This window comes from Hypanus sabinus, chromosome 3, assembly GCF_030144855.1.
Source record: "Hypanus sabinus isolate sHypSab1 chromosome 3, sHypSab1.hap1, whole genome shotgun sequence".
Taxonomy (NCBI): Eukaryota; Metazoa; Chordata; class Chondrichthyes; order Myliobatiformes; family Dasyatidae; genus Hypanus; species Hypanus sabinus.
In genome coordinates, this window is record NC_082708.1 from 29,444,672 (window position 1) to 29,575,694 (window position 131,023).

Consider the following 131,023-nt stretch of genomic DNA (forward strand, 5'->3'; position numbering starts at 1 on the left):
CATCTTTCATCCGAACAACATGACCACTCCATCTCAGCTGGTTTGTTGTTTTTGCTTCATTTGGCACACTGACATTGGTTCTTCTATCTTCCCAGCTGATATTTAAGATGTTTCGAAGACAGCGTTGACTGAACTTTTCAAGTGCCTTCAGATGTCGTCGGTATGTTGTCCAGGTTTCTGATGCATACAGGAGCGTTGGGATTACCATTGCTTTGTACACTAACATTTTGGTGTCTGCTCGGATGTCATGATCATGAAAGACTCTTGTTTGGGGACATCCAAAAGCTGTTCCAGCGCATTTAAGACGATGCTGGATCTCATCATTAAGGTTGACATTGGAGGGGAGGTGACTTCCAAGATACGGAAAGTGGTCCACGTTTTCCAGGGTTGTTTCGCCAAGTTGAATTGATGGTTCAATCCGATTTGTCTCAGTTGGTGACGTTGGTAGATGATCTGAGTCTTCTTGGAATTGATGGTAAGTCCAAGTTTCGTGTATGCACAGTTGAAGACAGTCAGAATCTGGTGTTGGTGGTTTTCTGAAAGAGCTGCAATACTGTTCTCATCTGCGTATTGGAGCTCAATGAGGGAACTTGTGGATGTCTTGATTTGGACTTGAGATGGACAAGATTGAAAAGTCTGCCATCTGTTCTGTAGACAATTTTGATTCCTGGGGGTAGGTCGTCCTTGATAATGTGGATGATTTTTGCAATGAAGATGGTGAACAAAGTTGGGGCAATCACGCATCCCTGTTTTACTCCTGATCTGACTTGAAAAGGCTCACAGTTACTATTGCTGACCATGACCGTGGCAAGCATGCCATCATGGAGGAGTGTCAGGATTCAAATGTACTTTTCAGGGCATCCATAGGTGGATAGGACATCCCATAGGAGTTCCCTTGATACCGAGTCAAAGGCTTTGGTGAGGTCGATGAATGCCATGTACAAAGGTTGAATTTGTTCACGACATTTTTCTTGTAAATATTGGAAGTTTAAATGAATGAGAATCTGGGTATTAATTGGGATATTTCCTGGAAATTTATCTTGTGACATTATTTCAAGTACTCTTAATATGTCTATGTCAAACTCCTCTGCTTCCTTTTTAAGCACAAGAGAATTGTTTACTTTAGCCACGGATCAAGCTTTAACACCAGCAGTAATTTACAAGTCTAATGTCTCCTCAACATCGTAACGTATTGAGATGAAAGTTAGAAGCAACTGGGCCCTTAGGAGCAATCAACTGTTCATTATTGTACCTAAGTGTGTGCATGTGCATGCATTTATGCAGTCTATCAGATCGATTTTAATGATAATAATAAACCACACAGGTTTAGTAATAAACATGCCTTTCCTCTGTCATTCTACAGAATTCAGGATTAAATTGATAATATAAAAATAGCTAAAATCAGTCAAAAAACTGTATATTTTTCTCATGTATTGGTTACACTATAACTAAGTATTTCAAATTAAAGAATAAAAAGATTGTATAAATTAACCAGCAAGAAAATTACTATTTGGCCTTAGTTAATGAGTGTCGTTGGATTGCCCGCTGATGTTAATTACATGGTAGTACTGCAAAGTCCCTGCCTGTGGAACCAGAAAACTGCATTTTCTTCTGCCTCACAGCTGGAGACAGGGCAGCAAACATCCTTGTCTTGCTACCATCAGTGAAAGTGCTTGCAAGCCACTGATTTTTTCATTAGACCCATTGACATGTCTAGGTTTTCAGTCAATTAGATAATTTGCACCCAATTCTAGACCATGATACAGAAATCGTAACACCCTACAATTTTCTGTGCTCTCTTCTGTCAAGTCCTGGAATTCCAACCACCACCCCCCCCCCCCCAAACCTCTCCACCTCACTACATAGAGTCATAGATTCTTAGAGCATTACAGCTCAGAAACAGGCCCTTCAGCCCATCTAGTACTACCAAACTGTTATTCTACCTAGTCCCATTGACCTGGACCATACAATTCCCATCCATGTACTTATCCAAGCTTCTCTTAAATGTTGCAGTTGAACCCACGACCTCCACTTCCAATGGCAGCTTAATCCACATTCGCACCACTCTTAAAGTGAACAAATTCTCTCTCAGGTTCCTCTTAAATATTTTCCCTTTCACTCTTAACACATGACTTCTATTCTAGTCTCACTGAACTTCAGTAGAAAAAGCCTGTTTGCATTTACCCCTCACAACTTTGTATACCTCTATCAAATCTCCTCTCATTCTCCTATGCTGTAGGGAATAAAATACTAACCCGTTCGAACTTTCCCTGCACTCTGGTCCTCAAGTCTTGGCACCAACTTTGTAAAAGTCCTCTAATTTCTCTAGGTCCTTTCTTTGACATGTCTCTGCCATATTAATTAAAATCAATCTCTTTAACTATGTCTTTTCACCAGCACTCCTAATTATTACTTTTGTAGCTTCGGGTCAGATTCCGGTTGAAATCTGTGAAATACTATACTGCATTAATAGTTCTGCATAGATGCAAGAAGTTGCCAATGTTGGTTTTGCAAGTGATGGTAAGGAATTTGAATTGTATTCAATGGAGTTTATTACTTACATCCTTCATATACATGAGGAGTAAAAATCTTTACATTACGTCACTGTCTAAATGTACAATGTGCAGTTTACAGTAATTTATAGTAAATAGTATGTAAAGGAATATAACATAGAAATACAATTGTGTCAGCATGAATTAATCAGTCTGATGGCCTGGTGGAAGAAGCTGTCCCAGAGCCTGTTGGTCCTGGCTTTTATGCTGCGGTACCGTTTCCTGGATGGTAGCAGCTGGAACAGTTTGTGTTTGGGGTGACTCAGGTGCCCAATGATCCTTCAGCCCCTGCTCACACACCTGCCTTTGTAAGTGTCCTGAATAGTGGGAAGTTCACAACTACAGATGCACTGGGCTGTCCGCACCACTCTCTGCAGAGTCCTGCGAATGAGGGAAGTACAGTTCCCATACCAGGCAGTGATGCAGCCAGTCAGGATGCTCTCAATTGTGCGCCGAAAGAAAGTTCTTGTGATTTGCTGGCCCATACCAAACTTCTTCAATCGTCTGAGGTGAAAGAGATGTTGTTGTGCCTTTTTCACCACACACTGATGATAAAGACAGGGTTGTCAAACAAGCTTGTCGGTAACTGACTTAAGAAGATTTAACCATGTACGGAACAGTAACTCGTGAATATGAATGTAAGGAGTATAAGTTTTAGTTTTATGGAATTTTGGTGACACTATATCTGAAGTACAGAGTATAGGGTTGTCCATCTTATTTTAGAAAAATATTAATGTATTGGAACCAGCTCTGGTAAGCTTTAGGTGGTATTCCAAGTATTTTGCCTGATGAGTCAAGATCAAACAAATTGGCTTTATAAGAATGAAAGTGGACTTGATTGAAAAGTATTGGATCCTGGGGGGTTTTGACAGAGCATCTTTCCCCCTGTGAGAGAATCTAAAACTAGGCATCACTATTTATAAAGAAAGGGTTACTCATTTTAGGCAGAATGGGCAAAAATATTTCTTCCAGAATGCCAAGGGTTCTCAGACCCCTCTTCCTTAAAGGGTGGTAGAAGCAAAGCCTCTGAATATTTGGAGACTGAAATGGATGGATTCCTGATAAGAAAAGGAGTGCAAATGGGAATGGAGAGTTGAGTGTTCAGTCAACAGACTTATTGAATTTTGGAGCTGACTCCTGCTCTGAATTCATATGTCTGTACATTAGTGTTGTAGGACAGTAGCTATTGCTTGCACTAGCAAGGACAGCCAAGTAGCTGTTGGAAATGCAGGTAGAAAAATAGAATAAGGAAGGAGGGGAAAAGAAGATAGATTCTTCCCTTGCAGTTTCCTCTTCCCATTTTCACCATCCCATGTTCCAGCCTCTCCCAGCTTCTGTGTGCCATGTTATTATCAGTTAGATATACATTTTTGAAGGATCAAGGTATTGATCACTTGCAACAATGGCAACTTGTTGCATCTACGCAGGACTATTAATGCAGTATACTATTTCACAGATTTCGACCACAATCTGACCTGAAGCTACAAAAGAAATAATTAGGAGAGTTGACCTAAATCCTGGTGACTGAGATTGATTTTAATGAATATCAGAGAGATGTCAGAGAGTAATTAGCAAGGATGCTGCTGCAACTTGAGTTATAGGGGAAGTTTGTACAGGTTAGAATTTTATTCCCTGGAGTGTAGAAGATTTGATAGAGGGATAGAAAATTGAGGGGTAAATGCAAACAGACTTTTTCTACTGAAGTTAGGTGAGACTAGAATTAAAGGTCATAGGTTAAGAGTGAAAGGTGAAATACTTAAGGGGGACCTGAGGGGGAACTCAGGGTTTATCCATGCAGAATTGGCACGGAGGAGGAAATGAGGCCTTGGACAGATGCAGATGATATTGAATGGCAGAGCAGGCTTGAGTGGTTGAGTAGCCAAATGGCCTACTCCGACCCTCTTTGTTTCTTACGTTATCTTGAATTCTGATGAAAATTTATTGATATGAAAGGCTAACTCTGTTGTCACAGGCACTGGCAGATCTGTTGACTACCTCAATTCATTTCTGTGTTTACTTCAGATTGCCAACATCTGCTGTGTTTTGTTTTTGACTCCTTATCAATACCTCTCCCTGACCTTGCGTGAATGCTCACAATGTTGCACGGAGCTCTCCTTGTGAAAACACGCCAGCAGATGGATGGTCCCAGTGACAAGCTTGCATCCCATAAGCCTGGGTTGCAGTCTGTTGGCACCCCATTACAATTTAAACGCTTTTCTACACTCCATGTCCTTCAAACAAATGGTTAAATCAAATTGACATTAAACCTGCCTTATTGGATGTTTACAAAGAAATATTTTACCACATTGTAACAATAACCATTTTGAATGTATTTTCTGGTTTCATGGCAATTGCTCACAAAACCAATGCAGAAAGCACACCAAAATTCCTTTACCACAAGCACATCACTCAGGCCTCTATTATATTCTCCTGGGGATATAAACTCTGGACGAGACATTTAAGCTGCCACATCTGTATCTAACTAGAATTGCTGTGACTACAGTGCAACCTCCAGCAGCCTCTTTGTTGGAACTGGAGACAGAGAGCTGATTAAAGCACCAGCGAATCAATAGCTGAGAGTACTTTTAATCAACTTGAGTCCTCCGTTCCAGAATAGAACCTGCTGAGTCTGCACGGCTTGTTAGAAACCTGTTTGCAGGTGGTGCGCTTTTTAAATGCAGACACTCCTCCAGATGTCTTAGTACATAGTTCAAGCCAAAAAGAGATTTGGCACAACATACTGAAGTTTACAGAATAAGGGGATACAATGGTGAGATGGCCAACAAGTTAAACTCTGAATGTAACCTTACAGTAATGACTAATCCACGCAACGCTAAGTGGAGGTAAACCAGCTCTGCACTGAAATATTCCTTGTGCTTTACCTTCATATTTTAGGTAATTATGATGGAATTTTACAGAAAGTTAGTAGTTTTATATCTAGTCAGATTCTTTCGGGTTTTGAAAGAATATGACTCCAATAGGCAAGTGAATAAGATGGTAAAAAATAAAAAAAATACATGGCATTCCTGCCTTCATTGGTCAGGGTACAGAGCAAAAGAACTGGGAGAGCCATGTTGCAACTGTATGAAACTTGGATTTGTCCGCACTTGGAGCAGGGGACAACCCTGTTACGATGAAATGACTCGCAGAAATCTGATTTTATACAGAGTCTCCCATACAATTTTACAGCAGTTTTAAGGCTAGTAAGAATTCTGATTAGTGCAGGGGAAGAAGCTGTTCCTAAAACATTGAGTGCTTGTCTTCAGGCTCCTGTTGGTAGTAATAAAGAGAGAGCATATCTTGGGTGATGATAGTCCTCAATGATAGATGCCGCCTTTTTGAGGCATCACCTTTTGAAGATGTTCTCGATGCTGGGGAGGCTAGAGTCCATGGTGTTGCTGGCTGAGTTTGCAACCCTCTGCAGCTTTTTCTGAACTTGTGCAGTGGCCCCTCCATACCAGATGGTGATGCAACCAGTTAGAATGCTTTCCATGGTCCACCTGTAGAAATTTGCTTAGGAGATATACCAAACAGGGCAATACTGAGGTTACAGTCAGATGAATTTATTAAATGATGAACAGGCTCGAGGTGTAGATTGATATCTCTTGGTCTTAATTCATATATTCATACATACAATATTTCTGTCGAAGAGTATGAGCATTTCACTGGTGTCCTAAGGCAATATTTATCCCACCAGTGTCCTGGGCCAATATTTATCCCACCAGTATCCTGGGCCAATATTTATCGTGCCAGTGTCCCAGGTCAATATTTACCCACTGGTGTCCTGGGTCAATATTTATCCTACCAGTGTTTTGGGCCAAAATTTACCCTCCAGTGGCCTGGTTCAATATTTACCCTCCAGTGGCCTGGTTCAATATTTGCCCACCAGTGTCCCTCACTCTATTATTAAATCATACTCACTACATTGATGGTTGCTTTGTGGAAACTAACTATTTCACATCCATTATTTATTTATTGAGATACTGCGTGGAATAGGCCCTTCTGACACTTTCAGCTGCGCACCCAGCAACCCCCAATTTAACCATAGCCTAATCACAGGGCAATTTACAATGACCAATTATTCAACTAACCGCTATGTCTTTGGATTGTGGGAGGAAACCAGAGCATTCAGAAGAAACCCACGTGGTCACGGGGATAACATACAAACTCATTAGAGACAGTGGCAGGAATTAAAACAGCAATGAAAGCTCAAAACTGTAACATCGGTTATAATTATAAGATTTTGAATGACTTAAAAATGAAGTGTTGCTTCAATGTAAAAACATTTTGCTTTCACTTTAATGGTGATTAGACTGGGGGCTGGATTGAGCCAGCGGCTTGATGATCTGATCTTTGATTGGTTCTTTGCAAAGGTGAATTAAAATAAATTGGACGTGTGTAGCATGAGATATGTTTTGCAATACAATAGATCAGTGGGGGTTTGGCTTTTTGGATGCTTGTTTGCATTGCAAGAACTTCAGCGCAGGTACTTTTGGAAAAAATAATTAATTACTTTTTACAGGAAATAGCTAAGTAGAGTTTAATTTGTCTGAGAGAGGATGAATCAGAATAAGATTTATTATCACTGACGTGAGATTTGTTGTTTTGTGGCAGCAATTCAGTGTTTGTCATTAAAAGATGACTGTTAGAATAACAATAAATAAACAAACAGTGCAAATGAGGAGTAGTGAGGTAGTACATATGTTCATGGATAATTCAATAATCTGATGGTAGATGAGAAGAAACTGTGGAAGTTGTTTCTAACATTGCCTGCTTAAAACTGAATCAAAAAGAAATAGCAATGCATGACTCATATGCATAATGTGTGGGCTAATAATTACCTTCAGAATACACAGGAGATTCTGCTGATGCTGGAAATCCAGAGTAACACATACAAACTATGGGAAGGAATGAAAAGCCAATGTTTCAGGCAGAGACCCCTCATCAGGACTTAAGGTATACTTTGGGGAAACAACTGTACTAAATAATTGGAAATGATTGCTACCACAAATCTCTCTTGCTCTGCCAGAGGTAGGCCTCACTTCACAGCAGCTGAGGGAATTTGATGAAGGCTATGATCATGTATTTTCTGCTGGAAAAGCTTTGGTGGAAACAACACTTGTGCTCTGAAATGTCATTGGTTTTGTTCCTTTTTTCACAGATGTTGCCTTCATGCGTCTAACATTTTCTTTACTTTGGATTGCTTGGCATGTGTTTTGCTTTGGCGAGACACTGAAAATCGTGAATGGATGCAGAATATCTAAAAGTTGAAGTTCAAGTTAGAGGTAAAGACCACTTTGCGGCTTTGGTATTAGGACAGCAGTTCCACTTGAGTTCGGCAACTTTTTGATACTACATTCAATTACTTTGTGGGTCAGGATGAAAGAATGATCAGACTACTACGGCCATGAGGCTATGAGACCGTTGTGAGAACGGACTGGTTTGTTATACTTACGGAAGAAATCTGCCTGGCTCCCTGATGTACTGTAACAATGACAATAGTACCTTGCCAATAGGAAAACGTTGGACACACAGTTATAGTTTTATTGCAAGCCTTATTGTATTGCAAAATTGCAATACCTCTATTGTACTCAATACAATGTGAGAATTATTTTTGCAGGGAATTGGCCAGACTTCATTTGGAGTGTTGTGTGGTTTTGGATCACTGACACATAAATGGAGAGTGGGAGTTCAAATTTGCAGGAAGACAGAGTGAGGATTTATAACAAGAAAAAGCAATGGGATTATTTCAACTGGAAAGAAAAGAATTGAATTCGATCAGTTTGTAATTCTATTGATACCATTCTCATCTTTGGGCTCAAGGTTGTGGACTGTCAAAGATTGGGTCATAAAACCTGGGCTGAATTTTTAATTGAGTACAGAAGATAATCTGCACTGTAGCAGCTGTATGTGCCAGAAGAGGTGCTTAGCTAAGACTGGATGCAAGGCCTTGACCCAAAATCTTGACATACAGCTTTTGTCTCCACAGATGCTGCTTGACTTACTGAGTTCTTCCAGTGTTCGGTTATTTCTCGTTCTGGATTTTTTCAAAAAGTGTCTCTTTTGTCCTCTTTAACTAAGAACTTATCTTCATTATTGTTTGATTGCATAGAAATCCCAAGAGAGCTATTTGTAAGTAAGAGGATCATCTCTGGTGCTAAAGCCAAAAATTAAACACACAAATTAACTGATTATTATTATATTGTTGTTTGAAGGAGCTGATTGTTTGCAAATTGCAATGGTAAATACACTTCAAATATTGGTACAAGAGAAAATCTGCAGATGCTGGAAATCCGAGCACCACACACAAAATGTTGGAGGAACTCAGCAGGCCAGGCAGCATCTATGGAAGAGTACTGTCAATGTTTTGGGGCAAAACCCTTCAGCAAAACTTCAAATGTTATACGTTGAATCTAAAGCAAGTGGAATGCCGTGAGACTGTGATAAGTCCCATATCTATGCAGGTGCTCAGGATAGAAGAAACTTTATGGTGAGAACTAGGACTAACTTCACTGGAAAAGATTTTCTTAAGTCGCATGATTATGCTTTGGCACTTAGATGGCCTCAGATATGTTGTGAATATGCTTCTGTTATCTACAGTTTACTGCATAGGGAATAAGACTATTTTCTCAGGGTGTTGAGAAATGTACACACTTGTCTGCACAATTGAGATAAAAGTTATTTTGAGTATTGGAATTAATTAACAATGAATATAAACAGGCAAATAGCAAAAATAGTATCTTCAGGCCTTCCCATGTGGAACAAAAATGGCATATAGTGAAGGTTCTGATGTTATTGGACTTGTAACCCTGTAAACATAGAACAAACAAACATGAGTTTTCTTGCTTGCTCGGTATGGTTATGCCTGGATAACTATGTACTGTCTGGCTTTGCATTGCGTGTGATAGGATTTGAGTGTCTTATGGCTTTCATTTTAAAAGCATTGTTTGTGATACCATGGGGATTGAAAACATCTTGCTGTGCAATGGAAGGACGCTGATTAACTGGAAGGGGTGTACAAGACCCAGAGCAGTTCATGAGGTGAAAGTGTAAAGCAACAAGTGACTCTGCCAGAAAGCCATAACTGAGGTGGTTAACTACGACCATGGACTTGCATTAGACAAAACAAAGCATATTAAAGGTCTTTTCACCTAATTAGCACAGACTTCTTTTAAAAGAATTGGAGACTCCAGCTGCTGCAAAGGTTTTGTTTTGTGGTAATAACATACATGTTGAATCAGTTATGGATATATTAAACTCCAGCTCCTCACATCTGTCAAGTAGAGTTATGGGTGTTATATAAACAGGTCCAAACGTCTGTGGGTGGCTTTCACACTTTGATTTAGAGAATTAGTCACAGTTTATTACTTTTCTATTCAGTTGTAACTCAGGGCCAAAAGGATATTTTAATGGACATGCCACTGTAACATCAATTCGATTACATTATAATGATGAGCCAATGGCTTTGAAGAGCTAAACCCTTAATCCCTTGTGCTGTTATTAATTTGGCTGGCTGCTTCTGAGGGATAAGTGAATCTCTCACCTCCACAGGCATGCACGTTTAGGCTATCGGCTTTTCGTGGAAGAATAATGTTTATTTTCCAATATAAACACATCCTTTTGAAAGATAAAAGACCATTTTGATTAACTCAAAGTCTTCATAGATAACAGCATGCAATGTACATTCATGGTTAATAAAGGATATTGCCAGAATAGTAAGTATGGTACACTTTATTCCTTGTGTCAACTTCTGGTGAGTTTTGCAAGTACTCTGGAGAATTATCATTGAAAATGCAAAGGCGATAATGGAACTGCATGATCAGAATTGAACCAAAAGACAACAGTGGAGTATTATTCTTTTATTTTTTGGAATCTAAATATTGTGAGCTCAGTGGAATTCCAGCCATTAAAGAAATTCCATCCATATCCTCAGCCCTTCCCTGATTTCAACAGCTAACATCTTGCATATTGCCTGTTCGTCTGTTTGCACTTCTCACTCAGACCCCATGGAAAGAAAGTAACAGCAAAGACAAGAGTGGCTTGCTTGTTTCTGAGCTAATGAGTCTGTAAATAAGAAAACAATAAATAATTTGGGCATAACACCTTAAAACCCTTATACCACCTTAACCTCAGATGCTGATTCACATTCTGTGTATTTGTATCGTTCCCTGCTCCAAATCCTAATATTGAAGTTGAAATCACTGTGGAAGAGCAACAGACTAAACGAGTCAATGTCTGTTTTTAAGAAAACTGCACATACAGAATTCATACATATGAGTGATACAAATCACTTGGTTCATTTTAGTTGCATCTTCTCCTGTTGGTTAGTGCAATTTTTTTCCAATATCGTTGTTATGTGAATGAAGTCACTGGAGTAAAGTACTGGTAGACATGAAGTGGCCTCTTTATCTAACAAAACAAGATACAGTAGCATCACATTGAAACCCTCATATTGGAAAAGTCTGCTTGGCCCAGCCTTACACATTATTTTATGTATTAAAGAGCAGAGAAAAATTCAGGACAATTCAAACATATCCATATTTTGAAGAAGTTTGGTATGGTTCTCTTCTCTCCCCCCCCCCCCCCCCAAATGCTAAGAACTTTTTAAAGGGGCATGATTGAGAGCATCCTGACTGGCTGTATCACTGCCTGGTATGGCAGTTGTACTTCCCTCAGTCGCAGGACTCTGCAGAGAGTGGTGCCAACAGTCCAGAGCATCTGTAGATGTGAACTTCTCACTATTCAGGACATTTACAAAGACAGGTGTGTAAAAAGGGCCGGAAGGATCATTGGAGGCCCAAGACACCCCAACTGCAAACTTTTCCAGCTGCTACCATCTGGGAAATGATACCATAGCATAAAAGCCAGGACCAACAGGCTCTGCGACAGATTCTTCCACTGGGCCATCAGACTGATTGATTCATGCTGATGTTACTGTATTTATGTTATATTGACTATCCTGTTATACATAATATTTATTATAAATTGCTATAATTACACATTGCACATTTGAACGAAGACATGTAACGATTTTTACTCATGTATTTGAAGGATGTAAGTAATAAAGTCAATTTAATTCAACTTAATTTACAAATGCTTCCTTTGAAATATACATCCCTTTTACACCTCCCCCCTTGGCACCCATACACCCAAATACACACAAATAACAGATTTAAATCGGCATTGTCTACCCATTGTTCAAAGTTGTATTTTATATTTAATCTCCAATGTATATTCAGATCTGAAGGTTGGTCACCGAAGTCAATATTCGCTTTGTGTCCTAACCCCAGAAAGATCCTAACAAGTACGATTGGGTACAGTCCTAGCTTGAAGGATATTTCCAATAGTGCAAGAGTCTAGGACCAAAGGGCATGGCCTCAGAATAGACGGATGCCCCTTCAGAACAGATGAGGAAGAATTTCTTTAGCTAGAGTGAGTTGAATCTGAGGAATTCATTGCCAGGGACCACTGCAGAGGCCAAGTCATTGGTACGTTTAAAGTGGAGAAGAAGTCATCGGTACATTTAAAGCAGAGGTTGATGGGTTGTTGATTAGTAAGGGCTTAATGGTTATGGGGAAAAGACGAGGGTTTGGGTTGAGATGGAAAAGATATCAAGATGGACCTACTCCATGCTGTATCTCAATAAGTAAATAAATAAATAAAACACTTGAAGGAAGAAGGGTGTTAAGCCAAATCCTATTGACTGTACAGCAGTTGAAGTATTGCAGCTGTACCTTGCCGTTCTTTGAAAATCCAGTGCTTCTGCAGGAGTGTGACTCACTGAACTTTCTAACTACTCTAACCTTGCTAAAATCTTAGCTTATTAGTGCCCGGAAATCTGCCCCATACATGGAGAATTTCAAACACAGATTTAACCATCACCTGCTGATCTGGTCTTGCTGGTGGATGTGTTAGGTCATGGGAAGGGTATAGTCCTTAACCTTCCAAAATCTTTTACAAATAATCAAGGCATGTTATTACACTGTTCGTGGCTATCAGTGTCACTCCTGTTGGACATCTGTCCTTACTGCAGCTGCCTTCAGCTGTCTTGTTTTCATCAACTTTATGCTTTTGGAGGTAAACAAATATTATAATTTTTCAAGTATTTCTAAGTAGTCTAACAGCAACCATTGAAGTACATATCTGCTTATTGTTCCCTTAAATATGAGCATCTTGAACTTTTGTACTAATGAAGAGCAGAAGTAGTCCACACAGCCCCTTGAGCCTGCCTTATGATCTCAGTTCATGGCTGATCTGACTGTAACCTTAATTTTCTATTCCTGTTTGCCTATAGTATTTTTTCGACTTTGCTTATTCAGAATCTTCTTAAAAATATTCAAAAACTCTACTTCTATCGGCCTTTTGAAGAAGGGGCTTCCAAAACCCCTGATCCTCTGAGAAAAGTATTCTTGATCTTAAATGGATTACATATTATTTTTAAGGATTGATCGTTAACTCTAGATTGCTCAGTTTCCATCCTGTCAACACTCCTCAGGATCTTACTGAAAATCAAAAATAAGAGCATGAATGCTGGAAATCTGAAATAAAAACAGAAAATGCCAGAAACGCTCAGCAGGTCAGCTCACCTCAGGATCTTGCATTTCAATCCAATCCCAACTTCAGTGGACCTGAGCCTAGACCTGAGACAATCTGGAGACAGGTATCAGTCTTAAAACTCTAGCTGCAAGAAATCTGAAATAGAAACACTCAGCATTTCAGGCAGCTTCTGCGAGAAACAGAATTATATTTCAGTTCCAAAACCCTAACTGTGTTTTCTTTCCACAGTTGCTTTATAGGGGGTCTGAGCAGGAATAGCATCACACAGCATGTATTTGGAATCTAGAATGTCCTTTCTGAGCAGGTGGCTTGTCAATTTCACCGATGTTTCCTTAAATTTCTACCTTGCCTTTAAATTCACAAGAGTTTCTCTTTTCCTTAACTACCACTCCATGAGCCTTTGCATCCAATACATCATTCCCCACAACTTCTTCCATTTCCAAAGGGATCCTACCTGCAAACAAATTTTTACTTCACCCCTCCCTCTACTTTCTGCAGCGATCGCTCCTACTGTGATTCCCTTGTCCATTTGCCCCTCCCCACATTTCCTGCGAGCAGCCTAAGCAATGCTGCTGCCTGTAAGGAGTTTGCACGTTCTTCCCTGACCACGCGGGTTTGCTCCAGGTGCTCTGGTTTACTCCCACAGTGCAAAGACATACCAGTTGGTAGGTTATTTGTATGTAGGCATCAGTTAGTCTCGAGAGACCATGGATTTGCGCTTTGGGAAGTTTCCAGGGTGCAGGTCTGGGCAGAGTTGTATGGGAGACTGGCAGTTTCCCAAGCTGCAAGTCTCCCCTCTCCACACCACTGATACAGCTTGGCCCTAGTCTCATCGCAGAGTAATGTGTGGTTAAGTGCCTTGCTCAAGGACACAACACGCTGCCTTAGCGGAGGCTCGAACTAGCAAATCTTCAGATCACTAGACCAACACCCTAACCACTTGGCCATATGCCAACACAGGTGAATTGTAAATTGTACTGTAATTAGGCTAGTATCAAGTTGGGGATGTGGCTCAAAGGGCCAAAAGGGCCTAGTCCATGTTGTATGTCAATAAATAAATAAAATAAACAAACAAGGTGTTTTTAACCATAGAACTGTTGCTCACTGGATGTGTTTTTTTGTTGTTCACACCATTCTCTGTAAACTCTAGCGACTGTTGTGTGTGAAAATCCTAGGAGGTCAGTCTGAGATACTTAATCCACTCCGCCTGCCACTAACAAACGTCCCACAGTCAAAGTCGCTAGGATCACTTCCCACTTGGACATTTGGTCTGAACAACAACTGTCTCTCTGGAGCACGTCTGCATGCCTTTATGGAATGAGTTGCAGCCGTATGATTGGCTGATTTGAATGACCAAGCAGGCGTATAGGTGTATATAACAAAGTGACCACTGAGTGTATATGAATATGATGTCAGCACTCAAGGGAGTGAATTAACAAGAGAGGTTGAGTAGGTTGGGACTCCTTTGATTGGAGTATAGGACAATGAGGGGTCATCTTATAGAGACGTATACAATTATGAAGAGTACAATAATGTGAATGCACTTTGTGGAATCAATAGCTAGTGGGCATGTATTAAAGGTGAGATTGAAGAGACTCAATAGATATGCAAGAAAAACAAGGTAACATGACTTAATGACTACTCCCCTGTGGCTCTGACATCCACTTTCATGAAGTGCTTTGAGAGCTGCTAATGGCACACTTCATCTCCAGCCTTCCTCAACCCATTGCAATTCATCTATGACAAATGCCGTTTCCCTAGCCCTATATTCAACTCTGGAGCATTTAGACAGTAGAAATACTTATATTAGACTATTGCTTATTGACTACAATCCTAACTTCAGTACTATAATACTGGAGATCTCCCCTCTATGGACTCTGATCACACTTCCCACAGCCTCAGTAAAGCTTCCAGCACAATCAAAGACTCCTCACACCCCAGGCATTTTCTCTTCTCCTTCCTATCAAGCAGAAGATACCAAAACCCGAAAGCACGTGCCATCAGGGTCATGGGAGGCTTCTATCTCACTGTAATAAGACAATTGACTGGTTCCCTAGTATTTTAAGATATACTCTTGATCTTGCAATCTATTTCATTATTATCTTGCACCCTATTGTCCACATAGAGTGCATTTTTTCTGCAACTATTACTTTATTTTGCTCTTTTTATTGTTTTATCTTGTACTCTCTTAATGCACTGTTGTAATGAGCTGATCCTCATGAATGGATATACAAGCTTTTCATTGCTCCTCAGTACACGTGGCAATAATAAATCAACGTAACAAGAACCCGAGGGGCAACTCTTTCATTCAGTGAGTGGAATGAACTGCCAGAGGAAGTGTTTGAGGGAGGCATATTAACAACATTTAAACATTGCATAGATAAATGCTTGATAGGTAGATGGATAGGGAAGGTTTAAAGGGGTTCCCAACCTGGGGTCCATGGACCCCCACCACCCCCACCCTGACACCAGGGATCCATAGCATAATTGTGAGCCCCTGGTTGGAGGGTATATTTAACGCAGAGGTGGTTGATAGGTTCTTGATTAGTAAGGTTACAGGGAAAAGGCAGGAGAATCGGGTTGAGAGGGAAAATAAATCAGCTGAATGTCCTAATGCTGCTCCTATCTATACCTTACGGTCATTTGGCATGGGCCAAATGCGGGAAATGGGACTGTCTTAGATTGGAACCTTGGTTGGCATGGACAAGTTGGGCCAAAGTGCCTGTTTTCACCCTGTATGACTCTATGCAAAAAGGCTAAGGATTGAAATTATGACAAATGGAATGAATATCAATGGATACTTGACAGTTGACATAGACAAGGAGGGCCAAAAGGCCTAATTTCTTGTTGTATGACTGAGAAGCTGCCTCATCTGTTTCTGTTATTTTCTGTTTAATAACTCTCCTCTGGACTGCTTTCAGTATGTTTGCATTTCCCCACAATACAGTATATTCTATTTGCCAGACCTTTGCCCATTCACTTAGCCCATGCATAACCTTTTGAAATGCATGGACCTTTTGCATCTTGTAATTTATGGCAATTACCACTGACAAATTCAGCACCCATATTTTGCTTCCTTCATTCATGTTAATTACCATATACGTGCTAGAAATTCTAGGTCCTCGGGAAAACAGTCTGTATGGACTATTTCATCTGTCCCTTCTGTGGATGACTGCAGTCTGGCCACAATTATAGCACTGCTTTTAGCTCTTGATTGGAATCTTCCCCCTGCTGCTGTCTCACAGCCATCACGTGGAACTCCTCATGCTTTTAAGCTGCTCCTATCAGCTTGACATACATCAGGCAAAATCTGTGATTTTTAACACTACGATTTTAGTGTTATCATTACCTTTGTGATCAAAATCCTGACAACTAACTTACAGGTATGTAGCAACTGTGATATCGGGTTCTGTAGTCAATGATTTAAAGGAGCCCCTTGTACTACTATACGATACCTCAGCATTGATTACTTTGGCAAGCTCACTATGTCAACTGAGAAGATGGGCAAGGAAATGGCTAATGGAATATAACCCAGACAAGTGTGAATTGATGCATTTTGGATCACTAAAAGATATAGTTTCATGTTGGTGTATTAAATATTAAACCATGTCTCCAAAAAACATAGGATTAAGTTTTGCATTTAGGTCTCCATTACTGGGGAATTGGAGTGAGTCATGGTTATAAGTAGATAATTAACCTTGCACAAAATTGGAAATGGAAAATTCAATTAGGTGCTAACATCTTCTTGTTATAAAATAATGCTAGGAAAGGGAAATTAAATGAAAAGCAAGCAAATCATATAGATGAGGATCCATTAAGGATAAAAGGACTAATGTCATTAACTAGATTTTTCCCATATCACTTTAAACTCTGCTCTGCACTGGCAAAGCTGGGGCGAAAGTGAATTGGCCAAGTGTCATTGTTTGTGTACGAGCATAGGCTGTGCATTAAAGTGAGCCGCCTGTGGATTGCTGTGACTGAGCCTGGTATTGTTGTATTCATAGCCTACTCACATTGCAGTCACTTACTCAGATGGATGGTCTGGAGCTTTACTTAAGTGACAAATAGATTGCAGTGTGGATTGTAAAGTCCTCTACTTCCCCTTTGGAGTTCTCCGACATTTGTTAGGTACTCGGAGGATGCTGGATACACTCGGTGGAGTTTAATTGCTTACGAAATATTTAGCTCACCTTGAAATTTGTTGTTTTGCTGCAATCTATTGTAATAAAAACTATAAATTGCAATAAGAAGTATGTATTAAAAAAAAGTCATGCAAAAAGAGAGGGGAAACATACTGAAGAAATGTGCGTGGATTGATTTTCCATTCAGAAATCTGATCCTGAAACATTGAGTGTGTGTCTTCAAGCTCCTGTACCCCTTTCTTGATGGTAATGATGAGAAGAAGGCATGTCCTATGAGATGGGGTCCTTAATAACAGATGCTGCCTTTTTGAGGCATTGCCTTTTGAATAAATAAAACAACTATATCTATTTTTCTTACTGTAAGCTACAGTGTAGTTTATGCATTGCACAGTACTGCTGCCACAAAACAACACATTTCACAACATATGTCAGTAATAACAAATCTGATTCTGAATCTTTTTGATTCATTACCTGTCCAAATGCCTTTTAAATGTAATTGCTGGGCTACAAGTACATAGTTCCCTGAAAGTGGTGACGAATGTAGACAGAGTAGTGAAGGCGTGTGGAATGCTTGCCTTTTTTGACTGAGACTTCAAGTACGTGAGTTGGGACATCACGTTACAGTTATACAGCTTGCTGCTTCAGTCAAACCTGGAATATTGTGTGCAATTTCGGTCACCATACAACTGGAAGGATGTGATTCAGGGAGAAAGGGTACAGAAAAGATTGATAGGAACATTGTTTGCACAAGGGGAGATTGGTTAGGCTTGGCTTGGACATTTCTTCCCTGGATTTAAGATGAGAGTGGAAAGATTTAGAGGGGATGCAAGATGTATACACAGAGAGAGTTAGATATATGGAATAAGCTGCCAGAAGAGGTGAAAGAGTGAGGAATAATTATACTTAAATTAAATTTGAACAGGAAAGGTTTAGATGGATATGGGCCAAATGCAAGCAAAAGGGATTAGCTTAGATAGGCATTTTTGTCGGTGTGTACGTGCTGGAGTATCAAGTCTCTTATGGATGTACAAATACCAAAAGTAGTTGAAGTATTCAGCAGGTCAGGCTGAGGTCTTCACCTTTCAACTGTTAATTCTTACCTCTCTCTCTGCAGATGCTGACTGAGATGCTGAGTAAATAAAACCATAAGGTCATAAGATGCAGAAGCATAATAAGGCCATTTGGCCCATTGAGTCTACTCCACTACTCCATCATGGCTGATTTTTATCCCTTGCAATCCTATTTTCCTGCCTTCTGTCTGTAATCATTGATGCCCTGACTAATCAAGAGCCTGTCTACTTCTGCTTTAAATATACGCAACGATTCGGACTCCACAGCTATTTGTGGTGATGAATTCCACAATTCACCACCCTTTGACTAAATGATAGAGGACATGAGTGAAATGGAGCTAATTGTTTGAACATCCTTAATGATAACACAAGCAAAGTTCAAATAATTTAAATGCGATATGGGAAGTAGTCTGCTTTTTATGGATTCTTGTTTTTTTTTAAAAAGGCAAATTGCAGATCCCAACAGCGGAATAATGCATCATTCCAGCTGGTTTTGAGACTTGCTTTCTCTTCTACACTGCCGAATAAATAACATTTATTTTCTGTACCTAGTTAATTGCAAAAACCACGGAGTATCCTCGGGGAGAAGATTCCCCTGCATGGAAATTACAAGGATGGATGGTCTGTAATTGAGGAAATGTGGCCAAAGGTTTCTGTTTTTTGTTTGCCTTGGCATCAAAGGACCAGAAAAAGAAGTTGTGTTTCAAAAGAATTAGGCCGAATCATTTATCCCGCCATTAGACTATTCATAGACATTAGCCTTTCTTTGAAACAAACAGGTTATTTTTAATTACATAAGTGGGCAGTTGATTATTAGTTAATCAAAAACATATCGCTGGGATACCATGTCTCTCAGATTACATAAAATAAAACAAATGTCAAAGTCTTATGGTAAGAATTTAAAACCAAGAAATTAAAATAGAAAATTCAATATTTTATGGAAAGGTTTTACTTTAATAGATGTGTCTACAGTGCAGGGGATAAGTAGTTAAAGAATTTTCATGCATTACTACAATCGATTAGTCAAAGAGCATGACATTTAAAAATGAATGCCACTTGATAGCAGCAAACATGGACAATATAGCAAATAATCTTCACATATTCCTTACCCTAAAGCAAATTGAAGCAATGTTTGCTATTGGTATGTTTTGGTCTGATTTCTGTTTGTTTTAAATGACAAAGCTAGTTGATGTATATATGCTCTGCATCAGAACTGATAGATGTCAGCTCATGATGATGAGACAGAGAATTTTTAACTCTGTAACAAGAATACCCGGTATTCCTGTTACTATCCTCAGGAAAAACTTCAGACATAAAACCAATACTTCAAGAAGGTCAGCTATTCTTACCTGTCCTAAAGGCAATAGAGAGAGCTCTCTCAGCTTATTATGTCAAGCACAGTTAATAAATGTGGACTTGCAAATCTTTATGGTCAGCTTTGCCAGTGTAAATATGTCACAGCATATTCTTTGCGGCACACAGAAAATGCTGGAGGAACTCAGCAGGTCAGGCACCACCTATGGAAAGGATTTTAAAAGTTGACGTTTCAGGCTGAGGCCCTTCATGAGTCCTGATGAAGGGTCTCAGCCCAAAATATTGACTGTTTACTTCTTCCCAAAGATCAGAATCAGGTTTAATATCATCAGCATATGTCGTGAAATTCATTAATTTTGTGGCAACATGATAGATAAACAAAAAAACCCCAGAATTACAGTAAATATATATCCATATATTAAATAGCTATATTGATGGGTAGTGAAAAAAGCAGAAATCAAAGAAAGTCATGAGGTACTGTTCATGGGTTCAATGTCCATTTAGGAATCTGATGACAGAGGGGAAGAAGCTGTTCCTGAATCACTGACTGTGTGCCTTCAGGCTCCTGTACTTCCTTCCCAATCGCAACAATGGGAAGAGGTCATGTCCTGGGTGAAGGGGGTCCTTTGACAAGGTTCCACACGGAAGGTTAGTTAGGAAGGTTCAATTGTTAGGTATTAATATTGAAGTAGTAAAATGGATTCAACAGTGGCTGAATGGGAGATGCCAGAGAGTAGTGGTGGATAACTGTTTGTCAGGTTGGAGGCCGGTGACTAGTGATGTGCCTTAGGGATCTGTACTGGGTCCAATGTTGTTTGTCATATACATTAATGATTGATCTGGATGATGGGGTGGTAAATTGGATTAGTAAGTATGCAGATGATACTAAGGTAGGTGGCGTTGTGGATAATGAAGTAGGTTTTCAAAGTTTGCAGAGAGATTTAGGCCAGTTAGAAGAGTGGACTGAGCGATGGCAGATGGAGTTTAATGCTGGTAAGTGTGAGGTGCTACATTTTGGTAGGAATAATCCAAGTAGGACATATATGGTAAATGGGAGGGCATTGAAGAATGCAGTAGAACAGAGTGATCTAGGATTAATGGTGCATGGTTCCCTGAAGGTGGAATCTCATGTGGATAGAGTGGTGAAGAAAGCTTTTGGTATGCTGGCTTTCATAAATCAGAGCATTGAGTATAGGAGTTGGAATGTAATGTTAAAATTGTACAAGGCATTGGTGAGGCCAAATTTGGAGTATTGTGTACAGTTCTGTTCACCAAATTATAGCAAAGATATCAACAAAATAGAGAGATTATGGAGGAGATTTACTAGAATGTTACCTGGGTTTCAGCACCTAAGTTCAGGGAAAGATTGAACAAGTTAGGTCTTTATTCTTTGGAACATAGAAGGTTGAGGGGGGACTTGATAGAGATATTTAAAATTATGAGGGGGATAGATAGAATGGACGTGGATAGGCTTTTTCCATTGAGAGTAGGGGAGATTCAAACAAGAGGACATGAGTTGAGACTTAGGGGGCAAAAGTTTAAGGGTAACATGAGGGGGAATTTCTTTACTCAAAGAGTGGTAGCTGTATGGAATGAGCTTCCAGTAGAAGTGGTAGAGGCAGGTTCGGTATTGTCATTTAAAGCAAAATTGGATAGGCATATGGAATGGAATGGAGGGTTATAGGCCGAGTGCGGGTCAGTGGGACTAGGTGAGAGTAAGCATTTGGCACGGACTAGAAGGGCTGAGATGGCCTTTTTCCGTGCTGTAATTGTTATATGGTTATATGATGTAAACCACTTTTCTGAGGCACCGCTCCTTGAAGATGTCTTGGGTACTAAAGAGCTAATACACATGATGGAGTTGCCTGACCTACTGAGTTCCACCAGCATTTTGTGTGTGTTGTTCTGGATTTCCGTTATCTGCAGAAACTCTTGTGTTTAGAGCATATTCTTTGCCCATTTCTCCCAAGGGTAAGACACCATGTTCATAAAGCTGCAGGTTAACTGGAAAGATGGGCTCATTCCAGTCATTCTAAAAGCTGGTACTTTGTGGAGGTATCTGGAAGCATTCCTTTAAAAGTTGAAATTCACCGCCCAATTTTTGGAGGGAATAGTGAATCTGGTTCTGAATAATGTTACTTTATTTGGTGAAATCAGTAGTATTGTTTGAAGGCCTTCAACATATTTTTAAGTTAGTGCTAGCAATAGCGGGTCATTGAATACTACAGCACAGAAGCAGGCCCTTTGGCCCTTCTAGTATATGCTGAACTATTATGCTGCTTAGTCCCATAGACCAACACCCAGACCATAGCCTTTCATACTGCTCTTATTCATGTACCTGTCCAAATTTCTCTTAAATGTTAAAATTCAACCCACATCCACGACTTACACTGGCAGATTGTGGCTTCTAATATTCTTGGGCTGATCCAACTCTGTCAGAGTAATTGGAGCTGATAGAGCGACACCCAAGTAGACTCCTCCCAGAGGTCCCTACAAACATGAGTTTAGCCTCTTGATGTCATAAGGGAAGAACGTCCTAGGAATGAGATCAGAGATTGACTTTCTCCCTTGGTGACCATTTTGCCTATCTGATATCCTGTAACTCCCATTAATCGTCATGGATTAACACCTTGTCCAGTAATTCCCTGTCTGATTTCACAGGTTACAAAGGTTTAAAAAAAGATTTACATGTCCTAAAAAAGACCAGATGAGTGATCAATAAACTGCTTATTGATTGAATTCTTGAATGGCTGGCAAATGTGAAGCATGGAGAAGTAGTTTATTTCCTATCACACAGAGGTCATCTCACAATTTATTACAAAAATAATGCTGACCCTAAAGAAAAGTAACAGGTGTGACCCTGAATACTTCACTACTTGGTAGTTCAATTTTGTATTTCCCCCCACCCTGTCTCTTGAAATCATACTGTTCGACGAAAGCTTAGTCCAAGCATCACCAAGAGATCTTTTTTTTATTATTCATTCAAGGGGTGAGGGCTTTGTAGAGTGAGACAGCATTTATTTGCTTAGAAACATAGAAAATAGGTGCAGGAGTAGGCCATTCGGCCCTTTGAGCCTGCACCGCCATTCAGTATGATCATGGCTGATCATCCAACTCAGAACCCTGTACCTGCTTTCTCTCCATACCCCCTGATCCCTTTAGCCACAAGGGCCATATCTAACTTCCTCTTAAATATAGCCAATGAACCGGCCTCAACTGTTTCCTGTGGCAGAGAGTTCCACAGATTCACCAAGTACCTAATTGCCCTTGAGAAGGTGGTGGTGAGCTACCTGCTTGAACCACGGCAGGCCTCGAGGTGCAGGTTTACCCGCAATGCTATCAGCAAGAGAGTTGCGGGACTTTGACCCAGTGATATATTACCACATCAGGGTGATGTGTGGTTTGGAGGGCAACCTCCAAGGTGTTTTTACCTTATAGCAACTCAAGCCATCTGTCCTTGATATTGAGTTTTACCATCTACACTCCCTAACTTTGGCTTTCATTGTCCCTGACAGGAGGCCCTTCCAAAATGGATTGCTAAGGCTGAATTTTTTATTGTTTAGGGAGAGCTGAGAAGACTACAGGGGCAGAAAAAATGTGCTAGGCCCTTCATGTCTAACCCACTATTGAATATGATCATGACTAAAATACAGTATGCTGATCTAAACTCCTCTTCAATTCCATTTCTCCATACCTCTCTTTTCCTCCATCTTTCACATTTTTATCTATAAACCATAAGACCATAATCGATAAGCCTCATATGATAAGCCTTCTTGGGAATCTTTCCTGAACCCTCTGCAATGTCAGCACATCTTTACTTAATTTCTTAAAACGGCTAACAATACTCCAAATGTAGCCTCATTAGTGGCTTATAAAGCCTCATCATTACATCCTTGTTTTTATATTCTAGCTCTCTTGAAATGAATGCAAACATTGCATTTGCCTTCATTATCCCTGACTCAACCTGCAAATTCACCTTTAGGGAATCCTGCATGAGGACTCCCAAGTTTTTTTGCAGCTGGAATTTTGAAATTTCTCCCCATTTAGAAGATAGTCTATGCTTTTATTCCTTCTACCAAAGTACATGACCATACACTTCCCGATACTGTTCCATTTTCCACTTTTTGCCCATTCTCCTAAGCTGACCAAGTCCTTCTGCAGTCTCTCTACTTCCTCAATGCTACCTGTGACTCCATCTATCTTTGTATCGTCTGCAAATTTGGCCACAAAACCTTCAATTCATTCATCCAAATTATTGACATCCAATGCAAAAAGAAGCAGTCCCAACACTCACCCCAGCTGAACACCACTCCTTTTATTCCCACTTTTCACCTCCTGCCAATCAGTCAATGCCGTATTCATGCTAGTGTCCTTCCCATTCTAACATGAGCTCTTATCTTGTTAAGCAGCGTCAAGTCCAGCACCTTGTCAAAGGCTTTCTGAAAATCCAAATTCATAACATCCACCAATTGTCCTTTGTCTATCCTGCTTATTATTTCCTCAAAGAATTGCAACAGATTTGTCAGGCAAGATTTTTCCTTAAGGAAAACATGTAAACTTTGGCCTATTTTATCATGTACCTCCAAGTACTCCAAAATCACGGCCTTAACTATCAACTCCAATATCTTCCCAACCAGTAAGGACAGGCTAACTGGCTTCTAATTTCCTTTCTTTTGCCTTCCTCCTTGCTTGAGAAGTGGAGTGACCCTTGCAATTTTCCAGTCCTCCAGATCCATTCCAGAATCTAATGATTCTTGAAAGATAATTACTAAAGTCTCCACAATCTCTTCGAGACCTCTTTCAGAACCTTGGAATGTAGTCCATCTGATTCAGGTGACTTATCTACCTTCAGCCCTTTCAGTTTCTCAAGCACCTTCTCCCTAATAATAGGAACTGTGCTCACTCCTGCCCCCGATACACTCGGACCTCTAGCATACTGCTGATGTCTTCCACAGTGAAGGCTGAAGCAAAATATTTCCTCGTCCTCCATTACTACCACTCCAGTGTCATTTTCCAGTGACAAAATATGCCCCTCCTTTACTCTTTATATATCTGAAAAAACTTTTGGTATCCTCTTTGATATTATTGGCTAGCTTTCTGTCATATGTCATCTCATGCCCCCCCCCCCATGGTTTTTATAGTTGCCTTTTGTTGGATTTTAAAGGTGTCCCAATTCTCTAACTCACCACTAAAATTTGCTCTATTTTACGCCCTCTCCTTTGCTTTTATGTTGGCTTTGACTTCTCTTGTCAGCCACAGTTGTGTCATCCTGTCTTTACAACACTTTTTCTTTGGGATAATTTATCCTGCCTGTCATGCCTCTGTAATTCCCTTTATTCCGCTGTAATACTGATACAGCTGACTTCAGCTTCTCCCTCTTATATTGTAGGATGAATTCCATCATATTATGATCACTGCCTCTGAAAGGATACTTTACCTTAAGTTCTCTAGTCAAATCTGGTTCATAACACAAAACCTAATCCAGAATAACGGATCCTGGAATGGGTTCAACCACAAACTGCTCTAAAAAGCCATCCTGGAGGCACTCTACAAATTTTCTCTCAGGATCCAGTACCAACTTAATTTACTCAATTTACCTGCATACTGAAATCCCTCATGACTATTGTAAAATCGCCCTTTTTGACAAACCTCTTCTATCTCCAGTTGTAATTTGAATCTACCACCCCTCTACAAACTTCTAGTTTCCACCACTAGCTGGGTCATGGAATTCTCAAGACTCATTACCCTCTGTGACCTTCAGAATAAGTTTTTTGTACTTTTGTTTTAATGGGCTCATCTATAATCTTGAAGTTATTGAACTTTATCTTGAGCCTTGTTCAAGCATCTCCCACCAGTAAAAGCATCCTGACTTCTACCCTGTCAAGGGCCTTTTGGATGTTTGAATAAGTTCAACCCTCATTCTCCTAAACTGCAAGGAATGCAGACCAAATCTATTACAACACCATGCTAGGTAGAGAGTGTCTTTTGAGAGACAGTACTGCAGAAATAGTTCACATTTATATTTTTGTCAACTAAGCTTCTAGACTACAAATGTACGTTTTAACCTCGCCACTTCTTAATGTTCCCTTTCTCTTGGTCTGGTTTGGGAATAGATTGTTATTATGGAATATGTTAGAATGGATTGAAAACTGCCTCATAGAAGCAGAAAATTTAATTAAGTGGGCCCTTTTCAGACTGGAAGGAGGTAACTAGTGAAGTTCTATGGGGATCCATAATTGGTCCACTATTTACATTTATGACCTGGAAGAAGGCATATTTTGTAATGTTTCCAAATCTGCCACTGAAACAAAAATCGGTGGAAATTTTGTGCAGTTTCTAGATATGGATGCAATAAATAATGTTCTTTAAATGGTTGGAAACTGCGTGTAAATTCTAATCTCACTGTTGAGTGGTTTGTATGCTTTTCCACAAGTGTCACAAGGTAAAGTTTACATTCCTTTTACACTCTGTAAAATGATCATGTCATAAAGTGTAAAATTAGAATGAGACGACTGTATTAAGTTTAAGCACTTAAAATACTTAATATTTAACAAAGCTTTCTGCAGTACATCTGCTCTTAGATGTCTGAGAAACTCAGATGGATTAATTTTACTATCAATGCACAGTGGGGAATTTCGTTTTATATAGACAATGTATAATGAATTGAAATATCTGTTTAAACACTAAAGATTACTTAACAAGCTTTGTATACACTTGGCCTCACTGTGTTCAAATCCACCACTAATATTTATCTAAAGAAGTTAACAAAACCATTTCTTTCTGATTTTTTTTTGATGTCCCTAGGGAGAGGACGTTTCATGGATGGAGATACTTTTCAAAAAACGTTCTTTGAGGTTCAAATGGCAACATTTTTCTTTGCACAATGGTGTAAACCACAAACAACACATTTGGTTCCAATTATGAGGCGGCCATTGATCTTGCTTATATGGAAAACTCTTAGCAACTTTTTTCACATTATTTTCTAACCTCATCAGCTGACCCAAAACTTTTTTGAAGAAAGGGGTTCATGTTCATAAAGACATATTCAGCTCTGAGTTTTAAGAATAAAGATCCAGCCCACTTGACACTTGTATGTAACAGCAAAACACTTTAGAAGCTTGCCAACTAAGACTGAATAAGCTGGTAATAAAGGCAGCTGCTCATAGTTAAAGCACAGAGGAATGATAGAGTTCTTGAAAACGCTTAGTCTTCAATTATTAGTGCTAACAGATAACTGCTTAATAATATACTCGCCATCATTTAAGATGTAGTTTTGAATTTCTTTCCAGAGACTCTTTCCTGGTTACAACCCAATTAAGCGGATGAATAATTCAAGGTTTCTGACTGTGCGTTACCATTTTATATCAAATGGTCTTCAATAGGTCTTTACATCAATTACATTATGAATTTATTTCCATTACTCGTACTGTACATTTCCTCAAACTCTCCATCTGCTGCTTGGAATAAATTCTGACATGTTCCTTTGAACAGATTTTATTTATTATTTAGAAATACAGGACAGGAACAGGCCCTCCTGGCCCCAAGTCTAGCTATACGCATGAGACCAGTTAACCTACTAACCCACATGGCTTTCGAATGTGGGAGGAAAGCAGAGCACCAGGAGGAAGCCCTCGCGGTTATGGGGAGAATGTACCAGCTCCTTACAGCCAGCACTGGAATTGAAGCTGGGTCACTGGTGCTGAAACACTGCTGTGCTGACTGCTACACTACCGCATGGCCCTCTGTGCTACCCTACCTTGTCGAATGAGTTGTGCAGAATTTGCAAGTTTGTGCCCTCTGTGTATCAGGTATCAAGTAATACAGGGGTTAGCCAGGAAGGTAAGGGAGGAGGAGTAACGCTCTTAATTTAAGCATAAGGTCAGGGCAATAATGAGAGACCATACATGATGCAAGTCGCATAATGTTGGGTTCATCTGGGCAGAGATTAGGAATGGTAAAGGGAAAAAAAATCACTGATGGAATTACCTGTAGGTCACTGAATAATAACTTTACTATGGCAAGGCAGTAATCCAAGAATGTGAGAATGGAATGGCTGTGTCATGGGGGATTTTAACTTGCACATGGATTGCTCGAATCAAGGTGATTGAGGCAGCCTCAAGGATTTGCTCATAGAATGCATCCATGATTGCTTTGTTGAACAGCATGCATTAATGAACGTACAGGGGCAAATACTATTTTAAACCTGTATATGAAGTAGAAAAGGGTGGCTAAAGTGAACATAGGTCTCTTGGAAGATAAGAAGGGGGAGTTAAATTTGGTGGATGTGGAAATGACTGAGGCCTTGACAACTCTTTTGTGTGCTTCGTAGTGGAGGACATGTCTAACATGCCAAAGAGAGATGTTATAGACGCGATGGGAGGTGAGAACCCTGATACAATCACTGTTACTAAAGATGTAGTGATTAGCAAACCAGCGGCCCGAAAGATAGACAAGTCTCTGGGCCTGTCAGCATACAACTCAGGGTACTGAAAGAAATAGCAAAAGTTATAGCAGATGCATTTGTGATCATTCATAAAATCCAATGGATTCTGGGCAGGTCCTAGCAGACTGAAAGACAGGAAAAGTCACGCCACTATTTTTTTTTAAAAGATGTGGGCAAACTAGTATAACTATAGGCCAGTTAGCTTAATGCCTGTAGTCAGATTAAGTGTTTGAAGCTTCCATTAAGGAAGAAATAGAGAGTAATTTGGATAAAAATGAAGTGATTCTCTCAGCCAGACATAGCATGGGTTCATGAAGGGCAGATTCTGTTTGACAAACTTGCTTGAGTTCTTTGATATAATGTGAGTACTGGATAGAGGGGAACAGGTGGATGTTACATGCTTGGTTTCCCAGAAGGTCTTTGATAAAGTGTTACGTGAAAGACTTTTCCCTCATCTCCATGTGTCCTTATGTAATGGTTATGTATTAGCATGGATAGAGAATTGGTTAACCAATCAGAAGCAGAGAGTTGGGATGAAAGATGTTTCTCTGGTTGGCAATCAGTGGTGAATGGAGTGCTCCACAGTCGATGTTGGGCCCACAGTGGTTCATAATGTACATTAAGAGGGATCCCAGTATAATGATGACACTAAGTTGAGTGAAAAAGCAATAGTGTAGAAGTTGCGGAGAATCTGCAGGAAGCTGGGTTAAGTGAGTGGGCAAAGGTCTGGCAGAAGGAATACAATATTAGTAAATATGAGGTCATCCACTTCAGAATACAAAATAGAAGATCAGATTATTATTTAAATGGTGAAAGATCGCAACATACTGTTGCGCAGAGGGACTTGGGAGTCCTTCTGTATGAATCAAAAATGTTTTCTGGCAGGTGCAATAGATTACCAAGAAGGCAAATGGAATGTTTGCCTTCACTACAAGAGGGACTGAATTTAAGAGTAGGGAGGTAATGCTGCAATTGTACAGGGTACTGGTGAAGCTGCACCATGCAACTCTAGTCTATTAACTTGAGGAAGGATACACTGGCTTTGGAGGTAGTGCAAAGGAGGTTCATCAGTCTGATCCTGGAGATGAGGGGGCTGGTCCATGAAGAGAGATTAAGTCACCTAAGAATAATGAAAGAAGAACCTGAGAAGAATGAGAGGGGATCTTAAAGAAATGTGTAAAATTATGAAAGGGCTAAATAAGATAGAGACAGGAAAGTTGATACCACTGGTAAGACTAGAACTAGATTCGGGGGAAAAGACTTAGGATAGAGATGAGGAGAAACTACATTTTCCAGAGAGTAGTGAACCAATGGAAATCCTCGCTCAGGAAAAAAAAAGTAGAGGCTACCTCATTAAATATATGTAAGACACAGTTGGAAAGATTTTTGCATAGCAGAGGAAGTAAGAGTTCTGGGGAAAAGGTAGGTACGTGGAGCTGAGTCCATGGCCTGATCAGCTATGATCTTATTGAAAGGCAGAACAGGCTCAGTGGGCCTGACGGCTTACTCCTGCTCCTGTTTCTTACGTGCTCCAGATTCCTCCTACATCCCAAACCTGTTTGGGTTTTCTGGATGAATTAGCCAGTATAAATCACCCTTAGTGAATAGATGAGTAACAGATTCTGAGGGATAGTTGATGGGAATGTGGGTTAGTGTAAGGTTAATGTTAAAATTGGTGCTTGATGGTCAATATGCATTCAGTGGGCTAAAGGGACTGTTTCCGTGCTGTACTCCTCTCAGGATGATTTTATATGTAAGTTATGGTTTGAATAATTAAAATGACAAATATATAAATTGGTTATTAGGATAACCTGAGAGGATTTTGCGGCCAATGTGCTAGTGGAAAGTGTGGCTCAGAAAGTGGCCTCTGACCTCTCGTTGATCCTGAGCTCTGGAAGTCAAGCTGTGTAAAATGACACTTCATCAATCTCAATGGTCTGGTTAGGATAGATTATTCCACGTGGTGTGATAAAGGGAAGATCTTTACATCCCCAAATCAATGTGAAATAAATGGGAAAATGGTGCAAGTAAGGTGTAGTGGAAGGGCCATGTTTTTGATTTTGTACTCATTCTTGGGTTATTTGCTCAATATTCAGAAGAAAACAGAGGTTCAGACATATATGGAGTGTGATTTTTCCAGAAAAGATCCTTAAAAATTAGTTTTGTTTCAGCCTCAAATTTGCATTTATTTCTCACACTTTTTGGCAAAGTCAAAATTTTTTTATCTTCATACGATTGCAGGTGGGGGTGGTCATGAAATGCTGCTTGCATAACTAATACAAAGAATCATGTCAGAGGCACACGCGCAGAGAGAGGTTTAAACAGAACACTACCACTGTTTCGTCAAATCTATCCAAGTTGACAACACATTTGGAGACACTAATGCAGAAAGCAGCAAACCAAAAGAAGACCGTCAATAATCAGACCTTGAACTTATAGGAGCAAGAGGGGCAAATATTGTAAGAGACGTGCTTGCTTCATAAGGGTGGTTAGAAATGCAACAATGTGACTTGGGGCAGTTCGGAAGTGAAATGGGTTGCAAAATGCTTGACAGTACCAGCGACCTGGATTTAGTTCCCTTTGGTGCCGGTAAGGAGTTTGTACATTCTCCCCTTGACTGTTAGCATTCCTCTGGGTGCTCTGGTTTCCTTCCTCCGTCCAAAGACATGCTGGTTGGTGGGTTAGTTGGTCATTGTAAATTGTTCCATAATGAGATCATGGGCCGCTGGGCAGCACAGCTCGAAGGGCCTGAAGGGCCAATCTTGCACTGTATCTCAATAAATAAGTAAACAGTAAATAAGTAAATTCTGGGCAGAATTAGACCAGGACTGATTGATTCAAGAAGGTATGTTGTGAGAAATTAGAAGCAGGATATACATGATTCCACTTAATACCTGTTCTCTACCTCTTTCACCTTTTCAGTCTTAATCCTCTCAATGTGACATCAGAGCCACGCAGGTGTCCTGACATCAGATTTCCTTCTCTGTCTTTAGTGTGAAGTCAAAGTCAAAGCAAATTCATTACCAAAGTACATGTATATTATCATATGCTACCTTGGCATTCATTTTCTTGTAGGTATTAACAGGAAAATAAAGAAATACAATAGAATATTTGAAAAACTAAACATAACCAAAGGCAAAACAACCAATGTGCAAAAGAAGACAAATTGTGCAAATAAAAAAGTAAATAATACTGAGGACATGAGTTGTTGAGTCCTTGAAGGTGAGCTGTAAGCTGTGGAATCAGTTCAGAGTTGAGGTGTGTGTAGTTACCCACACTGGTTCTGGGGCCTGATGGATGTGGATAACTTCACTCATCCTTGGCATCTATTTATAGTAAGACCCAGTTATAAATATTAGATGGGGAAATTGGTCCCTAGCTACAACTCCTTACAATATATCGTCTAATGTCAGTCACGATTGCAATGCATTTTTTAAAAGAAAATGCTAGATACGTAAACACCATTTGGTAAGTTATTGAACCATGCAGGCATGTCATTGGATGATTTCAGTGGAAAAGTCAAAACAATAGGCTTTTGTTTTCTCTTGGTAAAGGTTGGGAGAAGAGATGACATATCATCTGTGCTCTTCCTTTTGACTTTGTTTCTCTTTCCTAATGGGACAAATGCGAAGTGAATACAGGACCAAGCTTCGCAGCCATTTCACTTCCCTCTTGAACACCTTGAAAATATTTGCAAGTCACTTTCAAGGACTCTTCATCTCATGTTCTTGATAGTTATTGCATATTTAATTATTATTTCTTCTATTGTTTTGTATTTGCACAGTTGGTTGTCTTATGCACACTGGTTGAACTCCCAGGTGGGAGTGGTCTTTCATTGATTCTGTTATGTTATTATTTTATGAATGTATTGTGTATGCCCACAAGACAATGACCCTCAGGCTTGTATATGGCGACATGTATGTACTTTGATAATAAATTTACTTTGAACTTTGAAAATACTCAAAGAAATTAGTTAAATAAAATAACTGAAAGAGGTTAATTGAATAATTGTAATAGATCTACACCATAGTTGTTTACTAGTTTGTTCTTGCCACATCCTGTTTTGTTCTGCAGAGATTCATCTAATGACGTACACTGAACAGAGTAGCAACACAATGTTATTTTTTTTAGGAAGATTGACCCATTACTGGATATTTGTCCGGAACACCAGCCAAGAACGAGGCATAATCATAATCAGATGAATATTTTTTTTCTTGTTTTAATCTCCTCATTACCTATTGACCTGTAAAGAGATGTGAAACAGGTGATCTGTCTCCATTGATTCCTGGTCTCCAGAGAAAACTGATATCAGCCCCCACCTTGATTTTCATTTTAAGCTGAGAAGTTCTTTAGCTCTTCTTACCAATGTTCCACAAGTACACAGTGGAGGTTGGTATGCATCCCGTATTGTATTCTTCCAATTTATACAGTATACTGTTTCTTGTAATCACAATGTGATCTAGTTTATGTTAGAGAATGGGCGTCCATCTATTCAGTTGACAAGGGTAACCCTAAGCTTTCTGTTGCCTGTCATTTTAACTTTCACTCGGAACTGTCTGCCCTTCATGCTCCAATGCATTCCAGTGTAGCTCAAGAATCAGCATCTCATTTTCTGAATGGGTACTTTGCAAGCCTTGGTTCTAATGCTACAGTCAACAATTCAGGTAACTTGTTTTTGTTATGTGGTTCAGAACTGTCTGATTCCAACATCATGTCATTCTTCTAACTTTTGTCTCTCCATGACTGCTGTCACATTTCCCATTTCAGGAACTTTCCTTTATTTCAGATTTTGAAACCTTTGCTCTGTTTGGGATCTCGATAGCATGCTCTCACCTCCTTGTCTTCACTCATCTGCTGTCTCTCAAGCAGATATATCAAGTTATGCTTGATATATCAGGTGTCTCAACAGTATTTCAGTGCCTGTGTAATCTCCATCCCACTCTATCTAGGATATTCCGTTTGTTTTCTTCACTGCTTCCCCTCTTACATTTGGAAACAATCTTTTCTATTCACTTTTACAGTTTGAACATTGAACAGTACTGCACAGGACAACTCTTCATCCCATCATGTTTGCTTCAACCATGATGCCAATCTAACCAACCCCATCTCCTGCACAAGGACCCTTTGTTCCCTGCCCGCAGAAAAAAATCTGAGTTATATGTGGTGACGTATATGTACTGTACTCTCATAATAAATTTTACTTTATATTTTGAACTTTGAACTGTTCATGTGCCTATCTCTCATTGGAAGACCAGAGGTGAAGAGGATCAGTTGCTTTAACTCCTCGGTGTTAGTATTCCTGAGGATCCGTCCTGGAAACCAGCCTGTAAGACTCATTACAAAGAAGGCACAGCAACACCTCTACATTCTTAGAAGTTTGCACAGATTTGGCATGTACTCTAAAAGTTTGACTAACTTCTATAGATGCACAGTGGAGAGTATCTTGACTGGTTGCATCATGGCTGGGTATGGAAACGCCAATGCCGGAGAAAGGAAAAGCCTACAGATAGTAACTGATACAACCCAGTTCATCACAGGAAAAGCCCTTCACATCATTAAGCACATCTACAAAGAGTGCTCCCATGTGAAGCTGTATCCATCATCAAGACCTCCCACTATCCAGCCATGCTCTCCCTGATGCTGCCATCGGGAAGGAGATACAGGAGTGTTTGACCCTGCACCAACAGGTTCCAGAACAGTTCATACCGATCACCCATAAGGCTCTTGAACCACTGTGGATAACTTCACTCACCTCCACATTGAACAGATTCCACAACCTATGGACTCACTCCCAAGGACTCTACAACTCATGTTCTCAATATTATTCATTTACTATTTATTTATTATAGTTTTTTTGTATTTACAGTTTGTCTTTTTTTTTGCACATTGGTTGGTTGTCAGTGTTTGTTTGTATGTAGTTTTTCAATGATTCTATTGTATTTGTTTTACTGTGAATGCCTGTAAGAAAATGAATTATCAGGGTAGTGTATGGTGATATATATGTACTTTGATAATAGATTTGCATTAAACTTTGAACTTTAAATACCTTTTAAATATTGCTATAATTTCTGCTTTGATAAAAAATCTTTGAGCTTAAATCTTAACTCTATTTCTCCAGAGATGCTGTCTGATTTGTTTAGTATCTTCAGCATTTTCTATTTTTATTAAGTCGTCTATAAAATGTGACTGCTTGGAATGAGTATAGCTAGATTTAACATAGTTGTAGAAAAATCTAAAGTCCTTGAATTAAAAGATCTTGGAAAGGGAGAGGCTGATTTTACTAATCTGAGATGTACCAAAAATAGACCGGAAACAGCTTCCTGGTCATATGCCAGTGACAGAGAATGGGAATTGTTCAAGAAGTGAATAGCGTCCATTGTGGACTAACGAATGAAGTCAGTGAATGAGGACTTCGGGGAGCATGTGGCTGAGTCGATGTCTCACTGTCAGAAAGGCAGAATGATGAGTGGGAATAAAGGGAGCCTCTTCTCAATGGGAAGTGGAGGGTAGTGCTCTTAATTCTAAATTTTGCAGATGGTTTCAATATACCTCATTCATCAGTGAAATCTTCTATTCCTTTCTCCATTTATTTGCTTACCTTGCGTTCCCTTAAATTGATAGAATTTGTGCTCTTCATTTCAAGTTTTGCAGATGGCATAATTTATTTTGGACAGTTGATTTGGTAATGGTCCACACAAGAAGGACAGTTACAAGATGTATGAATACATCAATTATTGGCAGGTGTGGTAGTACATTTAGGTCAGAAGAAAATGAGGGCCTGTGCGAATTTGAAGGTGCAACACCCAATGAGTTAGAGAAACAAAAGAATCTTGATGTACAAAACGACTAATCATAATAATCAGGGTGCCATAGTCATGCAGTGGCCAGTGAAATGCTTTTACAGCGTTAGTGACCCAGGCTCCATCCCACTGCTGTCTGTAAGGCGTTTGTAAGTTCTCCCTGCGGTGTTCTGGTTTCCTCCCACATTTGAAAGGTGTACAGTTTAGTAGGACAATTGGTCACGTGTGCAATTGAGTGCCGTGGAGTCTTTGGGCTTGAAGAGCCTGTCACTGTGCTGTATCACTAAATAAATAAATGAATGAAGACTAAATTAGATAGCAACGCACACAAAATGCTGGAGGAACTCAGCAGGCCAAGCAGAATCTATGGAAAAAGAACAGTCGAGGTTTTGGACTTAAACCCTTCGACAGGACTGGAGTGAAAAAGCTGAGAAGGGCTTTGGCCCAAAATGTTGACTGTACTTTTTCCCCATAGATGCTGCCTGGCCTACTGAGTTCCTCCAGCATTTTGTGTGTGTTGCCCAGACTTCCAGCGTCTGCAGATTTTCTCTAGTTTGTGACTAAATTAGATAGGTTGGCTCCTTGGATTTATTTCCGGAAAGACTGAATTGAAAAGTAGGTAAATTATACTAAACCCCTAGAGGGCAAAGGAAACACTTCAAAGATAACATCAAAATCAGCCTGAGGAAATTCAACATTACACCTTAAAACTGGGAAGGCATTGCTCTCAATGGAAACACCTTGAGTTTGGATTCTGTTTGGAGGAATTGCATCACATGAGAGCCACCTCCACTGTGCTGCAGAGAACAAGTATCAGCTGTGACAGACTGAATGACCAAAAGACCCCACCATTAAACAGAGCCACCACTTACTCGTGCCCACACTGCATGGGAATATCTTGATCTCTGACCAGCCCCCACAGTTACCTGATGTCCCTCCAATAGCAAATCCCTTAGGAGAACATTGCACTCAACTTGGGTGATCACACTGCTACGATGGAGGTACACTAAACTAAAAACTAGGAAGCTTACCTCATTACAGATAATCCTTTTATTCTTTACATTCCACATTCACCAAAGAATCTAATAGTGAATTCAGAATCAGGCTTAATATCACTGGCATATGTCCTGACGAAGGGTCTCGGCCCGAAACGTCGACAGCGTTTCTCCCTATAGATGCTTCCTGGCCTGCTGTGTTCCATCAGCATTTTGTGTGTGTTGCTTGAATTTCCAGGATCTGCAGATTTCCTCGTGTTTGTCATGATTTTTGTTGTTTTGTAGCAGCACTACATTGAAATACATAACAATAAAAAACTATAGATTACCATAAGAAACATAGATGAATTAAATTAGTTCAGTGCAATGAAAAGTCTTAGGCACCCTATATTTTTTGGATGTTTTCAGATGGTATGGCCTGCACAGAGCCCTAAACTGAACATCATCGAAGCTGTCTGGGATTCTTTGGAGAGACAGAAGCAAGCAAGGCAGCCAAAATTTGCAGAAGAACTGTGGCATGTTCTCCAGGGTGCTTGGAACAACCTATTAGTCGATTTAAAAAAAAATAGAACTGCACAACAGTGTACCTAAGAGAATTGATGCAGTTTTAAAGGCAAAGGGTGGTCACATCAAATATTGATTTGATTTAGATTTTTTTGTTGTTATTTCTCTTTATAATGAAATTTTAGATATTTAGAAATATTTTCATATCATTATTTTGAAAACATCTTTGCTTTACAGGTTTTTTTTGCTATGCCTAATACTTCTGCAAGCACTCCAAGTAGAGCAAAAAAAGAGGTAGTGTTCATGGGTTAATTGTCCATTCAGAAATCCGATGGTGGAGGGGAAGAAGCTGTTCCTGAAATATTGAGTGTGTGCCTTCAGGCTCCTGTACCACCTCCTTGACGGTAGCAATGAGAAGAGGGTGTGTCCTGGGTGGTGGTGGCTGCCTTCTCATGACATCACTGTTTGAAGGTGTCCTTAGTGCTGGGGAGGTTAGTGCTCATGATGGAGTTGGCTGAGTTTATAACTTTCTGCAGCTTTTTCTGATCCTGTGCAGTTGCTGTTTCATACCAGATGGTGATGCAGCCAGTTAGCATGTTCTCCATGTTACACCTGTAGAAATTTGCGTGAGTCTTTGGTGACATATCAAGTCTCCTCCAACTCCTAATGAAATATAGCTGCTGTCATGCCTTCTTTGTAATTGAATCAATATGTTGGACTCAGAGGTGTTGACAGCTAGTAACATGAAGCTGCTCGCCCTTTCCACAGCTGATCCCTTGCTGAAGACTGGAGTGTGTTACCTTGACTTCCCCTTTCTGAGGTTCACAGTCAATTGCTTGGTTTTACTGATGTTGAGTACAAGGCTGTTGTTGCAACACCACTCAACCAGCTGGTCTACCTTACTCCTATATGCCTCCTTGTCACATTCTGAAATTCTGCCGACAATAGCTGTATCATCAGCAAATTTATAGATGGCATTTGAGCTGTGCCTAGCCTCACGATCGTGGCTGTAGAGGTGGTAGAGCAGTGGGTTTTGCATGGGTCCTTGAGGTGTGCCAGTGTTGATTGTCAGTGAGTTATTCCGGGCAAGGAAGTCAAAGATCCAGTTGCAGAGGCAGGTATGGATGCTCAGGTTTTGGAGCTTGTGGATTAGAACTAGGGGTATGATTGGGTTGAACACTGAGCTGTAATCAATAGATAGCAGCCTGACATACTGTAGGCATTACTATTCAAGTGATCCAAGGCCGAGTGGAGAGCTAGTGAGATTGCATTCATTGTAGACCTCTTGTGGCAAAAGGCAAATTGCAATGGGTCCAAGTCCTTGCTTAGACAAGAATTGATTCTGGCTATGACCAGCTTCTCAAGCACTTCATCACAGTAGATGTGAGTGCAACTGGGTGATAGTTACTGAGGCAGCCCACTCAGCTCTTCTTGGGCACAGGTATGATTGATACCCTTTTGAAGCAGGTGGGGGCCTCTGACTGCAGTAATGAGAGATTAAAGATGTCCTTGAGCACTCTTGCTATTTGGTAGGCCAGGTTTTCAATGCCCTACACCATCACCTGATTCCTTGTGAGGGTTCACCCTCTTGAAAGATGTTCTGATGTTGGCCTCCAAGAGATGATGGAATATCTTCACGCAGAGTGATGAGGATGCTGAACTTGCTACCACATGGGACATTGCAAATGGCTCTCAGATGGGTAACTGTTAGGAGAGTATCACAGCTGGTTGCATTACCGCCTGGCATGGAAACACCAATGTCCGGGAAAGGGCAAGTCTACAGAAAGGGGTGGATACAGCCCAATTCATCACAGGCAAAGCCCTCCCCATTTACATGGAGCACTTCCACAAGAAGGCAGCATCCATTATCAAAGACCCCCACCATCCAGGCCATGCTCTCTTCTCACTGCTACCATGCGGCAGGAGGTACAGGAGCCTAAAATCTCATACAACCAGCTTCAGGAAAAGTCACGACCCTGAACCAACGCCAGTAACTTAACTCACCAGAACTCGTGAAATGATTCTACAATCTACAGACTCACTTTCAAGGACTCTATAAATCATATTCTCGGTACTGTTTATTGTTTTTATTTGCACAATTTTGCCAGTCTTTGTTCCTGTATAGTTCTTTCATAAATTCTAATGTTTATCTTTATTTTCCTGCAAATGCTTGCAAGAAAATGAATCTCAAGGTAGTATTAGTATATGGTAACATACCTACTTTGATAATAAATTTGACTTTGACTTTGGCATCTTAGCATCTTAAGCAAAAGGAAAAAAGAATTACGCTGATAGTTGAGGAAAGAGGGAGGAAGCTCAAATGAAGCATGAGTATGGGGCTGAACATCTAGTTCCTGTGCAATATATCCATCTGATATATCCATCTCTATGACTATATATGGATTATAGATATTAGCTGGATATATGGGACCGGAACTAGTCTTTCAGCACAGAACCAGGCTCTTTGTTCCACATGTTCATGTTGACCTCAAGTGCCTATCTCTAATAACTCCATTTACTAGCACTAGGTCCACAGCATTCTATGCCTCCATGATTCAAGTGTACAATGTGCTGAGAATCTCTGTCTCCATCAACCACACAGGCAATGCTTTCCAGATTCCAAACACGCGTCATTGTGCTTCTCTTTATTTGTAAACCTCTAATGGATTCCACCCCCCGCCACCCCCACCCCCCAGCTTTTCCGCTCCAAGGAGAGTAGTTACAGCCTATCCAGTTTTACTTCATAACTAAAATAAACCCCTCCTATCCAATATCTCCTCATTACTGATGTAACTCTACAAAATAAGTTTATGTGTCTGACAACTCCTTTCATTTCAGGAAAAGATTGTTGGATCAAAATTTTTGCTTCAAGGACTTAGTTCTTGTCTGATATGTGCAATTTTTTTCCTGTTGCTATTCCAGAGTAAAATTTGTTAATGCATCCCATTGGAAATTCTCATCTGGTTGCTGATCAAGACGGATATCAGAGTTGTATTGTACATGCATACTTTGTCAATAAAAACGGACCTTTGAACTTTACTTTGAATTTCTTTTGCATGAACCAAATTATTCCAGTGTCACCTTCTAAAGGTTGAACCTCAGAAAATGTTATCAGCTTAAGTAAAATGTTTTCACAGAAAATCGATTTTCTCCACATTCCTGGTAGTGCATGCATGTGCGTGGGGTGAAAGGGAAACTTAATACACTGTTTTGAATAAAACTGTGCCAGTACTGCTGTTCTATTGCATTGCATGAGCTTGAACAAAACCCTGTTTTCCCCGTCTCCTGTCCATAATTTTGCATCATTCCTGAGCATTTCTCTGGTGAATTCATCCTCACAACACGCCAAAGATCCAATTTCCACAGCAGCTGCTGGAAAATGACTTCAGCACAAAAATTAAGATAACATTTCTTGGAGTTGAGGCGTTGTTTCAGTAGAGTTTAATACTAAGCTATCATTTCTGAACAGGTAAATACAATGTTGGGTATGATGCTTTGAACAGAATGATCTATAAAGGAATGAAATTACATTGAGTTGATTTCAATGTGACTGTCCACCTTAATCTGTGAGTGAAAAACATAATCAATGAAATTCTGTTACTATTGTTTTATTTTAAATGTATTTATATGCATGCATTCACTGAACTACAACAGTGACAACACTTCAAAACTAATTCATTGCCACCATAGCTCTTTGGGATGCTTGGGGGCATCAAATGACTTCAACTTCAACCGCACTATTTATTTGATTAAATGTTGCTGTGTTGAATTCACAAATAGTAATGATAGTTCTGTACCCAATTAAAATTCCTCAGAAGAGCCAAACTATATGTATGTATGGTAGAGATTGTATTTTGAACACATAAAATTGACTTAAATTGAAGCTGAGTTATTTAGCTTATGATGGATTACTATTCCATCCTTTGACAAGCTGTGCGCAGTAGGGGGTTACTGAATAGCTGTCTCCAGCAAGTATAGGTCATCTGGTCAGTTGCATTTCATTTTTACACTTTATAAAACCTCTAACAGGCCTTAAAGCCACATAAAAGGATTTTTACAACAAGCAATTTATAGACTGTCTACCATCTTTGTGCAGTTTTTTAGAAAGATGCTTGGATCTTAATATTCAAGTAGATTTCTGTAAACAGTCATAACCATTTGTCATAAATATTTTTCAAGAATCTAATTTAGATAATGCTTTCCTATTTTAAAAGGCTAACTTCCTGTGCAAAAGCTTATCACATTTTTAGAATATTCACATTGGACATTGCTCAGTAATCAAAATAGTATATTGGCAATTTGTTAGAAGCTATTTTTAACAACCATTTTATTTTAATCTAAAGAGAAGAATCTTTGAAATATATTACCAAGAATATCAAAGAGGCAATGGAGCTTCCAGTTAATAGTAAATCTTATTTTCAGAAATTTACTTTCTTCATGAGGTTTGAACATTTCTTCTTCAGTTTCTTCATATGTTATTATTCTTGGTATAAAACCGATTCCATTTACTTACAAGACTTGTCAAAGTAAATTTATTATCAAAGTACAAATATATTACCATCTGCTACTTTGGCATTAATTTTCTTGCAGGCATTTATAGGAAACTAAAGAAATAAAATAGAATTTATGAAAAACTATACATAACCAAAGACTGACAAACAACCAATGTGCAAAAGAAGACAAGTCGTGCAAATAAACAAGTAAATATTACTGAGGCCATGAGTTGTCGTGTCCTTGAAGGTGAGACTGTAGGTTGTGGAATCAGTTCAGAGTTGAGGTGAGTGAAGTAATCCATACTGGTTCAGGAGCCTGACGATTGAAGGGTAATAACTGTTCCTGAACCCAGTGGTGTGGCTCCTGTACCTCCTGCCGCATGGTAGTAGTGAGAAGAGAGCATGGCCTGGATGGTGGGGGTCCTCGATGATTGATGCTGCTTTCTTGTGGCAGAGCTCCCTGTAGGTGGTGGGAAAGGCTTTGCCAGTGGTGGACTGACCTATATCCACAAACTTCTGTATTCCCTTCTGTTCCTGAGCATCGGTGTTTCAACACCAGGTTGTGATGCAGCTAGTTAGGACACTCTGCATTGCATTAGCATGACATCAGGATTTTTATGTGCATTCCTTGGCCAAACATTTGAAGGAAGTTTTACACAAGCTCCAGGCAATAGTGACACATATAAAATGCTGGAGGAGCTGAGACCTGATGAAAGATCTCGGTTTGAAACATCGACCGTCTATTTTTTTCCACAGCCGCTGTCTGCCCTGCTGAATTCCTCCAGCATGTTGTGTGTGTTGCTCTGGATTTTCAGCATCGGCAGATTTTCTTATGTCTAGGCAATAGTGGTTGAGTCTTTAACTGTAGCCTTTTGGGGTCAAGGGATAAAATTGTTTGCAGTCAGATCCCTCACGCACACTCAGAGTTTCAGTGCTGCACAAGCTCACCTCAGAACGTAGTCGTGGAGCATGGCGGTCAGTCATGGACAGCTTGGTGCACTGGAAGACTAGAAACCACAGCTTTGCAAAGATGGTTGTCAATGGTTACACTTATAGACCCGTTGGAAATGTGAGTGAGGTAGTAAAGTGATACAAATTGGGCAGTCAAATGCAAGAGGGAAGAATATGGTAACGTGATATTTAGGAACGTTGATGTACAGAGAGATCCTGGCCTGCAAGTCCATTGCTTCATGAAAGTGGATAAGCTGGTAAAGATGTACAGCATTTGACTGGGACACGGAGTATAAAAGCTGACAAGTCACATTGCAGCTGTGTGAAAGATCGTCTAGAATATATCTGGAGTATCGTGTGCAGCTCTGATCACCACACTATAGGAAAGATGAGAGGCCACAGAAGAGGTTCTGAAAGATGGTGTCTTTTTTGCGGCATGTTAACTGTAAGGAGAGATTGGACAAACTTGGCTTCACCTATCACCTTCTACCTTGTCCTCCGTCCCCACCCCCTACCTTCCAGTGTTGAAGAAAGGTTTCGGCCCTGTTCATTCATTTGCATAAATGCTGCCTGACCTGCTGGGTTCCTCCAGCATTTTGTGTGTGTTGCTCTGGATTTCCAGCATCTGCAGAATCTCTTGTGTTTATGATTTGCTGCTCCACTGTAACATCTCCTGGAATGCCTACCCTGAAAAAGTTTAAATCCTCTCTTTGATGAGAGTTCAATGAGACCCTCTCTCACTGTTCCCCGTTTGCGATCTTTCTTGCCCTCTGATTCTTCAACCGCGTACTCACCCAGACTTGCTTGCATAGTCTGGAAACGTCTTTGCCAACTTCTTGATCCACATGGCTTCTAGCTCCATTGACAGACTCCCAGTTTGGACCCACTTTTGATCCCAGCTACCTGCATTCAATTGATTGTTTCTTCCACTGCTTATCCCTCTGCATTCAATGTGCCACACTCTCTGCTATGTAGAGATACCTACAGGTCTTTCTCAGTCTCAGCCACAGCTCCAGATCTCTCTCTCCTCTGCCTGCCATGGACCTCTCTGCCCGGATCCATACCTTCAACTGTCAGTTCCTTGCCTTCCTCGGAAAATGACCCATCTCCAGAAAGTGGATCCCGCTATCTCCGGCTCTGGTCCTGAAGGCCCTGTGTGCCTCCAGACCATACAGCCTGTTGCCTCCTGCTTGTATTTCAGTTTGGATCAGATGCATTTAGACTGCGGATCCCACCATCCCCAGCTCAAGTTCCAATGACCCCAGACGCCTTCAGACTGCATGCTAAAAGGCCTCTAGCTCCAGCTCCAGCCCTGAACTCAACTGCATCCACCTCCTGGCCATCTCCTTCCTTGCTGCCACTGGGCCCCTGGGCTCCTCTACCCCCATCACCGTTCTCCATCCTTAGATCCCCCTCACCCCACCTTCACTCACCAACCCCAGGTCCCTCAGGTTCTCCTGTCACTTCTTGGGTCCTCAGAGCCTACATCTTCCTTCCACCCTGCATTCCCTGAACACCCCAATTTTCCCCTCTTCTTTGACGCCACCAACTCTCCTCCCCCCTTGAATAAATCACACATCCATGTTGAGCTCATTAATTTCATCAACTTTGCCTCCAACTTCCACCTTGCCCTTAAATTCACTTAGTCCATTTGTGAGTACTCTCATCCTTTACTCGATCAAATTATCAACAACCATCTTTTATAAACCTAACAATTCCCATGGCTGTCTTGACTATACGTCTCCCCAACCCGTCGGCAGTAAGGATAGGTGTGTCCAGGAAAGATTCTTGAAATAATATGTGGACCGGCTGTCTAGATGAGAGGCCGTGCTGGATCTGGTACTAGACATTGGACCTGGTCAGGTGGCAGGTCCCTCGTGAGTGAGCATTTCAGAGGCAGTGACCACACTGCCTAACCTTTACTTTGCCTTGTACAGGGATAGGAGCAGATGGTATGGAAAAGTATTTAATTAGGGAAGGGCAAATCATGATGCTATTAGACAGGAACTTGGGAGTGTAAATTGGGAATAGATGTACTCAGGAAGTGCACAAGGGAAATGTGAAGATTGTTTTGTGTGCACTTGAATGAGTCCCTGGATAGGTTTGGCCCACCGTTGCTAGGAAAGGATGGTTCTTAGAAGGAAGCATGGCTGACAAGTGAAGTGGAACATCTAGTCAAGAGTAATAAGAAAGCAGACTTAAGATTCAGGAAGCATGGATCAGACGGGAAGCTTAAGAATTATAAAGCAGCCCGAAAGGAGCTTAAGAAGTATCTTAGAAGAGCTAAACATGAAAGGGCCCTTGGCAAGAGGTATTTAGGAAAACCCCAAGGTGTTTTACATATACGTGAAAAATAGGAGGATGACCAGAGTAAGTGTAGAACCAGTCAGAGATATAGGAAGAACCATGTGCTTGGAGTTTGAGGAGGTAGGAGAGGTCCTTAATGAATGCTTTGCTTAAGTTTGCACCAGTGAGAGGGACATTGATGTATGTGAGGACAGTGGAGAACATATTAACATTGAGAAAGAGAATGTGTTGGATATTTTGAAAAACATTAGGATAGATAAATCCCAAGGCTGTATGGAATATAACCCCAGGATATTTTGGGAAGTGAGGGAAAAGATCTCTGCACCTTTGGCAACGATTTATGGCCCTCACAGGTCACATGAGTAATACCAGAGGACTGGAGGGTGGCAAATGTTACTCCTTTGTTCAAGAATGATAACAAGGATATCCATGGGAATTATAGGCCAGTGAATCTTTATTTAGTTGTGGGCAAAAGATTGGAGAGATTTCTTAGAAAAAAGGATTTATAAGCATTTGGAGAAGCATAGTTGGTTAGGGATAATCAGCATGTCTTTGTGAAGGGCAGCCTCATGAGCCTGGTGAAATTCTTTGAGGATATAACAAAGGACATTGATGAAGATGGAGCAGTGGATGTGGTGTATATGAATTCTAGTATGGCATTTAACAAGGTTTCCCAAGGTAGGCTCTTACGAAAAGTCTAGAGGCATGGGATACATGGAAAGTTAGCTACGTGGATTCAGAATTGGTTTACCCATAAAAGGTAGAGGATGGTAAAAGATGGAGCATATTCCTCCTGGAGTTCAGTGGCCAGTGATGTTCTGCGAAGTTCTGTCTGGGACTCCTGCTCTTGGTGATTTTTATAAATAAGTTGGATGAGGAAATGGAAGGGTGGGTTTTGTAAATTTGTAGGTAACATGAAGGTTGGCGATGTTATGCATAGTGTAGAAAGTGTTGTGGTTGTAATAGGACATTGATAGGATGCAGGGCTGGGCTGAGAGGTGATAGATGGAGTTCAATCTGGCAAAGTGATCCACTTTAGGGAGTCGAACTTGAAGGGAGAGTACAGGGTTAATGGCAGGATTCTTAGCAGTGTGAAGAAAAGAAGGATCTTGGGGTACCTATCCATATCTATAAAAGTTGCTGCTCAAGTTGATAGGGTACTTACCACTCATAAGGAAGGCTTCAGGAGTAAACGCTGAGGAAAAATCCTGAGTGGGAATCCCTAAGGCTGTTCAATATTGACTGACAACGATGTTGAATTCAATGTTTACTGGCAACTCCTGGTGCCAAACTGTATCGGTCTCCGTCATTTCTTTGGATTCATCAGCTACATGGAGGGGCAACAGCTTGCTCTCTCTGTATCATACTGCCTTGGCTTGCCTGTCACATAGATAGCTGAGATGCAACTTACATGGTTGACCCCAACCAACTGTGAGCCTCATTGGTTAGATACATGGGGGAAATATAGCTTGAATGCAGGAAATGGGATGAGCTAGGTGGAAAATGTGGTCAGCAATGAACTCATTAGACCAAAGGTCCTGTTATATGCTGTATTACTCTATCATCTTAAAAGGGCATATGGTACATTGGTCTTCATTAGTTGGGCAAATGGAGTTCAAAAGCTGTGAAGTAATGTTTCAGCTCTGTAAAACTCTGGTTAAACCACACTTGGAAGTATCCTCATTGAAGGAATGATGTAGAATGTTTAGAGAGGGTGCAAAAGTGATTTATCCAGATGCTAGCTGGATTAGAGAGCATGTCTTTTGAGGACAGGTGAGTGAGCTAGGGCTTTTCTCTTTGGAATGAAGGACAATGAGATATGACTTGATAGAGGTGTGCAAGATGATAAGAGGCATTGATTGAGAGTGGATAACCGGAGACTTTATCCCAAGGCAGAAATGGCTCATGTGAAAGTGTATAATTTAAGGTTTTTGGAGGAAAGTAGGGAGGGGGGGGTGGGTTTGCTGTCAGGGGAAGGTTTTTTACACAGGTAAATGTATGGAATGTGCTGCCGGGGGTGGTGGTACAGGAGGATACTTTAGGGGAATTTAAGACACTCTTAGATAGGCACATGGATGAAAACAAAATGGAAGGCTATGTGGTAGGGAAGCATTAAATTGATCTTGGAGTTGGAACAACTTCATGGCCTGGGGTCCTATACTGTTCTATGTTCTCTGTTCTATAAAGGGTGAGAAATCATTGATCTATAAAATATTTAATGTGAAACTAGTAAGGAAAAAAATTGAATCTATTAATAAGGAAGTGGGAAAAGGCAGTTGCAAAATACTCACCAGAGTTAGAGGAACCTCAAGTTTGGAATCAATATGAATTCTGCTTTTTTCTCTTTGGATACTGTCTGACCTGTCTGTATTTCAGGGCTTTTGTTTGACCCTGCAGTCTTTGCTGGTTCTGAATCTTATCTTTTTTGTTCAAAAGAAATTTGAAATTCACAAGAGGCTTACCAATAAATGTTGAATAGTGAGGTGTCAAGAGTTAGGCTGTGATGGGATTGTTTAGCTAGTTCAAATCATTTGTCCAAACATTTGTGTTGAGGAGTATTTTTCAAAGATCTTCTCTGCTGACAGTTTGATCTACAGAGACACAGTGGAGGTCTACATTCTGTTGCATGGTTCTTGCAGCTGTCTGAATCATATCAGCATTTCTGAAGCCACAATGGACACCTTGGAAGATGTTACAGTATCATGATAAATGAAAATAGGGAAAGCCATTTTTCCAGCTATGGTAAGTGATGAGATTCTTTGGTGATTATCAGAGATAAAACAATTTATTTTTCCCTTGGAGAGTTGGACAATTGAAGATTCCTGAAATCCCTGGGCAGTCCCAAGGTTAAAATATCTCATGGATGCAATCACCACACACTAAACTATAATTCTTCAAGATTTCTGGTGCCTGACATAAAGGATTTTTTTATTTAGAAACTTACAACACTGGAACAGGAGGTTTGGGCTTGTGCTTCTTTGTTAGCCGCATCCCATCAAAATCTACAGCAAAAGTTACAGCAAACCATCTGGTCAGCTGTAAAGATCATTGGCTCCAGTCTGGCATCACTGCAGTACTTGTATGTGTCCAGGACAAAGAAATGGGCAGAGAAAATAAAGCAGACACTACCCACCCAGCAAACCACCTTTTCCCTTCTGGAAAGCACTATAGGACTATTAAAACAAAAACTTCACCCCATTTTAAAAGTTTATTTCCACATCTGTTTATCTGATCAAACGTTCAAGTTAGCCCCTTCCCACCATCTCTATCTATAAACCCCATTACTGCAGTGAATTGTAAATACTTTAAACCACATTTTATAATGCTGTTTACATTGTAAGTACATGCTGGTATTTATGTATTTATGCACATTTTATTCCATTTACATATTTTAACCTTTAACTCAAAGATAACACCTCCACCCAAAGGTTAAAATTAAGCTTATGATTTTTCCTTGCAGCTCCTCCAATAGTTTCCATTAAAACGGTATAACAGTTTCTCTCCTGTCAAATGGATGAGTTTCAGATTGGCTTGCAATGTGAATCTCACAATAACCTGTACCGATGTGGCAATTGTAATAGAGCCACACCTTCCAAGGCATTAGACCTGTTGTAGGGGAAAGAATAATGAAGGCAAGTAATTAGTAAACAGGGATATGGATTGTGCTAATGTGGTGTCAGGGAAACACAGACGAAGTCTAGAAGTAGAGACACTTAATTATCCTTTCAGGTGCTACACCTCCTCCCTCACTACCATTTAGGTCCCCGAACAGTCCTTCCAGGTGAGGTGACTCTTCACCTCAGAGCCTGTTAGCGTCATATACTGTGTTTGGTGCTCTCGGTGTGGCTTCTTGTATATCGGTGAGACCCTACGTAGATTGGGAGACTGCTTCACTGAGCATCTATGCTTCATCCGCCAGAACAAACGGGATCTCCCTGTGGCCACCCATTTCACTTCTACTTCCCATTCCCATTCTCATTCGTCCATCCATGGCCTCCTCCACTGTCGGAATAAGGCCTCACTTAGGTTGGAGGAACAACACCTTATACTCCATTTGGGTAGCCTCCAATCTGATGGCATGAGCATCGATTTCTCAAACTTCCAATAATGTCTCCCCCTCCTTCACCATTTTCCATCCCCTTGTCCCTCTCTCATGTTATCTCCTTGCCCCCCCCCATCGCCTCACTCTGGTGCTCCTCCCCTCCCTCCCTTTTTTCTTTCTTCCATGGCCTTCTGTTCACCAACTTCCTAGCTCTTCACTTCATCCGTCCCCCTCCAAGTTTCACCTATCACCTGGCGTTTATCTCTCCCTCTCCCTACCTTTCAAATCTACTCCTCAACTTTTTTATTCGGCTCCTGCCAAAGTGTTTCAACCTGAAATGTCGATTGTGCTTGTTGTGTATGTGGCATGGCTACACAACGATGCTATTAATAAAAACACTGGACACGTTAGCTAAGTTTCATACTTTTTTTACTGGCAGAATCCAAACTTTAACACACACATACAGATCAATGCGCGCTTAATAGCTCATGCTCAATATGTGCCTAATAGCACATTCAATGACATGTTACTAAACATAAAGTAGTCCCTTATTATACTTTAGGCTATACGGTACACTCCTCCCCTTTTATTTTAATAGTGCATCAACTGTTTTTTTTTACTGTGGCACTATGCTAAACAAATATATCTATCCTTAACTACAAACGCCTACCATTTGTTTACTTAGTAACTTAATAATATCAAATTATAACAAAGTAACACAATAATATCAAATTATGACAAGCTTTTTTTTTTACTTTTGGTCTAAGACCCATTTATAACTCAAGTCTCTGGTGAGGGTCTTCTCTGTGTCTCTGGGTAATGTCTGTCAATAACTTGTTTGTTTTAATACAGATTTCCATATAAAAGTCATGAGAAGTTGACCTCTGAGCATTGGGAGTTAAAAAGATGTGTGCCTCCAACTTGCTAAAAGTTCTAGGCAGCAGATCGCCTCCGCATAATGAAGACTCCTCTGTGCAGCTGTCCTGGATACATACGCATCTTTGTGCTATCACTTGTCTTCCTTACCCATATCTCATTTGTTCCAACTGAGCTAATTAGACAGTCAATCTTCATATTCTCCTTAGTTTCCAAATAGATAGCCTGACCTTTATGATACTATCTCTCATTGTAATATAACTTTCCATCTTCTATTTGTGCTTCATATCTTTGTGCTGGTGATTCAGCAGGAGTGCTGGGAAGATGTCTCAGGAGAAGGTGGAGATGCTGGTCTTTTAGGAAATTTAAGCATATTGAGAGTTTACAGATCTTCTGTTATCTGCTCATCTGTTAACAAGTAATTTAACAGTACAGGTGCAGGTTTTCATCTGTTGTCTGTAATTGGAACAGGGTCATTAGGTCTCCTCCTTAGTTTCCTTGTCATTATTGGCTTTACCTCCACAGAATCTCCTGTGAGTTCCATTGCTAGCCTCTCATTCTCAATCATCTTTTTATCTTCAATTTCCTTCACTGCTGCTTTCTTCTCTTTAATATAATTCCTTTCCACTTATTCTGTCTCCAGTTGCAGAAAAAGCTCCGTATTTTGTATTCCTTCCTTGTATTGTTGATTTAGTTTCTTCATCCTTTTCTGATACTCCTGCAAAGTGCCTTCCTTTAACTGCTGTAGCTGTCTTTTGAGAGATATCAATTTCTCCTGGTACATCTGCTCTTCTACTTCCAGGTACTCTTCATCATCCTACTTATTGGCAATATCTGTCTCCCTTGCATCCTCTGTATCTGCATCCGAGTCGCGGCCACAGATACTGTGTTCATTCTCATTGTTCATGCTGTCTAGCTCCTCCTCATTGTTGTAATAGTCGACAATGAGTGAGAGGAGAGCTGCTGACATCTTCCCAGCTGAGCTGCCCTCCTTTGTTGACACATCTAGTGCCTTGATGGTGTGCCAATCCAACAGGATTTTCCTGAGCCATTCACGTTCCAGCAATGGTTGTCCTCCATTTTCCAGTACATAGAGGTTCACCTGCTGTGTTTTATCTCCGTAGGTCACTGTCACTTTAATTTTACCTTTGGGACACACTCTTTGTGTAAGTCTTTAGCAGTAGTTTAATTCGTTTCAGAGGTGTGTGAGAAAACAGTTGTTTGTAGTCGCGTACAGAGATCACTGTTAAAGCTGAGCCTGTGACCAACTCCATTTTTAGTCTCACGCCTGCCACTTGTGGAGTGATCCATATTACTCTTCGATCATTTGTCTCTTTTACGCTGTGAAGTTGCTGACAAGATAATTCATTTTTGTCGGAGTCATTTTCATCAGAACTATCTTCTTCCATTTTGTGCACATTGTTGTATTTTCTTTTCTGGGGTTCTTGTTTCTCTATATTTTGTCCTTTTTCTGCTGTTTACTAGCTTTGCATACTCTGCCAATGTGGCCCTGTTTGCCACAGTTTCTGCATTCTTTGTCTTTAAACCAACAGTCATCAGGGTCCCACAACAGTAACATTTCTTTCCTTCATTTCTGTTCAGTGACATTTTATTTGTGGCATATTCCAGAGATTTTTGTTGTTTCTCGGAAGCACCCCATGTCACTGTTTCCGTTGATATTGCAATGTTTAGTGCTTTCTCGAATGTAAGGTCTCTTTCACGCAGAAGCTTCTTCTGTGTGGTTTCACAGTGCATGCCACACACTGACCTGTCCCTCAATGCATCTGATAGACCAGCTCCAAATTGACAATGTTCTGATAATTTGCACAATTCAGCACAATATTCAGAAATGCTTTCATTTCTGCTCTGATTCCGATTGTGAAATTTAAATCTTTCAGCAATGACCAGTGGTTTGGGGCTTAAATGCTGTTGGAGAGTGTCTACTATTTGCTTGAACGTTTTGTCAGCTGGCCTTTCAATGGTTAACAAGCTCTGTAGGCAGGCCCTATGTTTTTGCTCCCATAAATCTGAGTAAGACACTGGATTTCTTTTAATCATTAACACCGTTAGCATCACAATATAACTCTACTCTTTCAATGTAAGCTGCTCAGTCTTCAATGCTACTATCAAATATGGATAGTTCCAATCATCAGCATCTTTGTTAAGTTAATTTAGCCCCGTTTTCCCCGTGTTTTCTTTTTTGACTCACGTGTTCTTTTTGCTAGCACCACGAGCACACTCCATCTAGTTGTGTGTGTTGTTTCTTTTTTTCTCCCTTCTGGGGCAGGCAGGCCCTCAGCCCCTGGGGGGGTTAGTGCCGGCTGTGGTCTTGGCTGGATGTGCTGCGGCTCCGTCTGTGTCTCTTGGTCTCCCGATGTTCCTGATCCCGGCTGTGCTCCTGCTTCCTTTCAGACTCGCGACCTCGCTCTGCCTCCTTCTCCTTCTCCTTGGCCCATTCCTTGCACTCTTCCTCTGAGTGCCATTATCAGTTAAAACACAGCATTCCGATAAGATGTATGTTCATTAACCTCGTCACCAAATTGTTGTGTATGCGGCCTGGCTACACAACGATGTTATTAATAGAAGTTCTGGAGACAGCACCTAAGTTTCATGGTTCTTTACTGGCAGAATCCGAACTCGGCACACACATACAGATCAACAAGCGCATGCTCAATATGCGCCTAATGATGCATTCAACGACGTATTACTAAAACGTAAAGTAGTCCCTTATTATACCGTAGGCTAAACGGTACAGTACTCTTTTCCATAGATGCTGCCTGGCCTGCTGAGTTCCTCCAGCATTTTGTGTGTGTTGCTTGGATTTCCTGCATCTGCAGATTTTCTCTTGTTTGTGAAGTAGACATGGAATGCATTACAATGACACCCAAGTTTCAGGAACTTCACTAGTTACTGTATGTCATAGCATTAAATGTGTGAATATTCATTTTATTCTGTAATCAGCAAGTAATCTGTTACTTAATTATGTCTTTCTGTAGCCACCATTCTGTTAATAAAATGTAGTTTTACTGGTAATCTTGTCAACTGATAATGTAAAAACTGCACCAAATTCATGCTTTGACTGTCTCCTGGTGTGCACGAGCTTTTTAATAAAACTCCCATTATTTCGAACACCATCTCCATGTGGTCTTTCAGTTTGCTCCAAAAAGGCCAAGGCAATTTTTATTCTGACAAAGTCAGATAGTTATCTCATGTAAAAATACATTGGCAATCCTTTTTCTCTAAAGTAGGATGTATGCTCCACAATACAATTCTATTGCCTACGTCAATATAATCAATTTAGACACAATGGAACAGAAAATATTGTTTGAATGCTGAAACAAAAGAACTGTTATCAGTAACAGAAGGCTAAACAATGTATATAGTCCAATAATATGTAAATGTGCTATTCTAAGGGGTTTGTTATAATTATAGACCAATTGAGCAAGCAGGGAAAGGTACTTTTGTTTACTGTGTGGTATCTAAATGACTTATGAAAAGCAATTCCACATTTTATAGGGTCATAGGTTCTTAGAGTACTACAGAATGGAGACAGGCCCTTCCATCCAAAACTAATCCCGTCGACCTGCATATGGACTGTTGCCCTCCACACTCCTCCCATCCTGTTACGATACGGAAAAGGTTCTCAGACCTGAGCTGGATAGGCAGAAAGGCACAAACTCCAATTATATACTTAAAATTAAGTTTACTTGGACAGAACAGAGCGAGCATTAAAATACTTGTCTGGCCCATGTCACTGCAGCTCTCCCCACCATTCTGTTGATCTGCGGCACCGCTCATAACCAGTCTGAAGTTGAGGTCTTGAAGGACCATCCCAAGCCCCCAGATGTGCTACTTTTATACCCATTCCACTGATATGAGATGCTGCAATCAGGGGACTAATGCATTAGCCGCAGCCCAAGCCACCAAACCAGAACAAATCATCACTTGTCACCACACTTCACACATCCCACCCCTGCATTCACCTAACTTTCATGATCCCACGGTTATTCTCCCAGAAATATTGCATTCCCATGGCTGTCATCCAAGCTTCTGCAGCCACTTCTGCTACGTTCAAGGCAGCGGTGGTGAGACGTTCGACAAGCACAAAGATGGACCCCTTAACAATACGCAATCCAAACTTCCCTTAAGTATTGAAATTGAACCTGCATCCAACACTAGCAGCTTGTTCCGCACTCTCACCACCCTCTAAGAGGAGAAATTTCAGAGTCACAAAGCACTACAGCACGAAAGCAGACATGACCTGCATTGTATATCTGTGGACAGGCAAATTTGTCACTTTGGTTGGCTGTGTAATTTGAAATTCTAATCAATACCAGAACCAGGTTTAATATCGCTGGCATATGTTGTGAAATTTGTTGTCGGCATATGTATGCCGCCCCCTCATCAACTCACTGAAATATTTGGAACCTTGGAATGGCGCCCAAGTAAACCAACTGCAATCTGTTTACTTTGCCAGTAAAGACTATAATTACCAATTCCATGCTTGAACTGGTAATGAGCTGCTTATGAGTCTGATTAACATTTCTGTAGAAATGAACTTCATCCATTTTCTGCATGTCAGATTCTGTGTTTATCTCCTTCCTTTCCTCTGGCATTTTTCTTCTTTTGACAAGAACCTGACCGTTTTGCTATATTTTCAGATACAATTTGAATAATCAGGTGTACTATTATGACCTAGTCTGTGCTTTAAAGATTAATATGATCTCCTGCTGCTCTTTTAGGCATGTTCTTACAGGAAATAAACAGTCCGGTGTTAATGAAATGAAAAAAGACATGTTGATTAAACTATGTATATTTTCCTCATCTGACCTTGTGCATTAGTACTAATCAGTAGCTCATAGTGCTTCTCTATGGAATTTTGTTTCCATTAATTAACTCTCAAGGTGTAATATTTCTCCTATATTCCTTCTTTCAGGGTGGAGTACATTTTGGCTCAACTGAGTTACCTTAGTATAATATTTAATATTCATATTCCTCTTTCCATAATAAAATACAAAAACATCTTTGTAGCAAATCTTGTATAATGTCTTGATGAGAGACAACATTTCAACTGTTTATTTTCCTCCACAGATGCTGACTAATCTGTTGATTTCCTCCAGCATGTTGTGTGCATTGGATTTCCAGCATCATCTGAATCTCTTCTCTTTACAATATACTGTATTTTATACAGCTTTTGGAATTTATTCATATTATTTTGTGATGAATTCCCCATTTTTAAATATATTTTTATTACATTTTTAAGAGAATTACATACAATGAATAGAATAATAGAGTAATGAAAATTAATATTAGCCCTCCCCCTCCCCTTAACCCTCCCCCCCCTTAACATCCCTGTCTAAAAAAAGAAAAAAAAAGAAAGAAAGAAAGAAGAATTGCCTGGATATCGGAGGGTCCTCACATGCACTATGGAATTCAAAATATATATTTTTATTTTTTCCCCAAATAACTAATAATTTTATCTTCAAAGGACCTATATATTTAATCCTATTGTTTGTAGATAGGGGTGCCAAATTTTCAAAAATATATCATATTCATTACTTAAATTATAAGTAATTTTTTCAAGTGGAATGCAGCTAAATATTTCATTATTCCAACGATCCATAGTTAAGTATGAATCTGATTTCCAAGTAACTGCAATAGCTTTTTTGGCTACTGCCAATGTAATTTTTATAAATTTTTTCTGATATTTATTCAATTTAGGTTTCGGTATTATCCTTTCAATAATGCCTAATAAAAATAATGTTGGGCTATGTGGAAGTTATATTCCAATAATTTGTTCCAGTAAAAGTCTTAGATTTATGCAAAAAGGTTGAATTTTAAAACAAGACCAAGTACAGTGTAAAAAAGTACCAATTTCTTGATTACGTTGGAAACATTGGTCAGATAAATTTGGGTTTAATCTATTTATTTTTTGTGGTGTAATATATAATTGATGTAAAAAATTGTATTGTACTAATCTAAGTCGGACATTTATTGTATTTGTCAGACTCTCAAGTCATAGTCTTGAACAATTTTTTCATCAATTTTAATATTCAAATCAGTTTCCCATTTTTGTCTTGACTTATGAATTCCTGGTTTAATTGTCTGTTTTTGAATCAAATTATACATACAAGACATAAATTTTTGAATTTTTCCTTTTTGAGTTAAAGTTTCTATTTCATTAGATTTTGGCATTAACATTGTTTGACACAGTTTATCTCTTAAATAGGCCTTTAATTGAAAATAACAGAAAAGAGTTTTATTTGATATTTTATATTTATTCTTTAATTGATCAAACGACATCAATATACCTCCTTCAAAACAGTCACCTATGTATCTGATCCCTTTTTGAAACCAGTTATATAAAAGTTGATTATCCATTGTAAAAGGAATAAGTCTATTTTGAATTAGGGTTCTCTTTGCTAATAAAGATTTCTTTATCTCATCATCCACATTTACCTTATTCCATAAATCGATCAAATGTTTTAATATAAGAGATTCTTTCTTTTCCCGTATCCATTTGGATTCCCATTTATATATAAAATCTTCTGGTATGTTTTCTCCTATCTTATCTAACTCTATTCTAATCCATGTCAGTTTTTCTTCATCAAAAAAAGATGCAATAAATCTAAGTTGATTTACTTTATAATAATTCTTAAAATTTGGGAGTTGTAACCCTCCTAGGTCAAATTTACATGTCAATTTTTCCAACGATATTCTTGACATCTTACCTTTCCAAAGAAACTTCCTCACACATTTATTCAACTCTTGAAAAACCTTCTGGGCCAGTTGTATTGGTAATATTTGGAATAAATATTGTAATCTGGGAAATATATTCATTTTTACAGCATTAACTCTACCTACTAATGTTATTGGTAACATCATCCATTTATCAAGATCTTCTTGTATTTTTTTCAATAATGGCAAATAATTTATGTAAATTCTTTATATCATTATTGACTCTTACACCTAAATATTTTATACCATTTGTCGGCCATCTAAATTGAGTTACTAATCGACATCGACTATAATCTCCTTTAGAAAGGGGTAAAATTTCACTTTTATCCCAGTTTACTTTATATCCTGATATTTTCCCATATTCTTCCAATCTGAAAGATAATTTATGCAACGAATGCAATGGGTTTGTTAAATAAATCAGAACATCATCAGCAAATAAATTAATCTTATATTCCTCCTGGTTAACTCTGAAGCCCACAATATCTGGATTCGTTCTAATTAATTCAGCTAATGGTTCTATCGCCAATACAAATAGGGCAGGTGATAATGGACAGCCTTGTCTAGCTGACCTTGTTAACTGGAATGATGTTGAAATTTGACCATTTGTCACTACTTTAGCTTTGGGACTAGTATTTAAGGTTTTAATCCATTTTATAAAAGATTTTCCTAACCCATATTTTTCCAGTACCTTAAATAAAAAGTCCCATTCCAATCTATCAAATGCTTTTTCTGCATCCAAAGCAACTGCCCCACTCATTTCCTCCTTCTTTTGTGCCAGATGAATTATGCTAAGTAACCGAGTTACATTATCCGCCAATTGTCTATTTTTAATAAAGCCTAATGAAATTAATGAAACTTTAAAAAAATTTTACTCTGAATTATATCAATCAGAATCACAAAATGAGGTTGCTGAGATAGAAATTTTTTTATCACAAATAACTCTTCCAAAATTGAATTCGGAAGAACAGAAAGGATTAGATATGCCCTTTACATTAAAAGAGGTTGAAGAAGCTTTAGGATCACTTCAGAGTAATAAATCTCCAGGAGAAGATGGTTTTCCACCTGAATTTTATAAAAAATTTCAGGATTTATTAATCCCTCTCTTTTTGGAGTTAATATATCAAGTGGAAAGAACACATAAACTTCCACAATCTTTTTCGACAGCGATCCTAATAGTATTGCCAAAAAAAGATAGAGATCTTTTAAAACCAACATCATATAGGCCTATTTCTTTGTTGAATACGGATTATAAAATAATAGCAAAAATTTTATTTAATAGATTATCTAAATATTTACCAAAACTAATACATATGGATCAAACAGGCTTTATTAAAAATAGAATTCCCCATTTAAATCTTGCATTCCTGACTGAGTCAACCAGGATACCAGTTGACACCCAAACTCAATCAAATATTGAAAAAGACAGAAAGGAGAGATATCCTTTCTTTTTCCAATATTTTTATTAAGTTTCATATACACAAATACAGAATTCATAAGGATACTTATTATAAATCAAAATAAAATAGCACAAAATCACACTGATACAATCACGGTATTCCATAATGATGATCAATCAAATAAAATAAATTGAATGATGAAGTACAATAGTATGGTTAATTATATTATTAAAAATATCTGTACCCCCTGCCAAGACAAAGCTGGTTGGTAAAAAAAACAGAAAAATAAGAGTACTTTACCATATAGTGTTTTATAATAATAGCCCAGATCTATATTTTAATACAATTCAAAGATTTTTAAAATAGTTCAGAAAGGGTCCCCATAATGTTTGAAAAGCTTGGTTAGGATCAGAAATTGAACAATGAATCTTCTCTAGATTTAAACATGACATAACATCACATAACCATTGAGCATGTGTAGGGGGGAAACCTCCTTCCATTTAAGCAAGATCGTCCTCTTAACCATAAGAGAAATAAAAGCTAGTACCCATGAATGAGAAGTCTCCAAAATTATAACTCCTTCCTCAACAATACCAAATAAGGCAGTCAAAGGATTGGGCTTAAAACTAACTTTTAGAAGTACAGACAAAGTTTGGAATACGTCTTTCCAATATTTTTCAAGGCTTGAACATGACCAAAACATATGAATTAATGAAGCCTCTCCATTATTACATCTGTCACAGTAAGGAGATGTATCTGCAATATAACGAGAGAGCTTGTCTTTAGGCATATGAGCTCTATGTAGTACTTTAAATTGTAGAAGGGAATGACGAGCACATAATGATGAAGAATTAACCATTTTGAAAATAACCCTCCAGTCTCATCAGATAATGAAGTCTGTAGATCTTTTTCCCAATCTTTTTTTAATTTTATCTGAAGGAGCCATTCTCAATCACGACAACAGACCATAGATATTGAGCCATTTTCAAAAGGTTTGAAACTAGAGAAATCCAAATGATCTATTGTCTTCACTACCATTCAATATGATTCCTATGTTCTGTAATCCTCTCAATGACTAATGATCTGTTAAACTTGTCTAGATTACTTTCATCATTTAGAGTAACGTAAGTATAGAACATAGAACATTGAAATCTACAGCATATTACCAGCCCTTCTGCCTACAATGTTCTGCCAACCATGTTATCTACTCTAGAAGCTGCCTAGAATTTCCTTAGCACATAGCCCTCTATTTTTCTAAGCTCTATGTACCTATCTAAGAGGCTCTTAAAAGACCCTATTGTATCCATTTCCACCAGCTGTGCATTCCACGCACCCACCATTCTCTGTGCGAAAAACTTAACCCTGATACTGCCTCGGGACCTATTTCCAAACACCTTAAAACTATGCCCTCTCATTTTAGCCATTTCAGCCCTGGGAAAAAGCCTCTGGCTATCCACACAATTAATACCTCTCATCATCTTATCAGGTCACCTCTCATCCTCTGTAGCTCCAAGGAGAGAAGGCCGAGTTCACTCAACCTATTCTCATTAGGTATGCCCTCCAATCCAGGCAACATCCTTGTAAATCTCCTCTGCACTCTCTTCAGGTGTGGGCTAATAAATGGCAAAAATGTTTACTCCAGGAAATATTCATTGTTTTTTATCATTACCAAATCCTGACTAACATTGTATTTGGAATAATTTGAAATGAAACTTAAAAGTATTAGCAAAGTCATAAACTGGGTATTTAGTGCAACTCAAGATCTCAATATTTATTGTTTATTTACCTACTATTATTATTTTCATCTTTTCTCAGTTTCTGCTGGTAAAACCTGAGGTATGGGCATAGTCCAGCAGTCATTTCTCAATTGCTAAGAACTTCCAGCCTATTCTGGTGGAAGTATTTAGTATTGCGGCTTTCTGGAGATTTACATAGATATTGCTGTGTAGGCCTACTTGTTTAATGCTGTTGTGTAGTGATTTTGCAATGGTACCAGTTGTAAATATTACTACCGGGACAATACTTACCATGTTCATGTTCCAGAGTCTTTCAATTTGAATTCAGCATATTTCTGTAAGTTGTGTGTGTTGGAATGGTTATATCTAAAGTAAATTATTCTTGCTTGTTTATCTTGTAATATCAAATCCAGAGATTGTCCTTTCTGTACTAATGGTTCAATTGTAATATAAAGTGTAGTACTCCTGCTCTAAAACTGGATCTGTTATATAATAATTAATTTTTCTTTTAATTTTGTGCTTGCGCAGTTTGTCGCCTTTTGCACGTAGGTTGCTTGTCTCTGTTGTGGGATGGTTTTTATTGATTCTATTGTGTTGCTTTCTATTTACTGTGAATACTAGAAAGAAAAACTACTGTGGGTAGTTAAGAGTCAGAAAATTCTAGAAAGGGTGGTGTATATGACAACATATATCTACTTTGATAATAAGTTTACTTTGAAGTTTTTGATGATAGTTCCCTACTACAATCTCAAGGCAATTAAGGATGAACAATAATTGTTGAATTTACCATAACATCACTTTCTTCAAAAAATTAAAAGAAACTCTTCAGAAAAGAGGGTCAGGGTCATTAACTTATAAATGCTGCGTTTGAATCGCCTACACTTTCTGTGTATCACTCCCTACTCACAACCTTAACTTCCTTCCAAAACCACTGATTTTAGCATTTTCCTCAGAAAAATCTCTCTCTGAGTAACACTCAACTCCAATTTCAAATTCCCATCTGCTAAGATGTTGGTCATACAGTTAGCAGGACATTGCACTTTTAACTCTACTGTTTTCTTCATTGAAAGAACTAGTTTCATTCATTCAAATTCCTTCAGGAATTATGCTCTCCTCTGTTCCACTAACTGCAGGGGATTCATGGCTGAATATTTTGGTAGACTATTGTGTGGCACATTTAAGTATTAAATCTGACTGGCCTACAGAAAGCTCTCCGGTATCATCCCAGAGACGTTGCTGTCTGTAGGAAGCTTGTATGTTCTCCCTGTGATCGCGTAGGTTTCCTCCAAGTGCTCCAGTTTCCTCCCACATTCCAAAGGCAAATAGGCTAATTGGTCGCATGGGTAATTTGGCATGTATCCATATACAACTCTGAAATTTGTCTTCTCCAGATAGCCACAAAACAAAGAAAGAACATGAAAATCAAATTGTATGTTCTTTATCCTTAAAAATATCTTTTCTGCTCCAAGCCCACTGGGCTCATCTTTCACTCAAATGAAGAGTGCTACGTTACAGTATAAGAGCTTTGGTGATCCTGGTTTCTGCTACTGTCGTTACGGTTTACAGGCTCTCCTTGTGACTCTGTGAGTTTTGGTCATGTGCTTCGGTTTCCTCCCATATCCCTAAGTCATGTTCTTCGGAAGATTAACTGGCATTATAATGCCACAACATATAATGGCACCAACCCATGTTTGTATGTTAATGGTAGAATCTGTGGAAAACTGATGAACATACGGGGAGAATAAAATGAGATTAGTGTAAGATTGGTGAAAGTGTGTGTTAAATGGTCAGCATGGATTTGATTGGCTGAATTGTTTGTTTCAGTGGTGGATGACATTATGACCTGAGATTACTGCTTCTGTCCTATGAGTGAATTTATATTAATCTGTAATATCATTCCTTTCTCCCTCCAGAGCTTCAAGAGACCATCAGTTTAAAGGCAAAGGCATTGTTTGAGAAATGAAAAGGCCCACAGAGCAATTTCAGGTTCTGAGCAGATGTAGGCATTCCTGGTAATAATAGAGCTATTAATATCTTTTATGAACGAAAAGGCAGAATTAAAGGAAGACAGATGCCTTAGAGAGTTACAGGACTGGGGAAAGTTACTGAGGTACATAATGGGGAGATTATGGAAGGAAATGGGACAAGAATCAGATTTTTAAAATTGAGATTCTGCAGGTCAGGAGCAAATTCTACCCATCAAGCTCAATTGTGCAGTGATGGCATATGAGCACCAGACTTTGAGATGAACTGAAGTTTCTGCAGGGGCATGTTTCTAAGATGCCAGTCAGGAGAATATTAGAATAATTATCTAGTGATAACAGGAATGTAGGTGAAAATGTTCAGCTGCAGATAAATTGAGACAAAAGCAAAGTAGGTGATGTTCTGATGGAAAGGACTGTTCTTGCCCATGCCACAGATTCACTCAGCGGCCACTTCATCAGGTACCTCCTACACATAATTAAATAGCCACTGAGTGTACGTCTGTGGTCTTCTGCTGCTGTAGCACATCCACTTCAAAGATGAATGTGTTGTGAATTCAGAGATTCTCTTCTGCATACCAGTGTTATAATGTGTGTTTTTTTTTTGAATTCCTATTGCCTTCCTGTCAGCTTGAACCAGTCTGCCCATTCTCCTTTGACCTCTCTCATTAGCAAGTGTTTTCATTTACAGAACTGTCACACACTGGGTGGTTTTTGTTTTTACACCTTCACTGTAAAAACTCTAGAGATCGTTGTGTGTGAAAATCACAGGAGATCGGCAGTCTTTGAGATACTCAAACCACCATGTCTGGCACCAACGATCATTCCATGGGCAAAGTCACTTAAGTCACATTTCTTCCCCATTCTGATTTCTGGCCTGAAAAACAACTGAACCTCTTGACCGTGTCTGCATGCTTTTATGCATTGAATTGCTGCCAAATGATTGGCTGATTAGATATTTGCATTAATGAACAGGTGTATATGTTTACCTAATTAAGTTGCCATTGAGTGTATATGGTCTGTAGCTCATCTGAGTGTTAAGTAAGATGCCAAGGCTGTGAAGTCTGACTCAGCTTCAAATAGTTACCAAGTAGAGGGTAAAAGTCAGTGACTTGGAATGGGTTTGCGGTACTTTTCAACACAATATCATTGCTGGAGGTTGAATGAGAAGGATGAGGAGAAAGCTTACACAGAAAGAGTCATCCAGGATTAAATTTGTGGCTTCACAGAGCTGTGTCAAATATGAAAATATTATTGCAGGGGGTCACATATAGGGTTTGAGAAAGATAGACACTGGATTTTGGAGGCAACCATGCGCTCAAGGAATAACTTGATAAGGAATAACTCTGAGAAATCGGTTACTTCCCTTTTCCATAAAAATCTGCAAGAATACTGAAAACAATTGAACCACAGTTGAAGGAGGCGGAGCGGAGTGGTGATGGCGCTAAACAACAACTCTCTTGCTCGCATCTTCAGAAACAGCTCTATTTCCATCTTTAATATCTCTATTTTTCCTCTTTCAGGGTTCTTTTGAAGACCCGGACCTGGCACCACATGCTGACTATGATTCTTTGCGGGTATGGGACCTGCTCTCAGGGTTTCATGATTGGCCTTTGTTTGGCACACTGGGGTCTTGGCCTAAGAGTCCGGCTCGGCTTTGGAAGCCTAAGATCTCGGGGCTCTGGAGATGGGAGGATCGAGGGTCAGTGTCACGACTGGAGACCCCTGTGTTGTAGGGGGAGTCGGAATATCTGCGGCTGTGTGCCCAGAGACTCGTGATCTTTGGGCACAGAGCTTGAAAAAAGCGACGTGGCGGACTTTTAACATCGTAAACCAGTGAGCTGTTTGTTATGTCTACCCACTCACTGAAAACGGAGTCACCTCTTTCTCCTTTATTAGGGAGAGAAAGAGCCTGTGGTATGTCGAGTACCGGGTGAAATGTGAAGATCTTAGAGTAACTGCAAGTCTATGCCTTTGCTGTTGCTTTGCTCACACTTGAGTGCTCAGTGGCGGGTGCCCATGTTTTTATTTTGCCGGTGGGGGGAGGGGGGATTGTTGCTTGTGGCAGCTTACGGGTGGGAGGGGGAGCTGGTGGGGGGGGGACTTTGAGGTTCTAACATTTGACTTTGTTCATTCTTTGGGGCACTCCTCTGTTTTCGTGGATGTTTGTGAAGAAAAAGCATTTAAGGATGTATATTGTATACATTTCTCTGATATTAAATGTACTTTTGAAACCTGTGAACATATCGGAACCTGACAATGTGACTGGCATTTATTTGTATTAGTTTATTATTTCACAGGCACTGAAAAAGAGAGAGAAACGTAGTTTGCAAGAATTTGCATAGAATGCAGAGTGGGTGCAGGTAGATAATTAGTTGCATGGGTCATGACGAGTTCAGGAGTTCATTGTTAGAGAGAATAACGCTGGTGGGAGGGGTCCTTGATTATGCTGGGTGCCTTTTTTAGGCAACAGACTCTATGGAAGGAAGGCTGGTGTTATTGATGGTCTGAGCTTTCTTCTCAACTTCTTATGGAAAAGGTTAGCCCAACATCAAATTAAATCCAAACATCAAATCAAATCAAAGTTTAATCATCATTCAACCATACAAAGGTACGGTCAAACAAAACAGCATTCATTTGGGGCCAAGGAGCGAATCATACAAAATAACACATTCAAAATAGCGAGCAAAGAAGCATATTCATGATGAAAAAAATCATATAAATATAGTCCAAGGCCCTGAGTGACATGCCCTGCAATTGATGGTACATTTTCCCGGTAGTGCGCAGATGCATGTAATCCAGGCTGTCATTCCACCACCCGTACATAGGAGGGCAGCACTGACATGAGAGGCAAGACCCCAGCCGCGTGTGGATGCCACGCTGCCCCACCTCCTCGCCTGGTCTGTAGCAGCAGGCAAGCCCACAGCTTGAGGCCTAGTCCTCGCTACAGCCAAAGCTGCTCAGCTCCCATGTCACCTGCCCCCTTCACCAGACAAGGGTAACAAGCCTGTGGCAACTTACATTATCACTGTCCAACTGAGTCTTGCAATTGCAAGTGAAATTTCCAAGACAATCTCCCACGGTTATACTGCATGCTGCCTTCTCGCACCAACTCTGATGCATTTGTGTAGTAGACAGCAACACAGTATGCAGACAGGTTGACTCCTCTGAACCAAAACAGCACCTCCGACATCCTGGCCGGCTCCTCCAACATCCAGAATGATTCCTTTCCTGGCATCCCGGCCAGCTCCTTCACCATCATCCTGGCGTAGCCTGCAGTACCCAAAGTTCTTGGAGTAGAATAGTCTTTCAATTGTAAAAAACACATTTTACAAAGAGAAAGGCATCTTTGATTGGCCCCCAAGACACTGCTGCGCTTGAACGTGTCGCCATCCTACCATAAGAAATGCTTACCGGAAGCTGTGCTGAAGGGCTCCATTGTTCAATATTCTCTGAATTATTGAAAGGATCACATTTGCCTGGAGGAATAGGCATCAGAAGGGTTTTCAAATCATCTTACTGTACTTCCATATGGTAAGATTTCAGAGTATCTCGTCTGTAAAGTGGATTCTGGCCATCTCCACAAATAGTGAAAGCATCTTCATCTTAATCATCTGCCCCAATCAAAACCAGACATATGGAAGTGAGGTCCCTCAGTGGAAACACCCAATCTGCCATTCAATGGCAGATAAAAAAAATATAAAATATATATATCCATATGACATGAAATAGTTTAAGTTCTCAGTTGATTGTGTGTAGACCTTATTAACTCAGGATATTCTTCAGTGTAAGATCTTCCAATTTGAGGTATTTTATCCTAATGTAATGGACTATTATGGGTATGTGTCTTTGATTTATAGATCTATTTTCTAGCTAATAATGTCTTTAGGAATTCACAATATCCAAATACTCACAATAATCAGCTTTACAGTTGACAAAAATTCATTCAATGATGTGTTTTGCATGGATGTGTTAGAATTGGAATTGGTCTATTATTGTCACATGTATCACGTTACAGTGGTGAGTTTGTCCAGCATACTGTTCACACAGATCAAATCATTACACCGTGCATTGAGGGAGAAAAGGTTAAACAGTAACAATGCCGAATACGGAGTAGAAGCTACAGAGAAAATGCAGTGCCAGTAAACAATATGGTGCAAGGTTATAGTAAGGTCAATTTTGAGGTCAAGTGTCCATCTTATTGCTTTTGTAAATCGAGGACTGTCTTTTCAATGACTCTAGGGATGAATTTCCTTTCTCTGAAACTCTTCTGGTTTAAGATGGCACTACTGAAGGTGGAAACAACTTACTGGCAGTTTCCAAAACAAAATTATAACTAAATACTTTGTTAATAGCATTTTATTTGTAACTAATTATGGTAAACGATCACCACAAATGATGAGGAGGCGAGCAAAGATGAGGCTGACTAGAGGGTTGAGGCGTGGGCGTGTGAGTGAGGTCAAGGCATGTTCGAGGAGCAGTGGAACAAGCAGACAGGAGAAAAGTCGGGGCAAAGGAGTTTCTGAGCCATTTATCTCAACTGAGAGTGAGGTTTGATCGACCTAAGCACCAGGCCGATTTGGAAAGGTTGGGTATTGGCTGGAACGTGGTGGCGGTGCCCAGGCCCAAAGTGTATCGATATGACAGAGCCCGGGTCACTGAGTGAGGAACGACGTGATATTTGGATGATTTAAACAATGAGTGTGCTGGATTGAAAAGGCAAGGTGCCGGGACCAGAGGCAAGGGTCAGGCCGGTTCTGCTCGCTGCTCCATGACATTTTCTTCCCTCATTGTTGCGCTGAGGCAGAGGCTGTGGCTGAGGCCTGCTCCAGCTGCTCTGGGCTTCACCTCTATGGACTCATTTTCATTCCGAATGTACGTTTGTAGCTTGCTGGCTTTTATTGCGTGCACAACTTATTTTAACTTTACTCTGCGCGTTGGGTATTTGTTGGAATTTTAAAAATCGGTTCTTTTAGGTTTCTTGTTTTGTGGCTGCCTGTAGGGAGACAAATCTCAAGGTTGTATGACATCTACGTATATACTTTGATAATAAATGCACTTTGAACTTTGAAGAATTTCTTCCATTTGAAGATGTTAACATTGTCCGAAGAATCAAATTTATAACTTGAAATAAAAGCAAGGAATTATACAGTATAAGATAGGCTGTTGATCTGTTATCACAACTCAAGTTGTGTTACTACCATGATGCTTGCTGCAATTAATGTCAGGCCAAATGGCAAACAGCAGAAGCATAGCTAAAATAATAGAAATACTGTTGAAACAAATGTTTCATTCATGTTCTAAGTAAATTTGTATTCGAAGAACATATATGACACCATATGCTATCCTGAGATTCCTTTCCTTGTGGGCATATTCAATAAATCCGTAGGATAACCGCTGTAACAGAATCAATGAAAGACTGCGCCAACTGGAGTTCCACTACTGTGCAAAAGATAACAAACTACGCAAATGCAAAAAGAAAGAATTAATAATAATGAAATAAGAAAGCTATAAATATCGAGAATGTGAGATGAAGAGGCCTTGAGAGTGAGTCCATAGGTTGTGGGAACATTTTAATGATGGGGCAAGGGAAGTTGAGTGACGTTCTCACCTTGGTTCAAAAGCCTGATGGTTGAGGCGTAGTAACTGTTCCTGAAACTGGTGAGGTGAGTCCTGAGGCTCCTGTATCTTCTTCATGATGGCAGCAGCAAGAAGAGAGCATGTCCTGGGTGGTGGGGGTCCCTGATGATGGATGCTGTTTTACTGTGACAGTGTTTTGTGTAGCCCTCTGTGATGTGGGGGGCTTTACTCGTGACCGACTGGACCATATCCACTACTTTTTGTAGGAGTTTCTGTTCAAGGACATTAGTGTTTCTATATCAGACTATGATTCAACCAGTCAATATACTCTCCACTACACATCTGTAGAAGTTTGTCAAAGCGTTAGATGTCATGCCGAACCTTCCCAAACTCCCAAGGAAGCAGCAGTGCTGCTGTGCTTTCTTCATAATTAAACTTGCGTACTGGGCCCAAGGACAGGCCCTCTGAAATAATAACAGTGAGGAATTTAAAGTTACTGACCCCCTCCACCTCTGATCCTCTGGTGAGCACTGGCTCATTAACCTCTGGTTTCCCTCTCCTGAAGCCAATAATCAGCTTGATCTCGCTGATGTTGAGTTAAAGGCTGCTGTTGTGGCACCACTCAGACAGATTTTTAATCTTCCTCCCATATGCTGATTTATCCTATGACAGAGGAGTCATCAGTAAGCTTGAAAATGTCATTGGAACACTCTGCTTAGTCACACACTCACAGGTGTAAAGTCAGTGGAGCAGGGACCTAAGTGCACAGCCTTGTGGTGCACCTGTGCTGCTGGAGATTGTGGAGGAGATGTTGTTGCCCATCTGAACTGACTGGGGTCCAAGTGAGGAAATTGAGGATCCATTTGCACAAAAGGGCATTGATGCCAAGGTCTTGGAGATTATTGATTATTCAGGGGATGACAACATTGAATGCTGAGCTACAGTGGATAAAAGAGCATCCTGATGTATGCATCCTTGCTGCCCAGATGTTCCAGGGTTGAGTGAAGAGACAATGAGATGGCCTCTGCTGTGATTATACGTGTAAGAAAGTCCATGTCACGTCAAATCTTCAAATTGGCATATTCACACAAAGCATTCCCAACATGGGCTTTGTGCTAACATCTATCCTCTTTCATCAAATAACTCTCAGGCAATTTATTTAAAGGTACACCGCTGTAACCGGCCCTTCCAGCACAACAAGCTCCATGCTGTCCAATTACACCATCCGACCAATCCGCCTACTAACGAGTACATCTTTGCAATGTGGGAGGAGAACGGAGCACCCAGAGGAAATAACACACATTCACCGGGGGAACATACAAACTTGTTACGGACAGAGGTGAAATCGAACCTGGGTTACCAGCATCATCATTCTGTTATGTGAATCACTACACTACCAAGTCTCCTCAGTTATGAGAACGTCATTGCTGTGTTGTTTTATATTAATGAAATATATACAAGGATATATGTGTATAAGACTGTGAAGAATTCTGTTTATACTTGCAAATTGGGGTACCATCTTTCTCCACTCTGCATTGTGTTCGGAGAAAGCGTATGGTAACACACAAGTGAGGTTCAGGGGATAGTCTATAACACCCGTGTGACAAGAAAGGGGCCAGATCTGAACAGGAAGGGATCAAAGTATTTGCTGTTCCCCTGATAGTGAGGAAATGACCGAAATGCCAATACATAGCCTGTGCTCCGTACCATTGCTGATGTTTCATTTCATGTGAGTCACGGGACAAAAACAGACATAACAACCAGTGACTAATGGAAGTATCTGGGGATGTCTGGAAGCATCTTACACTTTAGGCCAGAATAGTTGCGGTCAATTGAGTATTGTGCAAAAGTCTTGGGCATTGTATATAGCTAGGGAGCCTAAGACTTTCAGATAGATACTTTATTGATCCCAAAGGAAATTACAGTGTCACAGTAGCACAGGTATACAAATATTAGAAAAGAAATAAGAAAGAACAAAATATAAGTTACCCTAAAAATAAAATGTACAGGATTTTCAAGTCAAAGATTACAAGATTTCCAAGTTCACATTGATAAGATAGTAGCGCAAGAATTACCGTAGTATTATACGGGATGGGTGCACATTCACACCATCCAGATAAGATGTGATGGTAGGGTTGCAGAGGGTGTCTGCGATAGCAGGGTGAGGTAAACAGAACCTAACAGAGCTTAACCAGAGCTCTGGTAAACAAAAGTAAGTAACAGTCTATCAGAAGGGGGTTATAGGTTGATTCATTGTTGGGCCTAATGGCCATGGGTAAGAATGACCTCATGCAGTGCTCTCATGTAGTACTGTAGTAATTTAATGTACTGCAGTTTATTGCTGCCACAAAGAAAAACAAATTTCTTGACACATGTGAGTGATGATATACCTGATTCCACTATGGTTCTCTTTTGTAGACTGAGAATGGGAAGGGTTCAGGGTGGAGGGAATCGTGCGTGGGTAAAGGGGAAGGGAAAGAGGAGGGAGCAGGAAGCACTAGAGAGACGTTCTATACTGATCAATAAACCTGTTGTTTGGAATCAAATGACCATCTTTGGTGTCTCAGGGTAGGGTGTGTCTGCACACACACGTCACCTCACCCACCCACCCCAGCACTCCCTCTCCGCCACTTGTCTCACATCCCTCCCATGGCGCTCCATCCTCGCCATTCCCAACATCCTTTGCTTCGGCTAGATTGACAGACTGGCTCTCTCACTCGCTCTCTGCTCCACATGGACAAATACAGTATTGTGCAAAAGTCTTATGCCCCCTAGCTATATATATGTGCCTAAGACTTTTGCACAGTACTCTACATACTCACAATTAAGCCCCTCCTGATTCCCAACAGAACAATCTCCATAATTCCACAGAACCCAGGCCCTGCTCTTCCAACTTGCTCTCTCTCGTATGCCCATTTTGAATCTTCTGCCTCTTAGCTGCACTTGTTTATAGTAGCTACTTAACTTCACTCACCTCAGCTCTGAATGGCTTCCACAAACCGTAGACTCATTTTCAAGGACCCCATAATGCATGTTCTCAGTATTATTTATTTGTTTGTTCATTTATGTTTTATTTGCACAGTTTGCTTTCTTTTGCACATTGGATGTCTGACAATATCTGTATGTAGTTTTTCATTGATTCTATTGTATTTCTGCGTTCTACTGTGAATGTCTGTAAGAGAATGAATCGCAGGGTAGTATTTGTTAATAGTTTTTTGTTGAACTTTGAGCCTACTAGCTCTGCGTTGGATAAGGGATGAATCTGGAGCTTGCGGAGACGACCCACGTGGTCACAGGGAGAAAATACAAACCCCACACAGATCAGAATCGAACTGGGATCCTTGAAGCCGTGAGGGCAGCAGTACTAACCGCTAATCCACTGTCGGCACTGCCCACTGAAACTCTTAAAGCACTGCGGTCCACTTTCACAGCATGACGATGCTCAGCCACGTCCTCCTCACTGTGAAGCAAAGAATGAAAAGTAATGCTTATCCTTTTGCAAGTTATAATTAAGTGGGCTGGCTGAACACCCCAGCACGGAGCTTGTGTCGCACTGGGGTGTTAGTTCAGATCAGTAGCAACTGGATTTTGATCCTGCCTTGTTCTAACTTAAGGATGAGAATGCCACTGGTGATCTCTGACATGTGTTTTAATTCCAGGACTGCTACTGGACTGCCTCTACGTTCTTTAACTGACCGCTTGCCGATGTCAAAATCGTCCCTTCGTTATGATGACATTGAGTGGATATTTGAATGAACACTAAAATGCATACCCCAAACATTTTTACTTACTAAAATGCAGTGCCACCATTTACCCCTGTTTTGCTATCTTCAAAGCTCAAAGTAAGTGTATTATCTAAGTATGTATATATCACCATATGCTAACTTGAGATTCATTTTTTTGCAGGCATTTATAGAAAAATAAAGAAATACAATAGAATTTATGTAAAACTGTAAATAACAAAGATTAATGACAAACCACTAAAGAAGGCAAATTCATCTAAAAATTAAGGAAAACGTTGTAGTCTTTGAGAGTGAGTCAATAGGTTGTGGGGTCAGTTCACCACTGCGATGAGTGAAGTTATCTATGCTAATTCAGGAGTATGTGACATGTTGACAAGTGTTATTGCTTGAAGGTTTGTTTAAGGGTGCAATTGCGAAACTAGAGGACTGCTGTAATGCAGAGTATTACTGTTCCTGAATCTATTTGGAGGGTAATAACTGTTCTTAAATCTGGTGGTGTGGGACCTAAGGCTCCTCTACCTCCTTCCTAATGGCAGCAGCAAGAAAAGAGTATGGTCTGGATGATGGGAAATCTTGATGATGGATCCTGCTTTTTTCTGGCAGCGCTTCTGCAAATATCAAATGTGTGTTCTGCTTGTGTGTGAACCTTCAGAACATGATCAAAACATATTGGTTTCACCAGTAATTGCAGACTAAAACATTAAAATATGATAAAATATACTTGATTTTAGAAGGTCGCACAGGTATGAATTTGTGGTGAATGATCCATTGATGCCAATAGTTATTAAAACCACTTTCTCATCCTGTTAAAATGCACTGTCTTCAACTAGCAACCTGGAGATATCCCACAGCACATCAGAGCCTATCATCTTTCATTTCTCAAAGGTTTTAAATTGCTATTAAATTATTGTCAGAAAATGCATTTGAATATCATTATTGTCACATCTGACTCTGAGCTGAACGTTAATAATGATTGTCTCAAGATTGAAAATTAATCTCGTGGGAAAGGAAGTATAGGTTGAACTCCACAAATAATTAAATACCACATCAATAACAGGCAAATATTTGTGGGATTCGTGTTTAAAATTGTCTCAGCAATGAACTGACATAATAATGATAAAATATGGATAAAAAGCATTGAAGTTTGGCAAAACATTAAAGGAAATACTTCAGACATGTTCTTCCTGTCTGTCATACTTGTGTCACTTTCTCCAGATTACAGAAATCTTTCAGATTTAATATGACAAGCTGTTCTTAAAGTAAAATTGTTTATTTTGAATACTTGCTCCTTAGAACACTTAGCATTATGATCTGGATATTAACTTTTTCTGCATCCTGATAACATAATTGTGGGAAATGAATAGCCAGATATTGAGAAATTCAATTCGACTCAAGTCTTAGATGTTCCATGAGCATTAGAACTATCCCAAGGATAAGGTCTGGTTAACATTCACCGTGTTGCCGTTATTTCTCTGTCTGGCTATTTTACTTACTTATCATGACATATAAGGAGGCCATTTGGCCCATAAATTTCATGGTGACTCCACATGCAACAATTCCACTGATCTCTTTCTCCTTCATTTCCTTTTAGCTGTGTAGCTTATGATCTCACACATCAGCTTCTCCCTTCTCTGTTAATTTGCAGTAGCCAAGTAACCTACACTTACCCTTCTTTGGGATGTCCATGGAAGCTGAAACACCCAGCTTTGTGGTCTTGGAGAAAGCATGCAGACTCTACACAGGATCAAATCCGGGTCTCCAGTGCTGTCGGGTGGCTGTGCCACTGTGTTGACTAATGTGTGGCTCCTCTGGGTGGCACAGTGGTGTCCGTGGTTAGTGCAATCACTTTACAGAGCCAGCACTTGCCAGTCAGGCTTCGATTCCCACCGTTGTCGGTGAGGAATTTGTACGTTCTCCCTGTGACGCACGGGCTTCCTCCACGTGCTCCAGTTTCCTCTCACATTCAAAAGTTGCACGGTGAGGGGTAGTGAGCTGTGGGCATGCTACGTTGCTTCCAGAAGCATGATGACCCTTACATGCCTCCAGTGCAATCTTCAGACTGTGTTCATTGTTGAGGCAAAACATTTCACTGTAATTTTCTATGTGTTTTTTGTACACATGACAAATAATCTTTAAATCCAGCTAAATATAAGATAACATTTAATGAGACGCAACATTTCATAATATTAAAGATAGGTGCCACCATTCTACTCTCCATTTTGTAGTGCCTTAGTCTGTGTATCAGGTAGACAGCTAGGACACAATGTCCATGGTCAGCCCCAACCAGTGGAGGGATTCACTAAAAACAGGTGAAATTTTAAACAGGAAGTAACAAACGTCTGGTGAAAAACAAACTAAAACAATAATTACTTTTCTTAAACTTTCAATTTGTGCAGCTGAAAGTGAAATAGCACTTAAAAGGGAGCATATAAGAAAATAGTCCCTGGGTAAATAGTAATTAATCTAATGTGTGCTCGGGTTGATTGAGCAGCTGAAACTAATGTGTTATTTTATTTGGTAGATATACAAAAGCTATTAGAAATAAATTTTTTCATCATTCCTTTATTGATAGTTCCCCCAAATTGTGTTCATCAAGATTAATTGATTCAATATATCAATGTTAAATTCATACTGGTTTAATTTTAGGCACTTCGATGTGTCTTGCCTACCTACTTAAATCTGACTTGCCTTTGTTTTACATTGCTCTCATCATGAAATACAATGTGAAAGGTGTGATTAATTCAGAGAAGAAAATCACTACCACAGGTCATTAAGTAAATTGCAGCAAGTATGTTAAAGAATTAAAGATGAGCTTTATTTGAAACATACCCGGCGAAACATCAAAACATATGTTTTGTTTTGTGTCAATGAAGAGCATAGTCTGAGGGGGAGCCGCTTCTTTGGTGCCAACAAACCATGCCTATAACTCACTAGCACTAACCCTAACTGCATGTCTTTGGAATATGGGAGGAAACTGGAGCACTTGGAGGAAACCCAAGCAGACAGTGGGAGAATGTACAGATTCTTTATAGACAAGAATCAAACCCCGATCAGTGATCACTGCCACTGTAAAGCAATTGTGCTAACTGCCCCTATGCATAGACAAAATTAGAATAATTAACCAGATGTCTATATAGGATTATGAAGTTAACTAAAGAAAATATATCTATGAAAAATATATCTGAGAAAAGGATAGGGGGGTGAAAAAGTTGTTCTCAGTATGAGCTAAACAAATTATACAGTTAATTCATTTCTAATATGAATAACATTCAAATAACATAAATAACCACATCATACGCTTACTGCTTATATCAGCGAATGTATTTTTACTTTGTTCCCTGTCAGATTTTTGGGGGAAAGAGATGTCCAGAAAATCAATTGAATAGGATGGAAACCCAATCCATTTTTATCTGGAGATTTGCATTGAGAGACATTTTTCATGGAAATTTTTAGCACGTCTTCAAAGTCAGTCAATCTTATTGATCACTATTTCTTTATTGCAGAGAACACAATAATCGCTGCTTAAATAGAATGAAATCTTTTTGCCTTTGTTAATTGTGTAAGATATCCCAGAGTCTGAAAATAATTGAGTAAAAGCAGTAAGCTCACACAAATATTACAGAGCTTACTCTTTTGAACAATATGGTACGTACAAAGGTATGAGAAGTTCAGTGTTTCAATATTCATAAACTTATTATTATTTAAAGAAGACAAATTAATTGGAAATGATTAATGAGGAATTGCTCAGGAGCATTTTCTTGAGAAGAAGAAATTTGTTTCAAAATACTAGGAATTAGAAGGGCAGGGCAGCTACTTTTGAAACCTTTGAAAGCATCATTCTTCAGCTGATAGCTTCATTTCATTTTAAATTTTTATTTTGACTGCTCGTTTTAGACGTTCTAAGTTTCCTTACCCACATATGTAAGGATGCCACAAGGAGTTCCCCACTAAAAAGTAACATAGAAGGCAAAGTGGAATAAGGAAGAGATATAGGGCAGCCCAGTAGCTGAGGAAGCATGGGGAACTCACTCTTCTGATTCCTTAAACTATACTAGGAAGGTGAGAGCTGCCTTGTCTATATAGCATACCAGGCAGTATAGACAATGCGGCCCACATTTTCATAGAACAGTCTGTAGCTGATGAAGGGACCTATCAATGAGTTAAGTCACATGCATGGTCTTACCAGTGCTCACTACACAGGGAACTTTTAAATTACAATTATTGCCATTAGGGATAGAGGAACATTAGCCATGGGTGCAAGAATCAGTAGTTGCTATTCTTGAGGAACTCTATGACAAAGTTCATTGTCTGATGCATCAGTGCATGTATGCACAGGTGCAATGAGGAAGCTTACTTGCAGCAGCACAACAGGCAACAGTGCATCATTGCATGGTGGGGCAAATGAACTGGGCATGTTAGCATGCCAATTTTCTGATCAGAAGCTTTAGAAATGGTCAGGATAGTGTTGCCTGTCCATTAAAATCGGCCAGGAAGACATCTCTTTCTGGGGAACAAACTCTGACTTGGAGGTGGGAACCTGTCTGGTGAAACTGAAGAGCGGAGTGAACTCTGTGGTAGGGAAAGCCCTCATGGGATACATCGCTCTTCTGAGAGCAACGTGTCAAAAAAGGTCAGCTCTTTAGGTCAGGGGAGTCAAAACTGATTCCTTATCCTGCAAACTTAAAAAGAGAGAGGGAACTGATCTGGTTTCAGACACAAACACAGCAGTCTGACATTAGTTGTAAATGAATGAATTGTGAAGTTGAGTGAGAGTTGTTTTTAAGGCCAAATTTTAGCCAGACTGATGGTAGTAGTGTTCTCTCTTTTTGACAGTTATATTCAGAGCACGTGAGCCTATTGTGTAAAATTGCCCATAATCTGACACTAATTGGGCACACTCAGTCAGCGGGGTCAGAAGCAAGGCTGGTGTAGGAAATTGAAAAGATCTGCTGATGGAGCAGGAGGTGTTTGTTGGGGGTTAAGGTTAAGACATATTGTTGGAGCACTGTGATAATGTCACCTCTAAATTGGTTTACCCTGCATCTAACCTGACCTGGGAGTGAAAGATTCTGACACCAGATATAAAGATATGAAAAATGTTAAAAGTGATTAAAGTGCTTAGGGTTAAGTAGCATTTGGTGGAGCCAGCTATTCCAAACTAATGATGTTTGTGAAGAAAATACCTCTACACTGGAGCCAACAAGAAGGTGAAACAGCAAAATCTGTGCATTAGTTTCTGGTTAAATGCTATTTGGTCTGACCTTGTAATCTAGTAACATATTGTCATGTTATCACGTGCAATGCTGACTTGGAATAAGTAGTAATTAACTATTAGGAAATGCATGTTTTACATTAATAGATAGGAAATAATATAACTTGAAGATTTGTTATGCTTTTTGGTGGCTTAGAAAATGATATAAAAGAATTAGAATAGTTTAGAATAAGAAATATCTATTTAATGAATATAAATTGCAAAACAGTTCTGGGAAGACTTAATGTTGAGTCAGCATTTCTGCTGTTCAGTTCTTTGATTTACTGAGCTTATTACCCTTCCCTTTGCTTTAATTTCCCAGTAACTATGTTCAGTATCATATATTTGAGGAGAACTGAAGGCATGCCAGCTGCTAAGTGAGATCAGAGAGAAAAGATATTAATAAGGCCAGGGGAGCAACAGCCTGGGTAAGGCCACACGTTTCCTCAGCTATGGTTTAATAGATGAACAGGAGAAGGTGTTATGTTAGGAAGGACTGTGGATGCCGAGCAGCGAAATGGGTCCAGAATATTGTCATTTTGAGGGGAAGTGAGGCCGGAAAGGAGGGTGCTGTCAGAGACCACATCAAAGGAGCAGGCACTCTGAAAAGCGATCTTTTTCATGCTGCTTTTATTTAAATTGCGCAGCCTTCCTTTGCTTTGGATTAGTTTGGTGGGTTAGTGATAGAAGTCAATGTCAAAGTAATAATCAAAAAGACGTATATGTCACCATATACTACGCTGTGGTTCATTTTCTTGCAGGCATTCACATTATTCACAAGAGAATAGTTTCAACGTAAAACTATGCACAAAAAAGGCCGATGAACAACCAGTGTGCAAAAGAAGGCAAATTGCAAAAAACAAATAAATAATGAATACTGAGAAGATGAGTTGTAGAGACCTTGGAGTGAGTCTGTAAGTTATGGAATCAGTTCAGTGTTGAGGTCTGTGAAGTTATCCATGCTGGTTCAGGAACCAGATGTTTGAAGGGTAATAACTGTTCCTGAACATGGTCGTGTGGGACCCTAGGCTCCTGTACCTCCTTCCCAATGGCTGCACTGAGAAGGTGGGGGTGACAGGTGGATTTCAGCCATTACTAGCAGCCAATGGATCCAGAGGGACTGTTTAGGGGCAAAAAGCAAATTTCCCAAGGCTTGGGAATTTTGCTCCTGTCCTTACTGAAGCACTTGTCATTGCAAATGGAAAGGGAATATGAGATGAGTTGAAGTTGTAGATACAGAAGCAGTGTTGAAAGATTGTTGAAACAAATATGTGGCAAAGACTTTGTGCCCCGATATTATAAGAGAGCACATGGCAGAGACTCACAACACAATCTGAGTGGTGGCCAATGTAATAATTCTGATGACGAACAAAAAGAGTAAAAAGAACAAACAGGTAATGCTAGATGAATCAGCAGTAAGTAAGAGTCTAAGTCTCCTAATAAGAAATAAAATTAATAAAAAAGCATTTCTGGGAGACTTTAAATTGGTCCAGATTAAATTATTTCTAAATGCTTTCTGAGGCATAAAAAGTGACTACCAAAACCTAATGTCTACCAAACTAAATATGAACATAGAACATAGAATAGTACAGCACATTACAGGCCCTTCGGCCCACAATGTTGTGCTGACCCTCAAACCCTGCCTCCCAACTCCCCACCTTAAATTCCTCCATATACCTGTCTAATAGTCTCTTAAACTTCACTAGTGTATCTGCCTCCACCGCTGACTCAGGCAGTGCATTCCACGCACCAACCACTCTCTGAGTGAAAAACCTTCCTCTAATATCCCCCTTGAACTTCCCTCCCCTTACCTTAAAGCCATGTCCTCTTGTACTGAGCAGTGATGCCCTGGGGAAGAGGCGCTGGCTGTCCACTCTGTCTATTCCTCTTAATATCGTGTACACCTCTATCATGTCTCCTCTCATCCTCCTTCTCTCCAGAGAGTAAAGCCCTAGCTCCCTTAATCTCTGATCATAATGCATACTCTCTAAACCAGGCAACATCCTGGTAAATCTCCTCTGTACCCTTTCCAACATGAAACAGGAAATGTATCAGGAGCATTGCTGCACCTTAAGATGGAGAGATGGAGGCACCACTCAATGAGGTAACTATGCAGAGGGCTCTCTACTTCGGCAGGTGGTTAGTGATCTAAAGACAAGTTTTTGACAGCAATAAACTTTAAACTAGTAAGCATAAATTAAAGCTTAAAGAATAGCACATCCAAATTCCTTTCCATAGTCAAGTGGAGCAAGACTGTCAAGTTAATAAAAAGGCAGGAAATCAACAAAATGAATGTGTTCATAAAAGTGAGTATCAGGTGATTATAATAATAATAAAAGAAAAAAAGCAGGAATGGAAAGATAGATGCATTTGATTGCACAACAGAGATCTGGGTGATATATACTGAACAAATTGAGCAATGTTATAAAGGAATTAAAATTGCCAGTGAGAAATGAGTGCCAGTTTTGCCAAGTGGAATAGGTAGAAAGGCAAGCAACTCACTTAGAAGTTTAACTGCTCCAACCAAATCAGATGAAATAAGTTTTGCTGATATTGTGAGCAAAATCTAGGAACATTTAGAACCAAAACCATTGTTGATTTCAGAATGCTTTAGGTTTCATAAATGGAATCGAAAGAAAAGCAAGTCCATTTCAGTGTATGTGGCTGAATTGAAGAAGTTGTCTGAGCATTGTCAGTTCAATGATAGGCTTAATGCTACACTGAGAAATCGATCAATTAGTGGAATCTTACAAGAAAGCATTCAAAAATTGCTCCTAACTGAAGCTCAACTCACATTTAAAAGAGCAGTTGAAATCGATGTATCAATAGATACAGCAGACAGACGCAATTGAGATGCAGTCAGGAATCAAAGTAAGTGTGAACAGAATTGCAATGTCTAAGCAGCAAACTGCCTGGCTAAACAAGTTGTGTTACCATTGTGGCAGGAGCTCGTAAACACTAGACCAATGCAGGTCTAAAGCTGAAACCTGCAGAAAATGAAAGAAAGTAGGACACAGACTAAGAGCATGTCTGGGAGAGAGAAAAAAAAGAGAAAAAGTCAAGTTGCATTTTTAAAATGAGCATGCTGTTGATTAAAAACATGATAATGATGAGAATGACACAGGATTAGGTAGCCTGAGATTTATAATGACAAAACTTACAAGAAACAAGCAATATGGCTTACACCAGAAGCAAATGGCAAATTAATTAAAATGGAATTGGAAATAGAGCTTTGACCAGTGACCAATCTGAACATCAGAAGTTTGAGAGGAGGAGATTACACTGCCTGAGTAGAAAAAGGGAGCAGTGGGTAGTGGCAACTTAATAGACCTTTGACTTGTGACCAATCTACAGTTGTGATTGATTAGCAAGAGCAATTTAAAGGAAAGCGGGGCAGTACTCGGTCAGGTCAGACTGGAGAACTTGACAACTGAGGCTTACTGGTTGGAGATGAGAAATAAGAAAGGTATGACCATGTTAATGGGGCCATATTACTCACTATCCAGCAGTCCTAGGGATTTAGAGGAACAAATTTGTAAAGAGATTGCAGACCGTTCTAAGAAACATAAGATTGTTATAGTAGGTGATTTTAACTTTCTACATATTGACTGGGAATTCCATATTGTAAAGGGACTGGATAGGATAGAGTTTGTCAAATGTGTTGAGGAAAGTTTCCTTCATCAGTACAAAGTCCCAACAAGAGAGTATGTGATATTGGATCTGCAATTAGGGATTGAGACAGGGCAGGTGACAGAAGTTTGTGTAGGGGAACACTTTGCAGCCAGTCACAAACAAGAGAAAATCTGCAGACGCTGAAAATTCAGGCAATGTATACAGAATGCTGGAGGGACTCAGCAGGCCAGGCAGCATCTGTGGAAAAGAGTAAACAGTTGATGTTTCAGGCTGAGACCCTTCATCAGAACTGGAGAAAATAGCTGAAAAGTCAGAGCAAGAAGGTGAGGAGAGGGAAGGAAGAAATACAATGTAGTAGGTGATAGGTGAAATTGGAAGGTGGGGAGGGATGAAGTAAAGAGCTGGGAAGTTGATTGGTGAAAGAATAAAGGGATGGAGAAGAGGAATATAATAGGAGAGGACAGGAGGCCATGGAAGAAAGGAAAGGGAGAGGAACACCAGCCCGAGGTGATGGGCAGGTAAGGAGATAAGATGAGAGAGGGGAATGGGAATGGTGAGGGAAAGGGAAGTGCATATTACTGGAAGTTTGTGAAATTGTTGTTTATGCCATCAAGTTGGAGGCTACTCAGATGGAATATAAGGTGTTGCTCCTCTAACCTGAGTGTAGCCTCATCACGAGTAGAGGGGGCCATGGTCTGACATGTCGGAATGGGAAGTGGAATTAAAATGGGTGGCTGCTGGGAGATCCTGCTTTTTTCTAGCAAGTGCTCAGCGAGGGGGTGTCTCAATCCAGGTTGGGTCTCACCGATACACGGAAGGCCACACCGGGAGCACCAAGTACAGTGGATGACCCCAACAGACTCACAGGTGAAGTGTCGCCTTACCTGGGAGGACTGTTTAGGGCCCTGAATGGTAGTGAGGGAGGAGGTGTAGGGGCAGGTGTATCACTTATTCTGCTTGCAAGGATGAGTGCCAGGAGGGAGATTAGTGGGGAAGGACAAATGGAAAAGGGAGCCACGTTTGGAGCAATCCTTGTAGAAAGCAGAAAATGAGGGGCAGGAGAGTGAAAGATGTGTTTGGTGGTGGGATCCCATTGAAGGACAAGAGCAACCCTACCCCTGGTAGGGTGGCGTGAGAGGACGGGATGAGAGCAGACATGTTTCTGTGCTGTACTTCTTTATGACTCTATGATTCCATGGCAGTGACTTGGCTGTTTCAATCATTCCATACAACGAGCTTGGAAGGCATTTCAAAGAAACTGAACTGAAGCCTAAAGACGTCCAACTAAGAACTCATACTGGAGAAAGGATAATTAACCTTAGTCAGCTCCGTCTTGGTCAGTATCCAAGACACCTTCAATGAGCGATACCTTAGGAAGGTGGCATCCATCATTAAAGATCCCCACTACCTGGGAAATGCCCTCTTCATTGAGAAGGACGTAAAGAAGCCTAAAGACATCCAACTAAGAACTCATACTGGAGAAAGGATAATTAACCTTAGTCAGCTCCGTCTTGGTCAGTATCCAAGACACCTTCAATGAGCGATACCTTAGGAAGGTGGCATCCATCATTAAAGATCCCCACTACCTGGGAAATGCCCTCTTCATTGAGAAGGACGTAAAGAAGCCTGAAGACATCCAACTAAGAGCTCATACTGGAGAAAGGATAATTAACCTTAGTCAGCTCCGTCTTGGTCAGTATCCAAGACACCTTCAATGAGCGATACCTTAGGAAGGTGGCATCCATCATTAAAGATCCCCACTACCTGGGAAATGCCCTCTTCATTGAGAAGGACGTAAAGAAGCCTAAAGACATCCAACTAAGAACTCATACTGGAGAAAGGATAATTAACCTTAGTCAGCTCCGTCTTGGTCAGTATCCAAGACACCTTCAATGAGCGATACCTTAGGAAGGTGGCATCCATCATTAAAGATCCCCACTACCTGGGAAATGCCCTCTTCATTGAGAAGGACGTAAAGAAGCCTGAAGACACCCACTCAGTGATTCAGGACAGCTTCTTCCCCTCTGCCATCCAATTTCTATATGGACATTGAACCCATGAACTGTTTTTTTTCTGTTTTTTTGCATGACTAACTTAACTATTTGCCAGACACGCACACACATACACCTATACATAATCTTAATGTAATTCTCTTTGTTTTTCTATATTTATTTATCGTGTATTTCATTGTACTGCTGCCAAAAAGTTGACAAATTTTATGACATATGCTGGTGATGTTAAAACCGATTCTGATTCTTGTGGCAATGACATTTGTAACAGTGAATTGCAGCAACCAACAAGCTATATGTGATAAAAGTAGAAGAATCAGCATTGTGAGCTGTGACTGTCTGTACCAACTACAATTCACTTAAAGACCCATCCACCATCTGCATCAGTATCCCTACAACAGAGTCAACTGAAAGTAAATTAAGAGGGGTACTGGTTGATGTCACAGCAGTGTTCAACGATGATATCGGAAAACTCAAACATATCAAGGTTAAAATAGTGTTAACTATAAATCCCTACAGGTAGAGATGGAAGAAGAGTCTGAAGTATTTCTCACCATAAACAGCCAGAAAGGGCTTTATCACTATAATAGGCTTATTTTTGGAGTAACATCCGCACCTGCACTCTGGCAGAAAACTATGGATCAGGCTCTGTAAGGCTGTCCAGGCACTCAGTGTTACCTGGATGACATCATTGCTACTGGTGAAGATTATGAAGAACATCACCGCACTCTCAAGACAGTGCTAAAAAGATTTGAAGATTGTAGGCTCAGAGCATGACTCAATAAGTGTAAATTCTTTAAACCAAGCATCACTTGCTATGGTCACACATGGATGCACATGATTACATAAGTATGCTGCAAAAATTCAATCAGTGGTGGATGCCCAAGGCCAAAGGATGTGTCACATGTGGTCCTTTTCAAGATTTGTCAATTAGTTTAACAGGTCCCTGTCAAACTTGGCTATTGTGCTCCATCCTTTGTACTTATTACTACAGATCACAAAGAAATGGCAATGAATGTGTGACGTGGCTTTTCAAAAGAAAAAAAAGGAATGGTGACATCAAATACTGCATTCACACATTTTGAGCCACATCATCCAGTGAAGCTTGCCTGTGAATCTTGCCTGATGGCATAGGAGCAGTCATTTCATATTATGAGTGATGGAAGTGAATGCCCCATAGCAGTTGCATCACGTTCCTTTACTGTTGCAGAGGAAAATTACACGCAGATTGACAGAGAGGCCTTGAGTCTGGTTTGTGGGTAAAACTTTTCAACTAGTACTTGTATGGGAGAGAGTTTACCCTTGTTACTGATCATCAACCACTGGTGTCCATTATCATTCCACGGAAGGGTGTTCCAGTAAAAGCAGCAACACAAATGCAAGGATGGGCTCTATTTCTTGGACGACATGATTACAAGATCAAATTTAACAGGTCAGTTAAAACAGCAAATGCTGATGGATTGTCCTGTTTACCCTTGGAAAATGAGATAGCTGAACAATTTACAGAAGAGGACACTCCTCTTGACGTATTCTCCCCAATGCAAATTGAAAGTCTCTCTATTATGGCAGGGATGATTCAAAGGGAAACCGGAAAAAGACCCCACACTCAATCAGGTCTGCATGGCCACCCCAAATGGCTGGAATGTGCAGTAGAAATTCCGGTTCCCCCATTCTTACCAGCACTAGGATGAACTTGCCCTTGACAGAGGTTGCCTTAAGTGGGGATTGAGGGTTGTTGTACCATCCAAGCTGAGAGCTGAAGTGTTGGAGGAGCTGCATGCTGGTCATCTAGTGTGTTCAAAATGAAAATGTTGGTTCAAAGCTTTGTCTGGATAGATCAATAGATCAAGCAGCTTGTCCTGCACTTTTCAGGATGCAAACACACCCAGAAGATGTGAAGAGAGTCCCGAATTGCCCTCGCAATGGATTAATGTGGATTTTGTCAGACCATTCATGGCCACAGATTTCTTGGTAGTATTGGATGCAGCTACAAAGTGGCCAGGAGTGTTCCCAATAGCCTCCATCCACTACAGCTTTGTACACTATTGAGTTGTTGAAAAGCCTCTTCTCAAAGACTGGTGTTCCAGAACACTTAGTCAGTGACAATGGACCACAGCTTGTTTTGTTTAGAACAGTTTCAGTCATTCCTGAAAATGAATGGATTAAGACATATTGCATCTATATTGAACCAGCCAGCTACTAAAGCTTTACCCAGAGTCTACAGAATGCACTGCGAGCAACGTCAACAGAACATAGTGTACTGACACTGAGCCAGAATCTTCCCAATTCCTCTTTGCATATCGCAAGGCGGCACACTCCACAACCAACAATTCACTAGCTATGCTGGTCCTGGGCTGTCCCTGGCACTCACACTTGGATCTCCTGAAAGTCAATCTCAGAAGGAGTAGGCAAGACAACCAGCTAAGACAAATTGAGGGCTCCTCAAACAATGAGATTCAATGTTTCACTACTGGAACATCTGAGGTCTGGCAAGGGAGTACCGAGGTGATCAAAACTGCATATTTGGAAAGATTAAGGTCAGAGTGGAGATTGCGCGTGATGTCGTCTGGAGATGACACATAGAAACATAGAAAACCTAGAGCACAATACAAGCCCTTCAGCCCACAAAGCCATGCTGAACATGTATGTGAATGGCATATGTCATTATGCCACCATGTGAGTTTCTCACTTAAAAGTAAAACTGAGTAGGCACATTATCCTGGGCTCCCATGTTTCCTCTTTGATTAGTTTCTGGAGTTACAAAACATAATAGTGCAGAGGGTTTTACCCGTGATGGGTCTGGGCTGCATCCAATTCTCTCTGTAGGCTTTTTTGTTCAAGGGCATTAGTGATTCCATACCAGGTCGCGAGGCAACCAGTCAATACACAGCACTGCCCACTACACTTCTGTAGAAGTTTGTCAAAGGTTTAGATGACATGCTGAATCTTTGCAAACTTCTAAGAAAATAGAGGTGCTGCCGTGCTGTCTTTGCAATGACGCTTATGAGCTGTAGCCAGGACTGATAAATTTCACATAACCACAGTATATATGGTATAGATACTGAATGAGAGTGGAAGGGTAATACCTTTTAAGGTTTTGAATTAAAAATGACAAATTGTAAAGTTTTATTAGAAACTATTTCAAGTTTATTAGAAGATGCAATTCCCTGATCATCGTTGGATTTCTAATAACATCTATTTCATTGAGAGGCAATCTTTGATGCCTGTATATTTTCCTGTGTTCACAATGTAACCGTCTGGTTTGTATTACTGAAATGTAAAATTCAATCACAATTAAAGATGAACTCATTACAAGTAATTGTATCTGGATGGAGTCATTTGATGGTACAGCAGGGATGCTGCACAAGGGCTGTGCCATATGGAATTTAAATTATTCTAGTGAGTTCAGGTTGGAAAAGCATGGAAATTGGACTGAAATGAGAGCAGAAAGGGAGCATTTATATCATCCTGAGAGGCAGTTACACAGTAATTTCCTGGGTCATAAGCTCACTTTAAATAGGGGGAACATTGAAATTCATCCTTGCTGGTGTGATTCTTTTGAATAATTCAAGTCTCCTTTCAAAAAAACAGCTTTGTCAGCTTGTGAACTATCTAGTAAATGTGCGTTACAGAGACAAAGGGTAGCTAACATTAATACCATGAGGGTAATGATAAATGTAACCATTTTGAAATGTGTTTTATTAATATGTATTTTAAAAACTGCTCGAGAAGCACATTGAGATGTGTTTTGCAAGCTTGCAGAAATAAGTTTATCTCTAATAGTGGGCAGGATTTCTCCCTTGACAAATACAAGCAGTTTGACTGTTTTGATCCTTGAGCTTGCCATGTGCTTGGCTTTCTTTGATTTCCTGCAGGTGTTTGTGTAAATACGACTGATAAGACTTTCTTTCACAATAGCTGCTGCTGTTAGTCTTTCAAGGTCAGCCAAAAAATGGACTTACAATATCATTGAGCTTTCCTCCATTGTAATTTTCCAACAGCAACTGAAATCCTCATGACTATACTGACCTGTTATTCCCATTTCTCAGGTGGTTTACCCGTGGCTGTGCCCTCTGAACCAGTTTACTGACATCCAGTTGACATTTCAGCATTTAAGTTTTATTTATTTTGACCTTTTGATTGCAGTGTCTTGAACTTGTCCAGATTTAAATAATTTAGGACTTTGGAAACCATCAGAGAGGAGGAATTCTCCTTTTCAGCGGCCTGGGGTTGGATCAAATCCAGTTTCCAGATGCACTGGACATAACTGAGTTCCCATTCACCTGTTATCTGCCAGATTACCCGAGGTCAAATATTAGGTCTGGCTTAATTGGTCTAATATGGCCACAATACAACTGAGGATGTGATGATGAACAGAGCACAATCTGTTCCAATATATGATAATAATTTTTCAGTAATTTTGGATTACGTAAATACAATACTTTACTAGGTACCAATCTCTTTCTTCTCATCTGGACAAATAAAATAATGTTATAAATCTTGTGGGGCTACCTCCACTGCATTTCTGAGTATTCCGCGGATCCTTCAGCATTTATTGATGTTATTTTTCCATTCACACCGATGTCTGTAGGAGATAGATAATAAGGATAAAGATGTTTTCCCTCATAACATGCAAAAGCAGAATTAGGTTTATATGAGTGAAGTGCTTTTTCTCAAGATGCAAACTTAGAAGTAACTTCACTCTTGTGAAATATCTAGAAACTAAAAGTGAGAGATAAATCTCTAAAATAACAGTAGTTAGTTGTCTGACGATGTGACTATGTGACTGGTTGTCCGTCATATCCGAATGTGACAGCCCCACAATAGTTTATAGATAAATTGTATTTTTCAAATAGATTGATATCCTTGAGCAAAGACTTTATCTCTTTTGTACACTTGCAGTTAATTGTCTTCCCAGAAGCTCTATTTATTGCATGTGAGCATCGAAAGCTGCTATAAATTTAGACAAGAAAAACAGCAAGTGCATGCTGCGCAATGTGTGAATTAAACACAGGGATATACACACAACCCTAATGCACATAAGCACACACACAAACGCCCAATTGTCTCTCCCTGTCTATCTTATACGAGTATACACACACACACACACACACACACACACACACACACACACACGCATGCACACACACACACACACACACACACACACACACACACACACACACACACACACACACACACACACACAGACACAGAGTCTCTCACACACATCCATACTTGTACACACATAGCCTCTCTCTTTCACACACACACACGGACACATTTTTGTGAATGCTACCCGAGTCACAGTGTTGTCGAAAGGTACAGCACAGAAACAGACTCTTTGCCGCATCTAGTCCATGCCAAACAATTTAAGGTGCCTAATCCCATCGACCTGCACCCGGACCTGAGTATTTCCAGCAATTCCTGTATTTACAGTAACAATCACAGGGAAAAATTGCAAATCCACATAGCTGGAGCCAGAATGACCCTGAGTTCCTAGAACTACAATGGAGGAGCCTTACCTACTGTACCCTATCACCAGCACCTCCAACTCGGACCCACAATAGGAGAACAGATGGGGATAGCCACCCCAGGAGATCTAGCTGCACACAGTTCTGCAGGTTAATTCCTACTAATACACAACTTAAGAATCATTCAGCAGCTGTGACTCATTGGAAAGCTTCTGCAGGTGGTCTAAAGAGTTGGGGATTCAGTGGAAGAAAGGCCGGCACAATGGTGCAGCTAGTAGAGCTGTCATCTCACTGCACCAGAGACCGTGTTCAATGCTGACCTTAATGCATGGAGTTTGTGCATTGTCCCTGAGACCCTGTGGGTTTCCTCTAGCTGCCCCAGTTTCCTCCCACATCCTAAAGGCACTAGGTTAGTAGGTAAACTCTCCACTGTAAATTGTCCCAAGCAAGTAGGTGAGTGGTAGAATTTGAGGATTAAAGTGATTGGGTTAATGTAGGATCAGTGAAAATGTCACTGCCCTTACCCTTCCTTGGTGAGAAGTACATACTGAGGCTGAAATTGGTGACCTTGCAGCAAGTGGCTCACGTGCGCGCAGGGAGACGATGGACAGACGCAAGCACGCTTGCGGGAGGGACGGGACTAGCAGGGTACAGGTGCTTTCGGTGGCAGAGGAGAGAGGGTTGCATTTTTGATTAAAGGGAATATGAAATCAGTAGTTGGAGATGAAATCACTGAAGGAACATCCAGTAAGACTGTAAGGTGGAACTAAGAAATAAGGAGGGGATAACCGCTCCCAAATAGTCAATAGGAATTAGAAGAACAAATATACAGGTATATTGAGGAGAGTTATAAAAACACATATGGGATTTTAGCTTTCCAAGTATAGACTGGATGGAATTGGTTAAGTGCATTCAGGAAAATCTCCATAGAGGGCCCTATTAGGGAGAGGGCAAAGCTCAACCAACTCATAGGTAACAGGCTGGGCCCAAGTGACTGCCTTTACAGTGATAGAGATTCCCTTGTCCTTACCTACCACACCACTGTCATAACAGGAATAGAGCTCCTTTGCCATTACATACCACCTCACAAGCCTCCATCTGCAGCACATCATTCTCTAACTTCTGCCATCTTCAATTGGATACTTCCAGTAAACTCATCTTTCTCTCCACCCAACACCCCCCCTTCCCATTCTCTGCCTTCCGCGGGGATCACCCCTTAACTGACTGCCATGTCCACTTATCCCTACCTGCTGATCTCTCTCGGCACTGATCTCTGCAAGCAGGACAATTGCTGCACGTGCCTCTACTTCTCCTCCCTTAGCGCCCTTCAGGGCCCCAAGCAATCTTCTCAGGTGAGGAGACACTTCACTTATGAGCTTATTAGGGTTGTCTACTGTATATGGTACTCCCAGTATGGCCTCGTCTACATCAGTGAGAACCTAAGTAGTATGGGAGCCTGCTTTGTCAAGCCAAATAAGTTAGGTTTTCTTGGCGGTCACCCATTTTAATTCTACTTCCAATTTCCATTCAAATACGTCGGTCCATGGCCTCTTCTATTGCCATGATGAGGCCTCCCTCAAATTGAAGGAGCAACACCACATATTCCATTTGGGTAGCTTCCAACCTGATGGCACAAACATCAACTTCTCTAACTTTGAAAACTTTGCCCTTCCCTCCACCTACTCTTTCCCCATTTCCCATTCTGGCTCCCTTCTTATCTGGTTTGACCTATCACCTGCCAGCTTGTACTTCTTGCCCTTCCTCACCTTTTTATTTTGGCTCCTTCCCCCTTTTCTCCAATCCTGTTGAAGGGCCTCAGCCCAAGATGTCAACTGTTTATATCATCAGGACTTGAATGAGATTAGGAAGAAGTTCAACAGACTAGGACTTTATTCCTTGGAGCATTGGAGGCTGAGAGGTTATCTCCTAGAGGTGTATGAAACCAACAGGATCATAGATAGGGTAAATGTCTGCAGTCATATTCCTGGGGTTGGAGAATTAGAAACTAGAGGGAATAGGTTTAAAGTGCAAGGAGAAAGATTTAACAGGAATTTAAGAAACAGCTTCTTTGCACAAAGGGTGATATATATGTAGAATGAGCTGCCAGAGGAAGTGGTTGAGGCAGATACAACAATAACAGTTGGACAGGTACATGGATTGGAAAGGTTTAGAAGGTTATGGGCCAAATGCCGGTAAATAAGACTACAGTACTATGCAAGAGTCTTAGGCACATATATATATAACTAGGGTGACTAAGACTGTTGCACAGTACTGTATTTGTTAACGTAGACCGGAGAGTGAGTTTGTAAATCTGACAGGAGCAAAGGGTGTTGGTAATGGTGTGGATGAACTGCCATGGAAGGGCTATAGGGCAGGTGTTAGAGAAGGAATGCCAGGGGAGGGGGGTTGCAGACACACCCAGCCCTGATACACCATGCAAGGTCATTTGATTCCAAATAATAGGTTTATTGATCATTACAGAATGTCTCCCTAGTGCTTCCTGCTCCCTCCTCTCTCCCCTCCCCTTTTCCCAACCATGATTCCCCTCTCCCTGCCCTCTTCCCACTCTCAGTCCACAGTAGAGAGCCACATCAAAATCAGATTTATCATCATTCACATATGTCACAGAATTTGCATTTTTGCAGCAGAAGTAGAGTGCAGTACATTGCATTACTACAATACTGTGCAGAAGTCTTAGGTTGCAACGAGGGTGCCTAAGACTTTTGCACAGTACTGCAGCTTTGGTGGTGCATCTTGGCTCGTTGGGCCAATGGGCTTGCTTCTGTGCAGTATAACTCTCTAAATTCCATGAGTATAGAAATAGAGTGAAATAAAGCCAATAATCAAAAAGGGCAACCGAACTTGTCATTTAAATGAAGCAACTTAATCTGTTTCCAATGAATGAGGCATCAAGGTATACCAGCTCTGTGTTATATGAAGCTGCAGGAAAGAATATGAAGTGTACCTGGTCTCTCAGCTCAGCAATGATGAGTCATGTTGATGAGTCCAGGGCAAAGGAGAAGCTAGGTGTGCCTGCATTACCCAGGGATGGAGACAGAGATGTCCTTGCTGCCATGAGTGGATTCCTGAAGACCCATTGGCAGACTGGTCCACTCCAGCCCAGCAAGTCATTCAGGGATAAATAGACTTCCCAAAGTGCAAGCATCTTGCTTATTCTGCATTGAGTTCCATGCTTCCATGATGACCAAAAAAGGGCCCATACATCCCATCAATTCTATTCTGGTTCCCAGAGCTATCTTATCAAACCCATTTCCCTCCATGAAACACTGGAGGAACTCAGCAGGTCAGGCAGCAACTATTATTTCAGGTTGAGACCAATAAGCTGAGCGAGTGGAGGCATTGCTGTGTGGATTGGGAGAGTACAACATAGCTACCCACGTCAAAGACCTATTTCTCTAACTTCCAGCATTTTTCTCTCCCTCCCCCTTCTCTCTTTTCCATGCCCCAATCTGGCTTCCCCTCACCTCACATGCCCTCCAGTGCTCCTCCTTCTTCCCTTTCTCTTGGCCTCCTTCTTTATAAACCCTTTACCTTTTCCACCTATCACCTCACAGCTTCTCACTTCATCCCCTTCCCCCATCCATCCACCTTCCCCTTCACCCAGTTTCATCAAACCTTTGCCAGCTTGTGCTCCTTACTTTCCTCACACCTTCTTACTCTGGTTTCTTCCCTCTTCCTTTCCATTCCCGATGAAGGGTCTCGGACTGAAACATGGACTGTTTATCCCTCTCCATAGATGCTGCCTGACCTGCTGAGTTCCTCCAACAACTTTTGTGTGATACTCTGGATTTCCAGCATCTGAAGAATCTCTTCTGTTTTTGATTACCCCACTTATTTCTCAGTAATGTAACGACTCCTTAATTTCATTAGGCAGAATTCACCCAGACTATTAAGGTTTAAGTTCACCATGTATGTTACTTAGTATGTCATTACATTTTGGGGGCAGGGTTTTTCTTATATTTTTACAACTAGCTGTTTGGTGGCGGGTTTACCCATGTCGGTCTTTTCAGTGCTCCTACAGTAGCCTATTTTTTTTTCTCACACACCTACACAGAACTGTTCGATTTTTTTTTAACCATCTCCTTACACCAAGGGTGATTTATCAAAGACCTAATGTACCAAAAAATGCGGCTTTGGTATCTGGGAGGGAGCCAGAGTATCCGATGAAAATCAGTGCGATCTCAGGAAGAACGTACAAAGTCTGCACCAACGGTACTGCAGGCTCGGACTTGAACCCTGGTCAGGGTAGCTCCACTTCCTGCTCCACCATATCACCCTCTCCAACTACACTGCTCATGAGTGCATATGCCATACATATGCCACACACTTACACACCCCTGGCTGCTTTCTATTTTCTGAAAAGGAAGATGATTCACATATTCACTTTATATACAGATTTAGTATCTCCACAGGCTCTCTGAATCTCTTTGATCTCCTCAAAGGAACCTGTGCTGCCTGTGTTGTATTCACTTCCTGATTAGTGGAAAGTGTCAGTTCTTGACTCAGTTCAATAGAATCTTGAGTCAGTCTATACTGTTTTTGCTCTTAGAGTGTATTCACAATCGCACCACCCTTTGATATTTTCTTTCACATTTCTTACAGGAATCAATTGATGTGTGTACATTCTTCCAATTCCATTTTCTATTTTTGCCAGGTATCTCTTTGTGCAACATGCTTCAACCATCGCTCCAAGATCTTATTTCTGAATGTCAATTTTGTTGATAAGGAAATATATCATGTTCTTTAAAATGTCTTCCTCCAGGACCTGAATCATGATATCTGTTTCGACACCTTCCCTCCTCCTCTGAGACTTGTCTGAATAAAGCTTAAGTGTGAACTGAGTCTTCTACACGTGACTAACTCACCAGGAGTCAAACCTATTGTTGAAGATGGTGTTAAGGCTGATTTATACTTGTACGTCGCATCGACGCCGTATATATCACATACCCTACACCGTACCTTCGCTGTACCCTATGCCGTAGGGTAACGTGCTCCTCTCCAAAAAAGTTACTCACGCGTCGCGGCGACACAGACCGCAACAATTGTGATTGGTCTGCTTGGTAGCGTCGCATTTCCTCCTCCGCATTTCCAGTTGCTTCTTCTCCACCATGTCTGTTCGCTGTGTGTACACCGATACGAAATAGATGAACCAAATCGTCCAATCTACCTGCCAACATGCAAAAATGTTTGAAAAGCATTTCCTCATCCATGTCTCTCTTGAAGAAGCTCAACACAGTGGCGTAGAAACCCCACCGCCAACTAGCAGTTGGCGCACACCAGCGCATGCTCGCTACAGTGTAGAGCCTATGCAGAAGTGAAAATCAGGGCTATGGTGTAGGCTGTGGCATAGCCCGTACGTACAAGTATAAATCAACCTTTAGTCTGTAGCTTAGCTATCTGTTAGCTAATCAACCTGTCATTGTTAAACTTGAATTATCCTATAATATTGCTTTCTTTGCGGTTTTTTTTAACAACTTCATCAGTCTGTCTACCATGCCTTTTGATACTGGATGATATGGTGAAATAAACATGGTTTTGGATTCATGAAGTGCTTCAGCAGAAATAAGTGAAAACAAGGACATTGTCATGGAATCACTAAATGGTTACCATGGTGAAAGGCCATTAGGCCAGTCAACTCTCTTCTGACTCCACATCTCCTCGTTATAGCACTGCAGTTCTGTTTTCCTTTCAGTTCCTTATCCGGCTCCCTTTTGAAGACTGCAGTTAAGTTTGCCTTCTCTGGTACTGCCGGAGGTGTATTTCAGGCTATTCATTAGGTAGAACAAAATGTTTTCCTCAAGTTACATTTAATATTTTTAATATCACTCTAAATCATTTTAACTCTTCAGTCAGTTTCTCTTTATCCACTCTACCCTGCACCCTTCAAGATTTTAATTATTTCTGTTGGATCTATTCCAACTTCTCAAATAACTAAAGACACCATCCCAAAAATCATTTCAGTGGCGTTTTTTTGTACCTTCTTCAGAGCCTTTGCGTATTTCCCAAGATGTGCTGCATAACCCTGGACACAAATCATTGAGGTTCCTCATAAATTCTTCAATGTTGCACTCTACAAGTCTGTTTTTAAAACGCAGAATTGTCTTTGTACCCCTGTTAAAATTCTGCTCCCCGCCCTCTCTCTCTGCATATACGGTATATACTATATATAATTTGTATATATGCACTATATACTATACTATATGGTGTACATACCATACATAATTCTGTATAAATGATATATAATTTTATGTATTGCACTGCACCACACTGCAAAACAACAAATTTCACAACATACATTATGTCAATAATAAAATATGATTTTGAATTTGATTTATTTCTTCTTTTTTTCTCTGTTTTTATTAAAATTTTAGTAATTGAGACTAATTCCTCAGGTAAGCTGTGATACGTGAAGCTGGATCTCAATCCTTCAGTGTGACACGGTTATAGAACTAGACGCAACATGTTTCTCTCCAATCCATTTTGGGTAACAATGAGTACTAGGGAATTATCAGCCCCCACCTTCTGTTTCCACACTGGCTCTCTACCAGAAAAAGATTCTAACTCCACATATTTGCCCTTTCCCTGTGATCTTGAACATTTTTATGCATCTTGTCATTGTCCGGTCCCTTCTTGCAGTTCACGTGTCAACCCCACAACTGTAGTTAAGAGATCCCAAATTCCAACTGGGCTTGCATAAAATTAAAATTCCCTCCTCTCACTCCTAATTCTTTTTTCCTTTATTTTATACCTGTAACCTTTTGTCCGTGACATTGACACAAATGAGAGAAGCCTCCCACTATCCACTCTGTTCAGCCCTCACCATTTAATACAGTACTATTAAATCTCCTTTTCACCCTTCTCTTCTCTAGAGCAATAAACCACATCATCCCTAACCTGTCCACTTCATCCATCTAAATACATACTTTAGTAATTGATCACGATTCCCTTTGCAGTTCACAGCACTTCCACATTACATCTTACATCCTTATATTCAGGTCATTAATATAGACCCAACAAAGTAAAGGTGTGTCAGCCTTTGTTTATATATAGCCTTTCATAAATTCTGTTGTATTTCTTTATCTCACTGTAAGTGCCTGCAAGAACGTAAATCTCAAGGAATATGGTGATGTATACATACCTTGATAATAATTTTACTGTGACATTGTATTACACACACACACAAAGTTACTTGCTGACTATGTTGTCTTCACTCTTCTCTATCAGAGTTGTGACAATTTGAGTACAAGAATCGCCCTTCTCATGCAGAGTTTTGAACATTAGTCTTTCTTCCTTCCACATTTTCTAGTGCTCTGCCAGGGCTGGTTGTGCCTATGCTCAGCAATGCTCCTGATAATGCAAACTGATGGGCTAGTCAAAATTGCAGCTTGTATCAAGCTAGTTCTTCTTAGTTGATTCCGTCCTTTTAGTTTTGTTTCTTTTGAGATCTGAGCTTGCCATCCTTAATGTTGGTTTATAATGTAGAATGAGAGGTGAGGGGCATTCCAACTGCACATAATGCTGGAATAAAATATTACTAATAGACACGGAGAACTGATAAGACAGGAACAGCTTATTTACTCTTTTTTTCTGAACTACATTGTACAAGTGAGCATAATGCCTCATATTTACTGTATGTACAGTATAAGACTGCCACTCATAACCTCTCTAAATGGAGTGTCTCACGCCACCATATTCTCAAAGTTCAAAACAAATTTAGCATCTAAGTACAAATATGTCACCATATACAACCCTGAGACTGACTTTCCTGCAAGCATACTTAATAAACCCATAATAGAATAATAACCATCATAATTTGTGCAAAAGACAACAAACTGTGCAAACACAAAAATAAATTAATAATAATAAATAACCAATAAATATTGTGACCATGAGATGAAGTGAAAGTGGGTCCCTAGGTTCTGGGAGCAGTTCAGTAATGGGATGAGTGAAGTTATCTGGTTTGGTTCAAGAGCCTGATGGTTGAGGGATAATAACTATTCGTGAGCCTGGTGTGAGTCCTGAGGCTGCTGTTCCTTCCTGGTGAAAGCAGTGAGGAGAGCATGTCCTGTGTGGGGAGAGGGACTCTGCTGATGGACGCTGCTTTCCCATGGCAATATTTTGTGTAGATGGGCTCATTGGCTGTTTGGATTCAAAACTGGCTTGCTCATAGAAGACAAGAGTGGTGGTCAAAGAGAATATTCAAACTGGAGGTCTGTGATTCGCGATGTTCCATAGGGGTCTATACTGGCACCACTTATGTTTGTCATGTATATAAATTACCTGGATGAAAATGTAGATGGGTGGGTTCGTAATTTGCAGTTGGTAAGTGTAGATGACTGGCAAATAATTCGGTGGAATATAAATCAGTTGCAGATAAGAGCAAAGAAATGGAATATGGAGATGAACCCTGACAAATGTGGGGTGTTGCACCCTGGTAAGTCTAAAGGGCAAGACCCTTAACAGTGTTGATGAGAAGAGGAATTTTGGGGTTCAAGTTCATAGTTCTTTGAAAGTGGCTACATAGGTTGATATGGTGGATAAGAAGATATATGGCATTCTTGCCTTTATCAGTTGAACCATGGAATTCAATAGTCATGAAGTCATGAACTTTATAAAACTCTAGCTAGGCTGCATCTGGAGATTTTGTCACTCGAGAAGGACGTTGATGATTTGGAGAGGATACAGAAGAGGATTGGAAAAACCAGGATGTTTTGCCTGGATTAGAGAGCACGTGCTGTAACGAGAGGTTGGTTAAATTTGTGTTGCTTTCTTTGGAGCACTGGAGAATGAGGTGAGATCTGATAGAGGTTTGTGAGATTATGAGAGGGATAGATAGAGTGGACAGACAGTATCTTTTTCCCGGGATTGAGATGTCTAATACCAGAGGGCATGCATTTAAGGTGGTAGGGGGTAATTTTAAAGGAGGTGTGAGAGGCAAGTTTTTTATGCAGAGAATGGTGGTTGCCTGGAATGTGCTGCCTGGGGTGATGGTGGAGACAGGTACACGATAGGCACATGGATGTGAGGGAAATGGAAGGATTGGAACATTGCGTGGGAATTGTGTACAGTTCTGGTCACCTAATTATAGGAAAGATATCAATAAATTAGAGAGGGTGCAGAGACAATTTACTAGGATGTTACCTGGGTTTCAGCAATTAAGTTACAGAGAAAGGTTGAACAAGTTAGGTCTCTATTCATTGGATCGTAGAAGGCTGAGGGGGGATTTGATCGAGGCATTTAAAATTTTGAGAGGGATAGATAGAGTTGACGTGAATAGGCTGTTTCCATTGAGAGTAGGGGAGATTCAAACGAGAGGACATGATTTGAGAGTTAGGGGGCAGAAGTTTAAGGGAAACACAAGGGGGTATTTCTTTACTCAGAGAGTGATAGCTGTGTGGAATGAGCTTCCTGTAGAAGTAGTAGAGGCCAGTTCAGTTGTGTCACTTAAGGTAAAATTGGATAGGTATATGGACAGGAAAGGAGTGGAGGGTTATGGGCTGAGTGCGGGTAGGTGGGACTAGGTGAGGTTAAGAGTTCGGCACGGACTAGGAGGGCCGAGATGGCCTGTTTCCGTGCTGTGATTGCTATATGGTTATATGGGAAGAAGGGATTAATTTAGTCGGCCATTTGATTACTAATTTATTTGGTTCAGCTCGTCGTGGGCCAGGGAGTCTACTCCTGTGCTGTACCGCTCGGAGCTCTATCTGAGGGGGGCCTAGAGAGGCAAAAGCAGCTTAAAATTAAACATGGAAGAAAAGGAAGTCAAACATATTTCAAAGTGGCCTTGTGGCTGTATCACTTAGGTCTTCTGTAAAGCTTAACTTTTTAATTTGTTTAAATGAGATACAGGGTGTACAAAGGTCCTTTTGTGAACCAAACTGGAATAGGGAATTTGTAACAGTTTTAGCTCTCTTAAGTAACCTTTGCAATGCATGATGTAGCAATCAAAGAAAGTCAAACAATTCAGAGGTTAGGTGACAGTAATGAGAATTGATTAGTTTGCAAAACATGCCTTATTTCAGATAACATGGAATAAAAGATTTAGATTTAGAAATCCAAAATGATTCCTTAATTAAGTCCTATAAAGCTCTGCAGATTCAGGTTATGCACAGTGCCTTTGACCTGCTGGTCATATTTACTTCCTGCACACAATTAGAAGCTTGGCGTTTGATCTAAACAATGTTAAGATGAAAATATGTATTTTGTAAAATAGATCTGAAGCCCTCTAAAATGGTTAATTAAAAAATCAACTGAAAGTTCTTGTGGGATTGTGCAGCTGTCAGACATTACATCTGATGAGTCAAATGAAAGAGCATAATAGGATTATTACTGTTTCAGCAACTGCTTTAAATCCAGGCAGTATACCAATTGCCAAGCAAATTTTTAGACCATTTATGGTGATGCATTCTGGATAAGAGAACATCAAGAATAATATTACCGGCACTACCTACAATGGATTTGGATGAATGAGAATTCCATTTAAACTGAAACATAAACAAGTTTCGCCCCTTCTAAAATGTTGTTAGACCTATTATGTACACCCTCTATATTCCAGTTTTATTCTTTTCCTGTTTAGTTTCACTTCGGTTAAAAAAAAACAGAATCAGTTAGGGCTTTTGAAACGAAACTTGACAAGACACTTAAGGGAAAATAATCTGTGGCACTAAGGGAGAGTTGGACCAAAGGATTGCTCTAAGGGTGACTACCTCTTCTGTGACATTGTCTAGATGTGGAATGAATAGATATTTATAATTATCTATGATGATATAGATTATATTATTGAAATGAAAATCACATTTAGGTACAACTTGAAATGCATTTGAAAATTGTCATTGCTTAGTTATTTTGGCAAATGTTCTGGATGATTTAGGGAAGTTGAATTCTGCTCATTAATTGTCTACTTAAAATAAAAGCACCTAATGCAAACATCTCAGATTGGCGAGTGCGAAAATACTTTAGCGAAATTTTCCCTCCATTAAGAAATGATATTGCTCATTTAAATACCATGTATCCAGGAGCTCTTCAAGTTTCAAAGTACATTTATTATCAAAGTGAGTATGCAGTATACAACCCTGAAATTTATCTTCCCCACAGAAATTACACAGATGGCAACAAAAAAAAGCGAAAACACAAAATCAGAAGGCATATTTCAGTTCAGCTCAGTGTTCATTACCTGCAGGCTGCACTGATTTGAAAATTGCCCAAAAAATAGCAACAGAAAAAGGAGCGGCCAGAATCAGGACTCATCGTAAATCTGGAGTCCAGAGCTACAAACTTCAGTGATTAAACCTTGCTCTGGCACCATCTCCCAACAGCATTGAGGGAGACAGAATTCACTTGGACGCAAGGACCTTTCCTCAAGAGCAGCAAGCGAGAGGGAGAGAGAGAGACTGCTACACGCAGACACCCTCCTCCTGAGGCCCTGAGTGAGAGGCCGCTAGACGGTGCTGAATACTCACTTGCCCTCGCTCTGTACCCAGCTGATGATCTCAATCTTCCTTGGCGCTTTAAACGGCAGGATCGGCAAGCACTGGAGTTGATCATGGGCTTGCGCTCTGTCTCCTGGCTTAGCATACAGCCTTGTGGAACCCTCTTGGAGACAGCAAAGCGCCAGATTGTCCTTTTAGCCCAGAGGTACACCACCAGATGGTAGATAACAGGCTCCAACAGTACTAGAACCATATCTGAAATAAGAAGAAGATGTAAAACGAAATAAAAGAAGTGAAAGGAGTTGCTTCGTGAACCATCTTGTGGATGTCACCTTCGATAACGTTGTTCACAGGTACCATCTTCTTCCTGGAGAAATAATATTATTAGTAATACTGTCTATCCTATTGCTGAAATGTACCTGAAGTAACAACCATATCTCAATCACAATTCAATGAATTCGTACTGTTGCAGTAACGTGCTCCCTGAATGGTAGGGGGACAATTTGAGGTGGGGTGATCTGTGAGTAGAGTGGGTGTGAGGGAAAACAAGGAAAAAGTTTAAAATTAGTATCATTGCATGTTGCTGGGCCCTGAAGAGCTTTACTGTTTCACCCAGCTCCACAAAGTAACTGTCATCAAACATTTTGGGACCAGCTTTTATGCATTGCTTATATATGACACACACTTCACACAATTCTGTCCCACCATGTTACAGTGTTTTTATGTCGGTTTGTCCAAATTTAAAGGAACCCTTAATGTTGAAGAACCAAAGAAGTCCATGTTCCAATCACTGTAGTGGATGTGCTGAAACAGTCAAATTAGAATGGTGTTGGTAAAACTACTGGAAAAGAATGGCTGATCCCATTAAAACAACGCACACAAAATGCTGGAAGAACTCATCAGACCACCCAGTATCTACTGAAAAGAGTACAGTTGACTCTTCATCTTAAATAGTAAAGTTCCATTTAAAAAAAGACCTCCCAGACTTTCACACTGGTCTTTCTCATCTCAGCTAGAGCATATCCCTGCTATGCCGACTGTATGCCACCTGAACACCTTCCCTCACCAGTCTGGAAGTCACTCTGGACCTCAGCACCTATTGCCTTTTTGTTATCTTGCATTGGACCAACTTGGTCTGTGTCACCTTTCATCTTTCTTTCCCCTCGTCTTGGCTTCATTTCTACTCCAGTTCCCTATCCTAATATTCCAGTTTCCCATATTTCTGCCTTTATCCCAGACTCTAAGGTTAACTCAACCGTCACTCTTCTCTGGAAGGCTATCGCCACCCTTACATAGCATCTCACAAACTTCACAGAATATGAACACTTATAAGCCTCTTCTGACAAACCAAAGCCACAGTCACCACTGCCCCCCCCCCACCATCAATTGCCTTGCACAAATTTCCACAACAGAAAACTAGGACTTGCTGCAAGAGGAAATGTGCAAAGATATCAAACAAATATGCTAACAGATGACCAGGAGCTTTAGACTAAAAGTAAAGCAATATACATTGTGAGATCTATATTCAATTATAAAATAATTTCTCTTTCCCTTCTATTTATAGCAAATATTATTGCTTCTTCATTTTCATTTGGTTTCTATGTGATCATCCCTAATTCTTCTGAAGTGTCTACTTGCCTTTGTATATGGCATGGTGGCACAGCAGCTAGTGCCATTGCTTTACAGTACCAGCTTGTAAGAGTGGGGTTCAATTCCCACCACTGTTTGTAAGGAGTTTGTAAGTTCACTCCATGACTGCAGGGGTTTCCACTGATCTTCAAGTTTCCTCCCACATTCAAAAGACTATGGTTAGGGTTAGTAAGTTGTGGGTATACTATGTTGGTGCTGGAAGCATGGTCCTTATTCAATACTTGTTGATTTCATTTGACTCAAATGCTACATTTCACTGCATGCTTGGATGCTTCAATGTACATGTTACAAATAAAGCTAATCTTTAATCTTTTGGAAGTGACGTCAATCAGGCCATAAGTGTTACTGTGAGTTGCTTTTTAGTTGATATCGAATGGAACTTTATAAATAATGCTCGTGGATAGCCTATCAGAATATTTAACCTGCACAATGCAAAACCTTACTGTTACCAAACTTAAGTAAAAGTCACAGCAGAGTGAAGGTAATTCAGGTTTTGAATCAATCATATCAGGAGTGAAATATCACAGAATAAAGCCAGGAAATTCAATTCTTGAGAAGCTTACAGTTTGTAATAAAATGTAAGCATGAAAACCATTCCCCCTTGCTTAGCAGAAAGACTGTGATTTGATAAATGGCATTTCCCCCCAAATTCTCAGCAAGGTTATGCAGCAAACTAGGCCAGCTCTGAGGAAACGTTGGCCTAAGAGTTAAGTGCTGCTTAAAAAAACGTAACCGCAGAAACATAAGATCTGAGTTACAACCGGATAATTCATTCTCTAATCTGGTTATTTGGCTCATAATTAGATAAGACCCTTTACATTATCGTGTGCTTGAGTGTTCTGTCAAAGCATACAGACCACCCAAATCTGTCTACTATGAACATTTCAGTAGCAAATGCATTCTGCTCTTAGATAACAAGTAGGATGTCTAGCTCTGCTTTATCAGTGAGTTTTGAAGGCAGACAGATTATTTATTCAGCCTACACCAATGGCTGCTGGCTGGTTTTCCTTCCCTTTATCCCACTGTACCTGGTGTTTTTGTTTTTAATTAAGGGATTCAAGTTGTGAACTGCACTTGATCTCTTGATTTTCTAACAAGCAATCAGAATTATCAAAAGGAAATGGTCAATGTAGGCTTGTCGCTACTTATGTCAACCAAAGCAAAAGATGCTGTCATCAGCAAGTTCCTGAATGAAAAAAAATGCAGAGTTTTTCCTTCTGCTGTAGAATTTCCCAGGAACTTGCAGGATTGTTAATTCTTCAAGAGGCTTTCATTTCTCTCCATGCTTAGCAAGGAGTGGGGCAGATGCTTCTAACTGAAAATGAATTAAATATGTATAGGCACACTGGATAACATATTCAACCATGAAGAAACCATTTGGGGTGAAGCAGTAGTTTCTTCGTTATTGTTTGCAGATCCTGAACAAAAAGGAGCTTGTGGACTTGAAATCATGTTGAGTGATGCATGCCTGCAAGAATTCTCTTCCCTTGTCAAATTGATTTAAACCCTTACTGGCTTTATTTTTCTTCCTGTTAAAGTAGAAGAAATAGATTACATATTAGCACAGCAACAGGTTCAGAAACTCAAGAGTTCCCACAGATGCTGGAAGTCCAGAGCAACGCACACAAACTGTTGGATGGACGCAGCAGGTCAGGCAACATCTATGGAGAGGAATAAACAGTTGACATTTCAGGCAGAGACCCTTCTGTCCCAAGGACCAATGAACTGATTGTAGACTTCAGGAGAGGGAAACCATAGGTCCATGAGTCAGTCCTCACCAGAGGATCAGGGGTGGAGATGGTTAGCAATTTCAAATCCCTGGGTGTCACTACCTCAGAGGATCTGTCCTGGGCCCAGCACGTAAGTACAGTTACAAAGAAAGCACAGCTGACCTCTACCTCCTTAGAAGTCTGCAGAGATTCGGAATGACATCTAAAACTTTGACAAACCTCTATAGATGCATAGTAGAGAGTGTATTGACTGGCTGCACCGTGGTCTGGTATGGAAACATCAATGCCCTTAAACAGGAAATCCTAGAAAGGGAAGTGGATTCGGCTTGGTACATCATGTGTAAAGCCCTTCCAGCCTGTTGAAGGAAAGCAATATCTATCATCAGAGATCCTCTCCACCCAGGCCATGCTCTTTTCTTGTTGCTGCCATCAGGTAGAAGGTACAAGAGCCTACAGACTTGCACCACCAGCTTCAAGAACAGTTACAACCCTACAACCATTATGCTCTTGCACAAAGGGGTAACTACACTCACTTGCCCATCTACTTAGATGTTTCCCACAGCCAATAATCTCGCTTGGAGCACTCTTTATCTTGCTATCTCATGTTCTCACTATTTATTACTATTCATTTATATTTGCATTTGCACAATTTGCTGTCTTCTGCACTCTGGTTGAATTTTCATTGATCCCGTTATGCCAGCATGAAAATGAATTGCACAGTTGTATATGATGACATATGTGCACTTTGATAATAAAATTGACTTTGAACTTTGAACTTCTGAACTTTCATTGTTTTCATTAGGACTCTGGATCTAAGATTTTTGATCCCTAGCCATAGTATTGATTCCTTCTCAAATTTAGAATTCTTTTAATCAGAAGTGGAAAACTGCAAACTTTGTAGAGTAGATGATATTTTATATGGTGGCTCCATTGTACTCACTGATTGGGGATTTCCAGAATCCTTGAAGGGCATTGTACTCTAGAGGGCCAGATTACTAATGGGGAAAGAGGTCGTCACTGCATCAGGAAAAATTCTAGATGGCTTTTTTTTTTAAACATATTATTCTGTTGTTTCATTGGTCAGAGAGCAAGAATAACCAAGACAAAGAACAAATGGAGACCCCCAGAACTTAAGGAGGTCACCATTTCTAATTTTTCTCTTTATTAATAACAGAATTTGTCATGGCTGACATTCAAAATCCTTAATGTGAGCAATCTTTAATTGCTTCTTTGTTTTGTTCATCTAACAATAATAATTACATGCCAAATAACTGAGCTGGATAAGAATCTGCTGCGTGTCAGCTATTTATGTAACACAGAGTGAGGGATCTACTAGAAGATTACATTAAGATATTTGTGTACTGCACAGGTTGGAATACCTGTGTACTGTGCTTTGGAACGTTTACTTCAGTCTGTTAATGTTTTGTAGAATGTAGTTTTAATTTAATTTTGCAGTGTGGAGTTTTGAGTTCAATTAAACTATGATTTTAAATTTGCTTTAATTTTGGCTTTTTGAACCTTTTGTATTTATGTTTTTGGCTTGCTAAAATACATGACATCCTTAATAATAATCTCTGATTTGGGGGAGCCTGTGTTTAGTCTTCCATGAAATGAAAAATTGCAGCTAGTGTTTTTGCGGTCGACAGTATCTGTATAATTTGAAATATGTTTGTGGATTATGTTAAAGCTTTTTGTATAAATGTCTATTGTCATTATGACTCTGAAACTGGCCTTTTCAAAGAAGTTATTATTTCTCTGTTTGAACTAGGATTACTTTAAATTGCTCATTGCCACAAGAGTCTGCTTTGAAGTGTGCCCCAACCTTGCATCCAAAATTGGCCTGATTATCTCATTGTACGCTCTGCTGGTTCCAAACATCCTTGCTCAAGGATTATGAAGTTCGTCGTAACTGTGCTCAGAATTAGTATAAGTAAATTGGTGTTGTTTTAATTATTCTACTAAATCCAGAGAGAAAACAAAGCCTTGAACAGAGTGGGTAAGGAAAATGTTAAGAGCTATTGATGTGTCAGGGAATAAAACGTATCAATACAGCATGCATTCCACATCTTGTCCCCACTGCTAAATTTGTGGGTATCATCTTCAGGCGCTTGAATGGGGTGAGGGGAGTTAACTCATCCCGTTGATGAGTAGGAATCTTCCGCCAGCTCTCTAGGTGTCCCAGTCAATATCTCTCATCTTGTCCCAGCTTGCATTGCCTGTGCCACCCTTTCCCCTGACACTTAGATGAGTGTATTACTGACAGGGCTGGATAACATGGAGTATAAATCTGGCAGAGCCAACACCTTCCTCTAAGGAAGTTACTTTTCTCAAGATAGCGCTGAGCTGTGATCTTGGCAGAGGTCGCGGCTCGGACTTCTTTTTTAGTATATTTTAGGTTTGTGATTTGTAAGGATTGTTTTGGGGACAGAGGGTGGAGTTAGGGGTCAGACCGTTAGGGTTTAGGGACAAAGATGTTTATGAGTAATCAGAAGGCAGCCTGAGTCTAAGTCTCCACTCTGCATTCAAAGGCTAGTGGCGAGAGGGTGGTTGGATGTTTGCATTGAAAGCCAGTAAGGACATTTGGGGTTCTGTTATTGGCAAGTCCAGTGTTTGAGGTCCTGGAGTTCGGACCCTCATCCAGCATCCTTATTCGTCATCATCAGCAATTCCTGGGTTCATACCAAAGATTGAAACCTAATGGTCGATTGGGGGTCCAGATCAAAGCTTGAAGTTTTATCAGAAGTCCAGAAGTCAAGGTCTAATGGTCAGAGGCTGGGTCTGTGAATCTCTGTAAGTCCATTTTTGGAGTCAGGCTCATGGTCCGTGGATCCACAAGTCCTACGAGGCTGAACGAGACAGCCTGTCCTAGATTGGAGAATTGTGTGAGGGAATGAGGAATGGGGCTTTTATCACTGTTAATGCTTTGTTATTTGGTATGTGTTGTGTTCGGCTGAGCATTGTGGACATGTTATATTGATGCTGGAATATGTGGTGACACTTGTGGTCTGCCACTAGTGTTTCCTTGGTGTGTTGGTTGTTAAAGCAAATGACATAGTTTACTAAACTTTGTGATGTGAATGTGATAAATAAATCTAAATCTACTCTAATAGGGAAGTAATATGATTATATATTTCGGAATATATATTGCTGATCCATAAACCTGTTTATACCCAACATTTATAAATTTTTCCTTGTTACAGATTTCTTTAGTCTGAGGATGGTGAATCAGTGGGATTTATTGCTGCACACAGCTGTGGATTCCAAGTCATTCTGTATTTTTAAAGCGGCGGTAGATAGGTTCTTGAATAGTAAGGACATCAAAGGTAACTGGGAGAAGGCAGGAGAATGGGGTTGAGGTGGAAAATTCTGCTCCTACGTCTTATGGTCTTATGGAATAGCAGGAGAACTTAATCATCATAGGCAGCAGGGTTGTCTGATACAATATGCTTTTAGATATGCAAATAAGTACTGTATTATTTTTGCAAAAATACTATTTTCCTTCCTTTCAGGTAGTCCCTGGGGCTTGACATTGACTTGTAACTATTCCAGTGTTTTGGTTTCTAAGGTGAAGCTAATGTGGAAGCACTGACTGCGTCATAGATAGGATAGGGTGTGGTGGGTGGTTTATCCTCTCATTGCTCCTGTGACTGTTCCTGACATAAAGTGGGAGCAGCCACAGTCCTGAATGTTCTTACTTGCTCTTTCAGCAATCAAGGCCAGGAACGGGAATGTAGACTTCCGTTCAGTGATAAGAGCTCCCTTGCAAGTCACTGTAAGCTATTGTACTAACCGGCCATTCAAGGTTAACAGTGAGGAAGAACTCCTGAAATACCCACGGTAGAAACACCAGTTTGCATTTAGCATAACAATTGTTGAATGTGATCTGTGTCATGGCATATTTTCCTGCACGAGCTATTACTTTTCATTAATGATCTCTCACCTGCTCCTTTCAATCTTGGACAGTACAGGGTGCTCCGTGTTCAGAGTTCAAAGTGATGTTTGTGTGAGTTGTATGCCAGATGGTTATTTTTTCCATTGCCTGCCCTGTCTCAGAGAGGTTGCCCTGTTCAACATGAGGGTCTCACCTTTGAAACAACAGTTCCCTAATCACAGCTTCTCAGGCTTTATGCTCAGTTCTGGTCGCCTCACTACAGGATGTGGAAACCATAGGAAGGGTGCAGAGGAGATTTACAAGGATGTTGCCTGGATTGGGGAGCATGCCTTATGAAAATAGGTTGAGTGAACTCGGCGTTTTCTCCTTGGAGTGAAGGAGGATGAGATGTGACCTGATAGTGGTGTATAAGATGATGAGGGGCATTGATCGTGTTGATAGTCAGAGGCTATTTCCCAGGGCTGAAATGGCTGCCACAAGAGGACACAAGTTTGAGGTGCTGGGGAGTAGGTACAGAGGAGATGTCAGGGGTAAGTTTTTTACTCAGAGAGTGGTAAGTGTGTGGAATGGGCTGCCGTCAACAATGGTGGAGGTGGATATGATAGGGTCTTTTAAGAGACTTTTGGATAGGTACATGGAGCTTAGTAAAATAGAGGGCCAAAGGTAAGCCTAGTAGTTTCTAAGGTAGGGTACAACTTTGTGGGCCGAAGGGCCTGTATTGTGCTGTAGGTTTTCTATGTTTCTATGTTTTCCTGTGGTCCCTAGCCAACTATTGGAGTCTGTTCTTTCAGTTGACTAAGGTGAGCCAACCCATGCAAGTCTACAGCTTCTCACAGGTTATCAAGGTTATTACCTGTGCAGAGTCAAAGTGCGGAATACTGCCGGGTGCTAGAAAGACATTGAAACCCGTGCGAATGAACTGAATCCGCTGATAGCCATAGGTATGTGGTGCCTGGTATTTTCACTCTTTTTCTTGAAGTCAACTCTCTGTGCAATCTGAGTAACATTCTTCTCATGATGAAGACAAAAAGTGTGAATTGTACCTAAATGATACAATGAAGAAAGGCGCAGTGGGAAAAAGGCAATCATAGGCAAGTCCTTGCTAATGGGCAGCACCGTAGTGTGGTGTATGGCACATCACTTTGCAGCATCAGCTGTAAGACTGGGGTTCAATTCCCGCCACTGTCTCTAAGGAATCTGTGTGTTCTTCTCATGGCCACCTGGCCTTGCTCCACGTGCTCTGGTTTTGTCCCACACACCAAAAGATGCACAGCTGGGGTTACTGAGTTATGGGCATGATCTGTTGGGGCCACAAGTGTGACGACTTGATTTGATACGGTTGACGTATTTCACTGTATACTTCAATGTACGTGTGACAAATAAAGACAATCTTTAGTGCAGGACATGGTCTGTGGTGATCCGTTGCTGAGGTAGGGTTAGAGGTGTGCTGGCTGGTTGAAGAACCTGAAGGCTGTGTGAAAGTAGATGATTCTGAACCTGGTTAAACTGCTCATTGTCAATGTTGGAGATCACAGGAAGGATAGCGACATTCTCCCCAGTAATTATTGAAAATTTATTCCTCAATCTAAAGAATATTCTGAGCAGATATCAGTAGTATGGCTCCTCAGGCCTGCTCCACCACTCAGTATGAGGTGAGTGTCAGTGTGGGGCATACTGCTGTTCTTGCACTAGCGAGACAAGTTCATCTGTCTCTGCTTGAACAGGAGAGTGAACTCCATGCTGCTCACAAATACTACTTTGTTTCTCAGTGAAGATATTAAACTACTCCTGGCTGGATTGTATTCTTTTACTAGAGCTTCAATCTGCTTCACTATGGCACACACCAGGACTATAACTGGATTGGGGTGACTCCAAGGAAGAGGATAGACCTTGTGTATAATCTACCTTTGCTTCCACAGCAACTCCCATCTTTAGAGAGGTCACCTATAGACATGCTCCTTGGATTTGACAACAGACCTGACAACGTGCTCATTGTTATTGTTCAGATTTCAGATTCATATATTTAACTCATGTATATCGAAACCTAGAGCATCATATACGTTAACAACCAACACATTCTAAGGATGTGCTGGAGACAACCTACAAATGTTGCTACACATTACAATGCCAACATAGAATGCCCACAACGTTCAGCAGAACAACTCCAGTAAGAACAATAACTGCAAAACCAGCTATTTTACTCAATATCACCTACCCACCTATTCACACAGACACTCCTCCAGGCCCGGGCCAGACCACCTCTAGGCCTCCAGACTCCAGTGCACTCATAAACTCACAGACCTAGGGTATTCAGGCATTGACCCTCAGCGATGAACCTTTGATCAACCCTCGAGCTTCGATCTTCAACCCCAGGACTCACTGACGATGGGAGCACAAACTCCCTTGAAAGGATCTGAATTGTGGTCTTTATTTGAATGGAGGGGTGAGGGAGAGAATCATCAACTTCAACAGTTGCTATCTCCTGCCCAATACTGCACGGCTATGGAAGCATGCAGTGCCTTGGTACATGAACTCCATTTAGCTGACGGTTCTGTATAGAACCTCCCACTACCTGACAGCTCAATCTGGCCCATTACTTGTTTGAAAACATTTGGAGTTCCTTTAAACTGGTATAAGCAGGCCATTTCAAAACTGTGCGTTTGTTTGATCTTTGTCTTGGAGAGAGGATATCAAAGAACAATAAATACAGCTGGCTAATTAGGACAGAGTAATGGCCAAAAGCTCTCAGAAGTTGACTGCAATAAGGCGTGTACACGTTCAGCATTGTGCTGCTCTGTCTTTTAAACTTGCAGCACTAATGATTGGGTTATTTTCTATACATATAAACAATATCTGGAAGTGTCCAGCTGCCATTCAAGAGTTTTAACATTAACATGTTAGATAGAGAAAAAATGTGTTTTGTGTCCCTTCTCATCCATGGCTCCTTTTGAATTGCCTCCCTGTTGTATTTATCTAAATTACTGCAGATGATCTGGATCCTATTTGTTCTGTGTACTCTGTGAAAAAAAATGACTCATCTCCTTTTATCCCCTTTGCACCTGGTGTCATTAGCTTTAACTAAAAATGGTAGCACGTGGAATGCAATCTGGATTGATGCATGCTTCATCATTGTTTCTACTGGTTGAAATTGCTTACAGAGCAATGTTTTAACACCAGGGCAGAGTTCAAAGCAGAATATACAGTAATCCATGCTCCATTTACCACACTTTTCTCTGTGAGGAAATAGGTTTGCATTGACATTTGGATAATTTGTGTTCTGAGTTAAAAATAAAATCTTCAAGCTTTGATCCAAATGGAAGACTATTTATTATACACTTCAATTTCCAGACTAAGACCAAATCAATAGAAATATCTTATCTGACTTTGCTATTGAAGAAGAGTACATTTCAACTTGTCAACTGGATGTATAGGTAATAATTTCATTATAGGAATTACCTGATGATTGCTCCATTGACTTCAATGGAAGTGTAATATGGAGAACTTCTTCATTGCAGGCTTTTGATCTGCCCCAGGTTATTAATCCAGGGGCAAGTTGAAAATCTAACATACTGAATCTGTTACATTTGCTGTTGGCTGTTGCATGGATTTTAGAGGAAAGCTGATTTTCATAAGCAAATCTTTGTAAAGTAAGTAAACAAAAGGAACTCCCTGCATACTTATTCCGAAGCCAAAACCCTTCAACATAAAGGCAAAACAGAACTTGCACTTGTTGAGGACTCTTATGATATTCAGGGAGTCCTAGTTATTAGCATTACAGTCAAAGATAATGCGATTGATGTAAAGTTTCTATTTTCATGAATGAAACCTGACAGCTATTTTGCACAGTCATCATCCTAATTCAGTAAGATGATGATATTGATCAGAGAGTCGGGAAAAAGTGTTGGTTTTAATATCAGAGAGGGGCAGCATAGTCGTGTAATAGTTGTTCAGCGCCAGTGACCTGGGTTTAATTCAGTCACTGTCTGCAAGGATTTTGTACATTCTTCCCCGGACTGCGTTGGTTTCCAACCACATTCTAAAGGTGTCTGGGTTGGTAGGTTAACTGGTCACTTTGGTGCCTATGAGCTAGACGGGCTCATTAGGCTGGAGGTGCCTGTGACCATGCTATATGTCAAAATTAGAATAAAGATCCGATTTAACTGGCTTGTGTCATGAGATTTATTGTCTTGCAGCTGTAGTACATTGCATATGTAAGAATAAAAACTGTAAGTTACAATATAAATATATATAGTATATAAAGATAAATTAAATAAATAGTGCAAAAAGAAAGAAAAAATAGTGAGCTAGTGTACAAGGTTTCATTGTCCACTCAGAAATCTGATGGCAGAGGGCAAAGAGCTGTTCCTGAAACATTAAGTGTGCATCTCCTGGCTCCTGTGTCTCCTCCTTGATAGCAGATATGAGATGAGGGCATGTCCTAGGTGATGGGGGTCCTTAATCATGGATGCTGCTTTTTTGAAGCATTGCTTTTTGAAAGGGGATTCTGGAACTGTTTAATGCCATGGACCAATAGCATTAAGCAAGGAGTCTATGGGGAGAACCCTTGCTTTTGAAGGCAGCATCGATGCTGGGGAGGCTAACACCTACGACAGAACTGGCTGAGTTAAATAGAAATAAAATTTCCCTCTTCTTCTTTGAATTAGTACAGTAGAATCTTCTATGCCCAATTAATATGTCAAATGGGGATTTGGTTTAAAGATGCCTCTCATAGTAAATCCTGCAGCTCCTGAGGACTCCTGAGTTATTAGCATGGTACAGCAATGACTGAAAGGAGTTTGCATGACAGAATACATGGAGAGAAAAAAAATCTTATCCTTCCGGGTTGGCCTTGTCACTGGTGTCTAAGATGAAGGAAAAAAGTCAACAAACAAAGTCACTTCCAATATTTTATGGAAGAGACAGAAAGCTATTTAAATTTAATTCTATAGACGTGGTGCAAGAGAGAGATATTTATTGTGTGATGAAATCAACAATAAAGCACATCAGCTGATCTCATTGTCACCTATCCATATATGGTGACCATAATCTCCACAGCTCATGTCAGTCACAAATTAAGAAGCCCTTAATTTACATAAGCTGTGAGTCAGGGCTACTTTCAGGCTGACATTTTAGTAACTATGGTCAAGTGGATTGAAGTCAAGTTTATTGTCATGTGCACGAGTACAGGTACAATGAAAACTTGCAGCAGCATCACATGCATGTATGTTCAGATAACATAAATAATACATGAAAGGGAATACATGAAGTGGAGAAAGGGATTGTGGAATAACCAGGCATGAGTGCAAAAATCACAGTCAGGGACAAGTACATAGACAATAGACAATAGGTGCAGAAGTAGACCATTCGGCCCCTCGAGTCTGCGCCGCCATTCTGAGATCATGGCTGATCATTCACTATCAATACCCAGTCCCTGCCTTGTCCCCATATCCCTTGATTCCCCTATCCATCAGATATCTATCTAGCTCCTTCTTGAAAGCATCCAGAGAATTGGCCTCCACCGTCTTCCGAGGCAGTGCATTCCACACCTGCACAACTCTCTGGGAGAAGAAGTTCTTCCTCAATTCTGTTTTAAATAACTGACCTCTTATTCTCAATCCATGCCCTCTGGTACTGGACTCTCCCAACATCTGGAACATATTTCCTGCCTCAATCCTATCAAATCCTTTAATTATCTTAAACGTTTTTAAGAGAAAGAGGTGTGCCCTTGCTGAGGCAGAGTTAGCGGTGTGCAGGGCGGTTCAAGGATCTGATGGTTGCAGGAAGCTTACTGTTTCTGAACCTAGTGTATGGCTTCAAGCTTCAGTTCTGTAGCAATGAGAATGGCCTGGCTGGTGGGGATCTTTGATCATGGATGCTGCCTTCTCGGGTCAGCATCTCCTAGAGATGTTTATGCTCTCAGTTGCAGGGAGGTCTGTGGCCATGATGGGCTCAGTTGAGTCCATAACACTCTTGCAGAAGGCTATACAACTCTGGAATCAATGAGGCACACTCATCACACACGGTGAGGTCAGCCTGTATCCGATTGCAATCCTATTTGAAGTCACTCAGCTAAACTTGTTCATGTATTTTCTAACAGACATCACAGTATCATGACCAGTTCAAAGTAAATTTATTATCAAAGAATGTATACCAAGTGCAACTTTGAGATTCATCTTCTGGCAGGCAAAACAAAGAAACAGAACAGAATCCATGAAAATCCACAGACAACAAAGATGGACGAACATCCAATGTGCGATGAAGAATTTTAGAAGTTAACAAATGATCCACAGAATTTAAGCTGTAGAGTCCATGAAAATGAGCCCACGGGCTAAGCAGTCAGATCAGCACTGAGGCTAATGAAGCCGGCCCAGGAGCCTGATGGCAGAAGGACAACAACTGCTCCTGCATGGAGGCCGAGATTGCTGCATCTCCTGCCTAACGGTAGCAGCAAGAAGAGAGACAGGCGGGTTAAATGGCAGGCACTCAGTACAGGCTCAGGTTGGGGATCATGGAGAAGCTGGCTGAACACCAGTTTGTTCTCGTTCTTGGGCCTTGATGCTTTATTCTTGTCTCGTCATTTTAATCGGCACAGAGCAGTGGAGCTAAGCCCTGGCTTGTTTTCTGCTGTCGGGCCTTGATCTTTAACCTGGCCTGAAGTCCACCCCAGAAATGGCCACTCGTGCCTGCATTCTGAAGAATTAAGTTCACCAATCCTTCAGGAGATCATAACATCGCTAGCTTGTCTAGATGGTTCAAAAGTACATTTCTTAAAGTGAAATGACAGGCTGTGGCTTCTAGTGAACATAAACCAGAAGTATACTGAGAAGAATATCTAGTAGTTTTATGAGTTGCCCACAAATCAATGCCATGTACTGTCAGCACCATCTTGTCAAGCTTTTATAGCTTAGGGTACTAAAGCTAATGAATGTTTCAGGAATGGCCATCTTTGCAGTTCTCTCTGAATATGTGGTCCTAATGCATTTCCTATCTATTTCCATATAATAATGATCAGCTTGTGTTTGTGTATGTGCAAACCCTTGGCAGGGTATTCCACAGCCCTACTGGGCCTAGCAGGTCAATAGAAATGAGATTGGTTAATGTTTCTCCCCCATCCACAATGGCAATATTACTTATAGTAAAAATCTTTGGGTTAACATAGCACAAACAATTTACAGAATTAAAAGCCAAAAAGCCATTTGTGGATTTGGATGGCCCTCGAAAAGGCGAGGTAAAAGGACAATGTGTAACGTTCATGAACACTTACATTAAGGAGTAACCCATGTAAATTATAGTACCAGGAGAACGCTGGAATTTTGTATGACAAATAGACCTTGGTCTTTCAAAGGCCTTACCTTTCTCTAACCTGCAGAATGTGTTTGTGGGTTTGTAGGAAACAGAATCACTGGGATAGCAGTGGTGGGTGTGGGAGGTGACATCGCATGGAAGTGGATTGACTTGCATTGAGTCATTAGGGAGAGTTGTGATTAGCGCAGTCGCTGTACAGTGTCGACCTGTAAGATTGAGGTTCGATTCCTGCCTCTGCCTGCAAGGAGTTTGTATATGACTGTGTGGGTTTCCTCCAGGTGCGTTCTAAAGACGTACGGTTAGGGTTAGTGAGTTATGGGCTTGATGTGTTGGTGCCAGAAGCAAGGCAACTCATTTTGGCTGCCTAGTGCAATCCTCATTGATTTGATCTGATGCAAAGTGATGCAGTTCACTGTGCTTTTCAATGTATATATGAAATTTTAAATTTTCTGGATCAGGCAAAGTTAGGATTAGGTCAATGTGTGGGAGCAGGTTGATGGGTGGGGCAGATTGATGGGTGGGGGCAGGTCGATGGGTGGGAGCAGATCAATGGATGGGAGCAGATTGATGGGTGGGAGCATATCGATGGGTGGGGCAGGTCGATGGATGGGGCAGATCGATTGGTGGGGGCAGGTCAATGGGTGGGGCAGGTTGATGGGTGGGGCAGATTGATGGGTGGGGGCAGGTCGATGGGTGGGGCAGGTTGATTGGTGGGGCAGATTGATGGGTGGGGCAGATTGATGGGTGGGGCAGATCAATGGACGAGCAGATTGATGGGTGGGGCAGATTAATGGGTGGGGCAGATTGATGGGTGGAGCAGATCGATTGGTGGGGGCAGGTCAATGGATGGGAGTAGATTGATGGGTGGGAGCATATTGATGGATGGGGCAGATCGATTGGTGGGGGCAGGTCGATGGGGGGGCAGGTCGATGGGTGGGAACAGATCGATGGGTGGGAACAGATCGATGAGTGGTGCAGGTTGATGGGTGGGGGCAGGTCGATGCGTGGGAGCAGATCAGTGTTTAGCACTGACCTGGAGAACAGTGCACATGCTGACAGACAGATTGAAGGTAGTGAAATGGACAGCAGTTTGGTCCAATGTAATTGTTAGAGATTGGTGGGATGTCAGGTAGGGGATCGGTGGAGAATGTGTATAGGATCAGAGCTGCAATTGGAAAGGAAGGCCAGGCTGATGGAGAAGGAATAACATGGATCAAGATGGGGCCCAAGAGAGAGCTGTTCCTTGCTACATAAAGAGGACTGAAGATCTGTATATTACTGTGTAAGACAGTGTGTTAGATACTGTGTTATCCAAGCATCTCTGGATGCCCCCGTAGATCTCCAGTTTCTTCTGTGTACTTAGGGGTCTGATGTTTGGGGTATCTAGAAGGAACAATACAGACTCTGTGGAATTTGGTCACAATCTTCCATTGTGTTTGGATTTGTTTAACTGAAATTGAATTATGTACCTGCCCAAATATTGTGGTGCTGTACAATTTTAAATCGTTTTAAATGTTTCAGTATCACATGCCAAGTGGACGATTTACTGAGTCTAATCTTGTATTATTGAAGAGAATCTGTATTGATTTTACTGTAATTATTATTTCATTACTATACTGGCTCCTTGGAAAATAGATGAACAGAAATAGAGTATTACTGTGAAGGTTGATATTTGCGGTACAGGTCTGCAGTAAAATGGACAGATATATAAAGAGAAATTTCAAAGATATTTCCCGTTGGCGTTATGTAGTTGGCTCCTGAATTCTTGGTGTGTTCTTTAGCTTTTAGTGGCCATTAGCCCACATGATGGCAAGAAATGTGCTTTGAATTTGAAATCTGCAGAGGAACTAGTATAAAGATAACCTTACAAAATATCGCTTTTTTAATGCAGTGAATTTCACTTACATCTATTATAATTTAGCACTTTGCTACAATTGAATAAATTGAGTTAAGTAGTTTAAATTTGTTCTAAAATTGACAAATGCCATACGTTGCCTAAAGTTGGTTTCGTTCTCAATAATTAGTTATTTTAGCAAATGGAAATTTTGAAAATAAATTGAGTTCTCTCATTACTGTAATTGATATCTCAGCTTGCAAGCCTCACTCTCACCAATTTTTTAGAGTGCTTGGCTGTGATTTTTAGAAAATCACTTATAGCTGGGGAGAAAAAAAACTATCCGAGCATGGTCAACAGAAGGCTTTGTTGTGCTTTTAAAATAATTGCCCAGATGTGAGGCTTGCAAACGGATCAGCAGGGTAGTGCAGCATTTCCCCATATAAACACTATCAGGTTTGGGATTCTGGTATGCGTACACAATGTTTTAGTTACAAACTTGCTGGCCTCTCTTTCCAGACACCGAAATAATATCTCTATTAATCTGAATGGAGGGGATTGGTTCCAATGAAAAGGTTAAGCATAGAGCTGTTTAAATATTTTGAATTAATTTAGTTAAATGTTTCTAGTTTCATTTTTTTTAAAATTTTAAAGAATGTTTAACTTTTAAAGAGTGGTTTCATTTATTTTTAATGGCTTTTGCATGTTTCCTGACATGAGAATCTGTCACAAGTTTTTGATGAGTTTGACAGTGGTTAGGCTGGGGAAGTAGAACAGTCAGCTGGCAAGATTTTTTTGAGGTACTTTGGACCAAGATACTCTACGTGATGCTTCATTTATGTTGACAAGGTCATTATCATTTAAGGACCCATCACAGCTATGTACGACAACTGCTCCTCCCAAGATTTCATGAAAGTACAGAGAGTTGTGAACACAGCCCAATCTAACTAGGCTCCCTTCCATGGATTCTCTCTGTTCCCAATGTCTCGGGTAAGCAGCCAGCACAGTCAAGGACCACTCCCTTCCCAGCCATTCTTTCTTCACCCTTCTCCCCTCAAGTGGAAGAGACCAAAGACTGAGAACACAGACCCTGAGGCTGAAGCTCAGCTTTTGTCCTGCTATTAGAAACCAAACTCTTGATCTCCCGATCTACATTGCCGTGACATTCACACTTTATTTGTTTCGCTGCACTGCACTCCCTCTGTATCGTTCCGAGCTGAGACCCTCGATCTGTTTGTTCCTCTCCATTACTGTTGCCTGACCTGAGTTCCTTCGGCATTTCACGTAGGTTGCTTTGGATTTCCGATGTCTGCAGAATCCCTTGTGTTTCCTATGTCCTGCATTCTGTTTTCCCTCTTAGTACCTTAATGTAATTATGAATGGCATGATCTGTCTGGATGGTGGACAAACTAAAGCTTTTCACTGTACCTTGGTCCTTGTGACAATAATACTGTATACCTTTACTTAGAACCGTGATGACTTTCAAAATGCCTAATACAAAGTAGGTAAGCATACTGTTAATATGTAGGGGAACACTGCGTGAGGGAACTGTAAAGACTTCTTCCCAGAAATAGGTCACCTGCTAAAACCACGATTATAACTTCCAAGGAGGACAAGAACCACGTTGCCAGACTGCACCAAGGTTACAGACTTCCTGTTTCTAGGCTTGAGATGGAGATAACACCTCAACAGCCTTATGTCTGCTGTTGTACAAGGGGAATGATGGTTGCACTGTAGATCAAGATAAGCAGATTTTATTCTATATTGCGTGTGAGCTTGGACTGAAAGTCAGGTGAGTGATGACTGATTAGAAAACTTAAACTGAATATCTTCAAAATGCCTCCCAGAAACACTTGATCTTTGTGTGCTGCAGGTGTCTAGTTAGCTCCAGCAAGATGACTGATGCTTGCATGCATTTATAGAACATGCACTAAATTAGGAAGTGTATTAGCATATCTGATGCCAATACCCTGCTGGAAATAGGCATGTTGCGATGCTAATCGGAATGCGTTTTTGATCTGATCTCTGTGCTTCTAAATTGGAACTCGATGATCTAGTTATCATCCTCTCAAACTTTCATCATTAAATGCACGTTCATTAACAGGAAAGGCATCCTTACAAATGGAATTTAAAGGGATCATTGTTGCTTGCAAGTTATTTGCTGAATGACCTCTGCTTCAGTTATTTAAAAGACAATAGGATGACCTGGAAATTGATCTCCAATAGCTTGAGAACAAGAAGGTCTGAGTTTGCACTTCATCGTGTTAATTATTTAATTTTATTTACAGATATAGCAAGGTAACGGGACTTTTCAGGCCCTATGAGCCCATGCTGACCAATTAACCTCTGACCTACAGTATATGTCTGGCTGTGTGGAAGTCTGGGCTGGATGCTAAATTTGATGAAAGAATAAGTTGGCATACAATTTGTGTGTTATTTGCATTTAGCTGAAGAGATGAGGGTTAATTCCACATTGTGATTCCTATGCTAGTTTTTCAATTTAGTATCTGACTAAAGGAGAATAGGTCTACCTTGGAAATTATTTATTCTGAATATTGAAAATGTACATGTTAGTAACAGCAGTAATTAGAGAGACTAGAAAATTGAGGAACCATTGATCCATTCAAACTAATTCTTCAGTAATTAATTGTTCTTTTAATTTTATTACTTCATCTTTTGACTTTTTTCATCTAGTGAATGGCTTGGAGTTAATTGGAGTTTCAATCCTGGTTTTAAGCAATTCATTACAGCTAGAACAATTGCACATTTCAGTAGTTTATTCCCAGTCATCAGTTATAACCACAGACGCTGGAGATATAGTTTCATTGTGAGGTAGCTAATACATTTATTAGCTTTTTTCTGTACATGCACTGCATTCAGATAAACAAGCCATTCGTCTGGGCTAATAGTTGCACATTCAAACTGTTGCACTTAAGGACCAATTTTAATGGTGCAGAACTTAGTTGTTGACATCCTGAGCTATTTCTGCAAATTCAGTTTTAACCACAAGCTTCTGAAACCTGTGATGGTTTTTTAAAAACAGGGAAGCCAGCTCTGACATTGGAATCCAATTATTTGCCAAATAGCCTGTGGCTTTCGTACGGCAGGCGAGCAGAAGCCAGAGTCATGCTTTGACTTTGCTTTCCTTGTAGGATCTGGAAGAGAAATGGAGATCTCTTCCAGGTATCAGCAAAAAAAGAATAAACAGAAGAGAGTCTCAGGATGCTGGAAAAAAGATTTAAGCTCTTCATGGCCTGGGACTCATCCCTTTCCTCAGCTGAGTAACTTCTCCAGAAGCCCTGATTTGCCACGGTGGATAATAGAAGGGATCTTTGATAGTCATTGATAGTAGTTCACCTTTAAGGTGGCAGTTGCCCCCTCTACCATTGGAATAAAGGAATGGAAGAAATAGGATCAGGATTATGTCATACAGCCCCTCAAGCCTACACCAGAATTCAATAAGATCATGCTTGATGTGTTCATTGCTCAACACCTCTTCCTTGTCTATTCTTCTTAACCCTTGAGTTCCGTAATGTCCAAAGATCTATTTACATGTAAACACAAGAAATAAGAGTAGGCCATTCATTCCACCCACATGCTATTAACCCCCATGCCTGAACTTTTACCTCAGCACCATTTTTAACTTCAAGAATCTATTTATCATTGTTTTGAATTAAGCAGATGTTTAGCTCCTTAAAAAGTTTGATAATCCCTTGAGTGAATACATTTATAGCAATGAATTTGTACAGCAAAGAAAGAGGCCCGTCACCCCACCATGTCTATTCTGTCCATTGTGCCCATATACATGAATCCCAATTATCTGCATTAGACAATAAGACCATAAGACATAGGAGCAGAATTAGGCCATTTGGCCCATTGAGTCTGCACCACCATTCAATCATGGCTGATCTTTTCTTTCTTTCTCCTCAACCCCAGTTCCCGGCCTTCTCTCTGTAACCTTTGATGCCATGTCCAATCAAGCACCTATCAATCTCAGCCTTAAAATCACCCAACAACCTGGCCTCCACAGCTGCATGTGGCAACAAATTCCACAAATTCACCATCCTTAGGCTAAAGCAATTTTTCCGCATCTCTGTTTTGAATGGATGCCCCTCTATCCTGAGGCTGTGCCCTCTTGTCCTAAACTCTCGTGCCATGGGAAGCCTCCTTTCTACATCTACTCTGTCTAGGCCTTTCAACATTCAAAAGGTTTCAATGAGAACCCCCCCATCCTTCTAATTTCCAAGGAGTACGGCCCCAAGCCATCAAATGTTCCTCGTACAATAACCCTTTCATTCCTGGGATCATCCTTGTGAACCTCCTCTGGACCCTCTCCAAAGCCAGCACATCTCTTCTAAGATGAGGAACACAAAACTGTTCACGATACTCAGGGTGAGGCCTCAGAAGTGCTTTATAAAGTCTCAGCATCACATCCTTGCTCTTGTATTCTAGACCTCTTGAAATGAATGCTAGCATTAGTTCCACAGCTTTCTATGCCTTAACCTGACAATTCTTCTGAGTTTCTCCTGAGTTCAAACCTAAATGATTTTTCCCTTATCTGTCTCAGTGTTGAATACCATCAGTGACATGGTCATTTTATCATTTCCATTATGAGAATTCCAAAAACTGCCAAGACTTTGGATGATGAAATTCTTCCCATCTCAATCATATGTGGGATCAGGCCCTCTCATCCTAAATTTCCCAACCAGAGGAACGTTTAGAGTCATAGAGAAGTACAACACAGAAACGGGCCATTAGGCTCATCTAGTCCATGCCAAAACCACTTAAACTGCCTTCTCCCCTCGATCTGAACCGGGACCATAGCCCTATATACCCCTACTATTCATGTATCTATCCAAACTTCTCGTAAACATTGAAATTGAGCTCGCATGCACCACATGCTGGCAGGTCATTCCACACTCTCATGACCCTCTGAGTGAATGAGTCTCTTCTCAGGTTCCCCTTAAACCTTTCACCTTTCAACCTTTTTTAACCCCCGACCTCTAGTTGTAGTCCCACACAACCTCAGTGGGAAAAGCCTGCTTGCAATTACCCTATCTATATTCCTCATAGATTTCTATACCTCTATCAAATCTCCTTTTAATCTTCTTCTAGAATACAATCCTAACCTATTCAATCTTTCCCTATAACTCAGATCATCCAGACCTGGCAAGATCCTTGTAAATCTTCTCTGTACTCTTTCAACCTTGTTTACATCTTTCCTGTAGGAAGGTGACCAAAACTGGACACAATACTTCAAATTAGGCCTCACCAATTTCTTATACAGCTTCAACGTAACATTCTATCCCCTGTACTCAATACATTGATTTATGAAGGCCGAAGTGTCAAAAGCTTTCTTTATGACCCCATCTATCTGTGATGCCACTTTTAAAGAATTATGGAACTGTATTCAAGATCCCTTTATTCTACCACACTCCTCAGTGCTCTACCGCTCACTGTGTAAGAGCTAGCCTGACTGGTCCTAGCGAAGTGCAAAGCCTAACACTTGTCTGCGTGAAGTTCCATCTGCCATTTATCAGCCCATTTTTCCAGATGATGTAGATCCCCCTGCAAGCCACGATAGCCTTCCTCACTCCACTCCAGCCCCCAGTCTTGGTGCCATCTGCAAATTTGCTGATCCAGTTAACAACATTATCGTCCAGATCATTGATTAGATGACAATCAACAAAGAACCCAGCACAGATCCCTCTAACACACCGCTAGTCACAGGCCTCCATTCAGAGACACAGCCCTCTACTACCACTCCCTGCTTCTCCCACAAGCCAATGTCTAATCCAATTTACTACCTCATCTTGAATGCCGAGTGACTGAACCTTCTTGACCAGCCTCCCGTGCAGGGACTTTGTCAAGTACCTTACTAAAGTCCATGTGGACAACATCCACTGCCTTGCCTTCATCCACTTTCCTGGTAACTTCCTCGAAAAACTCTAAAAGATTGGTTAGACATGACCTACCATGCACAAAGCCATGTTGACTATCCTTAACCAGTCCATGTCTATCCAAATACTTATATATCTGATCCAACAACTTTCCCACAACTGATGTCAGACTCACCAACATATTATTTCCTGCTTTATGTTTAGAGTCTTTTTTAAATAGTGGAATATCATTGGCTATCCTCCAATCCTCTAGTATCTCTCCTATCACTAAGTATCTCTGCGAGGGCTGGGGCAATTTCTGCACTTGCCTCCTGGAGTGTCCAAGGGAACACCTTATAACCATATAACAATTACAACAAGGAAACAGACCATCTCGGCCCTTCTAGTCCAAGCCGAACGCTTACTCTTACCTAGTCCCACTGACCCTCACTCAGCCCATAACCCTCCATTCCTTTCCTGTCCATATACCTATCCAATTTTACTTTAAATGACAATACTGAACCTGCCTCTACCACTTCTACTGGAAGCTCGTTCTACACAGCTACCCCTCTCTGAGTAAAGAAATTCCCCCTCGAGTTACCCTTAAACTTTTGTCCCCTAACTCTCAACTCATGCAGCGTTAACAAGCCTTCCCACTAGGATATTAGTGCCCCTCCACTTCTTCTAACATCCACCCAGAAATGCTCCCTTAGAAGGTTAAGTGTTTCACTAAGATTACACCACACATTTTTCTAAATGCTAGTAAGCATTGTCAAACTCTACTTTATATTTCCTGACGACACAACCTCTTCACACTGGCAATCAATCATTCCGGCAGAATGTATCTTCAATGACTCTTATATACATCTCTTCTCACTACTGCCATCAGGAAGGATGTACAGGAGCCTTCAGAACCACACCACCAGGTTTAGGGACAGTTATTATCCTTCGACCATCAGACTCCTGAACCAACGTGGATAAGTTCATTCACCTCAACTCTGAACCGATTCCACAACCTACAAATTCACTTTCATGGCTTGGACAACTCATGATTTCATTATTATTTATTTATTGATTGATTTATATTTATTTGTTGCTTGTCTTCTTTTGCGCATTGGTTGTTTGTCAGTCTTTGTATGTAGTTTTTATTTAACCTGGTATTAATTGTATTAATGGTATTAACCGAGGCAGACTGACATTCAGTTCATCTCTTAGCTGCCTAATTCCTACTTCATCTAACAGCCTGCAGTAGTTAACAGTGGAAGGTTAACTTACAGCAGACTGTCTTACATGAAAATTATGATGAAATAGTCATTGATATAATGTTAACATACACCTTTGTAAAATGGAAGTGGAAATAGCACCAGAATTTGATCTTTCTGTAGAGACGGAACTGAGGAAAAACCTGGACCTATTTGATTAATTGCAGTCTGTTAAGGAGGTGACTGAAAACTCCCTTGAAGGCGATAAACAGAACAGTCACCTATCTTCACCCCAATGTAAAAGTGGATGTAAATAAGAAAATAATGTTGTTCCAACACCCCCCTGAAGACTCCTTTGTAGGTAAGCAACAGGGCATAGAAGATCACAGAGGCAGAGTAGAATGAAGAAAATAATCGGCTGGAATCAAGAACAGGTGCTTGAAAAATCATCAAAATAGAAACAAAGAATTATGAGGGTTGGTAAAGGGAGGGTCACTAGTTGTAGGTGACTTAATATGTGAATTGATAGAAATAGCAAGTATTTGAAAGTTTTGAGATTTATGGTGGATAAAAATTTTATATAATGGCAATGAAAACAATTAAACTTGAGAGCACATAGAAGAACAAATGAAGACTTCAACCTTTTTGGCTGGAAATAGAGAAAGTTATGAGATGAAAATAAACAGTTGTGGTGAGGGGTTTGATGAGGATCTTACAATGCTGCTCGAGGATAGAGTGTTGTAACCTGAACAAACCACCAGCAAGACACTGAAGCTAATGGATACAGAAATGTTTTATTCAACAAAAACTAGCAGCAGGCATCATATTGAGACACTCTTGGAGAAAGGGGCATGTTCAATCCAATATTACATGACATTTTATATGCTAAAGATCAAAGGTAACAGCAGGATAATTCTATAGTTATAATGTATCTACAGTGCTTCCTTTGAATTACATTTAGTTTCCACACAACTCCTTCTTTGCACCCATACTCCACACACCCAAAATGAATGTTAATCAACATTGTCTAGTTTTCAAACAACTGGTGTTCACGGAAATTTATTGTTCAGGTCTGCATTTTAAGTTCAATCTACAATCCACATTCATGTTTGAAGAATGGCTGCTGTTGAACTTAATATTCATTATAAGCTAACTCCAAAAAACCCCTAAACAAGAGGAGTCAATGAATGTTCTGAGGCCATAATATCTTCATGATGAAAGAGAACCATGCTGAAGTATTTTTTTGTCAGACTGGGTCAAAGTGACAGCCACACAGCTTTGTTCCATGCATTTGCCCTTGAACCTAATTTTTTTTAGCAGATGTCAATGACATGAGGCATTGTCTGACCTGCCCAACATCTGCACGAGGGATTGCCACACTATTTTTATCTATGTTGGTGGCCTGCAGACTGGACAACACTTTCCCAGATGCAGAATAGATACATCCAGTCACTTCGTGGCAAATCTCCTTCTGGGGTTCGTGGAGGAGGAAGGAATTTGGGGATAGACCCACCCTTGCCCTGTGTCCCTCACCCATTTGTTTCGGCCAATCAGAATGATGGGGTATTATATGGAGCAACAGAGGGATGCAGTTTGTTTGAATGGAGTGTCAGGTGTCTTGCTGCCCTATTTCCTGACACAGTTCATTTTGGACCTTAGCTGATATAACAGTCTGATGGAGGATTTCTACAGGTTGAGCAGCATCTATGGGAGGAAAATGAATTATCAGCATTTCAGAATGAAACCCCACATGGTGACTGTGCGCGGGAAGGGGAGATATCCAGTATAAAGAGGAGAGAGAATTGCTTGTGAAATAGTGGGAAGCATAAGCAGACGTAAAATGTACAATAACAGCAAATCCAAAGAAAAGCAAAGTTAAAAATGTTGAGAAACACACACACAAAATACTGGAGGAACAGCAGGTCAGGAAGCATCTATGGAAATTAATAAAGAGTCAATGTTTCAGGCTGAGACCCTTCTTCAGAACTGAGAAGGAAGGGGGAAGATGCCAGAATAAAATGGTGGGGGGGAGGGGAAGGAGGCTAGCTGGAAGGTGATAGGTGAAGCCAGGTGGGAGGGAAAGGTCAAGGGCTGGAGAAGACGGAATCTGATAGGAGAGGAGAGTGAACCACAGGAGAAAGGGAGGGATGAGGGGCCCGGGGGAAGTAATAGGCAGATGAGAAAAGGTAAAAGGTCAGAGTGGGGAATAGAGAAAGTGGGGTGGGGGGTGAATTTAGTTACTGAAAGGAAAAATTGATATTCTTGCCATCATGTTGGAGTGCACCCAGATGGAATATAAAGTGTTGCTCTTCCACCCTGAGGGTGGCCTCATCGTGGCACAAGAGGAGGCCATGGACCGACATGTCGGAATGGGAACAGGAATTGGAATAAAAATGTTGGATTATTTTTCCCATTTGATAGATATAAAGGTTTGATGGAGATGTTATCAATAATCATTTTCATGTCATCATTAATATTGTAGATGCTTCAGGAACTTTACACAATAGTGTTCAGACAAGAGCTATCTGTTTTTTATCTAACATAACTGTAATCCTAGAGCTGATATGACTTTCTTCCATTTGAACCATGTATTCTTAAGTTACCTTTAAGCTTGCTTGCATTCATTTATTATATGCTTTTATCACAATTAACAGGTGATACTGTTACATTGCATAGTTAAGAATACCACAAAACATAATGGATAAATATAGATATCAAGCTTGTGTTTGAAATTCTATACGTAATTTCAGATTATGTCCATTTAAGTGGAGCATGCTTAAGTGAACCCCAGTGTACCACATAATGATACTGACATATTGTGCTCTAGGATACTAGTTCAAATGAAAGCTGAAATGGAGAGTGACGTGCTCAATAAATAGGCTAAGCTCTGCTTGGCATTAACATTCTGGCTCTGCCTTTTCGTGTGTTCTGCTTTATTTGACTGCTGCATTGCTTAGAGTGGGGGAACGATTCTGCATCCATCATTGTAAGTCCATTAATAACATCTTCCAGGTTGTTTTTGATATCCTTGGATATTACTTAAGGCAGCAAATTGTCATCTCTAGGGAAACAAAGAATAGGTTTTGGGTGATCTGATAACAACTGTGAAAAACAGATTCTTTGCTCTCAAAGAGAGCATGACTTTACTGTGCGAGACAGATAAGAAAATGCATTGAGAAATGACTACAGGTAAGTTCTGTCTCATAGTAAAACTAGGTAGATAAAGAAGCACTATTAGTTGTCAATATAGAGGACTAGTAGAGGATCCGAAACAGAACTGGTGAATTAGCATTTAATAAGTAGTGGTAAGATTAACTAAGCTTCATTAAATAAGTAGAATGTAATTTTCAAATATAAAATACCATCTGTTGATTTTTCCTCTGCTTTTCATACCCATCTCTTTTTTGCTTTCTACTATTGGTCAATGCTCCATTGAATGCATTGAAGCCATGGGAAATGGGTAGATAATTATGAGTATAAAATCAGTCCAGAGGCTCTAGGCTCAGTCACATTGTGTAGGTGCTGAGAAAGGGCTGCATCATTGAAGATATTTAGAACACTTTAAAAACGTCTAAGTAATTCAAAATGTTAAAATGATATCTTAATTTGAAGTCGTTGTGATTAGATAAATGTTTTTTACCAACATGGTGCTGGATTCCAAGAGGGGGGATTTCTCGAGTGCCTACGAGATGGCTTTTTAGAGCAGCTCGTGGTTGAGCCCACTAGGGGATCAGTTATTCTGGATTGGGTGTTGGGTAATGAACAGAAATTGATTAGAGAACTTAAGTTAAAAGAACCCTTAGGAGCAGGTGATCACAATATGATGAATTAACCCTGAAATTTGAGAAAGAGAAGCTAGAGTCAGATGTACCGGTATTACAGTGCAGTAAAAGAAATTACAGAATGAGAGAGGAGCTAGCCAGAATTAATTTGAAAAGAGCACTGATGCAAGATGATGCAACCATTGCTAACAAGAGAAGTCAAAGCCAACATGACAGCCAAAGAAAGGGCATATAACAGAGCAAAAATTAACGGGAAGTTGGAGGATTGGTAAGTTTTCAACTACCAACAGAAGGCTACTAAAAAAGTCATTAAGAAGGTAAAGATAGAATACGAAAGTAAGCAGGCCAATAATATTAAAGGGGGATACCAAAAGTTTCTTCAGATACATAAAGTGTAAAAGAAAGGCAAGAGTAGATATCAGACCACTAGAAAATGATGCTGGAGAAGTAGCAATGGGGGACAAGGAAATGGTGATGCAATGAATACTTTAGGTTAGTCTTCACTGTGGAAAACTCTAGCATTATGGTGGAAGTTCCAGGTGTCAGGGGTCATGAAGTACGTGAAGTTACCATTACTAGGGAGAAGGTTCCTGAGAAACTGAAAGATCTGAAGGTAGATAGGTCACCTGGACCAGATGGTGTACACCCCACGGTTCTGAAGAGATCATGGAGGCATTAGTAATGATCTTTCAATAATGACTAGATTCTGGATTGGTTCCTGAAGACTGAAAAACTGTAAATGTTATTCTACTCTTCAAGAAAGGAGGGAGGCAGAAGAAAGAAAATTATAGGGCATTTAGTCTGATCTCACTGGTTGGGAAGATGTTGGATTCCATTGTTAAAGATGTGGTTTCGGGATATTCAGAAGCACATGATAAAGTAGGCTGTAGTCAGCATAGTTTCCTCAAGGGAAAATCTTGCCTTACAAACCTGTTGGAATTCTTTGAAGAAATAACAACCAGGACAGACAAAGGAGAATCGGTTGATGTTGTGTACTTGGATTTTCAGAAGGTCTCTGACAAGGTGCCACACATGAAGCTGCTTAACAAGCTATGAGCTCATGGTATTACAGGGAAGAACCTAGCATGGATAAAGCAATGGCTGACTGGCAGGTTGCAACAAATGGGAATAAAGGGAGCCTTTTCTAGTTGGCTGATACTGACTTGAGGTGTTCCACAGGGGTCTGTGTTGGGATTGATTATTTTTACACTATACGTCAATGATTTGAATGACAGAATTGATGGCTTTGTCACAAAGTTTGCAGATGACATGAAGACTGATGGAGGGGCAGGTAGGTTTGAGGAAGCAGAGATGATACAGAAGGACTTAAACAGAGTAGGAGAATCAGCAAAGAAATGGCAGATGGAATACAGTGTTGGGAAGTGTATGTTCATGCACTTTGGTAGAAAAAAAGGAAGTGTTAATTATTTTCTAAATTGAGAGAAAATACAAAAAACTGAGGTGCAAATAGAGTTGGGAGTCCTTGTGCAGGACTCCCTAAGGGTTAATTTACAGGTTGAGTCTGTGGTGAGGAAGGCAAATGTGATGTTAGCATTAATTTCAAGAGGACTAGAATATAAATGCAAGGATGCAATGTTGAGATTTTATAAAGCACTGCTGACTCCTCACTCAGAGTATTGTGAGCAGTTTTGAGCTCTTTATCTTAGAAAGGATGTGCTGAAACTGGAGAAGGTTTAAAGGAGGTTTACGAAAATGACTCCAAGTTTGAACAGCTTGTTGTATGAAGAGCTTATGATGGCTCTGTGCTCATTGAAAACTATCGAATGATGAAAGGCCTTGATAGAGTGGATGTGGAGGGGATGTTTCCTATGGTGGGAGAGTCTAATACCAGAGGATATAGCTTCAGAGTAGAGGGGCATCCTTTTAAAATGGAGATGAGGAGGAATTTATTCAGCTGGAGAGTGATGAATCTATGGAATCTTTGCCACAGGCAGCTGGGGAGGCTGAGTCTGTTTGTATATTCACAGCAGGGGTTAACAGATTCTTTATTGTTGAAGGCAGGAAGGGATATGGCAAGAAGGCAGGAGATGGAGCTAAGAGGTAACTGTAAATTGGATAACCTTGATGGAATGAAGGCAGACTCGATGGAGCAAATGGCCTAATTCTGCTTCTATATTGTATGGTCTTATAACCCTCATCAACTTTTAATTAATTTAATTAATGTTTTAATTAATTTACATGTTCAACTTATGTAAATTAATTAAAATAGAATTTAAAATAAACCACATACTTTCTCTGACCTTTATATTGAAAGGTGGCAACCACAATTAAACGAATGGGCCACACTTGGTGCAGTGGTTAGGATCTGCTGGCACAGCAGGAGATCAGATGAAACTAGTCTGTGCTGAACTGTTACTCTGCCTCGTCCCATTGACTGCAACGGGCCCACAGCCCTCCCTACCCGTCTCATCCATGTACTTATCTAAACTTCTCTTAATGTTGAAATCAAACACTCATCCACTACTTCCACTGGCAGTTTATTCCACATCTCACCACACTTTTAGTGAAGAAGTTCGCCCTCGGGTTGCCATTATTTTGCCATTTACCCTTGACCCACGTTTTCCTGTTCTAAGCTCATCCAAGCTCAGTGTAAATAGCCTGCTTGCATTTATCCTACCTGTACTGCCAACAACTTTGTACACCTCTATCAAATCTCCCCTCATTCTCCTGCACTCCAGGGAAAACAGTCCTAACCTATTCAATCTTTTCCGATAGCTCAGATCCTCAAGTCCTGGCAATATCCTTGTAAGTTTTCTTCATACTTTTTCAATCTTATTGATATCTTTCCTGTAGGTAGGTGACCAGTCTGCGCACAAGTTAGGCCTCGCCACAACTTCAACATAACATCCCAACTCCTGTACTGAGTACTTTGGTTTATGAAGGCCAAACTTGCTCATCTACCCTTTGATCTGCTCCCTCAAGAAGAAAGAGGACTTATTGCTCTGCTTCAAAGAAGGACATGGTGGGGGGGAGAATTATCCCTAATGAATAAGGAATAAGTATTGGAAATACTCATCAGGTTGGGCAGTACCTGTAAAAGGAGAGCTGATGTTAGTTTTCAAGTCAATGACCTTCCAACCTTCCAAAGTCTGAGGATCAACATTGAATAGACCTGGCAGTTATTGCTGGTGTCCCAGTGATATTCATCGCTGCACCCGTTATCACCAAGATGGACTGATGGCTACTATCATAAAAGGAAAACACTGCAGCTTTTGGAAATGTTAACTTAAGTGTGAAGTGCCGGTAATATTTAAGTAAGGGAGCTGTTGTGAAGTGAGAAAGAAAGTTCTTTTTCAGGTTAGTGTCCTTTTCTTTGCTCGACAGCACATTGCAGTTTGGAAGAGTTTACCGCACATGAATAACCTGCTTTGTTTCCTACATGGCTGCAGTAATTATATTGCAAAAGTGCTTTGATTTGCTGTGAATCATTACGGCAATGCGAGCCTTTCTTTCGATGACAGCAGCTTGATGCTAATGGAAGCGTGTGTTTTATTTTCTATTCATTTGCTTTCAAATGAAATTAAAAACATCTCCAAATAAGAAAGGAAGAAGGTCACTCATTGTCCCCATCCTCCATTTTTGAATAACCGAAAAAAATTTAAAAGGAACAATTGACCTAGAATAAATAGCCCTTAAGGAAAGTCATTTCCTTTTTTTCCCTTCTATGCTTTTCTGTGTTGCATAAGTTTACTCATGAAAGGATTGGGTCTGAGTTTTCAATAATTCTTTCCTAAATATTCCAACAGCTTCTCCATATCTACCCAGCCCATTCTCTTCAAAATTATGCAAATAGTGATCAAATAATAAACAGGAGAAACTGTTCAAAGCAACCCAACCAAAATGCTGGAGGTCTGGCAGCATGAATAAAGAATCAACATTTCAATCGGAGACCCTTCTTCAGAACTGAGAAGGATGTGGGAAGATGCCAGGATAAAAAGCTGGGGAGAGGGGAAGGAGGCTGGCAGGAAGGTGATTGGTGAAGCCAGGTGGGTGGGAAAGGTCAAGGGATGGAGCTGAAGGAATCTGATAGGAGAGGACAATGAACCATAGGAGAAAGGGAAGGAGGAGGGACCCAGGGGGAAGTAATAGGCAGGTGGGAAGAGGTGAAAAGAGGGGAATAGAGGGAGGGATTAAATTTGTTCACTGGAAGGAGAAATCAGTATTCATCCCATCAGGTTGTAGGGTATCCAGATGGAATAAAAGGTGTTGCTCCTCCACCCTGAGCGTGGCCTTTTCTTGGTGCAAGAAGAGGCCAAGAATCAACATATTCGAACGGAAATCAGAATTGGAATCAAAATAGTTGGCCACCGGCAATTCTCACTTGTGGCGGATGGTGTGGAGGCGCTCGATGAAGCTTTCCCTCCAGTTTATGATGGGTCTCACCGCCGTAGAGGAGGCCGCTTCGAGAGCAGCAAACACAATAGTCAACCCCAGCAGATTCACAGGTGAAGTGTTACCTCACCTGGAAGGACAGTTTGGGGCCCTGAATGGAGGCGAGGGGGGAGGTGATGGTCAGGTGTGGCACTTCGGCTGCTTGTGGGGATAAGTGCTGGGATGGAGGTCAGTGGGGCGGGAGGAATGGACAAGGGAAATCGATGAGCGAGCCATCCCTGCGGAAAGATGAATGGGGTGGGGGAGATAAAGGTATGTTTAAAGGTAGGATCCCTTTGGGGATGGCAGAAGTTATGGTGGATAAGATACTGGATGTGGAGGCTCATGGGGTGGTGGGTAAGGACAAGAGGAACTCTATCACTGTTAAGATGGAGGGAAGATGGCGTGAGCGTGGATGTTGTAGAGATGGAGATGTGGGTGAGCGCAGCTTCAATAGTGTTCTTTAAAGAAGGAGGACATTTCTGACGTCCTGGAATGGAAAGCCATGTCTTGGGAACAGATGCAGAGGAGGTGAAGAAGCTGAGTAAAGGAAATAGCATTTTTACAGGAGATAGGGCGGGAAGAAGTACACGCAGTCAAGGTAATTGTGGGAATCAGTAAGTTTATAAAAGATGTCGGTTGACAGCTTGTCTCCAGAGATGGAGACAGAGAGATTGAGAAAGGGGTGGAAGTTGTTAGAGATGAATTGAAGAGCAGGGTGGAAGTTGATAATTGACAAGCTCAGCATGGGTGCATGAATCAGACATCAATGTAGCGGAGGAAGAGTTGGGAAGTATAACCGAGAAAGTGATCAAATAGTCCTTTAACTTTAAGAAATGCAATCATATTTTGTGTTCACCTCATGATTAAACTTGCAGAATTCAGGCATCATTCTAGTAACAACGTGCTAAATTTTCCTCAAAGTCCAATATATCCATTCTAAAATATGGTGCTTGTAACTGTTGACAGTATCATGTGGAGCACAGCTTGGCTTTGCATAAATTAGGCAGATCCTGCATTCTGATTACTTAGGTAACAAGCATTTCATTAATCCTTTTGCATTAAACTCTTCTACCTGTCCTCAACATTTTAATGACCAATATATTTGCATTTCTTTAGATCACCACTGCTTCTACGAGGGGTGATTGATAAGTTTGTGGCCTAAGGTAGAAGGAGGGGAGTTATACAACTCTTGTTACCTGCACATGCAGTTCAACTCTTTGAGTGATTATGCTGAAAGTTTGAAGTCAATAACTTATCTCCTTCCACCTTAGGCCACGGACTTATCAATCACCCCCATGCGTTATTAACTTCAAAC

The 131,023-nt window shown here is 40.4% G+C and overlaps 1 long non-coding RNA gene across 1 annotated transcript; it reads left to right on the forward strand.

The window, feature by feature from the left end:
* The first annotated feature begins 7,446 nt into the window (after window positions 1–7,446).
* LOC132390729 (uncharacterized) lies at window positions 7,447–62,928 on the forward strand. Its single transcript, XR_009510992.1, has 3 exons — window positions 7,447–7,508; window positions 7,714–7,837; window positions 62,423–62,928. It is a non-coding gene; the product is annotated as an uncharacterized LOC132390729 (long non-coding RNA).
* The last annotated feature ends 68,095 nt before the right edge of the window (window positions 62,929–131,023 follow it).